Raw genomic sequence first — 144,179 nt, forward strand, 5'->3', positions numbered from 1 at the left:
GCTAGTACAATGGGGAGAAAAAATTGTCTATCTACTTTCTCTGCACCATGCATAGTTATTCCTCTGTCACGACCATCATTAAACCTGAGGACATGACCTCACCAACTTACTTATATATTTTTTAATATTTTTAGATATCATGACATTGGAACTTACCAACGCAACAATAATACATCTTTGTTTTAATTTTCTAGAAAACAGAACACAATATAGTTATATCATTTCATATTAATCCATATTCTTATATTTTGGTTCCCCTAATGTACAATGTCATTCTAGATATTCATGTCTGGTTTTGGACGTGAAATAAAGTCTGCTGTACTACTGATAAATTCAATAAAAATGAAGCATACTGGGTAAAATTTTGCTTCTGGGTCTTCATTATTCATATCCCCTGTTATAATGTTCCATAAGGAAAATGTTCCAAACTCCTTTCGTTCAAGCTTCCATAGTAATTTTAGGTGGTTCACAGATGTGTTTTCATTTGATGTCTGCAGCATCAAGTGTTGACTTGTTTGAGGGGAGAAACTCACCTCAGATTAAAAACCTAAGACTGAAAACCTAGACTTAACCTCTGTGTCAGTTCAACAGGGAAAGTGACAAACAAATATGATTCTTCAATGGGATCAGCAAACAAAGTGTCAATCAGGAGATAAGAAATTATGCAATGTACTTCATATGCAAGCTACCCTAAGGTGACATTGAATTTTACCAAAGCCTATGACTCAAAGATGTCTTTACATTTTGTCTTCATGTTGTTCTGATGTTACTTTTTTGGACATGCATACCCTTATATATCTTAAGGCAGTTTTCATAAAACCTTGACAAAGTCACTTTAGATCATCCAGCCACATGTCATCTCTATATGAACATCACTTTTGAGACATGGGGAAATTCATGTGAGGAGACTACAAAATGTAAAACTGACACATGTCTAATAGCTCTGAAGTGACATTGTAAAACAATCAAGTTAAACCAAGTGGTCCTCTTAAAGAAGAAACAGATCATATAGGCATGTGCAAGACCATCAGGTAAATTTAAGAGATAAACTGTAGAGTTGAATGGAAACCATCTGGCTTGTAGGAAGATGTTTTGAGCAGTGTCAAAAGGCAACCTATGTCGCTCCCCCTGTAGACCGTATGAAAATGTTATTTGTTCGTTCACATCATCCTCACCTGCCATCACTGTCAATTGCCTTCACTGTTATCATTTTGATAGTTTCTACTATGACTGAAGGCTTGACACTTTTGTTATGTCATCTGTTCACTAAACCTGATTGAATGGAATCATCCATGTGCAGAAGCAGCAAATAAGAAGAAAGAATTGTGACAAACAATAGCATCACATAGAATCTGAAAAGTGTCACATAATTCCAAGGTCAGACTATTTGGTAGGAGGAATTTGTCTTACCACAATTACAAATTTTTAGTTCTCTTCAAAAATTGAGCCTGAAGTATATTTATCAGAATGTTCACATGTTTTCAGCTATTTCAGCAGAGAAAGTTAAGCCTCTTTTTCTTTTTCCCCCCTGGAATCAGAGTAACCCTGCATATGACAGTCATCTTAGAACAGATCCCTCTGCAAATCTGGATCATGTAGACCAGGAGCATTTTCACACTACACAGTTATAGCACTATGGTTCCACTTTATCTACCATGGCTTCATTGGTGTGGAATTCTGGGCTTGTAGTTTGAAGTAGATGTATTTCAAATTCTCAGCAAGAGGGCTCTAGTGCCTTGTTGTTAACAACCTTCAGGCTGACCTCGACTCATGAAGACCCTGTGAATGAGACTCCTCTGAGATACCCTATCCTCAACAGCTCTGCTTAGGGCTGTGTCCTCCTTGATTAAATCTATCCAATTGGTTTGTTGGAGGTCTTCCTCTCTCCTTACTCCCTTGTACCTTTCCAAGTACAGTATTATCATAATTTCTAGTGAGTCATGCCTTCTCATGATATGTTCGAAGTATGACAGCCTCAAATTAGTCATTTTGGCGGGTTACACACCGCCATTAAAGTACGGAGTCAGTCCGTACTAGGGTTAGGAAGGTGCGGTGCTTCCGCACCCCCCTAACCCTAGTACGGACTGAGTCCATACAAAATGGCGGCTCCCCTTCCACATGGGGACCGCCATGACGATGTCACAACTGCACCGCCTCTATATGGTGCGGCGCGGACGTGACGTCGTCGGTCCGCGCCAGGGCGCTTAGTGCGCCCTTTCCGCGGACCAGGAAGGAGCTCCGTTTCGGAGCTCCTTCCTGGTTTGCGGCGCCGCTTTGCGTCGCTGGGTGCAGCCTTCAGACGGCTGCGCCCAGCGAAGCAAGGGAGAAAGGGGCCAAGCGGCCCCTTTCTCCTTCTCCCCGCCGCCGCGGGGTGTCCTTGGGGCTTGAAGCCCCAAGGACACCCCTTTCCAGGCTGCGGGGAAGGGGCCTTTTGCCGCTTCCCCGCAGCCTGAAAAGCAGCAGATCAGGGCCTCAGCGGCTGCCGTTCTGGCCACTGAGGCCCCGATACACCGGAGAAAGGGGCGGGTGCAGCCCGCCCCAAATGGGTGGTCTGTAACCCACCCTTGGCTTCTGCAAATCCCAAGATTCTGCAGACTGCATTTAAAGGAGAATGATAGTGTTATAATTCTGTATTGTGAAGGGGCCCCAGGACAGGCTATTTCCCAGTATGGGAGAGAACACACATTTAATGTAGGGACATTATCACACAGTCCCTTGCTGCAATCACAGTAGTAAAAGTAAATGGATACATATTGGTTTGGGAGCTTTCCTTAATGCATGTCCCACCAAAAGCATGACTGAGGCTGTTTCTGGCATAAATGGTCCTTTCCATTTTCTACTGCACTCTTGCTTAACCCTATCCCCTGCCCTATGCCCTATGGCCTACCCAGCAAGCCTTTCATTTTTATTTTTGTTTTTTTTTGTAACACAATTTACCAGTTATGACAATGTGATTTAATAAAACAAATATATAAGAAAAAAAAGTAAAAAAACCAAGGCTGTTTGGGAATAACGAGGGGGAGGGGGACTGGGGGAGAGAAGGAGATTGACACCATGAGACTAACCAATGCCAGAACTGGCACAGGAGGACCTTATCACTCTAGAGGACTAATGCCACAGCAGTGGATTTGGGAGCTTATTGATGGATTTCTCTCATCGATGAAAAAGAATGCCCTAACTATGCTTCAGAGACGCAGCAGCTATGGGTCGGAAGTGACATTGTGCACTAAGGATTACCAAAGGTGCTTTTTTCTGATAATAATTGCAGTTTAAAAGATGCATGCAATAATGTCCACATACACTGGAGCTATACCTTTGTCACTGAGATTTCCACAAGCTGCAGGTGCTGCATCAGGGCAGAACCAGAACCTTTCCTCCATGGTTAATAGTTTCTAAGAAGAAGGGGGGGAGGGGGGGAAGAGGAAGGAATGGATAAGAAAAGTGCCCAGACATTTCCAGACTTTGTGGGGTGGGAAAGACAGCAGGAAAAAGCATCTGGAATGTACATTTCCCAGAAGTGGGGTGAAACTCTGTGGTCTGTACCAACTGCTCCCAAGGCAATCCAGATTCACATTGTCTGACTGCACCGTGTGGCATCAAGTCACACCACGGGGCTTTTTCCCCCACCTCTCCACCATGTATGCACACCATCGCATAAACACACTGTCAGCTACTGCCTGCTGCCTAGATGTCATCCCATTGTATGGCCACACCTTTGATCAGGCACACAGTCACACCTGTGTTCCTCCGCCAGTACAGGGCATCAGAACATTAGTGTGCCCAGTAAAACACATTCCCTTTCTATATGCCCCCTTCATCCCCCTTCACCTCATGCCCCCTCTTGGACTGTCTGGTTTAAGTATGTTGTATTTATATCCATTGGTGGTGTCACACTTTCACTTTTTTGCATTGCTGCTCTGCCTGTTTGGATACAGTGGCTCCATTCTTTTTAATTGCACACCTTCACCGGTGCATTTACAGTGCGCCAGCATCATACGCGGGCATATTGTACGCTGCTTTCAGTGCTGCTTCTTCCAGCTCAAGCATATGCACTTTTTGTTTTACGGGGGAGGAGTTCGGAACAGATCCCCCGCATAAAACAAGGGCACACTGTATATACAGTTTTAGGGTTAGGATGAATTGCTCCTTCAGAACAGCTCTCACTTTGAGGCATTTATACGCAGGGTCGAAGATGCACATTTTCCAGGCTAAATCAGAATATACTTGTTTCTTTTTGCTCTGTTTTTTAGTCCTGGAGCATAGTTTCAAACTTTCAATCTGGTTTCTGCATGCCTTGGAGGTGTGTGTCATCTAAACAGCCCATCTTCAAAGTGGGTGTAAACTACTTTATTTGGCCAATCTGTTTCACCTCTTTCTCTCCCATTCATACACAAAGACAATTCCCAAGCCAGCAAGACATATCTTTGATTACATGGATCTCTGTTAAAAGCATTATTGCTTTGAAAATTTAAACTATATTGCTAGACCATGAAGATTCAAGTTTCTTGAAAAAAAATTAAATGAATGAAGATTTAAGTAAGACCTCTCCTGTTTTACTCAAAGCTCAGAAATTTACTTTTTTTAAAAAAATTATCCATTCTCATTACTCGCGGCAGTGTTTGAGAAATGACCCATTGCTGTCACTCACTAGTGTTGGAAAAGCGACTTGTTGCGTGGCATGTTGGATTTCTATTACTTTCCATTCATATTTTGGAAGAAAGAAACCCTTAAAACTGACAAGAGAATTGCATGAAATAAGAAAAATTCCTGTCAGCATGCCCATAAAAATGCCCTTTTAAAGTAATACTGGAAGGTAGCTAGAACAAAACATATACTTTCCAATGAAGCTGATGAGGTGAAAGGAAACTGACATTAAAGGTTAAAGGAGAAAGAGAAAGAGAGAGCAAGAGAGACCAGGAACAACCAGTCCTGGCCATTCTGCTATCCCCGTTAAAGCTGACACCAGGGCTGATAGCTGCTGAGACATAGATGAATTGGTTCATTAATTCTTACACTGCCCTCAGTAACTGGTAGAAAAGATAGGAGGTCCACTCCTCAGCTAATATAAACTGGCTGAGCTCTGTTGGACTTGGCAGAGCAATACAAATTAATAACTGCTGGGAATCAGGTGACAAAGGGAGAGCTTCTTATTTTCCACAATTTCCTTTTCATCTCTTTGATACTGTACCCTCCAATGTCTTCAGTGAAAAATGGAGTGAGTTGTGAGATCCTGATTCACTGTTTGAGTGTCTCCAAACCCCCATGGACACCCTGTTAGATATAGATAGATAGATAGATATAGCTACAGTTTCTTTTCCATCTGACTTCTGAAACAGCTGTTAGGAAATGAGTGGTCATAATGGTTACCTTCTGTTTCACTAAAAGAAGTTTAGACTTTGAATAATTTAATCTTGCAGCTGTTTTCTTTGTAAGGGTGAACTCATGACGCCTTCCGTGTCTTAAAAGCATAGAGGAATCCATAGGGGTGGATGGGCTAGACCTGCAGTGTTCAGAAATGTACAATATAGTAGAAGATCTCACTTGTAGCATAATCAATTAGCAAGGCAGAAGCTGACCAACAACCAGCTCCATGCCTGGTCTAGCAGAAAAAATGAATAAGCTTAGGGCTGAAACAGATAGCCTTAAAGGGACAGCTTGAGACCACCTCTTTTATCTCTAGATCGGGGTCATGGCAACCACACACCGCAGCCCCAATCCAGCTTTCTTCTAGTGCAAAAAGAAGTTGTAAAATGCCACTCCTTTTTGTGCCAGAAAAACGCCGCCACAGCTTTTAAGGGCGCCTGTGCTGGAGCACCGAAAACATGCCCCCGTGTGGGCAGCAGAGTGGTGTATCGCTGGCTTCAGAGCAGCATTGGGGCATGCGTCATGCATATGCTACACCACCAGGAAGCCAGCATATTGTGCTGGTCTGCATCCCCGTGAATGATTTGTTGCTGGAGCATTCCTATTTATTTCTGGGATAAGTCCTCTCTAACCGCAACATTGTGGGAAAATCTTTGCTGCGATTGCGCATCTGTCCTGTGAAAATCCCTTTTTAAATTTCCAATTTCCCCCATATGATAAAGACCTTAGAATCATAGAATCATAGAGTTGGAAAAAACCACAAGAGCTATCCTGTTCATCCTTGAAGCTGGCTGAAAAGGGAGCGACAAAGATCCTCTCCCTTTTCGGCCAGGAAAAAGCTGGCTTTTCCTGCCCTGCCATGGCCCCATAGTGGCTTCATGATGCTCTGGCAGTGTGCGGCATGTAAACGCTGTGCTGCCAGTGTCATGAAGCTGCCCATGTGTGGGCAGACGGCTGGCTTCCTGGAGCCATCAGGATGTGCAGCGTCTAAACGCCATCCACCAGTGTTGCCTGGAAGCGAACTTTTTTGACCTGTTTGTTCCGGCCCATAATAAAAATGAAAACTATAAAATAAATAAATAAATAAATAAATAAAGGAAGCAAAATTGAATTATACAAAAATAAATATAAACATAAAATATAATTAATAAAATAAAATAAAATTATAATAAAAGGATGCAAATAAAATAAAATAATAAATAAATAGAATATTAAATGAAATATAAAAATGAATGAAATTAAATAAATAATGAATCATATAAAATTAAGTTATATAAAAATTAAAATAAAAGGACTGTAAAAGCAAAGAGCTAAAATAAAAACGAAACAAAATATAAAATTAAATAATATGAAAATAGAATAAATAAAAAATAAAAATAGAATAAATAGAATAAAATACAAAATATAAGGTACAAATAAAATAAGATAAATAATAAAAATAATGAAATAAAATAAATATAAAATAGAAAGTAAATAAAAGAAAAAGAAAAAATAATAATATGAAATAAAAGAAAAAATATACCTTCTTTTTCTCTGGTTTTAATTCTGGAGCGTAGCTTCATTTCTGCTGCCCACTGCTCTGCTGCCCAGTTTCACCTTATGCTTCATCTAAACATCATATCTTCAAAACAGTTAGAAGTTGCTTTTTTTGGTGAGTGTGGACTCCCCCATGGCATTGGTGTTGAACTTTTCCTCTGGAAGATACGGTGCAGCTGCCACAGAGTTGAGAACAGCTCTAATGAATGTTATCTTCTGGGAATGGACAAGATAGGACTTTTCCACATTGACAATCAGGACTAGAGAGTAAAGCAGATGCAAAGTATATGTCACATCAGTTGAACCTCTGAATAACTGCATATACAAACAAAAACCACCTCATTTATATACCACTTCATACTGAACTAACAGTGTCTAAGTGGTTTACAACTGTAAGCTAATTGCCCCCAACAATCTGGGTACTTATTTTAGTAACCTCCTCAGAAGGATGCAAGCCTGAGTCAAGCTTGATCCCTTTCACTGGTATTGATACAGTGGGACCTTGTTATACTCTGGGATTTGGTTCCATGGGTAAGAAAATCCATGGATGCTTAAGTCCCATTAAATATAATGGCAGAGCAAAATGGTGTCAGTTATATAAAATGGAAAATCAAGGTTTGCTTTTTGGAATTTATACTTTTTAAAAATATTTTCAAGCTGTGGATGCTTGAATCCGTGGATAAAAAATCTGTGGATAAGAAGGGCCGACTGTAATTACAAAAATGCAAACTTATAAAATAGTACAAACCTACATATGCTTTCTTTGAAATATGGGCCACAAAGTTCATTCCAGGAGACTGTGGATGCATCTAAACTGTAAAAATAAGGCAGTTTAACTGTCACAGTTTCTATAGAATACTGGGATTTGTAGTTTTGTGAAACACCAGCATTCTTTGGCAAAGAAAGCCAAAAACCTGGTAAAATTACAAATCCCAGGAAGGAGCTACAGCACTTAAAATGATGTCAAACTGTACACTGTAGATGCACCCTTCATTCCAAAAAACTGTGCAGAGAACATGTGTGTATTATGAAGTGTTCCACTAAAGTCAATGGGTCTTATCCTGTGTCAGTCACAACTTCATTAGTGGAGGCATTAAAAAACCCTGTGGAGTATTTGTGATGGGCAAGGAGAAAACAAGCATGAATACAAACTGTAAGATTGCCCTAAATACTTATTTCCACTCAGTGAGTCTCGGCTCATATTTGCTTACTTCCTAATGCTCCACTAGGGCTGTCTGCTTGTTTTGCAAAATCTTTCACTCTGACATCTCATGGAGCATCACGCATCACTGCAAATTACTGTTTGTAAATGCAAATGGGAGTAATGTATAGAGAAAGATTACACTATATCTTAAGGTATCATCAGGAGTCATATCTGCTTAGATTAGTGACAACGAATGAGAGATTCTCACTGCTACTGATGCATCCCCATCTTCTGCAGGAAAAATTAAGCTGTGCATCATCTGTGCTGAAAATCATTGCCAACAACAATGAGCCAAGAATGAGAATGGATTAGTTTATCGACAATTTAAGAAGCACAATAACTCTACCTTTCCATTAAATTGCGATCCTTTTTTAAAAAAGTTAATTGTACGTTTTGTTGCTTAACTAGTTTTATCAGTGGATACAACATCCAAAGTGTTTACATTTTTAAATAATTCTGCAAGGGACAGAAGGAACCATTTTCTGCATCATAAATAATCTGACCCTACCAGGCTGTTTTTCTGGTTAGATTGTGGGGTGGAACAGATGGGCAAAATAATATAAATAAAAAATAAGATAAAAATAAAAGAATGAATGAATGAATGAACGAACAAACGAACGAACGAACGAACAAATAAATAAATAAATGTGGCAACATTATTCTCAGTCTGGTTCCCCATCCCTTTAATAATGGAAAATATATCATCTGTCCTATCAGTTCATGGCTTGAATTAAGGAAAATTTTTAATTTATCCATTTTAATAGGCTTCTTGTCCCAATGTACAAATAAAGTGGTTTATGTCTGATGTGGGGCAGTGGCGTTCAAACAATCCATGCCCCCAAAGCAGGCAAAATCCTCTCAGAGGTTCCCTGGGGCAGCCTGAAGGCATTGCAAAAAGGAGCTGGAGTAATCAAGCTCCTGGTGGTGGCCGGTTTGGAACGGTGGTGGAGACCTGCTTTGCGTCTCCACAGTCCCGACCCTTACGACCTGTCTGCTTCGCCCTACAGTCAATGAAAAAATGCTAGTGCAATTGTTGTTAGCTTTCTAGATTAACCCAATTATTTAAGGTATCTTATTATCTGAATAAACTGGTTTATTTGGAAGGTTGCAAAGTAAAAATCAATATCTGGAATAGGTAGCCCACCATTTTGCAAACTAATATATCTGACAGTTTTAGAGAAGCTGGGTCTCTTGTTAATTACTGTTTGCCGAGATCTAAAATATGAAACATGAGGAACAGAGTGGAATAAGAATAGCAATCTTGGAAGTAAGAACATCTTAAGTAAGGCAATCAAGGACCAAGGAGGGATACGTTAAAGATTTTCTATTTCTCATTTTTATTTTCATCCATTTGATTTATAGTTAGGAGGAAATAACTGGAGTAGGTGTTTTGTTATAAGAATTCCAAGGCAATTAAAACCACAGGGTTTCAACTGTAATTTAAACAACATTGTGGAGCAGGCAGAGATTCCAGGTTTGCAGAGTATTACTAATCATGGCAATATTGCAGAACAATGTCTGGCTGGGCACCAAATACTCGTTCCTCTGATTGTCAAAAAGGATACGTCCATACTTACATTTTTGTACTGAGGAAATCTGAATCTCTGTGGCGATGCAGTACCAAATCCAAGTTCCCATTACATTTACCATGATCTCTCCATGGTATTTTAATACTATTGCCATTCACACTGCTGTCATATCGATTTAAAATGGAGCCTCCATTTCGAAAGTGCTTGATCATTCTCAGGTGTATTTTTTTAAATATCAGTCAAGTGATGCAGATCTTCGTCATTCCACTTCCGCTTCCACTGTTGGTGACGCGACTCTGCTACTGTTGTCGCAGGCAGTTCAAATTCAAACACAAAAAGTGTGTAAATAAGCCTTTCAATGCTAAGGGAAATGGAGGCAGTGATGGAAATACTGGCCAGATTTAAGACCAGGTGGGATTGGTTTGTTCCACCCCTGTGCACATAACCCTTCCCTTCCTGTTTTGGAAGAATCGGTTCAGAGTGCCCTGAATTGAATCAACAGAGTATTCTCATTTGAGGCGATCAGCATATTTTCCAAAATTGTGGGGAAAAACCTGGCATCGAATATACTGGGATATGTTTTGAGGCAGCCCATCCCGCAAACTTCACTCGATGCAAGTATGAACACCTTGGAAATAACCTGGTTTCCACACTGGGTTTTTTTGTGATTGAGCCCCAAAAGGAGGAATTATATGTCTTTATCAATGACTAGAAAGTGGTGGAACAGTTTGTCTTTTGCTTTGGTGGGAAATAGAGATTTCTGAATGGCTTCTTGTCTATGAGCTGCCAGGCTTGTCAAACTGCAGACCCTCATAATGTAGGAATTCAGCAAGGAAGTATTAGCATTATTGTCATCTAGAAGATGTTTTGTTGTGTTTCTTATCTTTATTCTTATTGACAACTTTCCAGTCTGATACTTGAAGACTTGCTGCACTGTGAAGTGGGGAAGAGGGGTCTCCACTGTGAATTTCTTCCTCCAGATCTTTTGGGACAAATAGGTCAAGTGCCACCAAGATGTCGAGGAGCTGTTTTCTTGTGGTTGCAATCACTGTGTTTGTGATGATCAGCTTGAAGGGAAAACACCAACAATATCACATTTGCACTTTGTAATAAAACAGGGAGGGATTTAAAGAAGCGTCTCTTCCTGAGTGTCTCAGCTGAGAGATCTTGATAGACTGACACAATATTGAGCCAGAACAGACCGACATGAAATGCCAGCTTCCAGCTGGCTTGGGGACATGGTGTACATATGACACATGCCCCCAAGATGCCTGAAAATCAGCTTCATATCATCTAGAATCTAGATAAAGTTATAACAAATCTAAACAACTGTATTATATTACAAGGAATTATTTGTAAAATTTGTGGAAACGGAATGAGAGAAGAGAAATGTATATTGAAAATAATACTTTATTTGGTTTTTTTTTTTTGTGTGTGTGTGTGTGTGTGCTGGATAAAAAGATACAATTAAAAAAAAGAGAATGAGACAAGATAAAGGAATGGTCTACATGTTCCCTCCTCCTTTCATGCCCTTTCACTGTTAAAGCACTTTAACTAGGTTAGAGCTGGCTTCATACTGCCTGGCTGCCCACACGCTGCTGAAGTATGATAAAGCCACGGCGGGGCTTTTTGCCGGCACAAAAAAGAGCAGCATTTTGGGCTGGCAAAAAGGCGGATTGGGGCTGCTGCGTGTGGTTGCCACAGCTCTAATCCAGCTTTCTCAGGGTTGGCTTCAAGCAGCCCCTTTGCAGCAGTCTGTTCCGCCCCTTAGTTTCCTTTCCCCCTATTCTTTTTATTAGCTGCTAGAGCTCTTTCATCCTTTCCTATAAACTTGCATTTCTCTTGATCTTGTAGTCAGCCTTGGCTGTATTCAGTGTAACAAGAGTTCCATCTATGGACCAAAGTGGAGATTGCACTTTGGTTTCTTTCAATAATGAAGTGCTCTTTTAATTTTTGCCGGCCATTTTTGAGCGGGTTTTTTGACAAGGTTTTGTTTTGCATAATTAAGCAAGTCAACTGTGCAGCAAAGGTGTTTCATTGGATGCCTATGGGAGCCAGCAGAAGAGCTGCCATCCTCTGCATGAGAATAATCCTCCTGCCACTCATTCACATGTTTCTGTAATGAAATGGTGTTTAAACATTTTACATAGCCTGACTTTAACCCTTTCTTAAAAATAAGTGGGAACATGTGGAAAAAAATGGAAATCAAACTTCTCCAATGATTCAAAATGAGGCAGCCACCATTACTGCATTAACTGTGGCACAGGTTAGCTGTTCCAAATTGCTGCCACACTGCAGAATTAATGCAGCCTGATACCTCTTTAACTGTCATGGCTACATCCTATGTAATCTTAGAATATAGCCACAGTTTTTATTGAGTTAAAATTTGAATACATAACAGTCCACAGGTAAGGCACTTTCCCCATTCAGGTTATGAGATGTGGAAGTGTGTGTGGAAGGACTGGCATGTTGTGTGATAAATGGCAAGGCCAGTAGGGTTTTCTCCACTTAAATAGCTTGATAAAACCAATTTAAAGGTAAAATTTTCAGACACGGGTCCATCCTTGCTAGAGAATTCTAGGAAATGAAGTCCAAAAGGGCATTTTTCCAAGCTCTGGCTCAGTTATTCTGAATGTGTGATGTAGATAAGTGGCATATACCTAAATATGAACATGTAGCAAAGGGTTCATTAAGACCAGTGTTCCTGCCTGATGGAAGTCTAGTTTGAATTAATGGAAACTTATGACAACTGAGGGCTACAGAGACCCACTCTATTGCCCACTTCAGCCGACCAGAGCTTTAGGATTTTCCTCATCCCCCAGTCTGCTGTGTCTCCTCTGTAATTCCCACTGCACCACACATGCAACTACTTTTTTTGTTTGTTTCATTCCAGGTGTCTGCTTGCTACCATATTCAACCAGTGAGCAGAGACAGAAACAGAGACTTCTGTATTTCTTTGGGGAGTGTGTATTTTGTTGTTGTTTTGCTATGTTGTGACATTTCCTTCGTAGACTTAATGGCCTTTCATAGAATCATAGAATCATAGAGTTGGAAGAGACCCCAAGGGCCATCCAGTTTAACCCCCTGCATGCAGGAACTTTTGTCCGTAATGAGAAGCAACAAAAACTAAGGACCACCTAATAGAATCCACAGGCAAAAAGAGATATACCTCCAAGTGCTCAAGGGATGGCTTCTTTATTTTGGAAAAAGCCCAATGCATTTTGATGAGTACAAATATTTAAATGGCCTTCTTCAAGGACATTACAGAATCTAACTGCAGAAATTTCTGAAGCCGAAAATCTCCTTCCATTTGTTGGATAAAATCTCTGAAGTGAAGAATTTTCTGGACAGAAATTCTGAGGCTGAGAATCTCACTGCATATGTTCAGCAAATTGTATTAGATTCTTGATTTCAGAAACTTCTGCAATTAGATATCATTTATCATCCCCTGAAGAAGGCCATTGAACTATATATAGTCTGAAATATGTTGTGTCCCCCCCCCCCCCCGGCAAAAAAAAATAAAAACAGCCATCCATTGAGAGTTTGGAGTCTCTTTTTTTCCCGTTAATGACCAAAAACATAGTATACCCTTAATAATAATACAAGCTAAAGCAGGTAATAATAATAATAATAATAATAATGGCAACAGCAATAATACCACCACCACCACAAGCTAAAGCAGTTAACAAAATGCATGTAAGTATGCAACAATGGAGATTATCACACATGCCTCATCCCATCTTTTTACCAACGGATCCCATCTTTTTCCCATGCATGTGTAACTGTCAAAGACATGTCTCACCGCATACTCTAGTGACTGGCTGTATGCTGCCCATATGCAGCCTGTATGCAACCTGGGCTTATCCCACAGCTTTTCAAGGATTGGAGTGCTGTAGAAGCGCGTTCATATGGTTGTCTACTCTCCTTGGCTTTAGATAACAGCCTTCCTCCTGTCTTTGTCCACCAACAACCATGGTAAAAACTGAACTTGCCACCTTGTTTCCACACCCACAAGGTTTTGAATTTCAGTTGACATTCTTACACAAAACCGGGTCATATAGATCTGTCTTTGGACTCACCACTCCATCTCATGCATCTGAGGAAGTAGGCACAAGTCTATGAAAGCTTAGGCTACCAGTTTCAGTTAGTCTCAAAGGTACTACAAGATCCATTGTGCATACTAATTAAGGGGCCAGAGCAGACTGGAAGCTTCAGCTGGCTTCAGCCAGGCTTGGGGGGCATGGCAGTTACAAGCACTATGCCCCCAAGTCACCTGGAAGTCACACTGGCGATTACATGCCAGGTGGCTTTGGGGCGACTTGGGGGCATGATGTTTAGACACCACATGCGCACAAGCCAGCTAGAAGCTGGCTGAAACTGCAATGGAGTGGTTTCAATCCACTCCAAATAGGAGCAGCTCTTTGCTGTTTCTATTTGGGCCAGATTCTGGCCAGATTTTGGCCATGGCATGCATGCCATGGCCCCAATCCAGCCAGACTTCAGCCCAAATAGACCAGCAAAGAGCTGCTCCTATTTTGGGGTGGATTGAAGTGCTAATCACATGGGGGCAGCTTCAGGATGCTCCAGGGGCATGGAGTTTACATGCCACATGCTGCCAGAGCGCCCAGAAGCCGCCCTGGGGTTGTGGCCAAGCCACTTAAGGCAGCTTTTTACCAGCCCAAATGGGGGGTGGGATCTTTTCTGCTCCTATTTGGGCCAGCTCCAGGGCAGATTGGGGCCAAGGCATGTGGATGCCAAGGCTCTGGAGTAACCGGCTCGGGAGTGGCCCCAATCCACCTTTTTTGGGCAGTGTGATCCACACCTATCTTACACAGACAGACAGATTAAAATGTCCATCAGCCTGATTACCTTGAGTGCTATGTATTTTGCTAGGGGCGCTTCTTGTGCAACCAGGTTTCAATACCTTTCAAACTCCCTTTGGGTGTGGAAGTAGGGCAAGATGCAAGCAAAGATGTGTGCTGGAACAAGCTGGAAGCAAAGCCATGAACATGTCTCTCCCAACCTACTTTTATAGGCAGATTGGAGTTCTCTTTCTGTATTTAGGGAAGACTAACAGCTATGGATGGTGAGGGAGCTGCTGTTGTTATTACCTGTGCTTAGGCTTGCCATATCCCGCCTGTGGGTGGGACTTTCCTGGTTTTGGGCGGGTCCGCATGGTCCCGCCCCGGGTTGGCCCCGCCCCCGGGCTTTGTTGCAAAGTGTGCAACAGCGGTAGCGGGGGAAAGAGAGAGGCCTCTGTAGGCCTCTCTCCTTTGGCAGAGGGGGCTTTCCCTCCTCTCTTTGGCTCCGCTGGAGCCAAGGGAAGGAAAGAAGCCTCGCCTGCTGAGGCCAAACTTCTTTCCCCGCCTGAGCTCCGCAGGCAAAAACGGAGCCCAGGCGGGGAAAAGAAAGCCTCCCTGGGGGCAGATTCCTTCTCCGCCTGGGCTCCGTCCTTACTGAGAACGGAGCCCAGGCGGAGAAGGAATCCTCCCCTCAGCGAGGCTCTTTTTCAAAAGGACCCCAAAAAAGGGGGAAAGTCCTACATTTGAAAATTTTGTCCTACATTTGTCCCGGTTTGGAGGTCCTGACTAATGGCAACCCTACCTGTGCTGCATTTGTGTTCTTGCTGGAAGATGTGGGTAGCTACAACACCTCAAAGTGCAAGCTGGTTGCCCTCTTGCCATAGAAGGTTTCACAACTTGAGACTCATTTAGGGAGAGGATTTTTGAGACAGAGCAGACTATCCTGGAAGAAGAACACACAGGAGATTTCTCCGAGAAAGTCAATTCCCAAACATAGGAGGCTTTGATTTGGCAGCTCTGTGTTTTACTCCTTGATAGAGTCATTTATCTAGATTACTGATTTGCTGTAATGACTTTTGGATGATTTCCCTCTTGCTTCTCCTCCTTCCATCTTGATGAATAACCTCTGACTGACTTGGACTGGGTTAAGTTAAGTATTCAGTAGCTCTTGCCTTACAGCCATCTGAATCCTGGGTCACTTGCTGACTGGGGTATAGGACAAGTATCTTGTTTAACTTATGCCAAACCAGGGAAGGTTTTTGTTTTTGTTGCTACATCAACCAGAAAATCCTACAAGGACTTCTTCTCATCCCTACCCTTTGCTGTTTGACATGGCTTCCTTCACTCTGTTGAACAGGGAGGCCCTGATCTTTAAGATCTCTTATAACAGAGCCTTTTATGCCGGTAGTGATATACAGCATCATAACTAGTAATCTTATATTGAGGTCTCTTATGGTAGAGGTAAACTACACCCATCATAAGTCAAAAACGACTTAAAAGCACACACCAACAGTAGCAACAACTCCTGGGAACTCTTTGACTGTTTCAATCATCTTGTCATCTAAGGTGAATTCTTGTAGATCTTCCGTGGTTCTTGTTTTTGTTTTTATATTCAGCATGAATCCAACCTTGGCAAGAATAGAATCCTGTCCCTATTCTTTCTACCAAAGTTTCCATCAAAGAAGTAGTGTCAGGGAATGCATTTACAATACAGTCATCCCTCCATATCCATGGATTGTTTATCTATGGATTCAACCATCCACTGCTTGAAAATATTATATATATATATATATATATATATATATATCCCCCAAAGCAAATTTGGATCTTGCCATTTTATATAAGAGAACCCATTTTACTACGCCATTGTATTAAATGGGACATGAGCATCCATGGATCCGTGCAACCAACCCCTAGTGGATATTGAAGGCCCAGTGTACTGTACTTTTTAAACAGAGGTTGTATATACCTGTATAACTCACTGGAAGCCTGGCCCTCTTTCTGTCCACATTGCAGAAATAATCCGGTTTGACATCACTTTAACTGCCATGGTCCAAAGTTATGGAATTCTGGGAAGTGTACTTTGTTGTTGCACCTGATTTTGCTTTGCTCTGAATATATATTTGACATAAATAAATATCGAAGTTAAGCCCTTTGAGTGTTGTGTTCGGAGGAGATTCTCACTGAAGTTTTGTGAAGGTGAAAGTTATGTTGTTATTTTTGTATAGTAAATTTTTATTACGCTTTGTCTAGTATCAAAGAGGTTAATAAGCCCCTTCCTAGCAATTTTGTAATGGAAAAGTAGGCACTGCAGAAATAATCTGGTTTGACACCATTTTTTAACTGCCACGGCTCAGTGGATATGGATTTCTGGAAACTGTAGAGTTCTGGTGCCTCAACAAATGATCATTCCCAGAATTCCATAGTACTGAGCCATGGCAGTTAAAAAGTGGTGTCCAACTGGATTATTTGTGCAGCCTATGCTCCAAAACACACTGCAGAAATCATCCAGTTTGAGACCGCTTTAACAGCCCTGGCTCAGTGCTAGGAATTTGGGGAACTGTATTTGTGAGACATTGACCTGTTACAGACAGCCAAAATAAAGCTGCTTCGAGTCACAGTGGAGGTATGGTGTTTCAATGATGCATGCGTCCTAAGAGTCCAGAAGCCGCACCAAAGCCACGCTCCAGGCTGGAGCGTGGCTTCAGTGCGACTTCTGGACTCTTAGGATGCATGCATCATTGAAACACCATACCTCCACTGTGACTCGAAGCAGCTTTATTTTGGCTGTCTGTAACAGGCCATTGATCCTTTTCTGTCAGAGAGAGAGAGTGCTCTAGAGCCACAATAAAACTACAGTCCCCAGGATTCCCTAGCAGTGACCCAGGGTAGTCAAAGAGGTCTCAACATGGGTTATTTCTGCAGTGTGTTGTTGCTGTTATTGTTGTTGTTATATTTATTCCTCCCTCCCAGTACAGGGACTCTATCATCATCATCATCATCATCATCATCATCTATTTAACAATCAGGCTACATCCTGATTATGATTGTATAACTATCTGATGATTGGATATTGTAAGGAACTAATAGGAATGCGCAATTCAGTATTAGTATTTTATAGATTGTGTTTTGGATTGGATTGTTTTATTTTAATGATATAATCCTTCTTCTATCCTTCGGAGAGATGGGAAATATAAAAATTATTATTATTATCATTATTATTATTATATCCCACATTCCTTCCAGTAGAGGGATTATTATTATTGTGTTTATTTATATCCTGCCTTCCTCCCAGTACAGGGACTACATCATCATCATCATCATCTATTATTATTATTATTATTATTATTATGTTTATTTACATCCCAGGGACTCTTGGTGTTGTTGTCATGTTTATTTATATCCTGTTTTCCTCCCAGTAAAATGACTTTATTATTATCATCATTATTATTATGAATATCCTTCATTCCTCCCAGTATAGGGACTCTATTATTATTATTATTATGTTTATTTATAGCCTGTTTTCTTCCCAGTAAAAGGACTCATTATTATTATTATTATGTTTATTTATAGCCTGTTTTCTTCCCAGTAAAAGGACTTCTTCTTCTTCTTCTTCTTCTTCTTCTTATTATTATTATTATTATTATTATGTTTTGCTGAAGAGGCCGGGGAGGATGGCGCCTCCTTCTCCTTCTCCTTCTCCGTAGGGAGGCCAAGGGAGGGCGCTGGAGGCCTGGCTGACTGTGGGAGGCCTTCCCTGAGGCAGCCAAGGAAAAAGGGAAGGGAGCTGGGGCCTCCTTCCTTCCTTCTCCTCGTGACCCAAAGGCGGGTGGAGCCTAAGAGAGGCGGACGGCTGTAGGGCCAGAGGCCGAGGAAGGCTCTCCTGGAGGCGGCTGCTTCTTCCCCTTCTCTCCCTTCTCCCAGAGGCAGGTAAGTGTCTGCAGAGGGGAGCCCTCCTCCTCCTCCTCCTCCTCCTCCCTCCAAATTCTAGTTCTTTATATAGTCTGACAGGGAAGGCTCAATGCTCCACAGAACTAGACTTCCCAGGATCCCCTAGCATTCAGCCACTGCAGTTGGAGCAGTCTCTAACTGGGTTGTTTCTGCAGTGCGTTTGGCTCCTTTGGAGCCACTGCGGATGTAAGCCCTTGAAATGGCGCCCTTAAAGTACTGTATGAGGCACTTTGGGGCAGGGCAGCTTAGCCTGGGATCCAGGGAGTCCACAGCAGGCCTCCACAAAGGATTTTGGGAATGAGTTGTCTATAGCTATAGCTGTAACTGTGTGTGTGTTTGTGTGTTGCATAGCTGCAACTCGTTTCAGGTGACCCTAAGGCCAAGCTGTCATGGGGTTTCCTTGGCAGGGTTTGTTCAGAGGAGGTTTGCCATTGCCTTCCCCCTAAGATTTTAGCTACTGAAATATACATAGATACACACACACACACACACACACATATATATATATATATATATATATATATATATACACTCTGTGTGTGTGTGTAATATATAGTATAATATAATTGTACATATCTCTGTGTCTGTAGAGTGTGTGTCTGTATATATATATATATATATATATATATTGTGTATACATATATATGTATATGCATACATATATGTGTATACATAACACATATATATATATATATATATATATAGAGAGAGAGAGAGAGAGAGAGAGAGAGAGAAAGATTATATATCCATAATGTGTGTTTGTGTATCCATAATGCACACACACACACACAGGTATATATTTGTATACATACATAGATATAATATTGTATTTCCTTCTTGTTCAATTTTAGTAGGTAATATATATGTTTACACACACACACACTAAATATATGTGTCTATGTATGCATTATATATACACACATTATAAATATATATGCATATATTTATAATGCATATATAGATATATTTAGTCTGTGTATAAACATACATATTACATACTAAAATTGAACAAGAAGGAAATAAAATATTATATCTGCCTATGCATGCACATATGCGTATGTGTAAATTGCGTGTGTATTTATATACATATATAATATATAATACGCATTTGTGTGTGTCTATATATAAACATATATAATATAGTATATGTATTTACTGTTGTTGTGTGCGTCCAAGTCATTTCTGACTTACGGCATTCCTAAGGCGAAGCTGTCGCAGGGTTTTCTTCTCAGTTTTCTTCTGAGGGGGTTAGCCATGGCCATCCTCTGAGGCTGAGAGAGTGTGACTTGTCCAAGGCCAGCCAGTGGGTTTTTCATCCTCGAGCAGGGAATCGAACCCTGATTGTACAACACACACAACACACACAATAATCTTATTTCCTTCCTGTTAAATGTCAGTAGGTAAAAAGTTAAATTATTCAAGCTCTCATTGCATTTCCCCTCCCTTTACCCAGGCAGCACTATGAAGCCAGTCTGTATGAAGGACATCCATTTGATAAAATAAATTGTAGGCAACATTTTGTGGCTCATGTTTTTCTAGGAAAGGAAGTCAGTTGCTTTCCTCAGGTTTTTAAAGGGATCCATGGCCCAGGAATGGTTAAGACCCATTGGGATGATTAAATTGTTGAACTTTAAATGTTTTGTCTCTTTCTTACCCCACTTCTCAGAAAATAATTATTTCTTTTGCCAACTTCAGAATTTGTTGTATCAAATACTGAACAAATGCCACATTTATTGATTTACTTATTTAGAGTATTTGTACCTTGCCCTTTAACCAAAAAGGCTCCAGGGCAGCTTACAAATCATTGATTTGACAATATATTTGACATAAACAAACAAATAAATCTCAAAGTTAAATCTTTTTAATCTAGTATTCAGAAGAGATGTTCTGAATAGTTTTGTTCTAAAATTTTGTGAGGGTGGTGGAGATGTAGTTTTTAGTACCATAAGTTTTACTATGCTCCTAGTATCAGAAACATTAATAAGCCCATTCCTTGCTATTTATAATGGAAAGTATGTTTCATTTTTAAGTCATGTTTTATTTTTAAACCAGGTTTTCTTCTGAGTTTGGTATGCTTCAGATTGCAAGCTTAATTACCCATAAAGATCCACAGAGTTCAATCTCTAGTTTAGGGTGGTTAGTTTCCCCCAAATTCCCTGCTCCCTTTTTGTTTTATTGACTTCTGAGAAACCACATCAAGATAACTTGATTCATCTTGAAATAACGTTTTCAGATTTCTCAAGCTGCCTTTTTCTGACTAGCATTGCCTCGTGCTGAATCTTTTTTCGTTTTTTAAAAATCCATTTCCTCCTTTTCATCCTTCTCCTTTCCCCTCCTTTCTCCTATTTGTCAGCAGAAGCAAAGTACATTGTCCTTCTCTGAAGGCTCAGATATTGTTTTCACTCATCCCTTGAAAGCTGCCAGTTTGAGCTTGGAGGTCCTCCTAGGTGGGCCTCTCGTCTGGTTATAGCAAAGCAAACTAAGCACCATGCAAGTTTAATCATGCTGAGCTTTGAATTGAGGATTAGGATTTTAGGATCTTTAGGATTTTCTCCTTACTGATGAGAGAGTGTTAACAGGTCTGTGTGTTGTGAATGGCAGGGAGGAACCTAAGGGAGACAGAGTCTGGAAGAGTTACATTTTTGGTATTCCAACTGGGGCTGCATCCGCACTCCAGAAATAATCCAGTTTGGCACCACTTTAGCTGCCATGGCTCAATTGCAGGAATTGTAGGATTGTGGCACCAAACTGAAGTTCCTACAATTTTATAGCACTGAGCAATGGCAGTTAAAGTGGATTATTTCTGCAGTGGGGACGCAACATAGCAGGATCGCTTGGGGCTGTAGCATTCCCAAAATAGTAACTATGGCCTTCTCCAGACGGGCTGTTTAGCATGTAAGGAATACGTGCTAGGGTTGCCTCGGGGTGTCGCTTACAGACGCCCGGCCACCCTAGCACATATCCCGTATGTCAAAATGAAAGCACCCTGTCCAGATAGGCACCGCCATTTTAACGTGATGGCCGCGCTGTGTCCAAACGGCGTGGCACGGATGTGATGTGCTCACGCCACGTCAGTCCGCTTATGGGCGCCTAACAGCAGCACCAGGAGGAGCTCCAAAATGGAGCTCCTGCTTGAGGAGTGCCTCATTCCTACAGCCACCAAACAACCCTGTGGAGTAGGGCAGGCTGTGACTAGCCTGATGACACTTTGGTGATTTTAACAACTGGGTAGGGATTAGAACCAGCCTCTCCAAGCTCCCAGTCCTGGTCTGACTACTATGCCATCTTGGCACCCTCCCTGGCCAATTCCTGTTAGTGCACATCAGGTGTGAATGGAGGGCAAATTCCATTCCTCTCCTGGTGGCATTTCAGAGAGTAGTGCTTTCAAGTTTCTGAGGCATTTGTGAAATCTGAGTTAGGATTTTGACATATACTTTTTGGATGTAAAGAGGTGGTACTTAATGTTGCAATGATCTCTTGATCTGCTCTGCTGATATATATGTGTGTATGTGTCATTTTCTTAAGCATCAAATACTGAGATGTGGTTTTCCAGTTCTATCCTCTGAAATACAGCCTACAGCACCTGGTATTTTTTGGTAGTCTCCCCTCCAAATACTAAACAGGGCTGACGCAGCTTAACTTCCAAAATCATATGGGATCTAATGTCTTTAGCTTATTTAAGGTTATATAATGGTGGTAGAAGTATTACGGGCAATGAGATCATCCAGTGGGATGTTGTGATTGAAGTGCTGGACTGAGACTAGGGAAATCCAGGTTCAAGTCCTCATTGAAGCATGAAACTGACTAGTGAACCATGGGCCAATCACTCGCCCTCAGCCCAGTCTACCTCACAGGGTTGTTTTGAGGGTAAAGTAGAGAAAAGGAGAACCAAGTATGCTGTCCTGAACTCAACCAAACAATAATGCAGTATAAATCATGGGTAAATATGCCCCATCCCACTGCTAGACATGTACTCTCAAGCCATGTGTAAATGTATATATAAAACAAATAGTTTCAGGGAGCACTTGATGTCTCTGGCCAAGGGAATTTGGTCTGTGCACATCAGTTGTGAATGGAGAGCAAATTCCATTCCTCTCATGGTGCCATTCCAGAGAGTAGTGCTTTCAAATTTCTGCAGCCTTTGTGAAATCTGAGTTAGGATTTTGACATATACTTTTTGGAAATAAAGAGGTGATACTTAATGTTGCAATGATCTCTTGATCTGCTCTGCTGATATATATGTGTGCATGTGCTATTTTCTTAGGCAACAAATACTGAGATGTGGTTTTCCAGTTCCATCCTCTGAAATACAGCCTACAGCACCTGGTATTTGTTGGTCGTCTCCTATCCAAATACTAAACAGGGCTGACGTAGCTTAACTTCCAAAATCACATGGGATCTGGTGTCTTTAGCTTACTTAGGTGTATATACTGAAGGTAGAAGAATTACAAGCAATGAGATCATCCAGTGGGATGTTGCGATTCAAGTGCTGGACTAGGGAAATCCAGGTTCAAGTCCTCATTGAATCATGAAACTGACTATCGAACCATGGGCCAGTCACTCTCCCTCAGCCCAGCCTACCTCACAGGGTTGTTTTGAGGATAAAGTACTCAACCAAACAATAATGCAGTATAAATCATGGGTAAATATGCCCCATCCCACTGCTAGACATGTTCTCTCAAGCCATGTGTAAATGTATATATAAAACAAATAGTTTCAGGGAGCACTTGATGTCTCTGGCCAAGGGAATTTGGTCTGTTTCCAGAGTGCCATTCAACACATTCCTGTTGAAGCCAGAGATACCTGTCTGTTTGTGGGTGCAGGTTATGCCAGACTTTGACTGACTGTATAGGACAGATGTATGCTTCCAAATGATGTTCCCTTCTCTTAGCAAATTAATGTATTTACTCATGAATAAGTCTAGAAATGTTAGTAAAAAAACAATTGACCCAAAAAACCTGGCTTGACTTATCCATGGGTAAGTCCTGTACCTTAACTCTTGTCCAAAAAGAAACCATTCCTTTCTCTCAAAAGAGAGCCAAAAAGTGAGAGCTTAGTCCATCCCAGGAGAATCTGAAAGAAACACTGACCCCTTCTGCTCTCTCAAAAAGGCAGTGCTTCTGGTATTTTGGATATGAAAATAGTGGTAGTGGCGGCAGATCATTGGCAGGTCCCCTTAAAGAAATGTTGAGAGAGTAGATGTTTTTATTAACTGCCCCTGAGTAATATCCAAATGGTTTTCTGGGTCTTGCTGGTATGCCCTGATAAATAAATGAATGACTCCCAGAGGTCAGGAATCTCATCTAGAGAGGAGGCTGTCTGTTGTTTGTCTCTGATTCACTGCTCTGGCCATGCCCCCTTCTAAAAACTTTTCAGTTTGACTTTGACTTTGGACTACGTTTAGTACGTTCGTCCAGTTGTTCATGTTGCAGTAGAATTAACCAAGTTAAACTAATTGTCTTGTGTGTTCCTGTGTGACTCGCTGGTTGTAGGATTTCACCTTTCCAAGTTGGTGACTTGTCCAGGCTAAATTAGCAGCGGGTAGGTAATGCTCTTCCTTTAAGGCTCCCTAATAGAGCAGAGGAATCTGTGGCCTTTCAGATGTTATTGGAAGCCTCTGCCATCATGTCCAGTGGTCAGGGATTATGGGAACAGAATTCTAACAACATCTGGAAGGCTGTACCCACCTGTCCCTTTTCAGGTGTAAGAATTAAATATATCTGCTATTTTACTTCTGAACGAGAATGCATCTCACCTCTCAGGAGTTAAGTTGAAGTTAATCTTGCCAAATAAAGCTAATCTGTGTTTCAATTAAATCTGTGTTTCAATTAAAGTTGTTTTCATGCAGTCAAGTCCAGCTTTTCAACAACCTGTTGGCTTGTTTTCAAAAACTGTCCCTCTTCTCCATGAACTAGCTCTGTATGTGGTTATCTCTAGGCAAATGATCCCTTACCCCATTAAGTAAGTGTGTGTGTGTGTGTGTGCGCGCGCGCCATTGCCCTCCTCTGAAATATAGCCTGCAGCACCTGGTATTCATTGGTGGTCCCCCATCCAGTTATTATCCAGACCTCACCCTGCTTTGCTTCCAGGATCAGACAGGATCTGATGCCCTCAAGGTAGTCAGGCACTGAACCGCAATCTGTAAAAAGTCTGCTCCTTGAGAATGTAGAAGTGGTAGACACCTCTTTATGGACAAGAGAACTAAACCTGGGACAATGTGACTTTTAACTCTTTGTAAATATTAACTCCCTATCCTTTGCAATTCTTGCTTGATAATCTTCAGATGCTATCACTAAAGAGAAAGGTCAGTGCAAAATGTGGATCATCCCATTGGTTTACAAATGCTGTGCTTTAAATGCACCTCCTCTGTTTCAGTTGGCAAGACGAAAGTCCTGTGCTTTGCTGTGCAAGATGTTGCTTCTGTTTAAGCTTAATATAAAGTGAAGGTGTGTGGGAGTGACTTCTTGATACTTAGTTCCTATTTCTGTATGGCATATTTTGAGCAATCCATGAGAAAGCCACTTCTCTTCTGAAAAAGAGATGGTGTGTGTGATCTTTCAGCATTCATCCTTTCTAGATGTTCTCTTGATTAAACTCTGATTACAAAAGAGGATTCTACTTGCAGTACAGTAGATCTGGTTCATGTGCTTCTGTCCAGGGTTTGTTGGGAAATGACGGTTGTTAATTTGTAGACAATAGGCATTCTAAGACATTCCCCAATTCATCTGCTTGTCTGTGAGCATACCCAAGTGGGGTGTGTGTGTGTGTGTGTGTGTGTGTGTGTGTTGTGTGGTGGTAATTCTGTGTCTCACTTTTAAAAGCTGCATTTTAGGACAGTGACATGGGATACTGTATGAAAAGGAGTGATCCAAATTGGGAGCACAGCAAGCAGCCAAAAGGTTAAAGCCTCATTGCTCGCCTGTTCTGTATATACTTCCCATAATCGTTTATTATATGAAGGGTATTATGAGCCCCTTCACAGAAGAAAGGTGGGGTATAAATGGTATGAATGAATGCATAGTTGTCATCAGGATGTTAAAGAGTTTTTGAAAATTAAGTCCCTTTTGTCTTTTTAATCTCTGCATCTGACTCACTAAACGCAGTTTATCAATATGTTTGTTGAAATATTTGTATTTGTGGAGGTAGGCATCTCAGCTTACTTTACCTGCACGCATGCAGCTCTGTGCAGTCGTGAAGAGTCTTATAAATGTTTGCAGAGATCCAGCACCCAGGATCCCTCAGAGGAATAGAATCATAGAATTGGAAGAGACCTCACAGGCCAACCCATCCAACCCTCTGCCATGGAGGAATACACAACCAAAGCACCCCTGACAGATGGCCATCCAGACTGTGTTTAAAGACCTCGAAAGAAGGAGACTCTAAGAGCATGGTAGAGGCAGTGTTTGTATCCCAAAGCATCCTGATCTACAGTCAGAGAAAGCGCACAATCCTCAGTGCTACTAACAGCAACACTGCCTGGGAAATTTGCAGCACTTGCTACCAGGTGCAGAGATTTAGGTGTCGCAATGTGTCTAAAAAGTGTTCAAATCTGCTATCCTATTTGCCAGGTATGAAGAAACAGTGGCCCTCTCAAGACATATATTGAAGTCACTAAAGACGCCTCAGCTCCCCCTCCAAAACCGGCACCAGTTAGCAGGACTTTTTGCCACAAAAAGGCCCAGTGTGCACCATCTTAAGTATAGGGGGGATTTTTCTATGTCTCCCAGCTATCCTAGGCATAGGAGAGACCTTTTTTCAAGCAGGAATTAAAAGGGAAGATGGCCTTCAGTTTACATCCTGTTTGAAAAATCACAATTCCTGAGCTCTCTTTGGATAAGGGGGGTCCAAAATCAGGGCACAGTTATTTCCCATGACCCTTAGGGTCTTGGGGGGGGGGACTCTTGGGTAAACAAATAAGTGATCCCCCTCCCCCCCAGTCCCTATAGTTGCCTATTTCATTATACATGCATTATACATAGGTGCCATTGAACTCAGTTGCACTCAATTCTGAGTAGGCATGCATAGCATTGCAAAGTAAACAGAGGCTGGATGGCCATCTGTCGGGGATGCTTTGATTGAGATTTCCTGCATGGCAGGGGGTTGGACTGGATGACCCTTGCAGTGTCTTCCAACTCTTCCAAGGGCATAGTCGTTACAGTGACTTTGAACTCTTTGTAAATATTAACTCCTAATCATTTGCAATTCTTGCTTGATAATCTTCAGATGCTATCACTAAAGAGAAAGGTCAGTGCAAAATGTGGATCATCCCATGAGTTTACACATGCTGTGCTTTAAATGCACCACCTCTGTTTCAGTTGGCAGGACCAAAGTCCTGTGCTTTGCTGTTCATGATTTTGCTTCTGTTTAAGCTTAGCATAAAGTGAAGGTGTGTGAGAGTGACCTCTTGTTTCTTAGTTCATATTTGTGCATGGCATATTTTGAGCAATCCATGAGAAAGCCACTTCTCTTCTGAAAAAGAGATGGTATGTGTGATCTTTCAACAGTCGTCCTTTCTAGATGCTCTCTTGATTAAACTCTGATTACAAAAGTGTATTCTCCTTGCAGTACAGTAGATCTGGTTCATGTGCTTCTGTCCAGGGAATGTTGGGAAATGACGGTTGTTAATTTGTAGACAATAGGCATTCTAAGACATTCCCCAATTCATCTGCTTGTCTGTGAGGATGCTCAAGTGGTGTGTGTGTGTGGGTAATTATGTGTCTCACTTTTAAAAGCTGCATTTTAGGACAGTGACATGGGATCCAAATTGGGAGCACAGCAAGGAGCCAAAAGGTTAAAGCCTCATTGCTCACCTGTTCTGTACACACTCCACATAATCGTTTATTATATGAAGGGTATTATGAGCCCCTTTACAGAAGAAAGGTGGGGTATAAATGGTATGAATGAATGCATAGTTGTCATCAGGATGTTAAAGAGTTTTTGAAAATGAAGCCCCTTTTGTCTTTTTAATCTCTGCATCTGACTCACTAAGTGCAGTTTATCAATATGTTTGTTGAAATATTTGTACTCGTGGAGGTAGGCATCTCAACTTCCTTTACCTGCACGCATGCAACTCTGGGCACAGTCATGAACAGTCTTATAAATGTTTGCAGAGATCCAGCACCCAGGATCCCTCAGAGGAATAGAATCATAGAATAGGAAGAGACCTCACAGGCCAATGCATCCAACCGTCTGCCATGCAGGAATACGCAACCAAGGCACCCCTGACAGATGGCCATCCAGACTGTGTTTAAAGACCTCGAAAGAAGGAGACTCTACCTTCCCTGTTTCTGCCTTGATTTTGAACCTTTGGACTGGGGTGGGCATCATGCAGTTGTTTTCCGCTGCCATCAAGTGAACTTTGACTTATGGTGACCCCATGAATGAGGTCAGCCAGCAGCAACATTTTCCAGGGTACTCCAAACAGTAATCCCTTTCATCTGGTTTTATGTTTCCCCTTAGTCTTTCTCAGGTTGGTTCCCCACAGTTTGGTCCCTATTCCCTTTGCAATCTTTGTACTTTTGAAGACAAGGATTCCCCTGAATTTTTGGATTGGTGTTCTGCAATCTTAGTGATTACTCTTCAATAAATTCCTACATCTCCAGAATCTGAAACTTCATTGCCCTTCTGCAAACCATTACCTTTCTGCAAACTGCCGGATTCCCCTGTGTGTTGATATCTCTTTGTGTGCAGGTGGTACTGTTTTTTTTATTTTATTTATTATGGTATTTATATCCCGCCCTTCAGCCCTAATGGCTCTCAGAGCGGCTTACAATTATTATTTTTAATTAGATGGTCCCCTGCCCTCAGGCTTACAATCTAAAAGACACAACACAAAAGGAGAAGGGAAATGGTGTAGGGAAAGGGGATGAGGTCCAGTAGTTCTTCTCTCCCTCTGATGCCTGGACCAAGGCAGGTGGACTGGAGGGAGGGCGCTTATTCAGGCTAGCCCTGGTGGAGCTGGGCCTGGCTGGTCAACTCCCTCGCAGGCCGGAGTATGGCAGTTATGGAGGGAGGAGTCTATTCCTTCAGGCTAGCCCCGATGGAGCTGGGCCTGCCTGGTCAACTTCCTTGCAGGCCGGAGGATGGCAGTTATGGAGGGAGGAGTCTCTTCCTTTAGGCTAGCCCTGATGGAGCTGGGCCTGGCTGGTCAACTCCCTCGCAGGCCGGAGGATGGCAGTTATGGAGGGAGGAGTCTCTTCCTTCAGGCTAGCCCTGATGGAGCTGGGCCTGCCTGGTCAACTCCCTTGCAGACCGGAAGATGACAGTTATGGAGGGAGGAGTCTCTTCCTTCAGGCTAGCCCCGATGGAGCTGGGCCTGGCTGGTCAACTTCCTCGCAGGCTGGAGGATGGCAGTTATGGAGGGAGGAGTTTCTTCCTTCCTTTAGGCTAGCCCTGATGGAGCTGGGCCTGGCTGGTCAACTCCTTCGCAGGCCAGAGGATGGCAGTCATGGGGTGATGAGTCTCTTCCTTTAGGCTAGCCCTGATGGAGCTGGGCCTGCCTGGTCAACTCCCTTGCAGGCCTGAGGATGGCAGTTATGGAGGGAGGGTTCTCTTACTTTAGGCTAGCCCTGATGGAGCTGGGCCTGCCTGGTCAACTCCCTTGCAGGCCTGAGGATGGCAGTTATGGAGGGAGGAGTCTCTTCCTTCAGTCTAGCACTGATGGAACTGGTCCTGCCTGGTCAACTCCCTCTCAGGCCGGAAGATGACAGTTATGGAGGGAGGAGTCTCTTCCTTCAGGCTAGCCCTGATGGAGCTGCATAAGCACAGAAAACAGAGAAAACAATTACTCTATTTATTCAACTATAAGTCGACCTCATGTATAAGTCAAAGGCAAGTTTTGGAGCCAAAATTATGGATTTTGCTATGACACGTGGATAGGTCGAGGGTAAAATTTAGGGGCATATAACAAAGGATCTAAAGGAGGAAGCAAAGCAAAATAATGTCAAAGAACTTATAAAATTCCAGCAGACATAACTCTATGTGCTTGTTCTTAAGACTGGATTGATGAGGGAGCAGAGGAGAGTCAGTGCTTCACATATTATAATTTTGCTTTTCATCAGCAGATGGTTCCTTCTTTTAAATAAGAGTTAAAGTACAATACTTACATTGATCCCTGGATACGTCGACTCAGGTTTGTTTGTTTTTTTGCGTCAGTTTTTTGACTAAAATTTCTAGACTTATACATGAGTATGTACAGTAAATAGCAGTTCTTTAGTGTTGTAGGGTGTTAGAGTTTGTTTCTTCCATATCTGAAGTTTCCATAGATGGAAATTAACAACTACACTGGGGACATCTGGCTTTCCAGAAGTTTAAAAGTTCTAGGTCAGAAAGGGCTTCTTCTTTTCTTTAGGATCCCAGCTCCCAGAATCCACCATCCAGCATGACTGAGTGACTGTGGGCATTGCACTCTGAAAAGTAACTTTTCTGAGCTGTGATTCTGTTGTTTAGTTGTACGGTACTCATAGGTGGGGAAGGAAGCAAAACTGTTCTCATTGTGCTGCAAAGAGAAGCTGGGATGTGGGGAGTAAGAAGAAAATAGACACGCAGTAGTAGAGATTATTGAATGAATTTTGTTTCCTGAAGATCCTTTTTCAAAATGCTGGTTTCTATCAACATTAAGCAAACCCAGGTTACAAAAAAACAAAACCCCAAAACAAAACTTGCAATTATGCCAGTAAGGGTTAATGTCTCTAAATGTGACATGAGCCCATGAATCACTTCAGCTATTGTGGCTAATGAAATTTCTTGAATTGTGGTCTTGCAAAACCTCATGCAAGCTAACCAACACCAGATATTCTCATTATCAAGGAATAATCAGAGCAAAGGATGCAGTCTCTGGGAAGTTCTGGGAAGTGTGCCATTGACAGAAAGCAAACAGGTCTAGCATTCAGTGACATCGGAGGGATGCCGCAATCCTGGCAAGGACAGGGAGTAAAATTGTACATTTGGCTGGTGCATGTCATGTGTGTTGTGCTGTAACAGCAGATAATAATAGAAGGAGTGAAATGAGACAGTGGAGTCGCTAGTGTGTGTGTGTGTGTGTGTGTGTGTGGACTGCACCAGGTGACACTCCAAGGTGACACCATTGCTCCTTGGGCGTCTGCATTGTGGCAAAAAGGGGCTGTGGCATTTACCCGTATATCTTTAAAGTGCTGAAGAAGTGGCAAGAGTGGGGGGAGGCTCAGTGGGAAGAGAAAGGAGAGGCACCAGGGTTTTGGGTTTTTTAAAATTAAAATGTCAAATTTTAGTTTAAAACAAATTTTAAATTTTAAAAAAATCTTTAAAAGCATCACATTGTACCAAATTTTCACATGAAAGCATGCATATGTAAGCACATTTACATATGTATATGCGAACACAAATCTGTGTGCATGATATTGTAATTTACAGGTATACATTTAATTTTGTTAGTTGTTTATGTCACAACTGTTACCATTACATTCAGTGATATATGGGATTTATAAGTACTGTAAATTACTGTAGTACAAACAACAATACGAGGGATCCCATGTGGTATGGTATGTGCCAGACTGAGTTGGGAGATCTGAGCCACGATACCCATGCGGTGATTTGTGCCATTCCTTTCTCTTGGCCTTGCCTATCTCATGGGTTGTTGTGAGAGGAAGGAGCGCAGGGTAGAGAGTCTTACAAACCACCTTGAGCTTACTGGACAAAAGTGAGGCTATAAATGTAACAAATGATTGAATACAATTTGAGAGTTTCACAAAAATGGCATGGATAAGATGAGCGCAAAGTCGCCACGCCTCCCCATTGTTATTTATTTATATACCCAGTAGAAATGTCCAATAATTTCCCCAGATAGTCCCAGATGCTTCCTTTTCTTTCCTCATTAGACCAAAGACATGCTCTCATTTCTTTCCCTGTTGATTTGGCTTTATAAGAAACCTCTAATGGCATGCATTTCCTGCAGGGTGACAGTTTATGGATCAGGGTGTCTCTGCATATGAATGGCCATTTTGTTTAGTACAGGGTCTGTAGGACTGGAAGAATGAATGATCAAAGACACCCTTCTGTTCAGGCTGTAATGGGACTGTCACTCATCAATACAGTACATGAAAATTGGGAAACTTACAGAATTAGTTTCCATACACTGTGCTTAAGAACAGTCAATAATACTAAGTTGAATTGCCAGTCCTTTGGATGCTGATAGCCAGATTCCAGTTAATTTTTGTAGAGCTGGTTTGCAGTCCTTGTAAAATACAAGGCAGTGTATTGTGAGATAGTATTGCAGGCAGTGCCCTTTACTCCAGATAGCCTTATCTTTGGTGCCTTGCTGTTTACCTGTTGTGGGATATAACTCTTTCTCTTTGTGCAAACAGCCTGAGGCAAAGACATAATTAAGTTGTTTTTATGCCTATTGCTTCAGATTAGGTTATTTCAGAAAATTGCTTTTAAATTATCAATGCAATTTTTAAAGTAACTATTTTGGGGTTGGTTTTAGCAGTGAATTGCATAAACAGTTATAAATATCTTTTAAGACTTCGCCAGGATAAATAGAAAATATATGAAAATTGCAGCCACAACCAACTTTTTTTATATATTATACGTTTAAGTAAACGGTTCCTTTTGAGAGAAAACAGAAAGATATTGAAGTCTGTTTCTAGCACAGGCAGCTCTCAGTTTTCTTTCAGCCTTTAAATTTTGGAGTTGGTGGATGTGTCCTTGGGCAACTTTCATGGAGCTTAAAATTGGTTAATGGCGAACCTATGGCACGTGTGCCAGAGGTGGCACTCAGAGCCCTCTCTGTGGGCACATGTGCTGTTGCCCCAGCACATAATTTGCCAGAGTTTGTTACTAGAAAGCCAGAGGGACATGGCACTTTGCAATAAATAAGTGGGTTTTGGGTTTCAGTTTGGGCACTTGGCCATCACTGGGTTAAGCAATCTCAGTGACTCTTAAAATTTTGTGAAATGTTGTATTCAGTACACAAATTTGAAGACATAAAGAAATAAACACACACAATAACACAACCCCCAACATATAATACAGATATACACACAAAATAATGCCCACATAAATGACTGAAAGCCTACAACTCAAACTATATAAAACTCGTAAATGGCTCCTAATGCCAATAGCCTAAATCCAGTTGCTAGTTGCAACAAGAGCAGATGCACTGAAACTTGGTAAGTCACCTGTTATAAGTTCCATTGATTCTGAGGCTGTTCTCCTTATAATTAAAGTCTTCAAGTGAGAGTACAGCTTTAGGGATGTAATTCTTTGCTAATTTTATTCTTGAAGGAAACAATGAATAATTTGAGCCATTTTCTTCCTGTTCCATGAAATTCTTCAAAAACTGTCATTAAAAAAAAAAGATCTACTTCAAGTCCCTGTCTCCTTACCTCCTCCTTTCGCCCCCATCAGGCCTAGCGTGGCCTCGGAGGCTGGGAGGGGACCTTCCCTCCTTCCAGGGGAAGTGAGCCTGGGTGCGGGGGCCACCAGGGCCTGTAATCTGCACCCCACCGGCTGGCCACCATGCCGATTTCCTTCCTGCCGTGTGCACACCCCGTCCCCTCCTACACAGCTAATGGCTCCCAGCTTCCTTCCCCGCACATCCCATCGCCCGGGCAATGGGGCAGAGATGGGAAGCAGGTGGGGAAGCTACCATCTCCCTCCCCCCCCCCCCCAATCCTTCTACCTCGCCAGCCTAGCCATGCTCTAGGCCAGGGGTGCACAACTTGCGGCCCGGAGGCCGCATGCAGCCCGCCAAAGGATTTCTGGAGGCCTGGGGCCAAATAATCAGGAGGAGGAGGATGTCCCGGCTCCCAGAGTCCTCCCTGATTGCACAGGGCTTTGGAGGATGGGAGCAACGGACTCTTCCTCCAGACGTCCCAGGTGAGCTTTTGCTGGGAGCAGGCTTACAACTCCTCTGACCCCAGAGGGAATGAGGCCCTGAGGGAGGATCTTTTTGTAGGGCAAGTGGCAGAGTAGAGCTGGGGGGGCAGAGAGAGAGCAGGGAGGGAGAGGGGAAAAGAGCGAGAGAGGGCAGGGGTTTGGCTCATTAAGATAAGGGGGCCCAGGGTCTTCACTGGGGTGTGGATGGGAGTGGAGAAGGAAGAGGAGGCCACCGTGCTTTTGGTGAGCAGCCTGGGATTCGGGATCGTCATCCTTGCAAGGCTGCCCACCTGGCAAAGCTCCCAGGCTGCTCAAAGGTGAGCGACTTGACAGAGGAGGAGGGGGAGGGGAAAGAGACAAGGTAGCCCACCCACCGGGTTGTCCTCTGCCGTGTCATTCAAGTGGCCTGGGTTTTTTACTGGGCAGGCAGCCTTGCCGCTCAGAGATGAATGGCTTGGCAGAAGAGGACAATGCGGTGGGCGGGTTGTCTTGTCTCTTACCCCCATCCTCTCCCCCTCTTCCTCACAAGGCTGCCCACCCAGCAATGGGGGAAAGAGACAAGGATCCCTGCCCAGCGAGTTGTCCTCCTTCTCTTCAGCCGAGTCAGCAAGGCTGCCCACCTGGCAAAACCTCCAGGGTGCTCAAAGGCGAATGACTTGGCAGAGGAGGAGGAGGACAATGTGGTTGGTGGGTGTCCTTATCTCTTTCCCCCTCCTCCTCCTCCTCCTCTAGAAAGAAGGGAGGGAGGGAGGGAAGAATCAAGGAAGTGAAGAAGGAAAGAAAGATGGGGGAGGGTAAGAGGAGGGAGGGAGGGAGGGAGGGAAAGGAAGAAAAGAGGAAAAGGAGGAAAGAGAAGCAAGGAAATAAAGGAGGGAGGGAGGGAAAGGAAGAAGGGAGGAAAGAAAGAAGAAAAAAATAAAGGAGGAAAGAAAGAAGGGAGGGAGGGAGGGAAGAAGGAAAGAAAGGAGGGAGGGAGGGAGGGAGGGAGGGAGCAGGGAAAGGAAGGAAGGAGGGAAGGGATGACCAGACTTTCCCTCCTTATCTTGGACATGTCTCCCATCTCATCCTTCCTGTCCAAGAGGAGGGATTCCAAAATGTCCTCGATTTTGAACATAGCTAAGAAGTATGGATTTACATTTATATGCTTCCAGCTTTTATTTGGCCATGTCCTCCATTTTTCTTGAATATCCTACATGTCACCTAAATGTCCTACATTTCCCTGTCCTAAACCTATTGGCGGCCCGAACAACCTAGCAGACCTTAATTTCTGCCCCTACATCCTTCTAAGGGGGGTGTTCCCATTAGGTGAAACCCCGCGTTCTGAATCGAATCCAAGGAGTGGCGTTCCTATTAGGATCCGATTTAAACCTAGAACGGTTCTAGAGCAACCCGCAATCGTCTCCACTACAAATCGAATTGTAGAGCGGAATAAAATTTTGATTCGAGTTTTCCTCATTTAACGCGTGTTAAAAAAACACTAGGGTCCAACCTACAGTTTTCCATTGATTCGAGTTAGGAACCGGAGTATTTAAATAGGAACGACAGCCGTGGATTCGTGTTAGATGGATGGGAGGAGCGGACTGCGATGGGGCTGGCCTTGGGGGAGTTGCCCTTTCTGTCCCCATCCGTCTGGCTGTCGCCATTTTTGCTTCCCTCACCCCTTTGTCCGCTGTGGTCTTTCAATAAGAGATAAGGATTATTTTTATTTTTTATTTTAATGGTTTACAGGCGCTTAATCTTTTCAGCGCTTTAAGTGCCTGAAGTCCCGGCTGCTCAAGGCTTCCCCCGGTGGATTGCAACCTCCCCTCTGTGTGGGGAGAGCCCATTTCTAACGGAGGAGAGGCAGGAAGGGAAGGCTCCTCTCAAAGAGGCATTCCCTGCCCGCTTGGACACTGATCTCACACAGGCAGGGAAAGGAAGGCTCCTTGCGAGGAGGCATCTGGTCTCACACAGGCAGGGAAGGGAAGGCTCCTCGCGAGGAGGCATCTGGTCTCACACAGGCAGGGAAGGGAAGGCTCCTCGCGAGGAGGCATCTGGTCTCACACAGGCAGGGAAGGGAAGGCTCCTCGCGAGGAGGCATCTGGTCTCACACAGGCAGGGAAGGGAAGGCTCCTCGCGAGGAGGCATCTGGTCTCACACAGGCAGGGAAGGGAAGGCTCCTCGCGAGGAGGCATCTGGTCTCACACAGGCAGGGAAGGGAAGGCTCCTCACGAGGAGGCATCTGGTCTCACAGGAAGGGCTCTGATGAATGGGGGGGGGGGGGATAGAGCCTTTCTCCCTCCATTTCTCAAATGGAATCTGCCTTCTCCTCCAACCCTGGAAAGAGAATCTTTGGGAAGAGTGCTCCCTCCCTGCTTTTCCAGCAGCCTCCTTCATTATCTCTGTGCTCTCTGAAGGGATTTTCCCTGGCTGTCTTGGGAGAAAGGATGCTGCCCTCCAAAAGCTATCCCATAGTTCCTCTGGAAAGAGCTTCGCTTTTTGCCAGAAGCCTTCTTCATTATCTCTGTGCTCTCTGAAGGGATTTTCCCTGGCTGTCTTGGGAGAAAGGATGCTGCCCTCCAAAAGCTATCCCATAGTTCCTCTGGAAAGAGCTTCGCTTTTTGCCAGCAGCCTCCTTCATTATCTCTGTGCTCTCTGAAGGGATTTTCCCTGGCTGTCTTGGGAGAAAGGATGCTGCCCTCCAAAAGCTATCCCATAGTTCCTCTGGAAAGAGCTTCGCTTTTTGCCAGCAGCCTCCTTCATTATCTCTGTGCTCTCTGAAGGGATTTTCCCTGGCTGTCTTGGGAGAAAGGATGCTGCCCTCCAAAAGCTATCCCATAGTTCCTCTGGAAAGAGCTTCGCTTTTTGCCAGCAGCCTCCTTCATTATCTCTGTGCTCTCTGAAGGGATTTTCCCTGGCTGTCTTGGGAGAAAGGATGCTGCCCTCCAAAAGCTATCCCATAGTTCCTCTGGAAAGAGCTTCGCTTTTTGCCAGCAGCCTCTCCCATTGATCTCTGTGCTCTCTGAAGGGATTTTCCCTGGCTGTCTTGGGAGAAAGGATGCTGCCCTCCAAAAGCTATCCCATAGTTCCTCTGGAAAGAGCTTCGCTTTTTGCCAGAAGCCTCTCCCATTGATCTCTGTGCTCTCTGAAGGGATTCTCCCTGGCTGTCAATGAAATGGAAACGATGCCAAAAGATAAATCACTTCCAAATATTCCGGATTAACGTTACGTCATTCTGACGTACTATTGATTGACAGCTCCAAATAAGGTATGGAGGAGAAGAATCGCTTTATTTAAACACCGATTTCATGCCAAGTAGGAACGCTTGCAGGTAAATACATCGATTTAAATTGCCAGATGGGCACGATAAAAAAAGCGGTTCTGAAAGCGGGATAAGAACAGTGTTATTTTGAATCGATTTTATTAAAAACGTTGTATTTTAAATCGTTTCAAATCTTAAGTGGGAACACCCCGAAAGTTGGGCACCCCTGCTCTAGGCCAATGGGGCAGAGAGAGGGAGGACAGGGTCCTTTCACTTGCTCCCTCTCTTTGTCCTATTGCCCTGGAGCATAGCTAGGGTGGAGATGGGATGAGAGGGGAAGCAAGCTGGGAGTCATGGAGGGGGCAGGTGTGTGCCCAGCGGGAAGAAAATCGGCATGGCGGCCGGCCATTGGGGCACAGCCCCTGCACCCTGGCTCAGTGCCCCTGGACTGAGGGAACTCTCCCGCAGCCAAGGAGGCAAGGAGGGAGGGTAGGAAGGGGATGGAAAGCTGTGAAGGGAAGAGGGGACCTGAATATCTGTGAAATTTTGAATTGGGGGTGTGTGTGGGTGGAACGGATTTCCTGCGAATTCGAAGGGATGACTGTAGCTAAATGTGACAGACTTTTCTCTCGGGTTCTAGACGTCTTTTTGGCCCTTTTGTGTTCATGTCTGCTGGTCTCTCTCTCCTTTTTTCATTTTTTGGACATGGTTTGGTGTGCAAGATTAAGGTTTTCTTTTTTTTATTAGTTGTACTTATCATCAACGTCATCATGGCCATCTCTCCCTGAGTTTTTTAAACAACCATTCTCACTTGTTTTGTCATTCCCCCTCTTTTGAATTTCCATTTTTTCCCAATTGGGACACATTCGCTTCATTATTTGCACTTCTTTCCCTGGACGATTGTGTAGAATCCAAACCAGTGGACTGGGTTGCCCCCGTGTGATCTGGTCTGGAGTATGATGGGCCAGGGGTTTCATCGTCCCGAGGTGGCTGGTCAGTACCAGCTGTACAAGTATTAGGTTCTGCATGGGTTGCCCCCATCTGGTCTGAGGTGGAGTATGATGGGCCAGGGGTTTCATCATCCTGTGGTGTCTGGTCAGTAACAGCTGTAGAGGTATTAGGTTCTGCGTGGGTGGCCCCCTTCTGGTCTGAGGTGAAGTATGATAGGCCGGGGGTTTCATCGTCCTGAGGTGGCTGGTCAGTAACAGCTGTAGAGGTATTAGGTTCTGCATAGGTTGCCCCCATCTGGTCTGGGGTGAAGTATGATAGGCCAGGGGTTTCATTGTCCCGTGGTCTCTGGTCAGTACCAGCTGTAGAGGTATTATGTTCTGCATGGGCTGCCCCCTTCTGGTTTCACCTTGATTATGATGGGCCGGGGCTTTCATCGTCCCATGGTGGCTGGTCAGTACCAGCTGTAGAGTTATTCTGTTCTGCATGGGTTGCCCCCATCTGGTCTGACCTGGAGTATGAGAGGCCGGGGGTTTCATCGTTTCGAGGTGGCTGGTCAGTACCAGCTGTAGAGCTATTAGGTTCTGCATGGGCTGCCCCCATCTGGTCTCACCTTGAGTATGATGGGCTGGGGGTTGCATCATCCCAAGGTGGCTGTTCAGTACCCGCTGTAGACGTATTAGGTTCTGCCTTGGTGGCCCCCATCTGGTCTGACCTGGAGTATGATGGGCCGGGGGTTTCATTGTCCCATGATGGCTGGTCATTGCCAGCTGTATTTGTGTTACGTTCTGCATGGGTTGCCCCCATCTGGTCTGACGTGGAGTATGATGAGCCGGGGGTTTCCTCCTCCCGAGGTGGCTGGTCAGTACCAGCTGTGGAAGTACTGTGGAGGTTACGTAAGACATTACGATCCAGAGGAGATGCTGTCCTCCTAGCGGTGGGATCTCTTTGCGAAGGGCGACGTTCCACTGTTACTCTCCTTTGGTTACGGAATCTCCTTACATTAGTATTGTCAAAGGAGTCTGCTCCTGGAGGCCTCACCGTATACACCTTCCAGTGAAAGTCAGACCTCAAGGCTTTTTGCAACATAGTGGAAAGGCCGTTTGCCCAGAGGGCATTCTGCTTTAATTTCTGACCACCGTTGCACACAGTGGTAGCAGAATTTGTGCCCACAACGGTCCAAGAAGGCCACATTCTCAAATTTGTCCTGGCAGATTGGACATCTGGAGTCTGGCAATGCATCCGATGATGTCATTGATGCAGTTTATTTGTGCAAACCTTTGTGGAAAGCTATCACTTGCCAAAGGGTTGGTCAGTGATGCTAAGTTCTGAAAATGAAACAATGGAAAGAAAAATTATCAATATGTGCTTGGCTTCATTTGTGCTGATCAAAAGCAGTACTCCATTTGTTTTCACCTAAACATATACATGAGATTATACAACTATTGGCCAATGTACAATGTCCCTAACTGTCATCTTTCGGCCTCTGAGGGAGAGAGAAGGCTGGCCCAGTACCATCGGGCTAGCCTGAAGAAAGAGGCTCCTCCCTCCCTAACTGTCATCTTTCGGCCTCTGAGGGGGAGAGAAGGCTGGCCCAGTACCATCGGGCTAGCCTGAAGAAAGAGGCTCCTCCCTCCCTAACTGTCACCTTTCGGCCTCTGAGGGGGAGAGAAGGCTGGCCCAGTACCATCGGGCTAGCCTGAAGAAAGAGGCTCCTCCCTCCCTAACTGTCACCTTTCGGCCTCTGAGGGGGAGAGAAGGCTGGCCCAGTACCATCGGGCTAGCCTGAAGAAAGAGGCTCCTCCCTCCCTAACTGTCACCTTTCGGCCTCTGAGGGGGAGAGAAGGCTGGCCCAGTACCATCGGGCTAGCCTGAAGAAAGAGGCTCCTCCCTCCCTAACTGTCACCTTTCGGCCTCTGAGGGGGAGAGAAGGCTGGCCCAGTACCATCGGGCTAGCCTGAAGAAAGAGGCTCCTCCCTCATTAACTGTCACCTTTCGGCCTCTGAGGGGGAGAGAAGGCTGGCCCAGTACCATCGGGCTAGCCTGAAGAAAGAGGCTCCTCCCTCCCTAACTGTCACCTTTCGGCCTCTGAGGGGGAGAGAAGGCTGGCCCAGTACCATCGGGCTAGCCTGAAGAAAGAGGCTCCTCCCTCCCTAACTGTCACCTTTCGGCCTCTGAGGGGGAGAGAAGGCTGGCCCAGTACCATCGGGCTAGCCTGAAGAAAGAGGCTCCTCCCTCCCTAACTGTCACCTTTCGGCCTCTGAGGGGGAGAGAAGGCTGGCCCAGTACCATCGGGCTAGCCTGAAGAAAGAGGCTCCTCCCTCCCTAACTGTCACCTTTCGGCCTCTGAGGGGGAGAGAAGGCTGGCCCAGTACCATCGGGCTAGCCTGAAGAAAGAGGCTCCTCCCTCCCTAACTGTCACCTTTCGGCCTCTGAGGGGGAGAGAAGGCTGGCCCAGTACCATCGGGCTAGCCTGAAGAAAGAGGCTCCTCCCTCCCTAACTGTCACCTTTCGGCCTCTGAGGGGGAGAGAAGGCTGGCCCAGTACCATCGGGCTAGCCTGAAGAAAGAGGCTCCTCCCTCCCTAACTGTCACCTTTCGGCCTCTGAGGGGGAGAGAAGGCTGGCCCAGTACCATCGGGCTAGCCTGAAGAAAGAGGCTCCTCCCTCCCTAACTGTCACCTTTCGGCCTCTGAGGGGGAGAGAAGGCTGGCCCAGTACCATCGGGCTAGCCTGAAGAAAGAGGCTCCTCCCTCCCTAACTGTCACCTTTCGGCCTCTGAGGGGGAGAGAAGGCTGGCCCAGTACCATCGGGCTAGCCTGAAGAAAGAGGCTCCTCCCTCCCTAACTGTCACCTTTCGGCCTCTGAGGGGGAGAGAAGGCTGGCCCAGTACCATCGGGCTAGCCTGAAGAAAGAGGCTCCTCCCTCCCTAACTGTCACCTTTCGGCCTCTGAGGGGGAGAGAAGGCTGGCCCAGTACCATCGGGCTAGCCTGAAGAAAGAGGCTCCTCCCTCCCTAACTGTCACCTTTCGGCCTCTGAGGGGGAGAGAAGGCTGGCCCAGTACCATCGGGCTAGCCTGAAGAAAGAGGCTCCTCCCTCCCTAACTGTCACCTTTCGGCCTCTGAGGGGGAGAGAAGGCTGGCCCAGTACCATCGGGCTAGCCTGAAGAAAGAGGCTCCTCCCTCCCTAACTGTCACCTTTCGGCCTCTGAGGGGGAGAGAAGGCTGGCCCAGTACCATCGGGCTAGCCTGAAGAAAGAGGCTCCTCCCTCCCTAACTGTCACCTTTCGGCCTCTGAGGGGGAGAGAAGGCTGGCCCAGTACCATCGGGCTAGCCTGAAGAAAGAGGCTCCTCCCTCCCTAACTGTCACCTTTCGGCCTCTGAGGGGGAGAGAAGGCTGGCCCAGTACCATCGGGCTAGCCTGAAGAAAGAGGCTCCTCCCTCCCTAACTGTCACCTTTCGGCCTCTGAGGGGGAGAGAAGGCTGGCCCAGTACCATTGGGCTAGCCTGAAGAAAGAGGCTCCTCCCTCCCTAACTGTCACCTTTCGGCCTCTGAGGGGGAGAGAAGGCTGGCCCAGTACCATCGGGCTAGCCTGAAGAAAGAGGCTCCTCCCTCCCTAACTGTCACCTTTCGGCCTCTGAGGGGGAGAGAAGGCTGGCCCAGTACCATCGGGCTAGCCTGAAGAAAGAGGCTCCTCCCTCCCTAACTGTCACCTTTCGGCCTCTGAGGGGGAGAGAAGGCTGGCCCAGTACCATCGGGCTAGCCTGAAGAAAGAGGCTCCCTCTCCCTAACTGTCATCTTTCGGCCTCTGAGGGAGAGAGAAGGCTGGCCCAGTACCATCGGGCTAGCCTGAAGAAAGAGGCTCCTCCCTCCCTAACTGTCATCTTTCGGCCTCTGAGGGAGAGAGAAGGCTGGCCCAGTACCATCGGGCTAGCCTGAAGAAAGAGGCTCCTCCCTCCCTAACTGTCATCTTTCGGCCTCTGAGGGAGAGAGAAGGCTGGCCTAGTACCATCGGGCTAGCCTGAAGAAAGAGGCTCCTCCCTCCCTCCCTAACTGTCATCTTTCGGCCTCTGAGGGAGAGAGAAGGCTGGCCCAGTTCCATCAGGGGCTAGCCTGAAGAAGAAGAGCCCTCCCTCCGGTCCATCTGCCTTGGTCCAGGCCTCAGAGGGAGAGAAGAATGCTGGACCTGATTCCCTCCCCCCTCACCATTCCCTTCTCCTTTTGTGTAGTGTCTTTTAGATTGTAAGCCTGTGGGCAGGGAACTGTCTGTTATCCCCTCTATTGTAAACCGCTCGGATTCCCAGTGATTGGGCGGTATATAAATAAAACATATTATTATTATTATTATTATTATTATTATTATTATTGAGGTAGACAACTGTAGCCCTCCAGGTATCGGTGGACTGTAAATCCCATAAATCATATCTGAAGTTAATGGAAATGACAGTCCAGATGGAAGATGACAGGTGAAATGGAGGCAAAGAACCTATACACTTTTACCACAGTGTGCACATATGCCAGCACAGCCATGCTACAACTCACAGTTATGCAAACTGACTGCACAATGGGTCCCACAAGCTTGTTCCACTAAAAACCAGCACTCTCACTTCCAAGATAACAGAAAGAGGCTATGTGTGAGTACTTGTAAAATGACTGGCTTTCCCAGAATCCATATCGTGAGAAACCATAACTGTTTTAAACAGCTACATTTACACTACCATGGATCCTGCTGCAACATGACTCAGGTCTCAGTTGTTAATGCTGCAGTCCTAAACATAGTCTCATGGTAGTTGGTCCCATTAAAACCCATGAAAATCCTGAATCAGTACATTTAGGACAAAAAAATGCATATGATCTAACAGAGGACTCTAATCCTATGCTCATTTGAGGGTGTATATGTGTGTGTGCACAAACACACAAACGTTCAAGTAACCTGTCAACTTATGGCCACCCCACAAATTTTACACTTGGGCACCTTTTTTTTCTTCAGGTCAGTGAGATTTATTTCTGAGGGAACCCATACAGCCAAGAACTGAAAGCAGAATTTTAGAAGAGCAAACAAAAGGTACAGTGGGCCCTTGGTATCTCCTGGGGTTTTGTTCCAGGACTCTCTGTGGATACCAAAATCTGTGGATGCTCAAGTTCCACCATATACAGCAGGGTAACAAAATGGTGTTTCTCATATAAGATGGCCAAATCAAGGTTTGCTTTTGGGAATTGATATATTTTTTGAATATCTTCAAGCTGTGGATGCTTGAATCCATGGATATGAAAGGCTGACTGTATGCTTTTGTTGCATCACAGATATGGGGGGGGGGGGCTTCTTAGATAATGCTGTGGCAGATTGAGATTTATATCACAAACAAATGCACACACATTACACATTTGTAATGTGTTTTCCTTCTGAAGGTCAGTGCTGTCATTTTTTGGGAATTTGGGCTCTTTCCTAATCTAGCGTATCCAACAGGACCTCAATGCTGTGTGGAACACTGTTGTGCAAATTGTGCATTGTGGACCATGCAAGAATACAAAATCAAGGTATTCTCAACAGATGGACATCCAGTCTTTGTTTAAAAACCTCCAAAAAGGGAGGCTCCACCACTCTCTGAGGGAGCGTGTTTCACAGTTGAACAGCCCTTATTGTCAGAAAGTTTTTCATAATGTTTAGGTAGACTTTCTTTTCCTGTAGCTTGAATACATTGCTTCCTGTCCTAGTCTCTGGAGCAGCAAAAAACGACCTTGCTCCATCTTCAGTATGACATCCTTCAAATAAACATGACTCGAAGCTAAACATACCCAGCTCCCTAAGCCACTCCCCATATGGCATAATTTTGAGATCTTTCGCCATTTTGGTCACCCTCCTCTGGACATGCTCCAGTTTGTCCACATCCTTCTTGAATTCCATCTTTCTTCCCCAAATTAGGTCAGCTTGCTGACAACCAGAATATACTACTACTGCTCTCAAGATCATGACTCACCACAAAACTATTTTTGTCCCAATACATTGCACTGATTAGGACAAAAAAGCACCACAGTGGTCAAAAGCAATAGATTTGTTGGGACAGGTTTTGTCACAGTTGTCTTATTTCTGTTAAAAAATAACACAATACATGGGTAAACTTGGAAAAAAATTGTTGCAGTTCTTCAGGTGACATGTTGTATAATGCCTACTTTGTGAGTGTGAGTTTTGCAACAAAACATGGTTCTAGGAGACTGAAATATCCCATTTGATAGGATGAGGATCAATGGCATTACAGTTGGCCTTCTGTGGCTACAGATTTTGCAGCCATGGATTTGACCATTTATGACTTAAAACTTGTTAAAAACAAAAACAAAACCAAGAAGCAAACCTTAATTTGGCTATTTTAAATGAAGAACACCATTTTAGTACACCACTGTATATAACAGAACTTGAACATCAACAGATTTTGGTATCCATGGGGAGTGGGGCCCTGGAATCACATTCCAATGGATACCAAAGGCCTCTCTGTTCCTTAATTTTAAAAGAAACAAATTTTTATAGTTTTCTTTTATGACATTAATACATTATATCCAAATGATTGTTTTGGTGGAACCATTTGTTCCAGCAGACAAGAAATGTGTTCCAATTTATATTTTAAAAAAGCAACTGTGAATCATAGATTCACACATGCATTCCCACCTATGCATCATTATGATACTTTTAAACATTGTCTGAAAACTTAGAACTTTATCCCATGAATGAGTAACCCTTTTTTGGATTTGCAGTCAGACAAAGACTTCTCAGCCATGAGCAACCCATTTTCACATCTTGAGGAGCCACTGGACCCTGGCCAATCAACAAAGAAGTTCTTCAGTTTGAAACATTTGAGAGACCCAAGATATGGTAAGTTAGCTACATTCACAAGGAATTGTTCCCCATAGAGAGTGACCATAACACTTGGTAACTGTGGCTTTAGAGCTTGATTTTCATGTGTTTGTGCACTGCTCCATTACAGAGAATTTCATGAGTCTCAGAGTGCTTTCATACTCTGGAGAAGCCACTGATTATAGGTCCCAGTAATGAAGTGCACAGTTTATTGCCATCAATAAACCAGAAGAGAATTTGCAGAAGTAAAGGTCAAATAGTGTTTTCTTACAGCCAAACCACTCAATAAGGGGACTAACTGAAAATGAATTCTACCAGAGATTCCTAAGTAAAATCATTATCACCATCAACAACATTGCAAGACCTGTGCTCAGTCAATTTAGTATAACACATTGCTGGAATCACATAACTCCATTGAAGAACCAGGGTATCATGAACAGAAGTTTCTTGTAATAACATAGCATCAAAGGCAGACATATATTGCATAAAAGATTGGCCCCTCCTTTAGCCGTGCCAACCCAAGATATTCCAGGACATTATGATATCTCCAAGGGTTTCCTCAGGCTGAAACTCTCAGTCTGTGCACTTAAAGCTAGAGAGGCCCCTTCTTTAGAATGTATTCCCCTTAGCAGTAGTCATGCTTCTTGACTAATCATGCTTCTGTGGCAAGCCTGAGGGATGGGCTCTGTAAAATTGCTGTCAGTCCCAGTTTGAGCCCTGGCGGCGCAGTGGTTAAATGCCTATACTGCAGCCACTCACTCACAAACCATAAGGTTGTGAGTTCAATACCAGCTAAACGGCTCAAGGTTGACTCAGGCTTGCATCCTCCCAAGGCCACTAAAATAAATACCCAGATTGATAGGACAATTACCTTACACTTTGTAAACCACTTAGGGAGTGCTTAAGTGCACTGATAAGCTGTATAGAAATGTACTTGCTATTGCTATAGTTTAGTGAACTGAAGAATCTTTACCTGTTTGTAGCAGCAGGTAATAAGTCTAAGTTATTGGGATAACAAAGCAACCCCCCCATTTCATTACATTATTGGAACCATACAATACCTTTGCATGTTGAAAAGAGACATCTTGATGGAGTAATTTGAGAGTTGGCTTCGGACTCCAAGAGACCAGGGTTCAAATCCCTGTTCAGCTATGGAAACCCTGTGATTGTGGGAAAGTGACACTCTCTCAGCCTAAAAGGAAGGTAATGTCAGATTTCCACTGAATAAATCTTGGCAAGGAAACTCTAAAACAGGGTCTCTGAAAGTGAGAGTCAACTTGAAAGGCACTTAGCAACAACAAGCATTAAAAGACTTGCCTTGAATCCCATTGTGGAGAAAGGTGGAATATAAATCCTGGAAATAAAATAAAATAAAGGGGTTGGCCTCTGTGTGTTACTGACAGAGATGCTCCCCATTTGAAGCAACTTAAATGTCTGATAGCCTTGTCTTTTCTTTGGTGACATGGGGGATGGACTTCTGTGGCCTGTTCTGTTATCTTTTGCCTCCTCTTCCTTCCAGAACATTTACCGTTTTCTATCAGAGTCCTGCTGGAGGCTGCAGTTCGCAACTGTGATGAGTTTCTGGTGAAGAAGCATGATGTTGAAAATATCCTTAACTGGAAGGAGATGCAGCACAAGAACATTGAAGTGCCCTTTAAGCCTGCCCGGGTTATTCTGCAAGATTTTACGTAAGTTATATGATTTTATTTAAATTCATGAAGTTGGGTGCTTCTCTACTAGAGTGGGCACAAACACCCAAACAGAACTGGGAGGCTTTTGCACCCTCATGTCCTCCTAAAAAATATATTTGGAAACATTTGCCACTAGATGCTGTGGAGAGGGAAGTAAGTAAATTTGCCACATGTTGAGGGCCTGGTTTATGTCCAAGAGAGTCCTTTTTCTGAGCCAGGAAAGATCAAAAGACCAATTTGGCTTGCAGAAGAAGGCACAACCCCCCTCCCCCATGGCTCTAGAGTACATGGGAGGATTTTCAGCTCATATATATATATATATATATATATATATATATATATATATATATTTAAAATTGGGAGGTGGGCTAGTTAGTGGCCACATGCAATCTTCAGGCCAAACTTTGCCAGCCCCATTTTTCATGGTGGAAAGCTCCTAGCAGTGCAAATCAAAGAGCATTTGGTCTTTCCTTCTTTTACAGATTTTGTGTAGTTAGAAAAGGGATAAAAGGCAGAGTGGTGAGGGGAGCAAAAATGGAGGGTTAAAAGTGGTAAATGGCATCATATAAATCTCCTGAAAAATGCTGTGAAGCACCCAAAGCCACAGCAATTTTCTGGGGGGGACAAGGTTCCTTGGTATATTAACTGTATATATTATTTTCATTATTAATTGTTACTATATTCTGTAGATGTTATATTTATATATTTGTGTATTTATGATGGTCTTTTTTTGGTTTGATAACTTAACAGAGGGCTAGTCCACATTATACAGTGTGCTGTGGATTTTTGAACATTGGCATTGATGCTTAATTGTCTTTCCTTTCCTGTGCAGATTTGGGCATCTTTTTGCCCGTTTTTTGTCAAAAATGTCTGTCCATGCAAAGCAGCTGGATGGCCACATATTCAGTAACGTGAAACTTTGCAGATACTCAGATAAAACCCCTGATTCCTTTTTCTGCACAGTTTATGGTGTTCCTCCCTCCACCTGCATAAAGCCAAGATTGCTCTCAATTGTTTGTGGCTGGATCATAGACTATTCAAATAGAATTCAGATCTCCTAGTAGCAGTGGTAGAGAGAGAATATGTTTTGTTTTTTGCTGTAGAAAACTATTTGAAGATTAGCTGTATTCTGCCTTTTTCCCCCTTAGAGAGAGGATCTCATTCTTGATCCAACTTTTAGTTGTACTTAGCTTTGTACTTGCATCAAAGTGTTTCCTTTGGAGAGTTCCAGTTTTTATCCCCTAAGGGAAAAACAACAACAATAAAAGTCATTTTTAAATTTGCTCATTCCAGTGTGTTGAAGCAACTGGGCAAGTTAGCAATAACTGACGGCGGGATTGCAGTAAAAAGTAATGTTGATTTATTAAGACAGAGATCTGAAGTTAACAAATCTTTTCCTCTTCATTGCCCCTCTGGCCTTGAACAGAGGCTTGCAACAGCCTGAGCTGGTTAAACAGGCCTTCAGGTGAAAAAGTAACTAGTCCCACTTCATTGTATGTCATTGGAATCAGAGGTTTGCTGTTGTTTGAACTTCTGTCCTATAGGTTCGCAGGAAATGTTCCCAGTGCCAGGATATTTGTATTGTGCATCTCAGTTTTAATCCATATTTCTCAAGTGGCACATAAATCAGGCTCAAGGTCTCACTGGCTGGTTTTTCTTTTCATTTTTTGTATTTGTAATCCACATATTAACCCCACAGTGGTTATATTGTGTATTTTGAAGTGCATTACAGGAAAAATATTTTTGTTCTTCATATCTTTATTACTAGTGATGTTGGCTGAAGCATCTCTGAGTTCTTGTATTTATTCATAATGAATGAGTGTATCCAATCCCTGGAGAAGTCTTGTATGAACATACTTCAATAAAACTATTGCCTATTCTGCTTGTATATTCTTTTCATTCTAACACAAAAGTTGAAGTGATCTTAATAACAGTACTGTATGTTTTATTGTGGGCGAATGTTGAAGTGTCCTAGCTGAGTCCACGTATAACCTGAGCAGAGCAATCTGAGCTTTTTCGCTTAGACTTGATGCTTATCTTGTGGATTGTGCAGTGGGGCTATTGGTGTCCATGTCACTGAGGCAGTGAATTCACAATGGTTTTAGTCCGAACTTTAAAAGAGCTGTTCATCGTGCTGAACACTGCCCCCAAAACACATTCAGCACCTTCAGTAACTCCTAGTTCAATGGCAGCTGGTGGTTTCTGTGTCAGCAGAGCAATGAATCCACGATGGGTTTTAGTCTGAATTTTAGAGTGGGTTCAATGCCCCGCTGAGATGGGAGCCACCAGCTGCCACTAGATTGGGCCACTGTCTGCATTTGGAGGTGCACTGTTTGAAACAGAATCAATTGTTTTGCAGCTTTCAAAGAAGTAGCTATGTTAGTCTTTTACAGCATAAAAAAGGGAAAGGAGAAAAAATGTGGCAGCACCATTAAGACAAACTGTTTCTTATTTTAGCATGGAATTTCTGGAAATCTGAAATTCAAAATATTCCACAATCCAAAATTGCCCACATGAGTGGCTGAGGTAGTGACACTTTTGCTTTTTAATGGTTCAATGTACATAAGCTTTTCTTTCATGCACAAACATATTAAAAATATAGTGCATAAAATTACCTTCAGACTATGTGTATAAGGTATACATGAAACATAGATGAATGAATTTCATGTTTAGAATTGGGTCCCATCTTCAATATATCTCATTATGTATATGTAAATATTAACCCAGCAATCCAAAATCCAAAACACTTCTAGTCCCAAGCATTTCAGGAAAGAGGTACTCAAGCTATATAGGACAGGATTGAAATAGAGCTCACACACTTATCCCACCCACCCTTGCACAATTCTTAATTTTTCCTTATTTTTAATTTTATGAGGAAAATTAGTGGCTGAATGGAGTGTCTGTTCTACAAGGTACAACCAGATCTGTTTCACACTATACACTTATAGCACTTTGATTTCACTTTAACTGCCATTGGATCTTGGGGTTTGATGAGGCACTAGAGTTCTGTGGCTGACAACTCTAAATGCTCATGAGACTACAAATCCAAGGATTTCATAGGATGGAACCGAGACAGTTAAATGAAATCAAGGCACCTTGGCTGTCTAGGATGAAAGGCCCACCAAGTTCTATTTCATCTCATAAGGCTTCCTGTCCACTGAGGTGAAATATTTTTGCCGTTCTGCACTGTGATGATTGGCTGTGCTGTTTGGGCATCCTAGTACCAGTCCAACACGTCTGGTTATATATTAGAAGAAAGATCTGGCTGTTTCATGGTGCCAGTCTTGCTCCAACTGCAAGCAGATGGAAGGTGATCATTCAGCCCATTCCCCTCCCTATGTGGTATTTTCACAGAAAGCTCTAAAATATTGTGTGTTGCTATTTTCCCCTGCCTTTTTGAAATCCACGATCCACAACTAGTTCCTTCAACTAGGGTTGTTTTGGATCATTCAGAACAAGTTTAAAAGAAAGGAAAATCAGCTTCAGGAAGTACCTAAATCAGTCTGAAGGAACCAAATTTGGATGGACTTCTTGATTTCATCCAGATCCGATGCATAACCCTAGTACTGTATCTGTCTTGGCTAAAAAGTAAAAAATGAGATCCTGCCATATATTTAGAGTACAGGATGATGAGAGTGCAAGTATTACTAGCAGGTGATCTACTCTAATCCTGGCTTACCTTGATGTGTGGTCTTATGGAAACTGGTAATAAACTTTCTGAAATTATTCCCAAAAAGTATGAGCTTCTTTACCCTACCTGAAGACAGATGGCTGGCAACATGTACAAACTTGCTTGCAAAAATTGTGTTCAGTTGTTGCTGCATTGCCCCAGTAGCAATACATATAACAAGAGTAATTCATGGTGTGATAAAATTGTTAACAGTTTTTAAAGAATCTGAAGTAACAGCCTGCTGATAATGTACAGTTCTCATATTTTCTCTTAAAGTAGATATGGATAAATAACATCAAGTCAGAGGTCAGATTGGCTGCCCTGTGAGATGCATACTCCACATATTCCTCCCCCATGCTCTGTATTTTTTCACAAAAGAAGTCTGCAACAACAAAAATAATGTTGCCCCTTCCCCCAATGCTGCCCCTTTTCTGCTTCTCGTGAACTGTGCACACCCTCAGCATAGCCAAACCCTCTATTCTCTATTGTCTCTTTGACTTCAGGAGTTTTAAAAGTCTTATTTATTTATTTTGCAGATCAACATGGCACCTGGCTTGTTGACTATTTATTTATTTATTTGCTTTTTAATTAGATTTATAAGCTGCCTTACTCCCCATTTTGAGACTGAAAACAGCTTATAGTAGCATTGATGTTTTGAAAAATACAATTAAAAGGCAAATCTAGTTCATATATCAAAACACTGTTTATTGTATAAACTTGAACTTGCTTTCTTCAACAATTCCATTGCAGTGGCGTCCCTGCTGTGGTTGATTTTGCTGCTATGCGTGATGCTGTGAAGATGCTGGACGGAAACCCAGAAAAAATCAACCCCATCTGTCCTGCTGATTTAGTGATTGACCATTCCATCCAAGTAGACTTTAATAAAAGGTAAGGCGTAACACTCTAGATAATGATCAAACAGAAGTACAGTAGTCAAAGAATTCCCATACCTTGGATCAAACATTGATGAGAGTGGAGACTGCAGTCAAGAAATCAGAAGAAGACTAGGACTGGGAAGGGCAGCTATGAAATAACTAGACAAGATCCTAAGGTACAACGATATAACACTAAACCTAGGGTGGTCCAAGCGATTGTATTCGCCATCACCATTATGGATGTTAGAGCTGGACAGTAAAGAAAGCAGATAGAAAGAAAATCAAGTTATTTGAAATGTGGTGCTGGAGAAGAGTGCTGAGGATACTATGGATTGCCAAAAAGACAAACAAATAGGTCCTAGAACAAATAAATCTTGAATGCTTCCTGGAAACCAGGATGACCAAATTGATGTGGTTTTACTTTGGACACACCATGAGAAGCAAAGACTCATTAGAAAATACAATGATGCTAGGAAAAATGGAAGGCAGCAGGTAGAGAGGAAGACCTCTAGATTCAATTGGAGAATCCACAGGCCTGAGCCTGTAGGATCTGAGTAGAGACATAGAGGATAGGGAGTTTTGGAAATGTCTCATCAACATGGTCACCATGAGTTAACTTGAGGGCAGCAAACAACAACAACAAAGCATGGTAATGGATTTTTCCTCCAGAGTAATTGTAAAACAAATCCACATTGAATACACTCAAGTTTTATTAAAGAGATTGGTACGCTGTGTTGTGAGAGCCGGCATGGTATATTGGTTTGAGTGTTGGACTACCACTCTGGAGATCAGGGTTCAGTTCCCTGCTCAACTATGGAAACTCACAGGATGACCTTGGGCGAGTCACACACTCTCAGTCCCTGTGATAGATTTGCCTTAGGGTTGCATAAGCTGGCAGTGATTTGAAGGCACACAACAACAATGCTGTGCTGTAAACCAGCCCAATATAATAATAATATTATATTATTTATATTCCGCCTTTTCCCGAAGGAATCAAGGCGGATTACAAAACAGAAAATGACAATAAAATGTAAATTACAATATAATCACATTTTGAAATAATCCCTTACCCCTACCTCCTCCCAATCATAATCCTCATCATTACAGAATAATGAAACACAATAACAGTTCGAATAATCCTACAAAAAAATATTACAAACATATAATGTAGCATGATAGTCAAAGCATATAATAATAATAATAATATCACAACAATCAATAAAAACAATCCCCAGCTCTCCAACAGCAGCAAAAATAACAATCAATTACAAATAGCATACTAGGACTAGAACAGGCCACTCTCCTTCTGAGTGTCCCTCTCACAGCTGGCGCTCACTGGCTCGGTGTTCCCAATATTCATGAAGGAGTGGGCAAGGAGGTGGTCTCTGTATCTTCCACATTGCCATCAGATACATTGCTACTCAGGTCAGAATAGCAAATGTCACCTCTTCACACACAATCAAGATACATAGTGCCCAAATTCAGCCAGGTCATTTTGGTCCCTATGATGGAAAATTCCACTAGCATCTTCCCTATTTATACAAATGCAATAATAGATTAAATAACAATTTGCTGTCCTTTCTTGATACTCAGGATCTGCTAACCGAGGCATCTGCCTCACTCTGTTAAATGACGGGGCTGGCTCTACTGTAAAGCATGAGTTGGTGGGAAACTTCATTTCTCTTTCAGCTCAGCTCTGGAAATTTTTTATTCAGATTTATTTAATTTTAACACACTGAGACAAAAGGGGTACAAATTCTGCACACGTGAATGTTGGAAATGCTGCATTGAGGAGTTACCTTCTGAGTAGTTTTTTCAGATGCATTTTCTAATATAAGAATATATTAGGAGTTCTACTGGATCATCTTCACCTAACATTTTCTTGATCAGTCAGATTCCTCTGCTAGTCTTACCATCCTCTCCTTAATACCCTTTCAGTATCTGGTACTCATTAATTTGATACCTCTCAGCACTCAAGTGCCATCTGCCTAGAGCTGGGAAAAGATACAATTAAAATGATCAGGAGATTGAAGCCACTTCCCTATTAGTAGTGTGAATAATATCAGGGGATGCTTAGCTAAGGAGAGAAGGGAGAGCAGGAAAGGTTGGAATATATAGCATAAGTGTGTGGGCTCCAGATATTGCTCAACTGCAACTCCCATCATTCCTAGTCAGTATGGGCAGGGAGCAGGGGTGATAGAAGTTGTTTCCTGTGCCTGCTATAGGCTAATAAATGTAGGCATAATGTGGAGAAAACATACCATATAAGCAGATGCTCTTCTCCCACTTACACAATAATCTACTAGAACCTGGAATCCACTGAAAGTGAATAGTAAATGATTCAGGACAGACAAACAAAAGTATTTTTTTACATGACACATGAATAAACTATGGAATCTGTTGCCACACAATGTTCTGGTGGACACCAACTTAACTTCAAAGGACAAATAGCTGAATTCTTGGAAAAATAGGCTGACAGTGGATGCTAGATAATGATATAGAGGCAGGCAGCATGGCCCCTGGGAAACAACTGTGGATGAATATTGTTGCCCTCATATCCTGCTTGTAGGGATTTGATTGGCCACTGTGGAAAGTAGGATGCTGGGCTAGGTAGGTCTGAGCCAGCAGTTCCCATCTTATATTCTTATCTTGGCTCACATACCATGCACAGCCTCTGAAGTACATTTACAAAGCATTGTACAGATTTGGTGAGCTCAACAGTGTAATATTTTACCCCCTAGTGTAATGTTTACTGCTTATCTAATTAATGTTTTAGCAAAATTTCCATTGCTTTTACTCTGCCACCAAGGCTCTGCCAACATGCCTACATTCACTTTGGAATTAGCACTTGAGCCAGACAGTAAGAATTACTGCAAAAGCTACTTAAGCTTTCTTCACTGCTTCTCTCTAGCTCCCTGGTGCAACGTAATTAAAGTGCATAAAACAGCTGAGCTAAATAAATACAAAAATTGCTTTGTTTCTTTTCTTTTCTTTTTTTGGCCCACACACATCGGACCACACTCTGCATGTTGCTAAAGGTCTGCCGCACTTATAATCCATATTTTTTCTTTGCAGGCCAGACAGTTTAGAAAAGAATCAAGATCTGGAGTTTGAAAGGAACAAAGAACGATTTGAGTTCTTAAAGGTATGGTAAGAATTCTTTCAGAGGGAGTGACAGAGGAAATGGCCCTCTTTTGACCCCAGAAAGTACAGGAACCTAAGTTTATAGGACAGGAGAGGGCAACATGCAGGCTACTTCCACCCTACTCTTTGCATCTTCAACAAAAAAAATGTCATAATTTGGCTTAAAGCAAGGCTCTTGGGGGCCCATGCACCTTGTTTTCAAGTAGATTAGCACTTTTAGAAGCCTTCCACAATCTACTTGAAAACAAGGTGCTTAGAGCCCCACGTGCCTTATTTAAATGCTTGTTGTGTTTTTTTTTCTGTTGAAGGAAAGGCAAACATTGAGCTACCCATTATAACTTGACTGTCATATAACTCAGCCAGACAATAGATGGAAGAACAGAAGAAAGAAGTAATTTTCTAGACAAGACTGTAGGATTTTGTTTTTTGTCTTGTTGTGCAGTTTTATTTTTCATAAACATGGGTTTTTGTCTTTACTATTTACACCCAATTTTTTGATTCTGTATAACTACAGACCATAATGTGGTGTGACTATACCATTTTGATAACACATTTTTCATATTTTATTTCAAAAATAATGGACCTGTTGTGGATCTCTAAAGGTTGGATGATGAAGCTTTGAAAGAATCTGAGAGGCTGAAGGTTGGAGACAGGTTCTGTATCCCATCCTTACTAGCTCTTCAGGTCCTGTTTATAATGGCCTATGGCTAATAAGTATTTCAGATGTGGATTCTTCAGATCCTGGTACCCACTGGCAGGAATGTCTTCTGCTAGGACAAAGTAACATGCTGGCTAGACCTTAGCTTTTCTTGTACCTAAGTGTGTTTTATCTTTTGTGTTTTAGTGGGGCTCCCAAGCATTCCAGAACATGAGGATTATTCCACCAGGTTCAGGGATTATCCATCAAGTGAATTTGGAATACTTAGCAAGAGTTGTCTTTGATCAAAATGGATACTATTATCCAGACAGTGTGGTAGGCACTGATTCACATACCACAATGATTAATGGCTTAGGAGTTCTTGGCTGGGGTAAGTGATCCCTTAGTACTTAAAATGTGTTTTGCAAATTTTAATTATGTGGATTAATGTGTGGATTTTAATTATATGACTTGGCTGGCAAAAATATATATAAATATAACTGCTCTGTGTGGTCTTCCTCACTTAGTTACTTTGGTGGTTAATGGTGCTGGTTTATTACATACCCATGGTTAAGACAGCAGGAGTAGAACCAAGAGAGTGCTAGGATCACATCTACACTGGTTTAGAGTGGATAAGTAAGAAAATGAATGTAAGATCCCCTGAGGATGTTGTGCTGGGGACTTCATCATCTGTACTGAGGCTACAGTATCAAGAGTGGCTCAGGACTTCATGATCAGTATAACAAACATGGGTCTATCCCAATGGTATCTGGTGGTCTTGGAGCAGAGGAACTTTCTGCAGTTCCATTGTCACAGAGATATCAGTGTCTGATGGGTTTTACACTTATTAGGACTCAGAATCTCTGTGGGAGTTGATTAAGATGGTCCACCACACAATGTGCATAAGTTGACAGACAGCTTGAAGGCACATACACACTGTCACTCCATTTAAAGAACATCTTTGTCTTTTCCAAATTTCTGGGGAATGATTGACCCCATATCCACCAGCAAACCAGAAGGACTTGCTTCTTTGGATTCCCTCATTCCCCCAAAGTTTCTGAAGGATATCCCCAATAACCAGTTAGTCAAGCCTAATATACCAGTACATACAATGTATTGAATAAACTCTTTGAGGTTTTCTTGTGTTATCTTAGATCAATCATTCTCAACCTTGGGTCCTCCAGGCATTTTAGACTTCAGCTCCCAGAATCCCTGATCATTTGGTCAAGCAGGCTGGGACTTATTGGAGTTGAAGTCCAAAACATTAGGAGAGCCATAGTTTGAGAACCACTGTGACTTAGATGGTACATAGTTAGGTAAATTCAGCCATTTCTTTCAACCAGATGCAAAAAGAGGCATGGGCAAACTACAGTCTGTACAGTCTCAAGGCTGTTTTTTGAAAGCCCCCAGACCTTCAAACATACAGGTAGTTCAAAGTAAATTTGAAATGACCAAATCGAAGGGAAAGAGTGCAATAATTATAGAGTCCACAAATGCAATGTAATTTCTGAAAACCAATCAATAACCATGCAGCCCAGAAATAAAGAGGTAGCTGGCATCAGTTATCAACAGATATTTGTGATGCAGCTGCTTGGCAGCATGTAACTCTTCTTCCTCCTCCTCCTCACCTTCCCAGTCTTTTCTCAGCCTCTTCAGGACTTCTCATTATCTATGTTTCTATCTTGTCTCAGAGCCTGAACACAGTGGCACAATACGCCGGCTTGGGGGTGGCGTAGGGGCATGGCATTTAGAAGACACATGCCCCAACACTCTCCCAAGCTGATATCATGCCGCCCACCTGCCCAGACGGCAAGCAGCATTGCAGCACTCCAGTGATACAGCGTTCATACACCACACGCCACAGTAGTGCCAAAAAGCAACATTCTGCTGCTTCTTTTTGGGCCTGAAAAATGTCGGATCAGGGTCACGGCATGTGGTTGCCGTGGCCCCAATCTGGCACTCAAAGGGATGGCGTCAAGCTGCCCTGTCAGGGCCATCTGTACCAGTCTTCAGTTACATTAGAACTTTTTTTTTAATTTAAACATGTAATATTCATATATACATACAACAAAACATTTGCGTAACATTGTTTATCAACAGAATTATCGCACGGTTATCCAATACTGTACACGGTAAGATAACATTGTCTCTTCTGTTATCTTCCTTGATTGGGCCTTGATCAGTTACATTAGAACAAATTGACATGTCCTCTTCCTTCATATTCTCCTCAAAACCTTTCCTCCTGCTATCTCTATCCTGGCTCCACAGGGGCTGCATTGCACAGAGGTTACCCAATGTTTGGTGATCTCCCCACCAAATCTGGTTTACAGGTTCAAATGAAAATCTTCAGACCATTTTCAGCTATGTAACCACTTTGGCCCTGCTTCTGCCTGTCCAGGCCTGCTGCCAAATATATGCATGCCTTTTATGAGTGGAAGGTCAAAGGTATGGCCACATTGTTGTATTTTCCTGGGAAATGTTAGGCAGGACTGGATTTAGAACAGAACTGAATCTGAAGGATAGCATGACTCACTTTCTTTCTTTCACCATGTATGATTTGATGTTGTTTTGTTCAGAGTTCCCTGTGTCATCTTTGATGGGTGCTTACAGAGCTTTATGGAAGTAAGATAATACACCAGAGAGAGGAAAAGACAACTCAGGAATGTTGTGTTTTGGTGATAACAATTTGTGATCAATTCTTGTTCTTCATTGCTTCTTTCAGCACCAGGAAAATACTTTTTTTTTATTTCCCTAGGCCTTTTAAGATCTCACAGACCTTTTAAATATTATTTAAACCTTTTGTTTTAAACTCACAATTACATTTTAAGCATTTATTGATTCTGTGATTCACTTGTCAAATCAGCTGAGTATCATATCAGTGTGCTTAAGTAAATATATAGGTATACATCCACCTTTAAAGAGTACAAGGAGACAAATCCCTGCCCCAAAGAAGTTAGCTAGTACTATCCTTAACTTAAAGCTATTAGGACAAAGTTACGCTGCATGTTTAGCATTGAACAGGTCGTTGAAAACAAGGACAGTAATGCATAGAGTAACTTAGTTGGAGATGGGTTAAATGTATTTTGAAATCTGATAAGAGATTTGTGTTAGGTTTTCAAATGTTGTAACTGGTGCTGCATCATAAAAGTGTATTGTTGACCTTTGCTGGGGAACACAAGTGAGAGAGTGCTATTGCAGCCCATCTGTTTGTTGCCTTCTAGGCTTCTAGTTGGAACAGAATGTTTGACTGGATGGGCCTTTAGTCAGATTCTGTATGGCTGCTTCTAGGTTCTTATGACCTGCAAAATCTCTTACTGAAGGTGAATACGTACAACTTAAAAGTACAAGACAGCAAGAATATTTTCACTGCCCATATTTCAGACTAATGAGTTTTTATCAGCTCATTTCATGTCTTGAATATTGTCTCATACTACCTTTCTTTTCACTTCTTGTTTAACTGTCTGTGAAGAAAACAGTTTTGTTTAATGATTGCCTTCTTATTGAACAGGTGTGGGTGGCATTGAAGCAGAAGCAGTGATGCTGGGTCAGCCGATCAGCATGGTGCTCCCTGAAGTGATTGGTTACAAACTGATAGGAAGTCCTCAATCACTTGTCACATCTACAGATATTGTTCTCACAGTTACCAAGGTAATAACATGGCATCACTCCATAACTCATAGTCATTTCATTTCTGGAAGGACAGAGGTGGGGCTATAGCTCTCAGAGTCATTTATCATTAGCCATGTTGGGTGCAGTTTTGAAACAGTTAAAACAGCCGTGGATGCAGTACTGTCTCTTTGTCCTACTCTGAACCTCTTATAACAATAGCATCCAGATGTAATGTATAAATACTCTTGAAATGGCTGGTATGTTTTGCTAGCCAGTGAAGCAAAAGCTTTTCTTCTCTATGCTTCTTTAAAAGACTGGGAAGAAAACAGAGGTTTTTTCTAAGTAGTTGCATACATACATACATACATACATACTTAATTGCATGTAACTGAAGGTCAGCAGAATCTGTCAGTGAAAGAAACAGAATGTCCAAAATAAAAATGAACAGGTATATTAAAATGGCAAAATGTCCTTTACAGATTATAGTCAAATAAAATAGACCTTCTCAAGTCTTAGAAACAAGTTACAGCAAAATGTTTTTAAAATACAAAATTACTATTGTAAATATGCTACATACATGTTGTTAAATATAACTCTGGAGGAACAATAAATTTACTGTTCTTGCAAGAAAAGCTGTAAAGGCCAAGACAGTTCTTAATACCTGGACCTTTGTGACTTTGATTTTGAATCATTCTGTAGTTTGACACACTACAGAGTGACACACAAAAGGCAAACTAATGATTTATCATTATTGGGTAGAATTGCAACTATTAAAATGAGTATATTGCCAAGATTTATGTTTTTATTTACTAATCTGCCAATAATTATCAATGATAAAGTGTTTAAGGAATGGGAGAACATAATAGCTAAATTTGTCTGGAGAGGAAAAAAAGCAAGAATACAGAGGAATATACTAAAGAAGGACAAAGCCTTAGGTGGTTGTGCCCTACCAGATTTGAAAATCTATTACAGAGCGTGCAGCATTGTATGGATTCAAGACTGGGTAACGCTATCAAATAAACACCTACTAAATTTAGAGGCTATCAATACAAGATACGGCTGGCATGCGTACCTTTGGTATAGCAAAGAGAAAGCAGATAAAACTTTTTATAAACATACACTTAGAAAAGCGTTGCTTAGAACATGGAAGACAGTAAAGGAGATATTTTATTTTGGTTTGCCTCAATGGGTATCTGTGCAGGAAGCATTTTTTGGGCGGGGGGAAATAGTAAAAGATTGGCTTAGATATAAAGATTTGATTAAGTTCAATTCAGCTGGGAAACCAGAAATGATGTCGGAAAAGGAATTAGCAGAAAAAGGGATAAAAATAAATTGGCTCGGATATATGCAATTAGAACAGAAAATTAAAGAGGATATAAAGACTATAGAATTTGAAAAGGATACGAACGAATTGGACAAACTGTTATGGGAAAAAGACAAAGGCAAAATATCAAAACTATATAAATTATTGTTAGGCAGAAATACGGAACAGGAAACAATCACAACAAATATGATTAAATGGTCCCAAGAGATAGGTCACCCTATAGCTTTAGAGGATTGGGAAAACGCTTGGAGAAAAACGAATAAGTTTACTCTTGCACAAAATCTAAAAGAGAATTATTTAAAGGTTTCCAACAGGTGGTATTATACACCATATAGACTTGCAAAAATTTATAGGTTAAGTAATAACACGTGTTGGAAATGCCAAAGAAACACTGGACAGTATTTGCATATGTGGTGGTCCTGTTCTAAAATTAAAAGATTCTGGTACAAGATACACTATAAAATAGAAGAAATATTTAAAATAACATATCCGTGTGTACCAGAAATATATATTTTGAATATGACATCATTTCTAGGAGTAACAAATGAACAAAAACTTTGGAGAATTATCTTATACTTAATCACGGCAGCCAGGTTACTCCTGGCAAGCAAATGGAAGAAAAAAATAGTTCCCACTATTGATGAATGGCTGCAGAAAGTGATGGAGTTAAAAGAATTAGATATGCTAACAACATTGATTAAGAATGAACAAAAAGAGAAGCTACTAAGAGGTTGGGAGCCGATAGAGAAATATTGGTTCAAGAGATGTAAGATAAAAGAAGATATAATTTAAATGGCTTACTTATTGTAATGTTAGCTGTTTTGAAGTAAAAATAATTCAATGTATCATATAGATGCTATGTAAGCCCTAGTAAGTTATCCTATATGGATTAAGAAACAGAAATGAAATATGTATATGTTCTAAAGCTGTAAATGAATTTCAATAAAGATAATATGAAAAAAAAGGCAAACTAAGGCTAGAATCTTAAACACGTTTTCCTGGAAGTGTAATTGAAATCTATGGGACTTGCTTCCAGATAATAGTTTTCAAATCAGACTGTGGCTTTGTTGAGAAATTGAGATTCCAGTTTGGAATTGGAGATTTCAACTTAAGTACGTTTGACTATGGTCTTTCTTTCTAAAACATCACATAGAATTAAGACAGTGTCCAATAGGACTGAATGCAGTTCTTAATCTGTTTCAGCATCTACGCCAGGTTGGAGTTGTGGGTAAATTTGTAGAGTTCTTTGGGCCTGGTGTTGCTCAGCTATCCATTGCGGATCGAGCCACTATAGCCAACATGTGCCCAGAATATGGAGCCACTGCAGCATTCTTCCCAGTTGATGAAGTCAGCATCAAATACCTCATCCAAACAGGTGAGTGGCAGCAACACGCCTCAGCTGTTGAAATTGTTGGATTTTTTGTAAAGCTAGGTTGACTGCCATAATTCCAGTACAGATGAAGTAACATCTGGAACCATATAGCCCACTTATATTCAATAATTAACTCTGGTTTGCCATTGTAAGACCTAATATATGCTCATAGACCTCCCTCACAACCCTAATTGTGTACGAGCAGAGAGTTTATTTAAGGTTTGCAACAAATGTTTCTCATTTGTTTCTCAGTATTCCGAAATACTGAAAACTGCCATGTAAAAGCCAGTTTGTTTGTTATTCTGGTTTGTAAACAAACAGTGGTTTTTAAAGACCATAGTTCATCATATTTATCAAATAAATGTTCACATTCATTTGAAAACTGGCTTGTTACAAACAATAGTAGGAAGCTTATCTTCCCTCTTGAAGGAATTGGGAGTGAACATGGTATCACATGATCCTTTGGCTCTCACCTGCTTGTTTTTATAACCAGTACCAATGCCTTGGCATTATATCTGAATTGGGGCTGTATTCCCTGATTTATGTGCTTTAGGAGAAATTGGAATATTGCATTTGTGTTCTTCTCAATGTGCTTTAGTCTGGAGTCAGATAATATGGTGTTAGAATTACTTAATTGCATTGATTATAGCAACTAAAAGTTAATCATTTATGTTTCATGTAATTATGGATATGGCTCAGTTGTTTGGTCTTCTTTTAAAATAATACATCTTGGATATTGCAACTTGATTGTTATTCTGGCTGTTTTAGGCCGTGATCAAGAAAAGATTCAGCATATAAGAAAGTACCTTGAGGCTGCAGGAATGTTCAGAGATTTCAATAACTCATCTCAGGATCCGGAATTTACTCAGGTAGGTTTCCTTAATTTATATATTTCTCAAATAAACAGTCATATCTCTCAGAATCCTTTCTGCCACTTTTGATAACCTGGGAAAGTATGGCTTCTAAAATGGTGGAAACTTAGTGAGCTAGTCATAACATTTCTATAGTGAGAAAAACCAAATAGCAAGCAATGTTCCCAACACCTGCCAGTAGTGTGGCACTTCCTGTAGTCATTGTTCAGGTGCCATAGTGCTAAAGTAGGCTTAATGTTCAACATTAACAAAATGAAAATAATGAGCATAGAAAATCTACATGCATTCAGCCCAGATCATTGGTTCTCAAACCTTTTACTCTTACCAGAAGCCGCTCCCAGCCTGATCACCCCAGAGCCATGGTGAACACATGCCACGACTCCTGACGCAGTCTCAAATAGGAGTGGAAAAGATCATCTCCTTTTGGGACTGGTTTTGGGCTACCTTAAGTAGCCCCAGGGTGGCTTCTGGGCACTCCGGGGGCATGCATTATGTAAATGCCACACCCCAGGAGTGGCAGGAAGCCACCCTGGTCTGCTCATCTGTTTCAGGCCCATGCTTCTTCAAATTTATCCTTTTTGGTTTCTCCTCTTGCTAATCTAATTTTATATATTAGCTTTTTGGATAGTGTTGTAGACCACACTCTATTTATCCACTTTTATATTGAAAGAACTTCTAACGTTGTTAGTGAATTCACTGTTTCTAGTCTTGCAGCACTTAACAAGAATGCTTTGAGATCATTATTTGGCAACAACCTTTCATTCTTATTTTCACATAAGGAAATTAACAGTAATACTCCTCTATAATGTACTCTTTGGCCTAACATTTTATTTATTCAATAATATACTATATTTCCTCTAGAAATTAACTATTCTGCGACAAGATGTCCCCTGAGGAATATTTATAATGGGAAAATGTAAAGGAAAAAAACTCATTTGGGTGGGAGTAAAGCACCATATGTTGGACTGAAGCATTGCATCTTGCTTATTTTTACACATACCCAAGAAAAAGCTGGTATCTCTTTTACATAGATTATAGAGTTGAATCTCCAGACTGTAGTACCATGCTGCAGCGGACCTAAAAGACCACAGGACAAGGTTATGGTCTCTGACATGAAGAAGGATTTTGAGACATGCTTGGGAGCAAAGGTAATGCCTCTTCTTTTGGCAGTGAAGATGATTTCTTTTTTCTTAACTACAGAAGTCAATACTGCTTCATACTTGCTGTCTAGAGTACAGTCCTTCTATATTTTTACATGATTAATTCAAGGTATTTCTCTGAGCCAATGTCTGGCTAAAACAGAATTATTCTGAAATCACTTAACCATTCTCAAATCAGAGTGCAGCATTATAGTAGAGTGTAAAGAAAGTACTTCAGAATTTTAGGCACTACCATCCAGTAGGAGTGAGGAGAAACCGTGATCCTCCAGATGATGTTGAACTATCAGTTAGGGCTGATAGGAGACAGAGTCAACTACAGCCGAAGGCCTAAAGTTTCTCCACCCCGACTCTTCATTCAGCACTGTGTTGCAGATCCAAATTGTTCTCATTCTGTTTTTTGATCAAATTAGTACCTTTGACCAGAATGACTGACAGAACTACATGCTCTGTTCTCTCTTTTTTTCCCTCTTGGTGCATTTCTTCCCATAATTTAAAATACTTCTGTTTCCTCGTTTGCTTTTTCATTTAGCAAGGGTTTAAAGGTTTCCAGATTGCCTCTGAACATCATGACAAGAAAGTGAAATTTGTTTACAGTGACATGGAATTTGAACTTACACATGGGTCAGTCGTGATTGCTGCCATCACTAGCTGTACCAACACAAGTAATCCATCTGTTATGCTAGGAGCAGGTAAGTGTATGGTGTCAGCATGCACAATCTTTCACTTTATTTGCTGTGAATCACTTCACTGAGTCCCCTCATGGCACAACAGATCACTAGATGGGATAGAATTAATCAGTTGTTCATTTTGGTGAACACAATTGCTTCCAAGTGGATGAGCACAGATCCATTTCTACTAGTTATAAGTTTTGTCTTTTTGTACATGCCTTTCATACTTAGTATAATAAAATACATTTTGGTAAAAAAAAACAGTAATTCTGTATTATGATAAAATTCCAAGTTGATAACTTTATAGGAATTTGGTCCAAAAACAGTAGTTGCTTCAAGTTATATACTTTGTGTTCATTCTGCAAATCTGGTATTCTGTTTACTCAAGACACTAATGCCTCCTTAGAGAGGAGATGTAGACATCCTCACAGATTCTCACCCCACCCCCCACCAAGGACTACAAGTTTCCAGAGTTCTCTTAGTAGAGGAGCTTATTACAATCCTTGGAAACCTGTGGCATAGATACACAGTTGGCCTTCAATATCCACAGATTTTGCATCCATGGATTCAACCATCCATGGCTAGAAAATATCTTTAAGAATCTCAAAAGCAGATCTTGATTTTGCCACTTTATATAAGGGACACCATTTTACTATCCATATAATGGGTCTTGAGCATTCATGGCTTTTGATATCCATGGGTTTTTCTTCAACCGAACCCCAGTGGATACCAAGGGCCCAATGTATCTTCATGTTTTGTTTCCAGCTGAGGTCATCACAAACTGTTAAATCTGACTGTAGATGAAGAGTGTAGTCCTGTTGCATCTAGATTCCTGCTGAGCACAGTAAAGCTACTTGTTTCTCCTTACCTTCCACAAATTCCTAAGAATAGTCAGGGCCAGTACTGTCATTAGACAGAGTGTAGTCCCTGTCTTGGGGTATTCTAAAAGAGCAACAGATTTACTGTCATGACTGGAAAGAGGTGCCTATGGGATGTTGGGATCCTAGGTACCAAAATAACAGGAATGGCTTTGAGTACTATGTAAGTGACTTGTGGGACAGGGGTGGGTGCGTGCTAGTCACTGCTTTGCCTTAGCAAAATGTCTCCAGCCAGTCCTGCTACACCTCAGAGAACAGACCACTGACAAAAGATTTGCTTTTCATTATAAAAGGAGTCCCATTATTCCAACATAGGTTATCCATCCTTGGTTGGTCAGAGGTGTTGCTTGCACATCAGATTAATCACTGGTTTCTCCTTCTGTTGCAGGAGAAAAGCAAATGACATTACACTTTTGTCAGGAAAGGGTATAATAGTAGGAAGTGGATGCTTGGCAGTAAGAAAGTTTCACATTAAAACCTTGATTTCTCCTATGGAAGTAGAGAAGAATTTCTGTCTGGGTCTTTGGAGGGCCATTGCCTAAAAGACAGTACAAACTAGATGTAAGGAGTATCTGTTTTAGAAGAAAGTGTTTCATATGATCATTGATGTAGATGGCTGTGGCATGTTTTGACAGGATTGCTTGCGAAGAAAGCTGTGGAAGCTGGTTTAGCGGTGAAACCATATATCAAAACTAGCCTGTCCCCTGGAAGTGGAGTAGTCACTTACTATCTGAGGGAGAGTGGTGTTATGCCTTACCTTGCCCAGCTGGGGTAAGATACTATTTTTATTGTATTTATTTATTCATTTTGGTTTAAGATCTGAGTTGACAGTTTTCCAATTGTATTTCAGTACCAAATTGTTCCCCAGTTAAGAAAGCAAATGCTTACTTCAAGGGTGAGGAAAGGGGACTCCCTGGCCCCAACTTTTGCAGCCCTTGAAGCCTCCGCAGTCCCATTTTAAAAAAAGTATAAAAATCTCGTCCAGTGCATACAAACAATCCAAAAGCCATGACAAATCCTCTCATATCCCCACCCCCAAATACCTGGTATTTCTCACAAGCTATGATAATGCTATATGTTCCCCACTCCTGTTCTATGCAGATCTTATTCAGGTTTCCAGCTGAATACCATGAAGACAAATGGTGTAGAAGCTGCAGGGGTGCATTTGCTGATATCACCCTGACCCCAGACACACACACACACCTTTCCCATCTTTAGCATAAAGATTCAGATTGGAGGAGATGGGGCTAAGGGAGTTCTGCCACTCCTAACCTTTATTCGCTGCAAAAGTTGGTGCCAATGTGCATTCATTTGAATCCCTAAGTAGGACTATAGATAGTAGGTGTTTGGGGTGTCATTTGACCAATTGCCATGTATATGTAAGTTAAAACAAATTTTCCATTTGTTTCAATTCCTTAATGATATAAAAGTGGAAAGAAATGTGAGATTTACATGTGTGGATTCAATCTGTGGATTTGGCTTTGTCCACATATATCTTGTCTCATATATTTTTGATGTATACATGACCAGACTTTGTTATACAAAAATGTCATATACATTATTTTAAAACTGTTTCTTTGCTGTTTCATTCCAGACTGGAGATAGAAGATTGTATGATTCAATATTCATGTGCATGAAAAGAATAAAGCAAAAATAAAACCCAAAAGCCACCCTTCCTTGAATTTACAAAACTGGTCAATCACAGAGAAGAAGGCTAGACTAGAAAACTTTTTGCTCATTTAATTAAGCTTGTTTCCTGCCTGCAGCCTCAAATGGTCCTAAAGCAGTTTTGCAAATTCCTTTTATAAAAATTGGGCTTGAGATGAGCATATCTGATGGTTACGATGTTGCCAAGAGAGAAATTCAGATCTTAATTCAGTTGCTTTCTTCTTTTCCAGGCTCTCATGGCAACTAGTTAAGTGCAAATGTATCTCAGCCAAGATCCTTTTGGATGCTGGCAGAGCATAAAGTTTGGCCACTGTAGTTACATGGGTGGTCTAGAGACCTAGGGGTGCTCTTCTCCTGGCTATATGACAGCAACTAGACAGCAGCAGGGTGCACCCGAGGGCCTGTCTGTAGCAGCTTGGGTTGGGGGGAAAACTGTGCCTGAGCACCATCTGTCTGCCATTTTGTAACAGAGGGCAAAGGTACTCGGTACTTCCTGTGCAATGCTCAAGAAAATGTTTACATTGGTGTAACCATAAATTATGATTTTGTAAGTCTCCAGGATGATTCCAGCCCCCATCTCTACAGTGATATTTTGGAGCATGAGTAATGATGCTTTACATATTAGTATGACTAACCTTTTGACAAACAGTATACTTTGTGAGGATTTCATCTCTCCACACATAATCTATTTAATATTTTCTGTAGGTTTGATGTGGTTGGCTATGGATGTATGACATGTATTGGTAACAGTGGACCTCTACCCGAGCCGGTTGTTGAAGCCATTACTCAGGTACAAAGAACTACAACTTTCCCTGCCTTGGTTTACAAAGAAGTAAAGAGGCAATTTAACTTAGATAAATGTTATCAGATGTGACTGATAACCCAAAGCTGAAGTTTTTAGCAAATACAGCAATAGAGCAGTAAATAATCCCTAGTCCTTAGGAACAATAATATTGTGCTTCATTGGGAAATCTGTGTCTCCATCCCAACCCCATCTAGTTTTCATGGGATATTATTAAGTGAATTAATCAGTCCCAGTGGTTTAGAGTTTTTATTTCACACTCATGGAGAGTGAGTATTTGGTGAGGATACGGAACCTTGCTTGTTAAGTTTTACATCCAAACCTCATGAATGTCATCACTAGAGGCCTTTTGGAACATTTCAAGGTATAATACCACGGTTTCATTGGCAGCACATATATACATTGTTCTTTCTCCACTTATAAATAAATTTGCCTGTTTGAACCTTTAATGAGACTTTAATGGACCCTGATGAGATAAATGAACAAGTATTATAGTAGTAATGATAATAAAGTTTGCAGCAAGTGTACACCACTCCTAATATGAAGTTTCAAATCTAAAGAATGGCTTACAATCTGAATTGAAAAACTATCTGGTGCCATATAAAGTACCATAAAAAGCCTTTTTGAGATATTCAATTAATGACAACAAAGTCCTGATTAATATATTGACATATAAATTAGATTTGTGGAACTTGAGGACTAACCTCAACTCGACTGTTCAGATTAATTAATTCATAGTGTGTGTGTGTGTGTGTGTGTGTGTGTGTGTGTGATGGGTATGTATATGTATATATGTAAACCTATGATAGGTTTCCCTTAGGGTCACTATGAGTCAGAAATGACTTTTGACTTTAGAAACAAGACACTGTGAAATCAGATCAGAAATCAGTTTTAGAAGGGTCTGCGTATCAGAGCTTGAAAAGATTATGGACTTCAAGTCCCAGAATCAACCAGACTGGACTCTTGGTACTGTATTCCCTCCCCCCCCCCCCCCAAAAAAAAAAAAGGAACCTATTCAAGCTCTGATATTGCCAGCAATCCTTATTTCAACACTTGGAAATTGGTTTATGTGCAGTTGGGACATATATACACTGTTGGTGGAATTGTAAATATGCCAAGAAATACTGGAAATTAATACAACTAACAATTTGTAAAATATTAGGTATAGAATTACAAGTCAGACCTGAAAGCTTTCTTCTAGGAATGTTCGAAAATGAACTAGAAAGGAAACATGGAAAGATATTATTTTATATGACAGCTACGGCAAGAGTATTATTTGCACAGGAATGGAAACTGAAGGACATTCCAAGATTAGAAGAATGTCAATGAAACTATTGGAGATAATAGAAATGGACAGATTGACACATATTTTAAAGGATAAACTAACAGATAAATGTTTAGCGACTGGTTTTTGAATATTTGAAGGAGCAGTGGGGGAATGTAATTGTAATTGTAATAGATCAAAAATATGATTAAGATTTAGGAATATTTGGCAATAAATGGACAAAGTAAGGTATATATTCATATTCATAATGTTAAAGGTATAAATGATAGATGATAGATTAACATGGTTTAGAAGGCGAAGCTAGTAGGTGTATTGAAAAGGTTCAAATTTGCTTTCAAAAGGGATACATTGAAAATGGAAAGACATCAGAGAGGAAGGAAGTTATGATAGTATGAAAGAAAACTGAAGTTTGAATATTGTTAGTGACAGGTAAATGAAGGTAGGTAGAAGGAATGTAGATATGTGATAGAAGGTAGGAGTAAGTGTAGAAGGTAGGAGTAAGGTTTAAGAATGTACAAGGTGGGGAGAATAGAGAGAGAATGCAGGGAGGAACAAGTGAGTATAGACGTAAGAAGGTTAAAGAATGGGGTGAAGGAAGGGCTGAACATGGCAATATGTATGTGTTACGGATAGATTCAAATATTTGAAAATGATGGATTTTTAAAAATCCATCAAAAAATTTTAAAATTAAAAAAGGAAATTGGTTTATGCAAAGGCATACAACCTTGGTTTCAAGTGACATTGTTCTGGTGTGTGTGTGTGTGTTTGCACCTTGAAAACAGTCCTTCCCAACTTGTATAGCAGCTTGTTGGGACCTTGATAAATAGCTCATTTCTGATGCCTGTCTGGATTTGCCAAGGCAGGAAGATTGCCAAGCACCTGAGAGACTACAGTACACAATTGAGTGGAATTCATTCACCTTTCTGGTTCAGAGACAATGTAGGCTTGCATTGAACAGAGTCTTCTTTCAGTGCAGTCTACTGTTCTGATGCACTAGTGAATTAATCCTTAAACCTTTCCTCCTTTAGCTATTTCTTGTATTTCAAGGAGAGAGAGAGAAAAAAGCATGAATATGTATATTGATTTAAAGTGAGTTTAGTTGTTTTTCCACAGAATGCTCTTTTTCTTATTGGCCACGTCAGAAAGTATTGGGCTTTTCAATGTGTGTACCCCCTTCCCCTTGCACAGGGAGACCTCGTTGCAGTGGGTGTGCTCTCTGGAAACAGGAACTTTGAGGGCCGTGTTCATCCAAACACTCGTGCCAATTATTTAGCCTCCCCGCCGTTGGTCATTGCCTATGCTATTGCTGGGACTGTAAGAATTGACTTTGAAAAGGAGCCTCTGGGTAAGGCATTGCTTCAAAATAAACATTACCCTTTTGAAATGGTTGGTTTGCATAAGTCAGAATCCAAAAAGATTGTACCAAATTAGAAATAATTGGGGGGGGGGGTTTCCCCTGTAGTTCTGTGGGTCTTCCTCCATGCCAAATAAACCTCAAATTTAAGAAAAATAGCTACTGTGTCCTGGCTCTGGATGTGTGCATGTAAACTCCCCCTCTCCCAAATACTTTCACAGTTTAAGGCCTGTCTGCTCAAATCATTACAGGTGTAAATGCGCAAGGAAAGAAGATCTTTTTGAAAGATATTTGGCCCTTGAGAGAAGAAATCCAGGCGGTCGAGCGCCAGTATGTCATTCCAGGGATGTTTAAAGAGGTCTACCAGAAAATAGAGGTATTGCTGTGTGTTGAAATACAGAGGGATTATGTTATTGACTGCTTTCATTCCAAATGCCCTAAGTAGACATAAAAATGTATTTGTGAGTGACTCCACATTCTGCTGTTTAATATAATTCTGATTTTAATAATCAGGACACACAGGTTATGGAATCTTGGCATCTTAGAGTTGGGAGAGGTGTGAAAGTTCATCTTGTCTAATTTTTCAAGTGCATTGCTCAAGAAAAAAGAATTTGAAGTTCCTCAGTTCACAAGATGGAGTTTAAAGCATGAATGCTATCTGAGTTCCTCACTTAATGAACAGAAGTTTTTTCTCTTACAGAAAAGCAGCTCAAACCTTTCCCAGAAGCACACTGAAATTGTGAATAGCTAGTATTATTCACAATCCACTTGCATTGTACTTCTGCCAAGCAGTGAATGGGCAAAAGATAGCATAGTCATAAGACATGATTAGTAGGCAAGAGAGCATCTGACTAATTTTGTGATACATTTTGTTGTTGTTACAGCATAACAAGGGAAAAGGTAGGAGCGAGGTATGAGAGAATCCAGCCACTCCTTTGAAATTAATTGGTTTATTTTAGCATGTTTATGTATTTCAAGGCAATCTACTTCTCTGATATGTACAGGCCACAGACCTCTGTGACCTCTAGATATCAGTTTTGCACACTCTTAATTTCCACAATTCTACACTTGCCATTATTCTGGATTATTTATTCTTATGCTGCTAAAGACGGGATGGCATGGAAGCCTCACACATGGCTATCAGACTTCTTAAACAGCCCCGATTCTGTCTTCACAGATCTCAACAAACATCAATCGTACACTTCCAAGTAAATCTCCATAACCATAAAGGTTAGGAACCTTTAAAATGACAGCAGACCACAATAGAAGTTGAAAGGAAACTAAAGTGTGAACTCAGTAGCTGAGCACATTCTGTGCTTTTTCTACTCTCTGTCTGTCCGCACAAGAAGTACCCACAGAGCCCTGGACAAACCCTTCTGAACAAGATATTTTACTAATGCAAGAACACTCAGCATCACCCACATATTATTTGTTAATAATATGTAACATGTATCATTAATATTATTTATTAATATTATGTATTACATATGTAATATTAACAAATAATATTAATGATACATGTTATATAACATGTATATAATACATGTAATATATATGTAATAGTATAAAACAACATACAATATATAACACTCGTATAATCTTGCCCAGGCTAGCCCAAAGATATCAGATCAGTTGAATTTGGCAATACAACATGACTAAGTAGGCTTATTGGAAAGTAATTTCCTTTGTTTATGGTTCTGAAGCTGAAATGAAATGGTCTCCTACCATAGATGCTTTGGTAGTAGATTTCTTTCAAGGCCACAGAGATGGGCTAGTTTAATTTTTTATCCCTTCCAGCTTTCAGATTCTCAGGGATTTTTAGATATGTGAAGTGTGGAATCAGTGGTGAACCTTGCTCACTGCTTTCTGCTGAAAAGTGGAGGGCAAAAGGCACACCATCCCTCTGCTTCAAGTTTCCTAGTCTATAAAACAGGACCATTTTTTAGTATCTGTGAGAAGGATTTATTTCAAAATGTTATATTTGCATATAATATATAACACGTGTATTCTATTTCTCTCTGCTTCTGTTCCCCCCTCTACAGACAGTAAATAAAGCTTGGAATAATTTAGATGTTCCATCAGACAAGTTATATGCTTGGAATCCAAAATCCACATATATTAAATCTCCCCCATTTTTTGAGAATCTGGTAAGTGTTGCTCTCCCCTTGCCCATTCTGAGAATACCTTTCTGGTTGCTCCCTACCCTACATTGACCACTTGTGTGTGTTTTGGTTTGTTTTAATTATTGTATAAGCCTTAAGCAGAGGTTGGTCATGTGTGTGTGTGTGAGAGAGAGAGAGAGAGAGAGATTCCTAGTTGTCCCTTCTGGACTTCCAAGCAGGACCACCTTGTCCTTCACTTCAAGTAGCAAGATCTTTGAGGTCAATCCGCAGCTCTCTTCTGGTAAGCTCTCTCATCAACTTTCTTGGGTGACTAACCCTTTCAGCCTTGTCACCCTAGAAGTGGTTATTCAAAACAAACAGAATTGGGCAGGTGTTAAGGAGCCAAAGTGTGTGTTCATGCAGGTCAGAAGAGGCTAAAATGCCATCCTTAAAACTGCATTAGCAGAAACATCACAAGTAGCATGTATGTACAGGTTGAGACCTTCTTTTCCAGAATTCCGAAATCTGCAATATTCCTGAAACTTTTTCATAGCTGGCTGAGATAGTGACACCTTTGCTTTCTGATGGTTCAGTGTACAGAAACTTTCTTTCATGCACAGAATTATTTAAAATATTGTATAATATTACCTTCTAGCTATGTGTATAAGATATATGGAGCATAAATGAATTTTGTGATTTGGCTTTGGTCCCAACTGCAAGATACCTCATTATGTATGCATATGCAAATACAGGTATTTCAAACTCCAAAAACTCTCTGGTCTTAAGCAATACAGATAAGGGAGACTCAACCTGTATACCATACCTGTTCTTCACATTGACAAATGCATGCAGTTTACAGCTTTCACACTGTAATCTTGTGTGTGTGTGTGATCATTAAAAATGGAATAGGGGAGCTAGTTGTGGTTAGCTGCACCATTGTTATTCTTTCCTTGGAAAGGAAGAGGGAAGATGCATTAACAAAGGGAGGAGATGGCCCATGAATTGATTGAATGTTCTCCCTCTCCAAATCATGATTGGGAAGACATGAGTAGCCAATACCAAGTTGCAGTACCATATTTGTGCCCATTGGCTGCAATTGTTTCTTTCTTTCCTGGAAACTTGCCAGGGTCTGGCAGCCAGTGGAGCACAACCTTGAGTAGCACCAGTGTGTAGGAGCAAAGCCTTAAAGCAGTGATCCCCAAACTTTTCTGGGCTACTTCCCCCTTTCCTATAGGGTAGCAACCCAAGAGCCTGCTTCTCAGTGCATATTTCTTTTATATTAGGTCTACTGTTCTCAATATTGTCATGGTGGCCACAAAACTATCAAATCTTCTCTAACAGTACTTGCTTCCTCGGCTTAGTAACAGAGATGAACACCGCTCCCTACAATTGGACACAACTAAACAATTTTGTCAAGAGGAAACCTTTACTTTTACCTTTTCTACTACAAATTCAAAACAACCAGTCTTAGTTGCTGCTCCTTTTGCACCCAGTCACCTTGGGATCAGCAACCAATCAGCCTGCTGAGCAGTGACCAAGAAGCTTCTTGCTTATGTCAGTCTTACAGCTAAGATCAGCGCAGGTGAGAGACTTCTTTCTTGTTGTTTGACTGGCTGCTCAGCCACTGCTCACTTTGTGCCCTGTCATCATGGTAGCAGCAACTGAGCAGTTGGCTGACCAGGGACCAAGAAGCCACTCACTGATGTCAGCCTTGCAGCAAAGGCGAGTGTAGACAAGAGGCCTCTTTGTTGCTGCTCAGGCTGCTGCTCAGTTGCCGCTCCCAGGGTGACCAGGAGCAAGGGAGAGGCTTCTCCCTAGAGATGAGGCACTTTCAATCCTTCATCAGGGCAGAGAAAGGTTCAGCTGGTGTATATGTAGGGGGTTTATAAAGGCCACATGCTCTGGACTGGAGACTGATGTGGGCTGGAAAGGGAGAGATTTTAACTACAGGAGCTGTTCCAAGACAAAGGACTCTTTCCAAGAGTTGAAATTTGCTTCTTCTGCTACCTCTTCTGTATGATGAAAGAAAGCAGGTGCAGCACTGCAACTCCAGCCTGCCAGCCAAGTCCCAGCAAAGCTCACAAAGCTTGAGCAGGGTCCCAAATTTGAAAGCTGCTTTTTGCCACTACTTCTCCGCTGCCACTATATACTCTAACTCTTTGCTCCAGTCTGTCCCAAAATGGTGCTGCTTTAAGCCACAAAAGTGATGTCCTGTGCCCAAGCCTCACACAATTTTCCCAGTTGCCACTATAGTGTGTCCTTCCCTTATGCGGGACATCTGTTCCAGACCTCCCGTGTAAGGTGAAGCCTCATTGAAAACAGTGGGGCTCGTGCTTGCAGCACAGCATGCGCACCACAGGCACACACACCATTGCCTCTTCCAGCACACAGCTTTCAATGTAAGCTGAAAGCCACTTACGTCACACCCATGTATGACACAGGCACACTGTATAAGTGAAAGGCGCTGGTAAGGTAGTGAACTCACATAAGCAAGAAAAGAGTGGGAGACACCACCACACAAAATGATCAGTGAGGCTGTGTGGTGATTTTCTGGGAATCCTGAAAAGAAGTTTATTGTAATCCTCATCTCCACCATAATCCTAAAGACTTCTGGTTCCCCTTGTCTTATCTGCACACCAATGCTTTTACTGAAGGGACCCCCTCCCAGCCCCTCCTTTTCCCCTCACTTTCCCCCTACTGCCCCCTTTCCCCCCTCCACCCATCTGGATCTTTCCACCAGCCCCTGGGGGGCATACCACCCACTTTGGGAATCACTGCCTTAAAGGCTCAGAAGTTAAAACCAGAATTCCCCCCCCCCCCACACACACACACACATACAGGTGGGGTAAGAATCTGTTTGGTGGAGTAGGAATTATGACAAGCAAGGAAATTGAGAAGCACAAGCAGTTGGATTTTCCTGATTTCCTCAAAACTGCTTAATTTTATTGCCATTTGGATGAAGGCAGTATTTGCATGTTTGCCTCTCTGTACCTTGCTTCCATGTGCTGGTGTTTAAAAATAATTCTTTCTTTTTTTAATGCTTTCAGACTTTGGAACTTCCACCTCCAAAATCCATAGTTGATGCCTATGTCCTGCTCAATCTTGGTGATTCTGTTACCACTGATCATATATCTCCTGCTGGGAATATAGCAAGGAACAGCCCAGCTGCCCGATACTTAACTAGCAGAGGGTGAGTCAAGTGAAACTTTGAAGGCTTAAGACAGTGGGGATCCTTTTCGGTGACTTGCTTCTATTCGCGTGTCTTCCAATCAGTTTATTGTTTATTCTGTCTGATAGGAATACTTAATTCTCATGTACAATATCAGAGCCATATTACCATAATATGAGCTTTATGCCATCTGTAAAATGTCCTTCCAACATATATACTAAGTCACAGGGTGATTTTTCACTTCATCAGAAACCAAATGAAGAGTGTAATTCACAAAAGGTACTCAACAGCCTCACCCAAGATACTCTGTAGTACTTCCCTTGCCGTATTTCATCCCCACTGACCTTGGAAGCAGAGGGCCAGGCTAGATGGTATGGAGTTCCATGTCACTTCCTCCATTATATTTTAACCAAAAAAGAAATTACAGAAGGCTGTAGTTCAGAAAAAGGGTATTGTACATATATACTTTATCTAGTCTTTCTCATCCAATGAGCTCCATATGTCGGGGATTTCACTTCCCATAAGCCCTCCCCAGCCTGGCCAATGATCAGGAATGTGGGGAGGTCTTGTAGTCCAATGCATTTGAAAGGCACCAGGGCAGAGGAAGCTGGTTGAGTGGTCCTTATCGGCCGTTATTTCTCTCATAATCACTTACTTACAGTGCAGTAAAAGCTATTCAGAAGTCAGTTCCAGCAAGAATTACTCTCAGGTATGCAAATAAGTAGGATTGCAACCTTCAAGATGCTTTTCTCCCCAAAGAGGAGGAAAAGGCATTGTCCTATATTGTGTGGTTATTGAGGACTGGGGAGGCAGGAATAAAAATAGTAGGAAAATAGTATGGTGCAGCCCTTAGTGGAGATGGAAATTGGGCCCTACACCTTCCAAGGCTACCCACCAGGGATTAACAAATATTGTTGGCTATCTATCTAGGCAGTTGGCTGTCTATCTGGTTGCTGGTTTCTGGTTTAAAGCCAGAAATAAGCTCTGGAGCACGTTTTGTCTCTGCTGAACCATGTTCCATATGTGAAAGTTTCTTTTCTCTTTAATTAAATTAAAAGTAATTTAAAATAAACATTAAAGTCGCCTACTTTTCATCTTGGTAGCCTAACTCCTCGAGATTTCAACTCCTATGGTTCACGCCGAGGGAATGATGCTGTCATGGCAAGAGGAACATTTGCAAACATACGCTTACTGAACAAATTTCTTAACAAGCAGGCCCCTCAAACCATCCACTTCCCATCTGATGAAACTGTGAGTGTTCTTCCCTCTTGTTTTAGGTTTAGCCTTGTGTAAGATAGACTTTTGCTTGTACCCTGCAGTGTACACTTCTGCTGGACTAAAGAGAAAGTTTGATCCAGTAACTTTGTAATGAAAGGTTTTAATTGTTTTTGTAAGTTTAAACTTTATTTAGAAAAAATATTTGTCTACTGTATTGATATAGCTCTCCTGTAAAAAAATACTCTGGCCCATTCACTGAACTTAGACATCAGTAAAATTTATATTAAGCAATACAAATTAATAAAGACTAAAGCACAATTAAAACATATTTTATACAACTGAAAAGCCCCAATTATGAGACACAAGTATTTAAAAGGCTTGTAAAAAATGAAAACGTCTTCACCTTGTTCCAAAAAGGAATATAAATGTGGCACTCAGCAAGGCTTTCTGGGAGGGCTGTTTTCTAGACAGTGTCTCCTCCAAAAGGCCTTCTCTCATGGTTACTCGTCACACATCATTGGACAGAAGCAGATAAGTACATATAGTAGAGGGCAAGGAGAGCCAATGTGGCATAGTGGCCTGAGTGTTGGACTATGGAGACCAGGGTTCGAATCCCAAGTTAGCCATGGACCACCCACGGGGTGACCATGCACAAGTAATACTCTCTCAGACTCAAAGGATGCAATGGCAACCCCCCTCTGAAGAAATGTGCTAAGAAAACCCAGTGATAGAGTTGCCTTAGGGTTGCCATAAGTCAGAAATGACACACAACAATAACAAAAATCTCCCACGCAAGCTGAGATCTTTTTTCTCAAATCCCAATAGTAATCAGAATGGAAAGAAGTGGGAACAAGGCAGCCTTTTACTACCTGTGCCATGCACACTACCTTCTAAGGAACAGGGATGCCTCGCTGTCTTTAAAAGCTTAGTAAAGTCTTTTTCTCAGTAAAGTTCTGTGCCTTGGCCTGCACTGCTGCAATGCCTGTTATGAATGCATGGAAAATGAGAGTGGAGCCTGCAAAGAGTCCCCATCCCCAGCAAGAGCCAACAACTATAGAGGGCTTCTGTGTCTTTGCCTTTTATGAAGTTCCTTAATTGTATTAATCAGTTGTTTTAATTTGACAAAGCAATTGATGTATTTTAGTAAGTTCATATTTATATTTCTTTGGATTTGGGCTTTTTATTTTGAATCCTTGCATGAAAAAAATGGGGATGATTTACAGAAGGCCCAGAAGTAGCATAGTTTATCTATTGAAGATATTGTTTCTTTACTCCTTCTAACTGACATCACTTGCATTGTGTGTGTTTGTAGCTTGACGTGTTTGATGCTTCTGAGAGGTACCAGCAAGCAGGTCACCCACTTATTGTCCTGGCTGGTAAGGAGTATGGCTCTGGAAGCTCACGGGACTGGGCTGCAAAAGGACCTTTTTTGCTGGTGAGTGAGCTGTTTTTCTGTCAGTGGTTTTTAGGTGTGCTAATAAGTCATTTGACTCTGCAAATTCAAGTTCAGCTTTCAATTCAGATGTCTCCAGTTTTTAATCCAATGAAGATTTCTTTTACAGTATTAGGATCAGTTCTTGGCTATTAGAAAATAAGTGAAGGCTTATGCAAAGATTTTTTTCTACCCGATTACCAACACTTTTGTCAGACAAAAATGATATTTTGATATTGGTTTTCAGGAGCTTGAGCTAGTTTTTAAGTACTAGCTATTCTTCTACATGGTTGTTTTTGGGAGGTTTCCAACCATATGAAGCATAACATTGGTGTGAGACGGGCATGAGCCTGTGCATCAGTACAGTTGGCTCCCACAAAAATATCACCTTAGTGAAGGAAGCAAAGCTGTAGTATGCCCTTTCCAATAGCTTTCATGCTTGTCACCAAAAAGGCTGTTTAACTATACTGGTGTATATTTACAGTACACAAAATGTGTAGAGAATCTTGTCCAGAATTGCTCTCATCAGCATGCTCAGGAAGATAGCTGGGAAACCTTCTGGAGCCAGTTTTTAGATAGTGCAAAAGGCTGCAGAAGTTCTGTTGTGCTGCCAGTAGGTCTGTATTCACAAAGCCTTAACACAAATTACTGGTTTCTAGAAAGCTGTGTGTAGTTTTTATGGATAAGCATGAGAACAGTGCTGAACTGGCAACTCTGTTGAAAAGTGGAAAACTCCCTCCTTTCAAATCTTTGTCCTGCCTTCTACAGTTTATATCCTTCAGGTATCCCTCCCAACAAATCATGTCATTGCCAGTTTTCTAAATGGGGGGAGGAGGGCCTACAGTTTATTACATAATGTTTTTTATGACAAATGGAGTGCTGAGAAAAAATAAGGGAGACGTTTTGCCAAAGAGTGAGCCTGAAGAGAGATCATCTGACTTGGTCAGACATGTTAATTGGTTTTGTTTGACATATCAGTTATTACTTTCTGATAAGCTGTATCTGGCGTGTTTGAAAGATTGTAAAATGAATTTTGAAACACTAAGATAGCTTACATACTAAACTCTCCATCTTGTTTCTCCATCTAACTATAAGACTGGATTTTACAGTGTCTGTATTCTTATCTTACACCTCCATGCCTTCTTTTTTACTTCACTTTTTATGAAATTATATGAAAAATATCTCCCTGTGAGTTATATTTTGTGTGTGATTGGGAACTGGTGTTTTAGATTTAGAGTTAAGTGATTTGTTATTTTGCAAATTTTACAAGTGCTTTTAAATGTTTGTGATGTGGTTTATATTCTTTTTCTGAAGAGATAGGGTTTTGGTCTAATGCTTGAACAGTTTTTAATAAAGTGCTTTCTCAGGGCATCAAAGCAGTTCTTGCTGAAAGCTATGAGCGGATTCACCGCAGCAATCTAGTGGGAATGGGAGTGATTCCCCTGCAGTACTTGCCTGGTGAAGATGCTGAGAGTCTTGGGCTGACTGGCCAGGAACGTTACACAATCATCATTCCTCAGGAGCTAGTGCCCAGAATGAATGTCCAGATCAAGGTAAGGTTCCAGCAACTGAAGTGATCTAGCATGGAGGTCTAAGGCAAATGTAGGGATTTTTTTTTATATGGGGAGCTGCAATTTTTAGGTGCCATATGTCAGAAGGTGATTGAAGCCAGAGTCAGTGGTAGGCAGGGTTGAAGCCAAAAGTGGGCCATGCTGAGTTGATTTGCGCCCACCAATCTCCAGTCTGCTGCAGCTGTTTGGCAAGAACAAAGGTCCCAGGCTTGGGCAGGAGCAACTTTAAGCTGCCTCTTCGTGCTGGTCTATTTCCCTTCCCTTATTTCAGTATAAACGTGATTTAGATCCAGAACACAGTGCAGAAATAATATAGTTTGAGACCACTTTAACTGCACTGGTTCAGTTCTAGGGAATCCTGGGAATTGTAGTTTATTGGGTCACCAGAGCCTCCTGACAGAGAAGGCTAAATGTCTCACAAAATTACACTATAAGTTGTAAAATGGAATGCATATTTTTGTAAACTGTGTTGAACAAGACGCCTGTTATGTCTCTTGAGTGGTATGGTGCTTGAAATACCTACTGAAACTGTTTTAGCATGTATTGAAGTGTTTGGGACACACAGGAAGGCTTGCTGCCTTCTTTTTGGAGAGAACAAGCTTGTTTTTCTAATGGTGCAATCTTTTTATATCTTCTCAACAGCTGGATACTGGGAAGACCTTCCAGGCCATCATGAGGTTTGATACAGATGTGGAGCTCACTTATTTCCGGAATGGCGGCATCTTGAACTATATGATTCGCAAAATGGCATCCTAGTCCCAAAAATGTGACTGTGTCCATTTTATCATGAAACCTGCCTTATTCTGATGTGAATGCACAGTAAATATGAAAAACTGTATACTCCTGAACTCTAAAGTGAATTAAGTGTGTACGGGTGGTATTACTCAAAACATAAGTTTATGCTGTTAGAATGTATGGCTAAGGGCCCTAACGCACCAAACAACCTGGTTTTGTGTGTGTGTTTATGTGAACTCACCCTGCCCACAGTACCTTTGATCTGTTATGTATGGGTCGGTGCAATGTGAAATTGATTAACACAGTGCTACATTAAGTGAAGTCCACTTGATCCTTTTCAGTGTTTCATACAACAACTGACAATACAGGGTTTTTTCTACCTGCCTTGAGAGATTAAAAACTGTAGTCTCCTTTCTATTAAAACAGTTAATCAGAATTTTCCCTTGAAAATCTAATACTGCTAAAATGATTAACTGGCTTAGCACTTCTGTCTTAAAGGGCGAATATTCTCTGTTATGCTTCCTCCTGGTTCTTCATGGCAGGAAGGCCAAAGTAGATATATTAAAGACATAGCTAGCAGCTGTATCTTTTTAAATCTAGGGATAACTCTGGGGGCTAATGCAGTTGAGGGTGTTATGACTGCACCATATACTGTACTACAAAGTAGTGATTTATTAAGCAAGTGGATCTTCAGTATAAATTGTGACTGTTCCCAGAGGTAGGGAGAGTCAGAGAGGGACTACAGCAGAGAGAAGGGCTTAAAGACACCCCCAGTCCCAATCTGTATCGGGGCCTCTGTGCTTCCTTTAGAATTAAAAAAAATGAAAAAGGACATGGCTACTTAACTCCTTTAATCATTGTGTCTTTGATTTATAGTCTTTGGGGTAGGGAGGCTTTAAAATCATTTATAATAAAAATTTCAATCTATTTTCCAAAAACATGTTTAGCCTCTTTTTTAAGATTGTATGGTGGAGTGTAATATTCTTGGGAAGCACTCTACAGGTGACAGACCACAGTATCCTATAGGCCAAGGTAGTGGTTGTATGGCCTACAAGCTCCATTTTTGCTGCTACCACAGGCCAACAAAATGCAGAACTTTTCCTTGTTTACATGCTCCTTATTCTCCTCTACCCCCCCCCCCCCCCGGGCTGAAAATTGATGTTACAACCCACCAGGTGCTATAGATTTCTACATTTCCTCAAGGAATCACACTAGCAAATACCTTCTGCATTGCCAGCTCTGGGTTCTGTCGCATGGAGTAGTTTACCCTCTGCATTCCTCTGTTACCCTCCCATATGGATCCAAAGATGAATGCTTCCCATTTGTAGGTGGGACATTAAAAAGAAACTCTCAAAGATTAATAAATATTAAATAATCCAAAAAATGAAGAATTCCATCATAAACTACAGCAGTTTCTATTAATATCTGTTATCCTTTCTGCTCGTCTCAGTACATATTTACATTTTTAAATTCAGTTGATCTACATGCAAAGAGAGAAGAGTGAGATGCAATGAATTCTACAGACTGTTACACTGCAATATTTTATATGATACCACACTTGATCTGAGCCAAAAGACTGAGAAGGTATATTTTAATTAAAACTACCACAAGTACTAAAAGTGACACTGGTCTGACAGAAAGGGAAAATGCTTACAGGGAACCACATCATTCCTTGAACAACACAAAAATGCTTTATTTTTGGCCATGTGCCTTTTAACAAGGCAATTTGAATACTGAATGTGAACCAGGGACACTTGGAGACACTTACTTATTCAGCTAAAATCATTAGTGGGTAGGCATAGTTTACAAAACATCTCCTACAGGTTTATTACAAAAAATACTTCTATTTGTTGCACCCAGAGTTTCTTGGAAGAAGAAAACACAGGTATAATAATAATACTTTTATTTCCAGTCTCCCACAAACAGAGTTTCATGTTTAAAGTAATTATGTAATGTTGCTGAATCATACAGCAGAAAGATTCCACCCAAAACATATCTCAGATATTTATACAAGCGAAAGCTATGGACAATTTAATAAGTAAACATGAATTTAATAAGTAAACATGAATGAAACAAGTACTATATGATTCATTCAAGCTGTCATGATCTTAATGGCTTTGCTGAAGGAAATTTGATTAAGCAAGTCTAATGGACATAAATTAAAAGTTAAAATACTATGAAAACTATGAAACCTAATGCCATTTCTATTAAAACATGCTTTACCCCAAATGTCACCAGTTACATCTTAAAACAAGAGGTCTTTATTTACTGAAAACTAGGCTAAATAGAAAGTGGACTACTCCATGCTTGAATTGTACATTTCTTTAATATCAAATTCTTTCATTGCAAAATTAACATCTCTCCATTTCCGGAAATGAGTCTGTTTCCCCGTGGCAACATCTTCCACTGAAAAGCTTTCGATTTTTATGATGGGCAGATCATCAAATGCCTTGTACTTAACTGTGATTCCCCAGTCATTATGACATTTGTCAGCATTACAATACAGCTTGCATTTTTTCTCAAAACTGCCATAGCAGGTTTGTTTGCTGTGAGGTACTGTATTATAGCGTTCTGTAAATGTTTCATCTAAGACTGTATGGTGGGATCCCTGCAACAAACACAGGAATTACATGAGTTTACTCTTTCAGTTTAGGCTTGGCTCAAACATCACAGTTTTAATTCTGACTTCAGCATCAAGTAATGGCTTGTATGTGCAAACAAGTTGAAGCTGTAAAGCCACCCAGAACGTTCAGGTCAGACAGTCATTTAACACATACTAAATTGTAGTAATCCAAGACATATCGATACATTGCCTTTCAACCAAGCCTTATTCAGGCATTCTCTACTTAAGCGTGTGAACATTGGGATGGGGGTGCACTTGTCTTCCTTTCCTCCAGCACCATTTTCTTCGCATCAAAAGCAATGATTTGCAAAGGAGAGCTTCATCCATCTAATGGAGGTTTTCCATGTGAGTTGAAACCCTGATTTTCCAGGGTTCCAAATCTCATGGAGAGGCCCCATGAACAGAGAAACACATAGGTGTAAAAGTGTGCTTTGGCATAACAGTGGATGTCGCACAGATATGGGCTACATCATTTCTTCAGAACAGAGATTGGGAGGAATTTCACCAATATTTAGATTTGGATCCAAAACTATGTTCACGCTACTGATCCCACCACCACTTCTCCTCAAAGTGCAACAAAACTGGTCAAGGACAGGCATGCCCCACACTAAAACATAATCATCAGAATATTCCACTGTGGGATTACCTCAATCACTCTGATGTGGTCTGTGTCACAGGCAACTCTTTTGCATTTCCCACACAACAACCTTCGATTGCCTGACAGCAGCTGTCGCTGGGGTTCTTTCTTCTTGGAATCTTGCAGCTGCTTTTGCTTCTTTTGCAGATCGCTTATCTAAAACCGGGGGGGGGGGGGGGGGGGGGGAGAGAAAGATACAGAAAAACAAAAGACGTCAAAATGGATATCTAAGCAAGAGCCTGCCTCTATATGAATCTGCTTGTGGAGTTAGAATATGTTTGCTACAAAATTCACTCCTTTGATCAAATGAAGAATAACAAAGCAGAAAAGAAATGAAAGTCACCTTCTGCGCAAACCTTTCCTCCTTCCAATCTTGCACATTCTCAATGGCTTTGTTCATCATCTTCTCTTTCAACATGTTCCATCTCTCATTCTCCTCCTGCTCTTTCTTGCTAGTCACAAGGATACACTTGCTATCTTTTGCTCTTCCACGACCTGAAGTGGCAGGTGCAAACAGATTTAAGACACAGTTTTAGGGAATATAACCTTCAGCCTCCCTGGCTCTCATTTGAATGAGTGGGAAGCCCCACACTACAGGAGGAAATAATGCAGAACAGGACTGGGGAAGTTCTCTAGATGTTTACCTCCAACCATCCCCATCCAGGATATCTGTTGGTCAGGAATGAAGGCAGCTGTTGAATTTGAAGATCATGAGGGCCCCATCCCTGATATGGAAGCAACCTTTGGACAAGTCAATTAAATCATTTCTGTTCCTACTCTATGTTTCTAATCTCTTTTCCTACTGAAACAGGCACAGTTCCCCACCCCTATCTCTTTAGACTCAGGGACTAAGGGTTCTTTGCCAATTGTCAGGTAATCTGAATTGTCTGGAATCCTATTATCACCTGGCCATCCAAGCTGAGATGGTGGTGATATCCAGACAGGCAGAGTTAACATCAGCACTACACTTACATTTTCTTAACTATTGGAATTGTGGGATATAGGAGAATTATCAGGCTCCCTTTTAGGCTGTTTATTACAGGGACCCACAGGTTAGTGACCAGAGGACTGTCAAAAAGTGCAATCAGTTGAAAAGTGGAACCCATATTTTTTTTTTAGCTTGCAAACACAACACTAAACAAGTAGATGGTGTCAAATAGACACAGAAAAAAATCCAGCTCGCCAAGTGAACTGAGAAAGAAACCCAACATGTTGAGTTGGGCAAGAGACAAAAAAGCAGCAGCAGTAGTTGAAAGAGCAGAGCAGGGGTTGAGACTACAGTATATACCTGCAATTTAGATCTATTAAAACAGCAGAAAACAAGCTATTAATAAAGAGGGGATGCCTGTACAGTGGACCCTTGTTATACGCTGGGGTTTGGTTCCAATTTCCCCCGTGTATAACAAAATCGGTGTATGCTCAAGTCCCATTAAATATAATGGCATAGCAAAATGGTGTCCCTTATAAAAAATGGAAAATCAAAGTTTGATATTTGAAATTTATACTTTTTTGAACATTTTCAAACTGTGGATGCTTGAATCCATGTATAAAAAAGTTTGTGTATAAGAAGGGCCAACTGTATATGCAATCACAGATATTCACATGTAATCCCACTAGGGAAATATGGAGATATGTCAATATCTGGGCACTTTTGCTTTCCTTACATTAACATGACATGTAGGGCATCATACATTCATTACATTGCAGTATGTGGGGAGTAAGGTGTTACACCTATGTAAGGACAGAACCTTTATCTCTCCAACTCTTTAGCAGGCTCTTCTATAGTTAACACATATGGAACATTATCATCTTAAACAACATAACTCAGCCATCTATTTGTTTATATCATCTCTTCTATTGAGGAACCATGTATCTCGTAATAGGCATCTGTGAACACACAAGCTTTGAACAGTTAATGTTCTTGAGCACTGCTATATCTTATTATCTTTAGCAACATCTGTTGCATAGCTATCAGCATCTATAATGGTCATCTACAATCATAATGGGAAATATATCTATTTAGCACAGCCCAGTTGCTTCTCTTACCACTAGTATTAACATATCTGGGCAGTTTAACAGCATGTTTTGGGGGCTACGTTACAGCTACTTCATAGGGTTGGCATGCAGGATAAAACCCATACATGTGGATTGCTCTGCCTGCCACCTGAAATTGGCAAAGCAGTCTGATTTCTCCTTGGATTCTTTTATTCTCTCTCTAGCTTCTGCCCTGCCTATCAGCTGTCCTATCTGAACCAATCAAAACAAAAACACTGATTGGCTCAATTCATGTCAACAATCCTCTTCTCCAACTATTGGAAATAATATAAACAAATCAGGTATATCTTGGCTTCTTCTGACTCTCTTCCATCAGTTTGATGTGAGGTTATTATTGGTCAAGTCAGCTCATATGTTATTAGTTATGCTGGTATTCTCATCTCTTCATTTAGTAGAAATTCTTGGAATTAAGCTGTTGCTGGCTAACAGTCACATTCTCTAATACACATGGCTTTCTGTTTTCTATTTTAAACCTTATACAGTCAACCTTCTACTTTCGCAGAGATTAGAAGCATAGGAATCCTGTGAAAGTGGAGGGAAATGCAAATACCTTAACACAATAAAAGGACCAGTACTGGAGGGATGGCCAGGCCTAGCCGTGCATGCATTCCCTCATGCACTCACTCATTTCGAAGGGCTAGGGAAGCGGATGCTGTGAGGGGATGAGAGGAGGGAAGGCAGGAGGTGGGTGGGGATTTCAGGGACAGACAGGAGGAGTGCCACCACCATAAGAAGAGCTGTTTCACCTCCTTCCCACTGCCCTTGTCCTTCTGACATCGCCATCACCATCCTGCCTGCCCCTGCTCTCTCCTACCCTCCTCATCCCACTCCCTCCATCTGCCCTGAAGACCCACACACCACCTTCCCTCCTACCTTTTCCTCCCTTGTCCCATCCCCTTTCCCCATGCAAGTGAACGAGCAAGGAAATATATATGCCCACCCTCCCTCTTGGCAATATCCTCATCCCATCCCATTCTCCCCCATCCACCTGCCCGAGTAGGAATTCTGCTCTAACAAGTAAATGAATGAACACAATAGCAGAAGTGGCAGTAAATAATCCATGAATAATCCAATTAACCCTGCAAATGTGGATGGATGACGGTAATTTATGTATCTCACAAACCCATTTGTTTTCGAGGCTTACATTTGGCCAATTTTAAACTGTAAAATTATTAACCTGTAAAACTATTTCTGAATACATAATGCTTTCTCTGTGTACACTTTAATAATTACTGTATTAGAAAAGATCAGGTAAGTCAAAAGGCATTGGAGAAATAGCAAATATATTAGCACATTTGCACATACATTGCTAAATCATGTAAGTTTAGTAAATACAGTCTGAATATCTCTTATCTGAAAATGTGAAATATTCTAAAATCTAAAAAATAAAATAAAAAAAATTCATGGGTAGCTGAAATAGTGACCTCTTTGCTTTCTAATGGTTCAGTGTACACAAACTTTTTCATGCAAAAAATTATTTAAAATATTATATAAAATTACCTTCAGGCTATGTGTATAAGGTGTGTATGAAATAAGTGTATTTCATGTTTAGGCTTGGGTCCCATCTCCAAGACACCTCATTATATACATGCAAATATTCCAAAATCTGGGGGAAAACCCCCTCTGAAATACAAAATGCTTCTCATCCCAAACATTTCAGATAAAGGATATTCAACATGTACATGAAACCTAACTTCACCTGAATATTCTGTGATTGTTGTGTGCCTTCAAGAAGTTTCTTACAAGACGTTTCTTACAGAACATGTTTACAAACCTACCTCTGACTTGTATCATTTTGATTACATTGCCTGTATATTCATAGAGCAGGACAAGGTTGCACTGAGCAATATCAATCCCTTCATCAGCAACAGAGGTAGCTATGAGAATCTTGCTGTCCCCATCCGTTTTGAAGGAGTCCAAGACACCTTTCTGATTGGGAAGGGTCATACCTAACACAAGAATGACAAGAATATCTAGATCATCAACAGAATCATAATAATAATCAGCAAATTTAATGAAAGCCTTAGTCACAGATCTAAGTATGCTGCAAAAGCATAGAAAAAGTAGCCTCATAGTGGAAAAATCCAGCTTCCTGAGAAGCTCGTGCAGATCTCAGCTCCACTTTTTTTAAAAAAAGAAAACTGCAATCCAGAATGCCAGCCATTATTTAGTTCCAGTAAACTATCTAGAACTACCTGAAGCGTCAACTGTACTTTAAATATTAGATTTGAAACATTTAGGTCAGTGGTGGGAATTCTGCAACCTGTGGGCCACATGTTGACCCCCAATCTCTTTCAATCAACTTTTTTTTTGTTACTTTCATCACAGTTTACTGACAAAGTGCAGCAACAAACTGCTTTTTCTCATCTTTGCTTCCCTCTCATGTCTTTTTTCAGGGGTCCTGGCAGTGAAGGCCCTTGGGAGGAATGACAGGCAACCTGTCCAGTCAGCCCTCCCAAGCTCCTTTTCTTCCAGGACCCCCAGAAGCAAGTGAGGCATTTTAGAAAGCTGTCAGCCTTATGTCTCCTCCTCTTATTACCCCTCCCTACTGTGAGGGAGGCCTGGAAATGGGTGGCAAAATTGGCCCTCTGTCCATCTGCCTGTGCCTGTCTTAGGGCCCTTACATACTACAGTACACGATTAATTTTGACTCCCATGGCTGCCTCCTATGGAATCCTGAAGTTTATACTTTGGTGAGACATTAGAGTTCTCTGGCTGAGAAATCTAAATTCTTCCTCAACTCTAAACCCTAGGATTCCATACGATAGAGCCATGACAGTAGAATCATAGTGCTACAACTGTGTAGTGAGAAAAGTGTCCCAGGTCCAGGATTGCATTATGCCACTAGAATCTTTCCTTAACATAAATTATGTAAACTGGAATTCAGGTACAGTGCGCCCTTCTTTTATGCGGAGGATCCGTTCCACCACCACCACCCCCGCCCGCCCCGCCCCCCGCATAAAAGAAACTGTGCATGTGCTTGAGCCCCATTACAAGTAATGGGGCTCGTGCTCGTGGCAACGCAGTGGTGCGGCGTATGACGCGGGCGCACTGTAGTACAAAAAGTTGTAGAAAATTAGCTTCCTAGCAACCTTTTAGGCACTGCAATGTTCATGATTAACATCCTCTACAGTATGATACACAGTTCATTTACCAGTTTTCTGATTTCTTTTCCCACGGCCCATCAATACATCTGGCTTTAAGTGTTGAAGCTGGGGGCTTTCTTCTATCCAGTTCTTCAATGCCTGCAAGATTCATTTGGTGTCAGACTTTTGTGGTAATAAACATTCTAAGCTTCAACCCTTTTTTTCCCACCACATACCCAGTCCTTTGGGATCTAGGACAGTTTGCCTACTTAGCTACAGATTGGGCTTGACAGGACTATTCACCCAAACATTGCCCCAGACTGATAAAATGAGTTAATAAATAAAATAAATTATTTTTACCCCGCCTCTCTGTCAAAAAGACAATCAAGGCGGCTTACAATTAAAAGAATCTATACAAAAACCAAATATCCCAGTTTTTCTCTCCCTCCCCTAAAACATCAATTAAACAGTTTAAGCATTAAGTTCCCCTCCCCAATGCAAGATTATATGTATGTAGAATGGCTCCCGCCCCACAGACGTCCGCTCAAAAAGATATATAATGTATTGGGGCAAATTGTATGCAAAAATCAACAGCAACTTTAACCACTCATGAGCCAGTAGTATCTTATCAGGAAGAGCACTGAACACACACAGCACCCAGCCTCTTTGTTTGAAGCAAATAACTTCTGGATGAATTGAGAAATGCCTCTCTCTGAGACAACACATTGATAGTGAGGGATGGCATACAGCAGAATACAGAACTATTTCTGTTTCCACAATTGGGGTGGGATTCTTACTCCCTCCAGCAATACCTCTCTCCCCATGATTCCATAAAACCTGTTCCAGATAAATTGGAAACCCTCCAAAAGAGGTTTTCAGGAAACATGGGAGGTGGCTAGCAGGCAAGAGGAGAAATAATCCACATTATTAGACACAGAGGCACAATGTCCACCATGGTCATCCCTTTCAACAAAGGGATGCAGGTTTTAAACTCTAATTTAAAGTTAAAACTAAGGAGCAAAAGAATCTTGCTTTAGAACTGTTGGTTTTATCATGCATTTTAAAAAAAATTGTACTTCACAGGTGTTCCAACTTACTTTTTATAAGCTGATTAAACATGTTTTTTTTAAGAAACTGGTATTGTGGATGTCATATTTTAATGAAACAGAAGGCATAGAGAAGAGTATTGAAAAATGAAAATAAACAAATAGTCCCAGTCTGGACCATTGGAAGTATTTCTCTTACAGCCACTAGTGCTCTTGTCTTAACAAACAGAATCGTGCGAGTCTGGGGGTTGAGATGGTATATTTCCTCCAGGATAAAAGTAATGTCTTCCAATTTGGGATTTTCACTGGATTTATCTTGTGAAGCTGCATACAGCTCGGGGTATTTGGCTAGAAGGGGAAAAATGTGTTAAGTATACAAATGAAAGAGAGATGTTTTTACATCATGTATGCTATTACATTTTATTTTACTTGTTTACAATGCTTAATAGCAATTGCTTGTCTATGAAAACAACAACAATCTAAAGTGATTTCCAATCAAATATTTATATTTTCATTTATTTTAATCTCACTGCAATTTTGTGAGAGAATTTCACCAGCAAAGAGCAATCCCAGTTTTGCATCTCTCTAGTTGTCCTGATGTTCCTTTTCTTCTTTGCATACTCCAAAACAGTTACAAAGCTGCAAAGCCACTACATGCTGCAGTCCCAATGGCAGCCCCCTCCATGGTCCCAAATGGACCACGACAAGCAGTGGAAAATATCTGCTTCTTCTGGGGCCAAGTTTGGGCCACCTTAGGCAGTCCAGGAGCAACCTCAAGCACAGCTTCCACACAGGTTGGAGGCTGTTGTGTCATCTAAATGCCATGCCACCAAGCTGTGTGGAAGCCAGCTTTTTATGCCTGTCTGTTTTGGGCCCAAATCTCCAAGATCCTTTTAAAGGAATATTACAATTTTCTCTGGCAGACAAACTTTGCTCTGTATAGGCATCTGATGAGTACCTTTAATCTATCACATCCAAGAAGTTAAGCTATTCTTAATTTCTTTTTGCCATACATTTGTTGAAGGCAAAGCAGCCTCTCTCTTTTGATGTAACATAAGGATATATTTCCATGAAGTACCTTCAAACTTAGATGCCAACTGTTGTTCAATTTCATCAAAACCTCCACTTGCCATACAATCAAAGAATTCCTTCAGATAATCCAGAGCATCACAGGTACGTGCATCTTCATTGATAATGAGAGCATCATTATATTTCTGGATAGAAAGAAAAGTTGAAAAACTTTTTACAGCCACCATACATATCATTCTGAAAGTAACAGGTGCAATGTGCACATGAGGAAAAACAAAAGGCACTCTCAAATTTATAACTGTGTTCAGATGGAAATATTTTAGTGGTACCCAGAAAGCACTGGATCAAACTGCCTACAGAGATTTCCTAGGAGTGAAAATGGCAAGACCTACAAGCAAGGCCTACTTTATATCAGTCTCAGAGAATGCAGTTTGTATGTACAGTATATCTCAGTTAATGACATAGGTGCATTCCTGAGCATTATTTCTTTAACAGAAAATTTGATACCTGGGTGGAAATAATGGAAATAATTGAGTGGAGTTCCTATACCACAGAAAGGAGAAGAGGGGATGAGATGTTTTTGTTGTTCAACATGTTCAAGCAAAGTTTTTATTCAAAACTAGTACATGTGAACCAGAACAGCATTTTGAACTAGAACAAACATTTTGAATCTTCAAGGGACCACCAGAATGCTTCCTCCAAAATACATCCAGGGTGACTGTTTCTCCTTTCAGACTTCACTTTTCTTATAATTTCCATTTCAGTGACCAAACTTACATTTCTCTTAGGTTTTTAAACATCCTAGGGCTAGCTGGTCTCTGCTCTCTACTTTGATGTTCACACATACTTAGTAAAGAATTCTGCAGGCAGCTGCTGTTTACCTTGATTGGTACCTAGTCATGTACACATGGCTACAGAAGGATGAGTTGGCACAATCCTGCTCATTCCCAGCTTAAGCTTTGTTTATTGGATTATTTACTGGATGGGAAATGGCTGTTTTATAATGCCATTAAAAAAAAACTCACCCGAAGATGCTCTGTGTAACTAAAAAGACCTCTGCAAATCCTACTTTCTTCCTCCTTATCTTGCAGTTTTAACACTATGCATTTCTTCTGCACATCAGCTGTCCACTGTTCATATTTCTGGGTTCCAAAATTCCTATTCTGGATATGGGACAAAGTATCTAATGGGGAAGAAAAAAAACAGCATATTCTGTCAACCAATGGTAGAAATGAGCTAAAGAGCAATGCTACCTATGTACAAAATTCATTTGTCAAATAGAAATTAAATATACAGCTAGGATTTCATGCTATTTCATATCACTTTCTCAATGTGGAAGGACATATGTGCATGTAGATGCATTTAACTGTAGCACAGTGTAGAAACAAGAAGAATGAAGACTGCCTGACTTCTTGTAGTGAGGTTAACTGTCACCCAGGAATCTCATGCACACACAGACACAGCTCGTGCCTTTCTGAGTCAGCCATCCACAAACTAGATCTAATACTGATATGTAAGTTTAGCCAGGTATATTAGATAAATTATTATCAAGCAAATTTCACATGATTCTCATCTCTAAACTTGGCTAATATCCTGATTTCTAGTGCACAGCTCATACAGTATGGCTGGGAACATTTTAATCAAAGTGCTCCATTTAATCCAACACTGGCTGGCATGTATGTCAAGACCAAATACATGTTAAAACCACAGAATCAGCAGAAGAAAAGGAAAGGAAGGGGATTTATTTATTGTTGTTCAGTCTGAGCACTGAAAAAAGTAACTTATTTGACAAAACCATAATATAGATGTATGACAAAAAGAAGAATGAGTATGCTCCATATTCTTACCTATAGGATAAAGTTTTCTTGCCAAGTCTTCTGTTTCAGCCATCATTTGCACTATAATGTCCACAAAGCGGTTCTGGGGCCGTTTCTGAACAAGCCTAATTGCTGCAGTAAGAAATAAGAAGAGGGGTAGTGATGGAGCCATCTTTAGCAACATGGTATCAACCAGAGCTGGGCAGTAGAGAACTAACTGGTCCTCAGCCCCCACAAATGAGACAGTGGTGGGTTAAAAACCGCTGCTTTGTGGCGGTCTCCCGGCACTGCTGTTTGCTCCACGAGGGAGCCGCAGCAGCCAAACCGCGCGGCTCCCTCGCGGAGCAAAAAAGCTCCAAAATGGAGCTTCTTCCTGTGGCGCACTTATGATGCCGTGAAGCGCCAATGGCGCACTTGCGACGTCGTAAGCGTTGCACGATGTGCGGATGCACAGCGTCCGCTACGTCAATATGGCAGCGGCCGTGTGGAACAGCCGCCGCCATATTATACGTATTGACTATGTATTAGGGTTAGGGGGTTGCGGAAGCACCGCCCCTTCCTAACCCTAATACGTAGTCAATACGTATTTTATGGCAGTTTGTAACCCGCCATGATTTTAAAAAGTGATAGGAGCGTCTTTTGTTGACATGTAATCCCAATAGGTTTTGGGGAGACAAAGGTTCCCTATCCGTAAGACAACTTGGCAGCTGACACTGTTCCATGTTCAGTAAATAGTCTACTGAAATTATAGCACACTTACAGAGCTTAGAAAAGGAGACATCTTTGGGCACCCTCCAAAAAGGACAGGAAAGGCCTGAGGAGGAAACAGAGGCCACCACTGCCATTTGATACAGGCCCAGGTGCTAAACTATGCCCCTAGAGCAAACAGTGTGGAGGAGAAATGGATTCCCCCCATTCCCATTTGTGGAATTCTTGGAAGCTTGCAGCTACAAATGGGATGCTCAGCTTTTGGCCTGATCATCAAGTAGTCCTATAAACATTAGGTTGTGGACCAGCCCTCCCTTCCCACACAGAACAACACAGAAGGGGTAACTGATGTTACAAAAGGAGTAGTGTCAACTACAAAAGCCACTGTATCATGATAGGCACGTTCACAAACATAAGATAGCAAGTTAGTATCAGAAAAGGCACCAGTTATGGCACCTCATAACTCCTAACACAGAAGTCCATTCCCAACAGTGCCACTGAATTTGCTCTGCTAATTGAATGGGTTGCTCATATGGTTCACTCCCTGAACCATTATATGCAGTGGACACATATGCATCAGACAATGTGTGTGAGAGAGAGAGGGGGGGGGCTGTGCAGGCTGAAAGCTTGTTCAAGTAAAGGCTAGGCCTTGGATTACTTCTGGCCATGTGCATTCTGAAAATGGTAGCCTAAAGGACTTAGTTGACCAAGCCTCAGTGTGGACTAGACCTCCTCATTCAGAAGGATAGCAAACAGAAGGCATAGTTACATTTTTGGGGTTTGTAGACAATTTCCTCCAGCTCTTGTATGTTCTCTCTGACCGTTGATATGACTTCAGCATTGAGTGAAGCACAGATCTTGCAGATATATTCTATAGTCTCATTCTGGTTCTTGGCACTGCCAACTCCAAGAGAGGCTGTCAACCCTATAATCTGAGCACACATTGAAATTAGAGATTTGTACACTTCTTGAATACAAACTAAGCACTGCACATAGAATCATAGAAGAGAAGTCCTTTCCTGAGAAGAGACAATATAAATGGTGACAAAAGCAGGAGATGCAAAGGTAAAGAGGAGGCAAAGGGGATCCCCTACAAAGGAGTTGCAACTTAATTATTTCTAGCATTCCGTAGATGAATGCTGGTAAAACCACACAAAGGAAGAGTGTGAACCTCTCCTACCAGCCTGAGAAATACCAGGTCTCCCCCACCCACACTGTGTCAGACAGGTCCACAGGTCTTGATCCCCACAAACAAACTGTCCCATGCCAAATCTGTCAAAGTTGTGCCAAATCAAAATGTGAGATGTACTTAACTACACATGCAAGAAAACTTCCATCAGCCCAAAGCCCAGGCTCAAGGGAAGGAGGGACAGAAGTTATCTGTAAGCTGACTATTTGCCAGCACAATTGGGAGCCACTTCTATGCTCCCAGGGTAGTCCAGAAGCCTAGCTTATCCTCGGATCCCATCCCCGTCAGACAAACACATCATTCCTGATTGGCTGGTTCTGTTAGAGCCTATGAATACTGCAAGAATTCCTAGGAAAGGGAAAAACAATGTACAGTACTCCCGTATATGCTACTGAGGCTTGCTTTCGCCTTGGGCCAGTTACCTCCTTTGTTATTCAGGAGCTGTTTACTTTTTATTTTGTTTTATTATTTTTTGTTACTTTTCCCCCCCTCAAAGCCAAAAATGGGCTTCCAGTCACTTCCATTTTTGTTTTCTGGCACTTGGAGCCATCTGTATATGATCCACAAAGAATCACAAGAGCAGAAAATTGGCCCCTGGATCACAACAATAGCCCATTGTTGGCCCATCAATACCACAACTGCCCCATCAATGCCACAATTATAGTAAATGTGCTTCTATTTATTTTATAATAGCCCCTGAAGAAGGCCAATTGAAGATAAGGCTTAAACGTATTTCTTTTTAAGAAATAAATGGTTTTGGACTATCACCCGTGGTGGCAAACCAATGCCACACATGCCCTCCCTGGCATGTAAAGCCATTTCTGAGGACAAACAGACGGGAGAGCGGAGGAAGAGCAGAAACAGGTGTGTGCCTTTTCCTCCTCTTCTCCCACCCTCCCACGCTGTTAGCTGCCTCCCTAGAGATAGCTAAAGGCATGGGAGAGCAGCGGGCAGAGAGAAGAGGAACAGGCCCACACCTGTTCGTCCTCTTCCCTCTACCCTCCCAGGCCTTCAGTTGTCTCTAGGGAAGTCCTGTCTCCAGAAGGTGGAAGTCCCACCCCCAGAAATCCCATCCCCCCCCCCCGAAGTCCTGTTTCTCCCCCTGGAAATCCCACCCACCCCAAGTACCCGGTAACACCCGGTGTGGGAATGCCTTTGAGTTTGGGCACTTGGTCTGTAAAAGGTTTGCCATCACTAGACTATCATATAGCACATGGGACTCTGGGCCAAAACAGACCAGCAAAAAATGCCAGCTTCGGTGTGGCATGGGGGCTTGGCATCCACACGATGGACACCCCGGCCTGCAGTAAACATAAGCCAGAATACAAAACATAAACCTAATGTCTAACGCAATGGGAAATACACACACACACACACACACACACACACAAATACAAAAAACAAAATCCACAGTATCATCATAATAAATTAAAATATACCCCCTAACATAGTTAATCTAACTAACAAATATCAATGTTTTTATATCATCAAATGTTTTTATACCATCAAAAGTTGTGTTTTAATAAGTAACCCTTTTTAAACATTGCATGAGCTCAAAGCATCTTTTAAAAAATGTAAAATGTTTTTAGGATGAGAAGATTGGGAAACCTGTCCACCACACAATGAGTGCCCTACACAATGCTGTCAAAATTACCACTTCCAACATCTCTGGTCATGCTGGCTGAGATTACTGGAGAATCACAACATCTGAAACCACATCACCAATTTAGGGCCTCTTTTTCCAGACTTCTGGGTGCAATGTTTGCTACAATGCAAATGGATGCTAGCACTTCAAACTCACAAGCATGCACACACCCACAATTTGCAAGTGAGAAGTGTTTACTCCCAACATTTCTTTGACAAGAGTTTGGTCTTACCTGAGGTAATGGCGTCTCAGGTTGTTCAAACTTAAGATCCAAGTATTTGGACATTAATACACTGTAAGGGTGATTTCCAGTCGTGTTGTGGCACTCATCAAAAATCATCAGTGTAAACAATGAAAGGGAAGGTAGCGTTCCATCGTTGAGACAATTCAAAAGAATCTGGGGTGTCATGACAGTGATATCATTCCCCTCAATGAGCATATCTACAGGGCAAACAGATGCTATTTCCCCACATATCCCTGAAACTGTGAAGCTGGAAAGGAAAAGATGCACACTGTTTATTACTTTAACAACTAGGTAAAATGGGGTATGAAGAAGTTAATAATATAATCAATGATATTTTCCATATCACCAAAAACGACTGTTAATTTGATTGGATTGTAAATTTCTCTACGCTGGTTTCTTATTTGGGAGGGAGGTGAGGGGAGAAAATTATAATATGAAATATGATTGTACAATTTGTATTATGCACGGTGTAATAAAAAATTTTGAAAATTAAAAAAAACAACTCATGTTGGGCACCGAAGGGGTTTAAAACTGTGAAAGAAGAAATCTGACATTTGGCAAAGCTAGCAAAGAGCAATCTGAAGATGGGCCATACTTCTTTAATCCAGGAAATGCTAACACTGCAGAGGCAATTTAGGCACTGGATATTAACTGCTCTAACTGATTTTCATCAGTTTCAACAGTCAAATACTGTCCAATACTGATCAAGTATTTCCTTTTTTTAAAAAAAACTTCACTATATGTTGACAATAAAAATGTTGCAGTTGGCCCTTACTCTTATCTCATGTGTTTTGATTTAAACAGAATTTATACTTTTCTTGTGAGCAGATTTGGGAGAAGGGCTAGAAGAATAATGCATGTCAAGGGAAACCTTGAGTGGAACACACAAAAATAACAGCTCCTGGAACAGTAGGCCATCCCCAGAACTATGGAGGGAGGAAGATGGAGCTTTTTATGGCTCCTATAGCTGTGCAATGTCCTTAGAACCATTATAGGAGGAACACTTGCTTTACTCCTTATAAGGGAAGGCCTATTTTTGACCCTCAAAGGGGGAAAAATCAGCAAGATTTAAGCAGTTGAATTTTAAAAACAGCATAAAACAGTTCAGCAAAATCTGAGAGACAAGGGAGAATCTAGAATTGTCATGCCATCTGACATCCCTAGAGAGGTAACACAGACAGACTGCAGGTTCTCCCTCCTCTATTCTCATTTATTGCATTATGTTTCTGAAATGGCTAAGGAGACACGCTCTAGGCAACCCACCATAGCGGAAGGCTACTGAGGAAAGCTACTGGATTATAGCCATTCTGTCAGCTTGGAGTGGCATCAATGCAGTGGTGGCCCAGGGTGTGCTTGCAAATAACATCAAATAAAATAAGTGTGCTTGCAAATATACAGCAGGGGGAAATGGTGTGGGGGGGAAGCATTCATTCCCTTTCCAATCCAAGAGGGACTGAAGGAGGAATCTCACTCCACCTCAACCTCAGGTTGTTTGCTTTGTTCCACTAAACCATTTTCTAATTTTAAATACTAAAGTTTTCCAAATAGGAGTTCTGCAAGAGTCTGCTTGCAACAAAGGCAGAAAACATTGGTGTAGCTATAGGTCAGGGGAGGCAAAATGAGGGTACTGATCTGCAAAGTAAGAATTCTGCCTTCCCCATGAAATTTTCTCTCAGTACCCAAATTCAGGCATTGCAGAAATATGAAATTTCAGCTGAATATTTAAGTAAGCCATCCAAAGAAAAGGGGCAGCCAAACTTCTCTTCATTCTGTATAGAAAGAGTGTGCAAGTGGGTCTACTGCAACTCCCATCACCCTTCATAGTTGGCTAATTAAGGCAGATTGGAGTTGCTGTCTAACACTGGGACTGGGTCACACCCACTCCTGCTATGCTGAATCTGTCTACAGAAATTACTAATAAGAACTCTTGCTTTTATACAGGGTTAAGGAACAATCTTGTCAATTAGATGGGAAGATTTAGAACTTACTCGCTTCTTTTGAAATACTCTTGGAAAACTTTCTTCTGTTGTTCATACACTGGGACCTTAGTAGCAAGAAAGACTACTTTCCCTTTCTTTCCAGGAGGCATGTTCCGGAGGTGATGATCGCATATCATTACCGACACAAAGGTTTTTCCAGATCCTGTGAAGATAAATACAAAAAAAAAAAGAAAGAAAGAAAGTTGCTTGGATATATTTTTAAAGCACTCTTTTCTAGATATATTTTCCAAGCTACTACCTATGAGATGATATTTTTCATGTCCACTAAGGACCAGATTGTGTAGTAAGATCATGACTGTGTGCATGAATTATGTTCCAAAAAGCACCTCACTTCAGGTCAGGAACTTAAAACTTGTCCTTCCTTTACAATTATCTCAACTGTTGGTATGAGGTTAATACCATGCTTTCAAGGCTGTCTGAAGGATTATTGATTATTGACTATGAAGCATTTGGAATATTTTATGTTAACACCAATAATTATTACTTGAATTAATTATGACTTTCAAAGCCAGAGATAGGAAATTCATTTGCAGCATTGTGCTGGCCAAATGGCCATAATAAAGTTATTATTATTATTATTTGCAGCATTGTTCTTTCCTCTTTAAGTTTCCTTACCAGGACCTTCAGGTGCTCTGCCAGAAAGCATTACATTGCTGGGTATTTACACCACGTTTAGTAGCATGATCAGTATTCCTGTAATATATCATTATGGTTCATTGTATAAAAGGGGTGGCTCAGATCCATTGTTTCATACACACACACACACACACACACACTCACCAGAATGCATATCCCTATTAGCTTAAGTATCAAATAATTCAGACTATTATCAAACAAGTTTTCAAAGAAAGGTGTGCTGTCTGCAGTCTACATGACACAGGTATAGCTACAGAGTAGGGCATTTCTCCATAGAAGCACAAGATAGGCATGATTATGAGATAAACTACTCAGACCTCAAATCTGAAAAAAGTAAGTGCTTTAGGCTTTCCCCACAAATCTTCTTTATACACCTTTGGAGCCAAGTATTTAAAAAAATTATGTCACACATCTAATTTTTAAAACTGTCCCTCTAATTATAATTGCAATTAAAAAGCAATTTGAACTTACCAGTTGGGGCACAAATTATGGTATGTTTACCACTGAGAGCAGGCAAGGCAAGTTCCTTCTGATAGTTTCTAGCCTCCTTTGGAACATAAATGGGTTCCTGAGAAGTTTCTGGAAATATGCACAAATAAATTGCATTTTGAGGATCTTATTGCCTAAATGTTGTATTGTAAACAGATAGCCAACTACGTGTTTTATACCAAGTCAGACCCATCATGGCACTACCCTTTCCTGGTGGAGGGGCTGCATGCTCCTGCAAGGTAAGAAGCTAGGCTGACAGTAGCAGTGTTACTGATAGGGTCTCCCATGTCAAACAGGCTTTTGCTGAGGAGTCAGACTAAATGTGTCAACAGCTACTGGCCAGCAGCAGTAATGGAAGATGAGACTGGCAGAAGACCTCTCAAAGACAACAGCAATGGAACAGCAGTTAACCCTTAGTAATGTGCTAAAGAAGACACTCCTGAAACCTCTGACCTATGATGAGACGGTCCAAAATGAAACAAAAGAATATGAGGCTCCCAGGTTGGAAGGCACTCAACAAGCTATTGGGGTACAGCAGAGGAAAATTACAGTTAGCTGTGGCTAGCTACAACTGGACTCAGACAGAAGGGACATTCAGCTGTTGATGTGCTCAGTGGTGAAAGAAGTCTGAAGCTGCACAACACATAGGAACATGGAATGTGACAAGTACGAATCAGGGGAAACCAGACATTGTAAAACAAGAAATGGAACATGTAAGCATTGCGATGTTCAATCGGAATGAGCTAAAGTAGACAGGAATGGGACACTGAATCAGATTATTACACAGTGTTTTACTCAGAAAATGAAAATCTAAGACAATGGGATGGCATTAATAGTGAAGAGAGAGGTAGCAAAAGCAATCAAAGTGTGAGCAAATAACATGAAAAGGACTTCAGGGAAAATCCATGAATATAACTATAATCCATGTTTATGCTCCAGCTACAAAGGCAGAAGAAGAAGAAATTGAAAGTTTCTATCTTGGAGTCCAGGAGTAAATTGATCACACACAAAAAAACAGGACCTGTTAGTAATCACAAGAGATTGGAATGCAAAGGTAGGAAACAGAGCAGAACTGAAATTACAGGGGAATTGCTAAAATTACTAACTGCTTTCTTCAAGAAGAAAATTGATTAAGAATTACAACCTTAGATTCATCCCGTCTATCTAGCATTTAGCCTCTAATTCTAAGAAAGGCTACATAAATGCATCATCATGTAAGGATGTGAGAGCTGGACCATAAAGAAAGTGGATAGAAAGAAGATCAACTCATTTGAGATGTGGTGCTGGACAGCCAAGAAGACAAACAAATGGGTCCTAAAACAGATCAAGATTAAACTTTCCCTAGAAGCCAAGATGATGAAACTGAGGCTGTCATACTTTGGCCAGATTACGAGAAGGCAGACAAGACAAATACAGTGATCCCATCAATCCATCCCTAGGTTACTAAAACATCTCTGTGGCTCTAGAAATAAAATTCTCAAATCATAACTTGTGCACACTCTTTGTATATACTTCTACATAAAGTGTAACAAAAATAAAGAATGCTAAAGCCAATACAGTTTTCACATAGTCTTACTTGAAGGTGAAGAAGGGCTTGCGCTAAGATTGTCAGATTCTGCTTCTTCAGAATACTGTACATTTATATCAACAATGATGTTATCCTCATCTGCATCCATCATTTCAGCATCTGTGGTATTATCATTAGCTGCATATAAAAGAAGATATTTCACATTTGTGTTATTTCATTATTGTTGGCATTAGCTTAGTAAATCTATTTAACTGACCCTCAAATATAATTCTGTCATTCTACCATCAATGAAGGATAAATCTGAGGAGAAGAAAAAGTACAAAACGAGTAATCTAGTGCAAAATTTGCCAACCCACTTTCATCATGACGTTTCTAATGCCCATAATTACGATGGAACAGTACTGCATCTCCTGATGATTTAGGGTGATTTCATATTGGAGCTTTGCTATGTATTATGCATCTTTAATTCAAACAAGCGTAATAATGCAAGTATGCCTGGATACTGAATATGCTTTAAAGAACAAAACATTTGTCAACGTGACTTATAAAACTAAACGACTGTTAATATTAATTCGTAAACTACACGAGAATTCTCGAGTAGTTATACGTTGTAATAGCCAGGGCAATGCAACAAGGCCTATTCCCACATTTAATGGAGTAAGACAGGGTTGCATTCTAGCACCTACTCTTTTCAACTTTTATATTAATTCCATGATTTCGACGCTGTCAGAAATATCAGCACATGCCCCGACTCTCTCAAATAAGCCTTTATCGATTCTTGTTTACGCAGACGATGTTGTTCTAATGTCCATCACAAAAGTAGGATTGAATAGACTTCTGAGAGCTTTAGCAACTTACTGCACAAATGATGCTCTAAAAATTAATTATAATAAGACCAAAATAATGGTCTTCTCGAGGAGCCGCCTCCGATATAAGTGGACCCTAGATGATCATCTCATAGAACAGGTGTCCACTTATAAATATCTGGGAATCACATTTCATGACAAGGGATCTACCAAATTACATCAGAAAAATGCTGTAATGAATACACAAAGAAGTATTAAAGCTTTATGTTCTTTCTATTATAATAAGGAAGGCCAATATATTCCAGCAGCTCTCCAAGTCTTTGTTATTAAGATATTAGCACAACTATTATACGGTTCTGAGATTTGTACTTTCAGTAGCTTTACAACCTTTGAGGTAGTTCAAACCAAATTTTTAAGGACAATTTTAGGTGTCCCAAATTGTGTTTCGAATTCTATTCTCCGTCTAGAAACAGGGATGCTATCTATTGAGGCGCGTGTATGGATACGCAAATTAAATTTATGGCTCAAAATGTTTTTTGTTCCAATCGGTTTAGTGCCATTAATTCTAACAGACTCCTTTCTGTCTCCCTGGAAGGAGACACTGACCTTGAAACTCTCATCTCTTGGACTCTCACTATCTGAAATAACTGTACTAGGTTATGATAAAGCAAAATCTGTGATTTCTCAACGCATCAAGGATATTGATTTCCAGACTCATATAAGCCAACTAACTTTACATCCTGTTAGGGAATCCAGTAGACCTGGCAAATGTGCGAAATATTTTGAGAATTTGAATGTCCCGAAATTTAGAAGAGCTTTCATGTCAGCAAGGTTTAACATCTTACCCTCAGCAGTCCTGGAGGGCAGATTTAAAAAGATCCCTTACGAACACAGATACTGTCCTTGTGGCTCAGAGGAAATCGAAAATATTAATCATGTACTCTTTGGCTGTTCTTTGTATACAGAAATACGTGCTTTATATATAACACCAATTGTGCTGCAGTTTCCAGGCAGACAAGAGAAATTTTATACAAATTTTCTACTTGCAGATCAGAAGGAAGATATAACGCAAGCAGTTGCACAATTCTTTGCAGCTGCCATTGCAAATCGTAAACAGTTTGTTAAACAGATGTAATATGTTATAATATAATCTCAAAATCTGTACAGAGGGCTTGATTTAACGGTAAAATTTGTAAATTAGTAATCAATTGCATCTGATTAATGGCACTTTGTAGTTTAACTCTTGCTTGGATAGGGGATATGTTTGTGAATTTTGAACCAATATGTCATGAATGTGGTCCTCTTTTACATAATATGATAGAGTTGTTTGCGAGGTGATGGCAGCCTACTCATTGTTGTGTGTTTGCCTGATCATGCTGTCCTATCATTGCTTTTTATCCTTACTTTTTATAGACTGTAATTTGTTTATATTCTCTAATCTGTTGTGTTTTAAACTGGAATTTTGTAATTGTGCTGGCCAAATGGCCGTAATAAAGTTATTATTATTATTATTACTTATAAAACAGCACTATAACAGTACCAATCAAAGGCATATATTGTGTATATTCTAGGAAACACGGGGCAAATATTTTAAAGGTACATTATGGAATCAATGTGAAGTTCTCCTTATGCCTCTGCTGTCTTCTGCTTATTGACCCCACTCTGGGCACCAAATACCCACTTCTCCCATCCATGTGTGGACTTTCTACTGTCCCACAGCTCTGGACACAAACTGGGGAGCATCTCCTAAGGAGATTATTGCACTACATTCTTATAGTGCTGCTATTCCACTTTAACTGCTCTGGCTGCCTCCTGTTGCATTTTGGGGTTTGTCGTTTAAGGAGGGGCATTTAGAATTCCCAGCCAGAGAGCTCTTAGGCCTCACTGAACTACAAACACCAGAATGGAACAGGAGGCAGCCAGAGCAGTTAAAGTGGAATAGCAGCACTTTAAGAGTGTAGTGCAGTAATCTACTTTAACCTCAGAGGGTGGCAAGGGCAAACCTTCTCTGAAGAAACATGAAGAGATTCCACCTAAACATTAGGAGGAACTTCCTGACAGTAACAGCTGTTTGATAGTGGACTAGCTGCCTCAGAGTGTGGTGAAGTCTCCTTATTTGGAGGTCTTTAAACAGAGGCTGGATGGCCGTCTCTTGGGAGTGCTTTGATGGAGAATTCCTGCATAGCAGAATGGGGTTGGACTGGATGGCCCTTGAGGTATCGAGGTCTCTTATGGTTCTATGTTTTATTAAAGAGCAATGGAACATAACATTTAGGTAGTCTAATGAAATAAATGTAATAAATAGTATGTAATAAGTAAATGTAATAAATGATAAATAGATGTAATAAATAGATGTAACAAATACATCCAAATTGCACCTCACTCTTTCATATCCTAACCAAAACTCTAACTAATCTTTATCGGTGACCCTAATCTTTTAAAGCACTCCAAGTTGGTAGTTGGCTAACTACCAACTTGGCTAACCCACCTCCTAACCACTCCTAACCCAAACTAATTCTTAATTTTGGCAGATCAACTGACCAACTGCTTTTTCAAAATACAAAAGAAGAAGAAGAAATCCCCTCAGACAGTCCAACAGTCACCTCTCACTCCCAACATTCCATTCTCTCAACCTCTCCTGGCAGATCCTTGCCTTAACTGCCATGGCTCTGTGCTATGGAATTCTGGGGTTTGTAGTTTTATGAGATATCTAGCCTTCTCTGTCAGAGAGCTCTGGTGCCACAACAAACCACAGCTTCCAGAATCCGATAGCACCGATTACATCTATTACAACTATTATACATTACATAAATTAACATACTTCATCTAATAAATGAAACTGCAGTGAGTGCTCCCAGCACCAACTACCAACTTGGAGGGCTTTAAAAGATTAAACAGGGGGGGAAATACACAAAGCCACTAAAAATGCCCACAAAAAAAATAACTTTAGAATAGGGACATGAAGAAAGTTCATTAACGTTCACATCCTTGATGAAATAAGACGTATTCCAAGACCTGATACATGATGTGAATGAAAAGAAGAACAGCTACATGATTCTTTGTATTTCAGGGATTTGGTTGGCAAAATTTATTCACAGTAAAAATGCAAAAAACAAAAAGCAATATTTGAGGCATGAGAAATCAGTGTATTTGTGTACATTTTGTGTTGGAATGTGTGCATTTCCTGCAAACGAGTCTTCTATACAAAAGATAGTGGCATCCCACATTACACTTTGCTGGAGGGAGGACTGGATGCATAATGGTTTTACAACCTGTTATCCTCCGCTTCAGAATTCCTTTGGTTGGTGCAGCTGTCTAGTTTCTAAAGTAGGTTTGAGGAGCATTTGCTATTGTTGCAGTGATATCACAGCTGTAAATGTTGCAATAATTACAGTGCAGTATTTGCAACGTAAACTGCAATGTTTACAATGTCCTAAGTCTGGCTTACAACACTCTAAATACCTGAACAGTGTGCCAGCTATTGCTTTTTGGTGCAGATAAAAACATTTGCCCTGCCTGTCCGAAAATACTTTTTTTGTGCAGAAAAACCACACATATTTTGTATAAATTATTTCCCCCTAAGAATAGTGCTTGAAAACTGCAGGTTTTGTTAATACTAGCAGATAAGTTATTGAAATTATTTATTCTTGAATACTGGAAGGAAATAAGCAAAGATGCACATCTTTGTAGGCAACTGTGCTACTTGTAACTTCTTGCTTTAAAGCTCTGGCACTATGCATAACCATAATTATCCTTATCTTATCTTAATTAATTATGGATAAGATTGAAAACTAATAATATTCACATGGGGAATTATGTAACTGAGTAGATCTATAATTTAATAAAAATTAATTTAATTTCCAATCTTATCTAGGGTTGAAGACACTTAAAATTTAAGGCATTTACAGTAATGTATAGTTAACAAAAATAGTATGTAATAAATACTAAATAAAAAGGAAAATATGAGAGGATGAGATTGAAAAAAAGCCTAAAAAGAAAGAAAGAATACTGCCAATAGAATTTCCCATAGGTACCAACCCAGCCATAGGAGAAATGAAATGTTATACAGATAGGCTCCTGCTAGAATTCTGGAAGGGTTCATAAGAATAGAAAACCCTTAGAAAACTGAAGAATTAGATAGATATTTTGGTGCATGAAGTGAAAAATAATTTAATACTTTCCACAGTTATTAATTTGTAAGAATTAATAACTGTGGAAAGCATTACATTATTTTCCACTTCATGTACCAAAACATCTACCTAATTCTTCATTAGAAGTCATACTTTAGATGAAGGAAGAGATTAGGCAAAGAGATATCTATACAATGGTGGTTTTCAGGGCAACCAACACACCAAGACCCGGATGGTGTGTATACTGAGCACTGCCTAGCTCTCAGAAGAATATAGGATTCCCTGCACATACTGGTACACAAAGCTATACTGGAGGCCCTGAAAGTACCTAAGAATAATTTGGTCAAGGCTTTTCGGCGTCAACAAGTTCCATACTAGTGATGATGTCTCTTCCAGTTTCCTGAACAATCCCTAGTCTATATGCCTTCTCTAAACACCTAAGGAAATTGTGTAAACAGAGGAAAAAATATGTGACTATACCTTGTTTCGAATTAAACAATTGACTTTCCTTGACATAGTCAGCTTCATCCAATGCCAGCTGGAAGGTTTTAGGCCAATTTACTTTGTCTGACCTTCGCAGGCATTCTAGAAGTTTCATTGTACTTGCACCTTTACCAATGTTCACTTTAGTCTGCAAGTCAAACCACAAGTCAAAATTATTAATATATAAGAGGGAAGGAGGGAGGGAGGTAGAGATGATCAGGGACAGAAATATGCATTCTTCAAAAGGCAATGTTAACATTTTGTGGATATATGCAGGATATTCACAACTAAAAATAAGTCAGTGGCGGGATACATACCGCCATTTAGTACGTATAGGATACGTACTAGGGTTAGGAAGGGGCAGTGCTTCCGCACCCCCCTAACCCTAGTACGTATTCAATACGTACAAGATGGCGGCGCCCCTTCTACATGGGCGCCGCCATCTTGACGTATCGGACGCTGAGCGTCCATACGCGTTGCGGGCGTTGTGACGTAGCGAGTGCGCCCCTGGCGCCTCGCTACGTCGCAAACGCGACTCAAGAAGAAGCTCCATTTTGGAGCTTCTTTTTCAGTCTGCACGGGAGCCGCGCCGTGTGGAGGCTCCGGCTTCCCCGCAGACTAACCGGCGGCGGCGGCAGACCGCCGCAAAGCAGCGGTTTGTATCCCGCCACTGTATCCCATACATCTATTTCACAGAATGAACCCATATTTTAAATTGGTTTGACAATTTCAGAAGGTGTGGCAGCCAATTATTTTCCTTGGGGAACCACTGTGAGACAACTTCACCAAAAAATGGTATTCCGTCCCCTATATTTCTAAAAGTCCCTAAAGGCACAAGATCCTGTCTGATCTTAGGAGCTAAGCCAGGTCAGCCCTGGTTAATACTTGGATGGAAGACTGCCAATGAATACCAGCTGCTGCAGACTATGGCCCCATACAGGAAGGCCAAAATAAAGCTGCTTCGGGTCACTTTGGAGGAATGTTGCTTAAATGATGCATGCGTCCTAAGAGTCTGGAAGCCATGCCAAAGCCATGCTCCTTTCCTAAGGATTGGAGCGGGGCTTTGGCATGGCTTCTGGCCTCTTAGGACACATTCATAATTTAAACAGCATTCCTCCAAAGTGACCCGAAGCGGCTTTATTTTGGCCTGTCTGTACGGGCCCAATATTTCAGAGGAAAGAACTTACAAAACCACCTCTGCGTATCCGTTGCCTAAGAAAACCCTATGAAATTGATGGGCTTGCCTTAAGCCAACACTTGACTTGAAGGCATATACGCACACGAACACACATTTTAAAACTAGAATAAAGCTCATTTTCACTACTGCCTTTCCTTACAGGAGAATCTTTCCTTTTCCCAATGTACCTTTCCAATTATTTCTAATTTGGTTGCTGTTTCAATATGACAATTGGTATAATTATAACTTACTTGCCCTTTTAGCTGTACCTGTTTTTTAATTATGTTGTGTGCTGTGCAGGGTCCCAGTCAGTCCTGGGGAAAAGGTGAGATATAAATTAAATAAATAAATACACATAATTCTGCTTCCTGGAGGCACCCAGGAGCATGATCTTCCTTGTTTTGACTTCTCCCATTCCAAAATTTACAGTACAACTTTCTGTATTTACAGCACAGCTTTCTATATGTTTACTTATATAGTGTTCACTGTGGCTTATTCCCAAGAAAGCGCACATAGAATTGTAGTCCTGATATCTGGCCAAAAGAGGTGGTACATCTGGCCAAAAGAGGATATCTGAGCAAATCTTCTAGGGCTCAAAGCCACTCTTACTTGATGGAATTTTTGATCCGTGTGTATGTGTGTGTTTATTCCTTTCTTTAACAGACACATAATAACATCTAAAAGCATCCAACACTAAAGTAATAAGAGGTACAGTGAGGATATTCACAAATAAAACTTAATAATTCTATAGATCTAGCTGACCAAGTGGTTTGCATTCTAAAATAATAGTAGAAAGAGTATTGAAAAATGTGCATACACGAGCAGAAAATGGAAAAGTGACAAGCTCCATGTACTGCTAGATGATCAACTGTTTATTCTTTTAAAAATCCCTATGTGCTTCGGCCTATATGAAAGCAAGCCTTCTTCAGGGGCATTCAACAAATATCACTGGATTTGTCAACATTATTAGCTAATACTTTGTGGTCCAACCCTTTGGAGAGTGTTGTCTACGGACCTTATCGCACATGCAATTTTAAACGTATGGGGAACTGAAGGGGGATGCTCGTGTGCACATGCGCCCTGAAGAAAACTGAGTTTACCGCACATGAAGACGTCCACCAACAGGCCCCGTTCCGTCCCCCGGCGTGCACCTGTTCGCGTCCAGTCCTGACGGGTGCGATTTTTGCCTGACGGACTACTTTCCGTCAGCAAAAAATGGCGCCCGTCAGGACTGGACGCGAACGGGTGCGCTCCGGGGGATGGAACGGGGCCTGTTGGAGGACGTCTTCATGTGCAGTAAACTCAGTTTTCTTCAGGGCGCATGCGCATATGAGCGTCCTCCTTCAGTTCCCCATACATTTAAAATTGCGTGTGCGATAAGGTCCTACAACTCCAGTGATTTTTGTTGGATGTCCCTGAAGAAAGTTTGCTTTCATACAGGCTGAAATACATACAGCTTTTTAAAATTATAAACAGTTGACCATCTAGCAGCACATAGAGCTTATCCTCTTTCTATTTTCTCATTCAAAAATAATACCTGCCGTATTTCTTCCCACTCCTGATCGATGAGGCAGTCTACCATGTACGGTAATATGTGATCAGGATCAACAGCTCGCAAAGAGGGCTCAATGACTTTCAGCAATGATCTGTAAGGGTCCAGATTTTGAATCATTTCAAAATTCCAATTTTCAATTGCATGATGTAGGCCAGTGTAACCTTTAGAAACAAGATGGCAGAAACATATAACATCACATAAGACTTCTGTTAAAACATTTGCATTGATAAAACAAGCTAGATTTTTTCCCCAACTCAGCAACAATACAGATTAGGTGCTACAACATCCCCACAAATTCTAAAAGAGGTGGTCTGGAGAAGAAACCTCATTCTGATCTTGAAGGAGAGACGCAGAATCCATTAGGGATATACATGATATGCTCTCCTCAGAAGTATTTCACAAGCACATTTTACAATTCCTAATATCCTCCTGTTAACTCTTATAAAAAAGATTTCCTAAGGGGTAGGGCCTAAATACCCTGCAGGTACCAGATCTCATCTGATTTTGAAAGCTAATCAGGGTTAGCCCTGGTTAGCATTTGGATGGGGAAGTGCCATGGAATGCCTGATGATAATGGCTATATTCAGAAGAAGGAAATAGCAAACCATCTGTGAGTACAGGCTAGTATTTCTTGCCTCAGATAACCCTGTGAAATCAGTGGGGGTCACCATAAGTCAAGAGGTGACTTAAAGGCACATGATCACACACCCAAGGGGCACTGCCACATGTATACCCACCAAGAAACACTTTATTTTGATTTCATTAAACAAATTTATCAGTTCTTACTTTGTCTTCAGCTAAACTTACTGGATTCTAGCCTCATTCTGTCCAAACGCTGGCTTAGCAAATGGTGTCCAGTACAATTTTTAAAATCTCACATGAATAAGGTCTTCGTATATTGAAAGGTACACATGGCATGATAAGAAAATAAAACTTTGCAGCACACTCAAACCTGCCGCATTCAGCGCATCCAAAAATCCACGGAACCATCCCTCTGATGTGAGTTCCACAAGGGACTGAAGAAATAGCTCTGCAGCAGTTGTGGGTTTGTCCTTCAGCCCTTGAATTTTCTCCACTATCTCTAGAGTGAAATTAGAAGAATTATTATTACTGAAGTGCATCACTTATCCCAAAGGTAAAAACTGGATATCAGAGATCTAAATCAAATTGTTAGTCCCAACTAGAGTGAAGTCACTGAATCAATGGCACTTCAGATGCCAGCCACAGATGCAAACAAAATGTCAGAAATAAACTCTTCCAGATCATGGCCACATAGCCCAGAAAACCCACAGAAAACTATGGATGTTGGCCAGGAAAGCCTTCTACTTCACTTCCAGGAGTCTTTGACTTACCAAGGACTAATCTACACACTGACAATTATACTGGTTAAATGCGAGCAGAATGTGATCTGGCCATATGTGATTTGAACATAATTGCCCTATAGGTGTGTATGTGTGTGAAAAAGTCTTCAAACTCCGAAGAGAAAGCAAACATACTTTTTACTGTAGTATCCGAAAGGACGTACATTATCGTTGAAGCAAGATGATGCCCAAAATACTACAACAGAGATTTTTATTCTATATGGAGTAAGAAATCGCAGACGTCCCTGCTGCATTCAGGAAAGAAAGAGACACTAAGAATCATATTGTAAATATACATTGACTACTGGAGCATACCAAAGAACTTCGAAAAAAAAACAGCCTGTGATTGATAGGTTGTAGCAAAGTTTTTGATTGTGTGAAAAACGACTTGTTCTTACATTACGGAGGAGGGGTGCCTAATAACTTTGCACTGTTAATGTTAGAAAGCATTAAAACATGGTTGATCAAGCTTACTTAGGGGTTGTCCACATGGACAAAAAAGTCCGGGTCCCCTCCCCAGCCTCATATTATCCTGTTTGGATGATGCAGGCCAAAACCCTGGAGGCAGGATTGGGACCGATTGGATCCAGCCGGATTTCGGGCCAAAAGGGCCTTAGCGCAGGACAAATTGACCTACTGTTTGCCATGGAGTTGCCAAGAAAACTCCAAAGCAAACCCTGTCAGACCAGACAGTCCCATGCGCCCCTTATGTTTGTCTGTCATTGCACAGCAACAGGGCTCTACTCACATGCAGAAGTGGAAGACGGAGGTAAGGAGTGTACAATTTACCAGATCTGTGGTGTGGGGACGGGAGGGTGTGCCAACACTCACTTGTCCCCACACCACCCTGGGGACCGATCCAGGTTGAGCCCCAGGCTCAGTCCCTAATACATAAAATAATGTTTCACAGTATGAATGCAATAATGAGACCCAGCATGGTATAGTAGTTTGAGTGCTGGACAATGACTCTGGAAACAAGGATTTACTTCTCTGCTCTGCCATGAAACCCACTGGGTGACCTTGGGCAAGTCACATTCTCTCAGCTTCAGGAGAAGGCAATGTAAACCTCGTCTGAACAAATCTTGCCAAGAAAATACCCTATGGAGTTTATCACACGAAGGAGGTCGGAGGTTTATCCTGTGAATATCCCAGAAAAATCGCGTAATTACATGAAACGATTTCATGCGACATCACACAAAACCCACCATTAAAGTGGTCACAAAGAAGCATTAACGTGCATCTTTTTACTTTCGGGATTTTAGCAACAATTTCCGATATCACTTTATTTGCGCAATCGCGTGTGATAATAATTCGCACCATCACTCACCATTTTCACTTTATTTGCAGGATGCTTTAAATGCACTTTAATCTCTCTTTAATGCCAAAATTAGCCCCACTGTGATAAACTCCTATGATAGGTTTGCCTTAAGGTCTCCCCAAGTCAGAACAACTTGAAGCCACACAACGCACATGCACACACAGCTTTGGTGCCACAACAAACGACAAATCCCAGGATAAAGTGGTGTCAAACCATAAATTATTCCTGTAGCATAGATGCAGCCTACAACTCTAGAATCCAAGGTTCAGTTCCCCACACACCCACAGAAACCCAATACAAATCCAAACTACAAATCCCAGGATCCCAGAGCACTGAAGCTGAGTCCACACTACAGATATAATCCAGGCTGACACCAATTCAACTGACATGGCTCAGTGCACTGCAGTTTTCTGAGATATTTAGTTTTCCATGTCTCAGAGCTCTTGTGCCACAACAAACTACAATTCCCAGAACTGGACTATTTCTGCAGTGCAGATGAAGCCTCAGCCAGGGCACTTAAAGTGGTGTCAAACTGCACTGTTTCTGCAGTGCATAGGCAGTCACAACAAGTGACTCTAGAAGGAGAAGCTGACAGAGCAAAACTGTGCCTAGTGTTTAAGAAGGAGAAAAAGAGGCTGCATCTGCACTGCAGAAATAATCCAATTTGACACCGCTTTAACTGTCACTGATGAATGCTATGGAGTTCTGGAAACTGTAGTCTTGTGAGACATTTAGCCTTCTCTGCCTGAGAGCTCTGGTACCACAACAAACTACAGTTCCCAGAATGCCATAGCATTGAGCCAGGGCAGTCAAAGCGGTGTCAAACTGCGTTAATCCTGCAGTGTGGCTTTCTATGGCCGAGTGGGGAACTGAGCCTTTTGGACTCCAGAGAGTTGTGAGCTGCGTTTAATTTGTTGTCTGCTATATTTTATTGTTTGAATGTTAAGATGTATTAAGTTGAATTATTTTCATAGAATGTAGGTTTCTTTTAACTATTTTAATTGATCATATGTACAGTGCTGTGTAAATTTACAGCACTTTATAAATAAAGCTTAATAATAATAATAATGCATGCGTGCTACAGAAATAATTCATGCTTTGACACCACTTTGTCCTGGGATTTGTAGTTTGTGGTGCCCCACCCCTCTGACAGAGAAGGCTAAACGTTTCCCATAACTACAATTCCCATAGCATTGAGCCAGGGCCATCCTACTTTGGGATGTATAGTTTGGCGAGAGCATTCTCTGCTAGCACCTTTTGATTCCCCCTGAGCTCAGGAGCTGCCAAGCAGAGAAGGCTAAAGGTCTCCCAGAACTATAGTTCCCATAGCATCTTACTTTGGGATTTATAGTTTGGTGAGAGCATTCTCTGCTAGCACCTTTTGATTCCCCTTGAGCTCAGGAGCTGCCAAGCAGAGAATGCCATTGCCAAGTCTCCCAGAACTACAGCTCTCACAGCACTGAGCCAAGGCAGTTAAAGCGGTGTCAACCTGGATTATTTCTGCAGTGTGGACTCAGTTGGCGAACCTCCCCCCAATTTACCGTCATCGAGCCAGTTCTTCATGTAGCTGAGGATGTAGACCGGGTTGAGGGTCTTCTGGATGTGATGCCTGAAGCGGAGCAAGTTCTCCTTCTCCTGGGAGGTCATTTTGGGGGTCCCCAGGGGCTCCCCTGCCTCCTTCCAAGCCCTGGCTTCTCCTCCAGCAGCCTGCCTTTGATTCCCTAGAAATGGCTGAAAGGGGCTGGGAGGAGGAGGAGGAGGACTAGAGCCAGGAAAGGAAAGCTGGCAGGGAAACGAAACCGAGGGAAGGGAAACCGAAACGGGGCTGAGAGACTTATGATTGGCTGGGAAGAGGAGCAAGCCAGGCCTCCCGGCTGCAGAGGCCCTCCTCTAGAAGTGGTGCAGTGCTAAGCAGGGTCAGCCCTGGTTGGTATTTGGATGGGAGGCCACAACCATCACATACCAGGAGCTGTGGGCTATATTTTTTCCCCTAGACTTTGCTTAAGGTCCAAAACAACAACAACACCACACCGCAGAAATAATACAAACTATAAATCCCAAAGTAAGATGTCTTGACTCAATGCTATGGGAACTGTAGTTCTGCGAGAGACGTTTAAACTTCTCTGCTTGGCAGCTCCTGAGCTCAAGGGGATCAAAGGTTCTAGCAGACAATCCTCTCACCAAACTATAAATCCTAAGTAAGATGCCCTGGCTCAATGCTATGGGAACTGTAGTTCTGGGAGACCGCTTTAACTTTCCTAGCTCAGTGCTAAGGGGAATTCTGGGAGCTGTGAGGCACTGAGCCTTCTCTGTCATTCAGAGAGCTCTGTTGCCACAACAAACTACAACTCCCGGCATTTCCTAGCACTGAGCCAGGGCAGATAATAAAGCAGTCACAAACTGGACTATTATATCTACAGTGTGTTTGGACCTAAATCCTGTTCGACTGAGAGAGTCGTAATTCCAAGTCAGCATATATAGGACTGAGCTGCAAACCTAACATGTGAGCCTGGATTTCCAAACAGTAAATACATCATCATGAGTTTATGTACAAACCTCTAAGCACTTTGTTAATACACTTCTAGGCTGACCAAACACTCTACACACCATTTTATGTAGCTCCATCACACTGATGAATTTATGCAACATTAGTGTCATATAGTGTCAAAACATCATTGCCATCTTCAAAAATGTACTAAGCACAGGTAATGACCAATGAAACATTTTAGGATATGTTTGTTGGATCCATTTTAAAACAGCTTATCAACATAAAGAGCAGCAATGGCACCCCCAGCACTGAGGCTGAATCCACACTGCAGAAATAATCCATGTTGACCCCACTTTAATTGCCATGGCTCCATCCTATGGAATATTGGGAAGTGCAGTTTTGAGAGCTATTTACGGTGTCACAGTGGTGTGTGCCTTCAAGTCGTTTCTGACTTCTGGCAACCCTAAGGCAAAATCAATCGTGGGCTTTTCTTGGCAAGATTTGTTCAGAAGAGGTTTGCCATTGCCTTCCCCTGAGGCTGAGAGCATGTGACTTGCCCAAAGTCATCCATTAGGTTTCTGTGGCCAAACAGGGAATCGAACCCTGTTCTCCAGTTGTAGTTAAACACTAAAACCACTATGCCACATTGGCTCTTGATCTATTTGTAGGGTTGCCATATTCCAATCCCTCATATTTGGGCATCGAACTGACATATCAGGCAAATTATTATCGTTATTTGCATTTTAGGACAAACCCATCAATCTTTGCACTTTTTCTATCATTATGTTTCAACCTCAGTACCAGCACCAAGAAAAAATAAAACCAGGAAGCAATAAAAAGACGTTGGACGCAATACACTTAAGTGTTATATAAAAGAGATGACAAAATGAAGGACGCATGGGATGAAGAGCCATATGAAAATGAACCCCAAAGTCTAAAAAAAAAAAAAAAACCTAAGGTGGAAGCTGCAATAAGAGAAATATCAAAAAACAAATCACCAGGAATAGATGATATTCCAAGTGAACTGCTGCAATCCACACTGACAGAGTCAGCTCTAGTGCGAACCAACATATGTCAACAGATATGGAAAACAAAACGACATCCAACAGATTGGAAACGATCAATAAGCATCCCAATTCACAAAAAGGGAGAGACAAAAAGAGTGCAGCAATGACAGGACCATAGCACTAATTTCTCATGCAAGCAAAATCATGCTCAAAATTCTGCAACATAGACTCCAACCATACATAGAGAGAAATCCCAGAGGATCAAGTGGGGTTCAGGAAAGGAAGAGGTCCTAGTGACCATGCTTCAAACATATGAGGGCTAATGGAATTTCAAAAGCAGCATGTGCTTTAGAGACGTAACCGTGCAGGAATACAGTGCGCCCGCGCCATACGTGGGCGCGCCATACGCGGACTTGAGCGTACGCGCTCAAGCCGCGGCGCGCGCACAGGGCAGAAGGGGCGGCGCGTCCCATTCAATTGAATGGGCACGCGCGCCCATTGCGCCCCACGCGTGCCCGCGTCACCGCGCACGAGCCCCATTGTTTCCAATGGGGCTCAAGCATAGGCGGAATTCGCCTTATGCGGAGGGATCCGGAACAGATCCCCCCCGTAAGGCGAGGACGCACTGTACAGATAATTCAAGACAGTGGGAAGACTACAGGTCACTGTGGCATTTTAAAAATAGTCTGCTAGCCACAGAATTTTATTTGTTTTTCACCTTTTAATGCCATCTTTTCACCAAGGAGTTCAAAGCAGTGCTTTGCCCTCCATCTTCAACCAGCCAAGGGCTGTTAAGTTGCCAAACAGTGAAGCCCACGGCCACCTAGCTAGTTTCACAGCTGAATGGGGATCTAAACAGGGACAGAGTTTTCCATTCTCCTTTCTCTCATGCAGAGACTCCCAAAATGGCATTTTTAAAATGGTACTTAGAACTTCTGTGACTAACATTTTCATTTTATAACAATTTTTCTCCTGGATGATTTTCAACAACTTTGTCTAATGAAGAATTCAGGGGAGCTTTGAAAGCCAGCTACATGTACAATGTGCATTTGGGTTGGGCAAATGAAGTTATCATTAGCTCCATACAGACAGGCCAAAATAAAGCTGCTTCTAGTCACTTTGGAGTAAATGATGCATGCGTCCTAAGAGTCCAGAAGCTGCACCAAAGCTGCACTCCAGTCCTTAGGACTGGAGCGCGTCTTTCACACGGCTTCTGGCCTCTTAGGAAGCATGCATCTTTAAACATCATACCTCCAAAGTGACCCGAAGCAGCTTTATTTTGGCCTGTTTGCATGGGGCCATTGTTTTGAACATTATTGTATTAGAACAGAATCTTTACTATAGTCATAGTTCAGCACAGTATTTTGGTGTAGGGCCTACATGGCAACCCGGATATTTTTCATGAACCATTTGTAAGTCACCTTGGATGCCTTCACTGAATTGAGACACAGAGTTATTAAGTAAGGGTTCGTATAATAATGAAGTGCCGGTCCCTTTTAGGTTAATAAGGCCTCACCTCTGTCAGCTAATTTGGAATTGCTTTCTTTCTTTGATTTCACAGGTAATTTTGCCTTGTTTTACTTTGTTATGTTTTTTAAATGTTCAGATGTTTGTAATCGTATTGTAATCAGCTATCATATACTGGCCTATTACCACAATAAAACATTTACTTACTTACTAGGAGACACATAAATAAAATAATTATTTCAAGGTGTGGGTGGTTTCAGGGTTGGACTAGGATGCTGGTGGCCAGAATTCAAATCCAGTTTGGCCATGGAAACCCACTGGGTTCCTCTCAGCCTCAGAGGATGGCCGTGCCAAACCCAGTCTGAACAAATCTTGCAAAGAAAACCCCATGATACCTTTGCCTAGGGGTTGCCATAAGTCAGAAACACTTTGAAGGCACACAACAACCATAACAAACAAGGTGACACATAAATAAAGTAATTATTTCAGTAGGCATGTGTGTAGAAATCACTATTTCTGAACTCTGCAGGTGCCTGTTCCCAGGAGAAGTAAACCTAAGCTTGCAGCTGAGCCGCACCTTCCTAATACTTGGATGCCAGTCCCAGCCAGTTGAAGACAAGCACGCCTGCAGAGTGGAAAGTCAGCCCTGCTTTCTCTACATGCTTTTTGAGTGCCATAGTAGTTTGAGTGTTGGCCTATGACTCTGGAGACCAGGGTTCAGTTCCCCGCTTGGCCTTGGATTCAATGGGTGACCTTAGACAAGTCACACTCTCTCAGCCTCGGGGCAGGGACATGGCAAACCTATTCTGAACAAATCTCATCACACTACTGATGATGCGGATCTTTTTTAAAGAGTCGGGGGTTATTCACACTGTGAAAATAATCCAGGAGGAATCTGAGTTGAATCTCCATTGTTCACTCCCATCCTGAACACACTAGATTAAGTTGGCCTGGGGCTACCAAAACCCCCACTTTATCCAGATAATCAATATTGGCTTTCCCTCTGAGTTTTTTTCTAAAGCTCCACATCATCATTAGTGTGAATAACTGATGCAAACGGACCTGAACAGACCTGGGATGAAACTCTGCATGACTGTTTGGTGTATTTTTTGTTTGAATTTAGTACCCCTGTGAGTCATATGGATGGAGATCTTGTGGCACCGTTTGAGACTGACTGAAAGAAAGCAGTTGGCAGCATGAGCTTTCCCAGGCTTTCCTTTGGATGTATTTGGTGGAGTGGAAAACCAGAGATAGGCCTATACAGCGCCGCGTGGGGGAAAGCGATGGCGTTTGTGCTCATGGCACGTGCACCGCACCACACCGTGAGCTCACGCCCCATTATTTTCAATGGGGCTTCAGCACACACACTTTTTCTCTTACTCAGGGGTCCGGAAGAGATCCCCCACGTAGGGGAAGGACCCCTAACAACAACAACAACAACAACAACAACAACTGGAACTCCATTTTAACAGACCAGTCTGTTTCTGTAACAGAAAGGGTGGTAAACAAAGATGAAAACGAGTAAATAAACATGTCCTTTAAAAGTCTTCACTAATGTTAATATCCATCCATTTGTGTTTTTGGCGATGAATGACTGTGCTTATAAAAATTAAAAATTTAGCACATCAGCGGTAGTAGTTAATTAGACCCATCAGTGCAGTTGTGGCAAATCGGATGTCTATATCAGGCCTGCACAACATACAGCCCCTAAGGGTCCTATAGGCCGGCCCTTTTCGGCCGTGCAGGAATACATAGGATCTGAGAGCTGGAAGTTACTACTAAGGGCCATATAGGCCAACCCACTTCGGCCATGCAGGAATACATAGGATCCTAGACCTGGAAGTTACTACTAAGGGGCATATAGGCTGAACCTCTTAGGCCGTGCAGGAATACATAGGATCCTAGAGCTGAAAGTTACTACTATGGGTCATATAGGCCAACCCTCTTTGGCCGTGCAGGAATACATAGGATCCTAGAGCTGAAAGTTACTACTAAGGGTATTATAAGCCAACCCTCTTCGGCCATGCAGGAATACAGATAATTCAAGATAGTGGGAAGGGAAAGGATTAACTGGGATAATTGGAGAGTTTGCAATGGAAGGAAGCTGAGGATGAAGGGGAAAAGGGAAAGAGAAACTGGTACATTATTAAAAGCAGCTGAGAAATTGGGAGGTCAGAAGGTCTGAAGAAAAAACAAAGCAAAGTGCATGAACACACAAATTACTATTTAACATAACCATTTTTTATTATAAAATAACCATACTAGAACTGTCTTTCGCCAGCCTTTTTGGACTCTCTGCTGCTGGTTTTGCCTCTTTGGCCTGCTGCTGGGCTCATCAACAGGGAGCTGATTCATCATCATCCTCCCATTCTCTGCTGCAGATGGCAGGCAGGCAGGCGGGCGGGTGGGCGGGCGGGCGGGCGGACGGAAGGAAGGAAGGAAGGGGAAAAGGAGATTTCCCCCTGAGACTGGAGCTGCCTCCTGGATAGAGAAGAGGATGGGAGCAGCAGAAGGGCCATGCCAGTCTCATGCTCCAGCAGAGACCCATCATCATCCTCTGGCTCTGGCTCCCAGAGTCTAGTTCTGTATTATTGGGAGCCCTCCTCTTTCATGGGAAGAGAGGGAGGGAGAGGGGAAGGGGAAAGGGGGAAAAGGGGAAGAAGGGAAGGAAGGAGGGGAAAGGGAAGAAGGGAAGGAAGGAGGTATGGGGGAAGGAGTGAAGGAAGGAGGGGAAGGGGGAAGGAGGGAAGGACAGAGGGAATGAAAGAAAGACAGAAAAACGGAAGGAGGGAATGAAAAGGAAAGAAGGAAGGAAGGAAGAAGGAAATAAAGAAAGAAGGAAGGAAAGCATGGAAGGAAGAAGGAAGGAAGGAAAGAAGGAGAAAAGAAAGGAGAGAGGGAGGGAGTAAAAAAGGAGGAAACGAAGGAGGGAGGGAGGTAGGAAGGAAGGAAGGGACTAGAACTTTGTTTTGGATGGTATGGATATCTATTTTATACTAAATTAAATTCTAAGAAGGGATTAAGAGTATTGGTTGAATATTAAACCTAAATGTTGTTCAGTCCTTCCGAAATGGGCATCCATAAAGGAAGTGTTTTGTAACTGTGTCCAGCTAAGCCAAGAAAAATGGGCAAGGTATGAAGATCTGATTGATCAAAAAGGCAAAAGACATACAAATAAAGTCACAAAGCAATTGATATTATAAGGTCTTAGCTGTACCTGGTTTACTTATAGACAGATTAGGGAAAGGTTTATAATGGATGTTAAGACTTTAGCAATTGGCAAAGCGGATATGGAATAAGAAAAAAAATTGTTCATTAAGAAGATAATCATAGAATCAACATTTTTTATAAAATGTTATTAAAAATTGAATTAGAGAATGAACAAGTCAAAACCCAGATGGTGAAATGGGTGCAAAATTTGGGACAAAATATAGATTTTGATCAGTGGGAGAAAACAGGAGCGAAGAGATTAAAGTATACTTTAAGTGTTAATTACAAAAACAAATATTGTTAAGATACATTAACGTTGGTATAGCCCCTTTAAAAGGCAAAAATGTTGAAAAACACAACGAAAATTTGTTGGAAATGTGAGAAAAAAACACGGTATGTGCTGGGAATGTGTTGAAACAAAAAAAAAAAATACTGGAATGAAATACATAAGTCAATACAAATTATATTAGAAGATAGAAAAGGACCCCAAAATATATTTATTTAATATTATCTCAGATGATAAATTAGAAAAAAATATATGGGAAACTACTATTTTATATGATTTCAGCTGGCAGAATGGTTTATACTCAGAAATGGAAAATGAAGACAATACCTAATGTAAAGGACTGGTTGATAAAATTGTATGATGTTATAGAAACTGATGAATTAAGACATTTATTAAAGAAGAATTCAATGAATACGTCTGAAAAGCAATGGGAGCCTTTGATAAAAATTTTAAAAACAGAATGAGGAAAAGACTTTACTTTTGGACTGGAGTGATAAAAATATTTGTAAAATAGTTAGTATACTTTAAAGCAACCACAGATAGATGGACTTTACAATCATTTATGCGATTGTAGATACTTCTTGAAAATGGAGTATGTTTACTTTTAGATAGTAAGTAATATATTTCACCGTTAATAATGTCTGGAGACCTCATTTAATACTAGAAGGCAGGAGATCTCAAGTAAAAAGAAGGAAGAGTTGATATGGTTTAGACATATAATTAGATTTCTCTGTGGTTTGTTATGAAAGAAAATGAATTGTATGTGTGTGTTTAAATTTTATATATTATATCTATTTAAAAATTTAATAATGAATATATTTTTAAAAAAGAAAGAAAGGAAGAAGATGATGAAGGAGAAGAGGAAAGAGGAGGAAGGAATGCAAGAGGAGGAAGAAGAGGAAGGAAGAGGAAGGAGAGAAAAGAGAAGAAAGAAGAGGAAAGAGGAGGAAGGAGATGAAGGGACGGAAAGAGGGAGAGGAAAGAGGGAGAGGAAAGAGGAAAAGGAAAGAGGGAGAGGAAAGAGGGAGAGGAAAGAGGAAAAGGAAGGAGGGAGAGGAAAGAGGGAGAGGAAAGAGGAGGAAGGGGTGGAAGGAAGGAAGGAAAGAAGAGAGAACTATATCCCTCGGCAGCCCCTGCCCACCATGCCCTTCCAACCTGCCACTGCTGGTCAGTTGGCTGGGCTCCCCTAAGCGCCAGCCAACTGACCAGCAGTGGCAGGATGGAAGGGCATAGTGGGCAGGGGCTGCTGGGAGATATAGTTCTCTCTTCCTTCCTTCCTTCCACCCCTTCCTCCTCTTGGTTACTTCCTACTTTGGTTAAGCCGAGGTTTGAATCCAGCCAGAGCTCAAAGCACCTGGCTGGACTCTGAGAGTTGAAGCCCCAGAGTTCAATCCAGACCGGGGTTGGGGTGTTAGTGCTCCCCTCGTCTTCCCCATTGGTGCAGAGCTGCGTCCCGTCACTTGAGCCTGGCAAAGGCAGCTCGACCTGGATGGCACATTTTAAGCCTGGGTGGAACCGGTGGGATTGTCCTGCCCCAAATGGGGAAATGTCCACACCCAACGTCTGAGTGGCACAGCTTGGAAAGGTATGATGGCATCCTTCTCCTGCCACGCCCTCCTGCCGCTGCCTGGCCTCTGCTGCCTTCTGTGCCCCTGGTGGAGTTGGGGAAAGAGGGAAGGCTTGCTTCTGGCTTGGCTGCTGGTCTTCCTGAGGGCTGGAGGAATAGCTTTTGAAGCTTCCCACTCCTGCCATGCCCTCCTAATGCTGTCTTGCCTCTGCTGCCTTCTGTGCCCCTGGTGGAGTTGGGTGAAGAGGGAAGGCTTGCTCCTGGCTTGCCTGCTGGTCTTCCTGAGGGCTGGAGGAGTGGCTTTTGAAGCTTACCACTGCTGCCATGCCCTCCTGCTGCTGCCTGGCCTCTGCTGCCTTCTGTGCCCCTGGTGGAGTTGGGGGAAGAAGGAAGGCTTGCTACTGGCTTGTCTGCTGGTCTTCCTGGGGACTGGAGGAGTGCCTTTTGAAGCTTACCACTGCTGCCACACCCTCCTGCTGCTACCTGGCCTCTGCTCCCTTCTGTGTCCCTGGTGAAGATGGAAACCTTGTTTTTGGATTGGCTGCTGGTCATCCAGAGGGCTGCAGGAGTGGCTTTTAAAGCTTACCACTCCTGCCATGCCCTCCTGCTGCTACCTGGCCTCTGCTGCCTTCTGGATTATTGGGAGCCCTCCTCTCTCATGGGAAGGGAGGGATCGAGAGGGGAAGGGGAAGAAGGGAAGGAAGGAGGGGAAGGGGAAGAAAGGAAGGAAAGAGGGGAAGGGGGAAGGAGGGAAGGAAGGAGGGGAATTGGGAAGGAGGGAAGGAAAGGGATGTAGGAAAGGAGGGGAAAAAAAGAAGGAAGGAAGGAAGGACAGAGGGAATGAAAGAAATAAAGAAAAATGGAAGGAGGGAAAGAAAAGGAAGGAATGAAGAAGGAAATAAAGAAAGAAGGAAGGAAGGCATGAAAGAAAGAAAGGAAACGGAGAAGGGAGGGAGGAAGTGATAGAAGGAAGGAAGGGGAAAAGAAAGGAAGGAACAAAAGAAAGAAAGGAAAGAGGGAAGGGGGGAGGAATAAGGGAAAGAGGGAGTGAAGTAAGAGGAGGGAAGGTAAGGAGTGGGAGGAAGGGAGGGAGGAAGAAGAAAAGAGGTAGAAAGGAAGGAAGGAGGAAAGAAAGAAAGAAAGAAAGAAAGAAAGAGCGAGGGAGGGAGGGAGGGAAGGAAAAAGGACAAAAGGAAGGGAGGGAGGGAAAGAGAGAGGGAGCAGAAAGGGAGGAAGTAGAAAAAAGAAAAGAGGGAAGGAGGGAAGGAGGTAGAAACAGAAGGGAAAGGAGGGAAGAAAGAAGAGAGGAGGAAAGGGAGGGAGGAAGCAAAGAAAGAAAGAAGAGAGGGAGGGAAGGAAGGAAGGAAGGAAGGGAGTAAAGAAGGAGCATAGAAAGGAGAGAGGGAGGGAGTAAAAAAAGAGGAAAGAGGAGGAAGGAGATGAAGGGAAGGAAAGAGGGACAGGAAAGAGGTAGAGGAAGGAGGGAGAGGAAAGAGGTAGAGGAAGGAGGGAGAGGAAAGTGGGAGAGGAAAGAGGAGGAAGGGGTGGAAGGAAGGAAGGAAAGAAGAGAGAACTATATTTCCCAGCAGCCCCTGCCCACCATGCCCTTCAATCCTGCCACTGCTGGTCAGTTGGTTGTCGCTTAGGGGAGCCCAGCCAACAGACCAGCAGTGGCAGGATGGAAGGGCATAGTGGGCAGCGGCTGCTGGGAAATATAGTTCTCTCTTCCTTCCTTCCTTCCACCTCTTCCTCCTCTTCACTACTTCCCTCTTTGGTTAAGCCGAGGTTTGAATCCAGCCAGAGCTCAAAGCACCCGGCTGGCCTCTGAGAGTTGAAGCCCCAGAGTTCAATCCAGACCCGGTTTTGGGTGCTAGTGTTCCCCTAGTCTTCCCCATTGGTGCAGATCTGTGTCCCGTCACTTGAACCCGGCAAAGGCAGCTCAACCTGGATGGCACATTTTAAGCTTGGGTGGAACCAGTGGGGTTGTACAGCCCCAAATGGAGAAATGTCCACACCCAACGTCCGAGTGGCACAGCTTGGAAAGACATAATGGCAACCTTTTCCTGCCACACCCTCCTGCTGCTGCCTGGCCTCTGCTGCCTTCTGTGCCCCTGGTGGAGTCGGCGAAAGAAGGAAGGCTTTATTCTGGCTTGGCTGCTGGTCTTCCTAAGGGCTGGAGGAGTGGCTTTTGAAGCTTGCCACTCCTGCCTCCTGCTGCTGCCTGGCCTCTGCTGCCTTCTGTGCCCCTGGTGGAGTTGGGGGAAGAGGGAAGGCTTGCTTCTGGCTTGGCTGCTGGTCTCTCTGAGGGCTAGAGGAGTGGCTTGTAAAGCTTGCCACTCTTGCCACGCTCTCCTGCTGCTGCCTGGCCTCTGCTGCCTTCTGGAGCCCTGGTGGAGTTGGGGAAAGAGGGAAGGCTTGATTCTGGCTCGGCTGCTGGTCTTCCTGAGGGCTGAAGGAATGGCTTTTGAAGCTTACCACTGCTGCCATGCCCTCCGGCTGCTGCCTGGCCTCTGCTACCTTCTTTGCCCCTGGTGGAGGTTGGAGAAGAGGGAAGGCTTGATTCTGGCTTGGCTGCTGGTCTTCCTGAAGGCTGGAGCAGTGGCTTTTGAAGCTTACAACTCCTCCCACCCCTTCTGCTTCTGCCTGGCCTCTGTTGCCTTCTTTGTCCCTGGTGGAGTTGGTGGAAGAGGGAAGGCTTGCTTCTGGTTTGGATGCTGGTCTTCATGAGGTCTGGAGGAATGGCTTTTGAAGCTTCCCACTCCTGCCACAACCTCCTTCTTCGGCCTGGCCTCTGCTGCCTTCTGTGCCCCTGGTGGAGTTGGTCAAAGAAGGAAGGCTTGCTTCTGGCTTGGCGGCTGGTCTTCCTGAGGGCTGGAGGAGTGGCTTTTGAAGCTTACCACTCCTGCCATGCTCTCCTGCTGCTGCCTGGCCTCTGCTGCCTTCTGTGCTCCTGAAGGAATTGGGGGAAGAAGGAAGGCTTGCTTCTGGCTTGGTTGCTGGTCTCCCTGAGTGTTGGAGGAGTGGCTTTTGAAGCTTACCACTGCTGCCATGCCCTGCTGCTGCTGCCTGGCCTCTCCTGCCGTCTGTGCCCCTGGTGGAGTTGGTCAAAGAGGTAAGGCTTGCTTCTGGCTTGGCTGCTTGGCTTCCTGAGGGCTGGAGGAATGGCTTTTGAACCTTGCCACTCCTGCCATGCCCTCTTGCTGCTGCCTGGCCTCTGCTGCCTTCTGTACCCCTGGTGGAGTTGAGGGAAGAGGGAAGGCTTGCTTCTGGCTTGGCTGCTGGTCTTCCTGAGGCCTGGAGGAATGGCTTTTGAAGTTTGCCACTCCTGCCTCGCCCTCCGGCTGCTGCCTGACCTCTTCTGCCTTATGTGTCCCTGGTGGAGATGGGGGAAGACGGAAGGCTTGCTTCTGGCTTTGCTGCTTGGCTTCCTGAGGGCCGGAGGAATGGCTTTTGAAGCTTACCACTGCTGCCGTGCCCTCCTGCTTCTGCCTGGCCTCTGTTGCCTTCTTTTCCCCTGGTGGAATTGGGGGAAGAGGGAAGGCTTGCTTCTGGCTTGGCTGCTGGTCTTCTTGGGGGCCGGAGGAATGGCTTTTGAAGTTTCCCACTCCTGCCGTGCCCTCCTGCTTCTGCCTGTCCTCTGTTGCCTTCTTTGCCCCTGGTGGAGTTGGGGGAAGAGGGAAGGCTTGCTTCTGGCTTGGCTGCTCGTCTTCATGAGGTCTGGAGGAATGGCTTTTGAAGCTTCACACTCCTCCCACAACCTCCTTCTACTGCCTGGCCTCTGCTGCCTTCCGTGCCCCTGGTGGAGTTGGGGGAAGAGGGAAGGCTTGCTTCTGACTTGGCTGCTGGTCTTCCTGAGGGCTGGAGGAATGGCTTTTGAAGCTTACCACTGCTGCCGTGCCCTCCTGCTGCTGCCTGGCCTCTGCTGCCTTCTGTGCCCCTGGTGGAGTTGGGCAAAGAGGGAAGGCTTGCTTCTGGTTTGGCTGCTTGGCTTCCAGAGGACTGGAGGAATGACTTTTGAAGCTTACCACTACTGCCGTGCCCTCCTGCTGCTGCCTGGCCTCTGCTGCCTTCTGTGCCCCTGGTGGAGTTGGGCAAAGAGGGAAGGCTTGCTTCTGGCTTGGCTGCTTGGCTTCCTGAGGGCTGGAGGAATGGCATTTGAAGCTTACCACTGCTGCCATGCCCTCCTGCTCCTGCCTGGCCTCTGCTGCCTTCTTTGTCCCTTGTGGAGTTGGTGGAAGACGGAAGGCTTGCTTCTGGCTTGGCTGCTGGTCTTTCTTAGTGCTGGAGGACTGGACTTTGATGCTTACAACTCCTCCCACCCCCTCCTGCTTCTGCCTGGCTTCTGCTGCCTTCTTTGTCCCTTGTGGAGTTGGTGGAAGAGGGAAGGCTTGCTTCTGGCTTGGCTGCTGGTCTTCCTGAGGTCTGGAGGAATGGCTTTTGAAGCTTCCAACTCCTGCCACAACCTCCTGCTGCTGCCTGGCCTCTGCTGCCTTCTGTGCTCCTGGTGGAGTTGTGGGAAGACGGAAGGCTAGCTTCTTCCTTGGCTGCTGGTCTTTTTGAGGGCTGGAGGAGTGGCTTTTAAAGCTTGCCACTTTTGCCACGCTCTGCTGCTGCTGCCTGGCCTCTGCTGCCTTCTGTGTCCCTGGTGGAGTTCGGGGAAGAGGGAAGGCTTGCTTCTGGCTTGGCTGCTTGGCTTCCTAAGGGCTGGAGGAGTGGCTTTTAAAGCTTACCACTCCTGCCATGCCCTCCTGCTTCTGCCTGGCCTCTGCTGCCTTCTGTGCCCCTGGTGGAGTTGGGGGAAGACGGAAGGCTTGCTTCTGGCTTGGCTGCTTGTCTTCCTGAGGACTGGAGGAGTGGCTTTTGAAGCTTACCACTGCTGCCATGCCCTCCATCTGCTGCCTGGCCAATGCTGCCTTTTGTGCCCCTGGTGGAGTTTGGAGAAGAGGGAAGGCTTGCTTCTGGCTTGGCTGCTTGGCTTCCTAAGGGCTGGAGGAGTGGCTTTTAAAGCTTACCACTCCTGCCATGCCCTCCTGCTGTTGCCTGGCCTCTGCTGCCTTCTGTGCCCCTGGTGGAGTTGGGGGAAGACGGAAGGCTTGCTTCTGGCTTGGCTGCTGGTCTTCCTGAGGACTGGAGGAGTGGCTTTTGAAGCTTACCACTGCTGCCATGCCCTCCTTCTGCTGCCTGGCCAATGCTGCCTTTTGTGCCCCTGGTGGAGTTTGGAGAAGAGGGAAGGCTTGCTTCTCGCTTGGCTGCTTGTGTTATTGAGGGCTGGAGGAGTGGCTTTTAAAGCTTACCACTCTTGCCATGCCCTCCTGTTTCTGCCTGGCCTCTGCTGCCTTCTGTGCCCCTGGTGGAGTTGGAGGAAGACGGAAGGCTTGCTTCTGGCTTGGCTGCTGGTCTTCCTGAGGACTGGAGGAGTCGCTTTTGAAGCTTACCACTGCTGCCACAACCTCCTGCTGCTGCCTGCCCTTTGCTGCCTTCTTTGCCCCTGGTGGTGTTGGGGGAAGAGGGAAGGCTTGCTTCTGGCTTGGATGCTTGGCTTCCTGAGGGCTGGACGAGTGGTTTTTGAAGCTTACCACTCCTGCCATGCCCTCCTGCTGTTGCCTGGCCTCTGCTGCCTTCTGTGCCCCTGGTGAAGTTGGGGGAAGAGGGAAGGCTTGCTTCTGGCTTGGCTGCTGGTCTTCCTGAGGTCTGGAGGAATGGCTTTTGAAGCTTCCCACTCCTGCCACAACCTCCTGCTGCTGGCTGGCCTCTGCTGTCTTCTGCTCCCCCATTGCTTAGCCACCCACATTCACGAACACCAAAATCCACATCCACAAAAAGACTCGAGGGCCCCATGGCAGATCTGTAGACAGAATGATTCTTCTTCTACAGTGGGGGCTTCTTGACCTCTCAGGCTGAAGACCAACAACGGCAGAAACAGCAGGAGAAGTAGACTATATCCAGCCATGTTTGGTTCTCAAAGCCCTAGTGCCCAACTGGATGCATTCTGGAACCTTTTGAGCCATGTAGCTGAACTCCCATTGTGAGTTCAAATGACATCAGGGTTCTGCTGTGCTGTCATGGTTGACTCAAAGATATATGCCCTTGTTACTCTGTAAAGTCAGTGTCTCACAGCACCTTTGAGACTGAAAGAGATAATTAGGCAGGAGGAGCTTTCCTAAAGTCTAATTTCATGAGGCCACTATGACCACGATGTGGATATCTGGTCTTATAGGATAAGACCGTAACATTTATTTTATTGTATTGATAAAATCAGTTCCCCCTCCTTCTCCATGGATTCTCCAAAACAAACCACCTGATTTTTATTTTTATGTGTTTATGTTATTTCTAGCCTGCTTTTCTCCTGGATCAGGCTATTGGCTAGGATGGGCTGATCTGAGGCAGAGAACATGGGAAACTCTCTTTCTCTGTGTCCATCAGGGGCACAAGATGCGAATCCCTTGCCATTTATCAGGATTTGCGGAATTAGCAAAACATCCTTCCTCCAGACTTTAAAGCAGAGCACTCCTTAACGCTGTGTCTACATCACACGACATCCCATTATTAGATCAGTTTCGTAGCAGCTGAGCCTCCATCCTATGGAATCCTGGGAGTTTCAGTTTTCTATGATATTTTAGCCTTCTCTCTCAGAGAGTTCTGGTGCCACAGCAAACTACTGCACATCCCAAGATTTCTATCAGATGGAGCCACGGCACTGTCAAGCTGCATTATTTCTACAGTGCAGACGCACCCAAAGTTAAACCTACACTGGAAACGTGGGCTGTAGCTACACTGTGGAAATGAATGCAGTTTGACGCTGCTTCAAGCACCGTGGCTCAGCGCTACAGAAAGCCTGAGATGTGTAGTTTTTGTGAGATGGCTTTGGTGCCACAGCAAACTGGGCATCCCAGGATTTCCATAGGATGGAGCCGTGGCAGTTAAAGCGGTGTCAGGCTACACTGATTCTGCAGTGTGGCAGCAGCGTGGGCTTGAAATGGAATTGCTGCTGTGAGGGCATTTCCCATTGTCAGCTCAGTTCCCAAAGAGGGATTCCGGCCGGCCAGAGCCGCTGGGGCTCTTAAACGGCTGGTCTGATCTGGAAGCTGAAATGGATGAAGGCACTTCAGATGTCAGGCAGAGGTTGTTCACCCCTCCCTCGGATTCAGCACATGGCCAGGGGCCTCTTTGCACCTCTATTGTGGTTCCATCCAATCTTAGACCAAGTGCTTTGAAGTCGTTTCCAACTTATCAGGGGGCTTCCTTGGCATCTTTCTTCGGGGGGCGGGGGGTCTTTGCCATGGCTATTCTCTGAGACTGAGAGAGTGTGCCTTGCCCAGGGTCACCCACTGGGTTTTCATGGCCGAGGCAAGATTTGAACCCTTGCCTCCCAACTTCCTAGTGCAACACCACATTGGCAGCCTGAATCCTCTTTCTCCTTCTGCTTTGCGCAGATATCTCCTTTATTTTGGGAGAGATTTCCCCACTTGCGACAGATGGTTTGGACTTCCAGAATTCTTGACCATTTGTCATAAACTTTGCAAAGCAGCATTGCCAAGAGGTAGTTGGCGGTCCTTCAGGTCCAATCGTGTGGTTGAGTCAAACCCTCACCCCCAAAGACTTACTGGCAGTCAAAGTTCAGAAACGTGAAAACACCTTTGATTTCAATAGTAAAATCTCAACGTTTTATTCTTGGCAGCTGACTGGTTGCTTAGGAATTTCATGTGAAAGGGATCTAGGAGTCTTAGAAGACCGTCAATGTGATGCCTCAGCTAAGAAAGCCAAAGCAATTCTTGTTTGCATCAACAGAAGTGTGGTATCTAGATTGAGGCAAATGATAGTACAGTGGGCCCTTATTATCCGCTGGGGTTTGGTTTCAGGATCCCCTGCGGATAACAAAGTCCATGGGTGCTCAAGCCCCACTGAATAAAATGGCATAGCAAAATTGTGTCTCTTATATAAAATGGAAAATCAAGGTTTGCTGTTTAAATCTGTGGATAAAAATCCATGGATAAGGAGGGCCGACAGTATTCTTCTTTCGTCAGGCTTCATCTGGAATAATCCTGTGTCCAGGTCTGGGCCCCACAATTCAAAAAGCATGTTGAGAAGCTGGAACGGTGTCCAAAGGGCAGCGACTAAAATGGTGAAGGGTCTTGAAACCATGAAGCCCTATGAGGAAAGACTTAGGGAGCTGGGGATGTTTAGCCTGGAGAAGAGACGATTAAGAGGTGATATGATAGCCCTGTTTAAATATTTGAAGGGATGTCATATTGAGGAGGGAGTAAGCTTGTTTTCTGCTGCTCCAGAGAACAGGATACAGAACAATGGATGCAAGTTACAGGAAAAGAGGTTCTAACTCAACATTAGGAGGCAGTTCCTGACAGTAAGAGCTGTTTGACAGTGGAATATGCTGCTGCCTTGGAGAGTGGTGTAGTCTCCTTCTTTGGAGGTCTTGAGACAGAGGCTGGATGGACATCTGTCTCAGGTAGGGCTTGGATAGTGGTTTCCTGCATGGCAGAATTGGGTTAGATTGGATGGTCCTTGGGGGTTTCCTCCAACTCTATGATTTTAGGATTACAAAAAGACAATAATTAAATAGCAGCAAGACTGAGAATCCACATTAGGCATTCCTTTTACATTCTGGCACCTCCTAGCCGGCGTCTGGAAGACCATCAGGATTACCTCAATGCCCATCAGTGCCTGTTGCACATTGGGTCCATGGTGCATGAGTCACTCCACCGTCAACTATTGCACAGCGGTTGTCTCGATGTTGTAATGTCACAGTAGCCCCTGAGGTGAAGACGGATATTGCAAAAGTACTTAATTATGTTCTCCACACATGTAAGTACCATTACAAAGACCCAAGTCCCATGCCAGATTGCAGCCATATTCTTAGAAACTGGGAGCAGCCATAGAGAAGGCCCTGCCCCTCATTCTGATTAAGTGTGAAGGTGGTGGGATCCAGAGTAGTTCCTCCCCTGAGGATCACAGCGGCCTTGGATGTTTTATGAGATCAAAATCCTAACATCTGATCACAAGTACTTAATACATGAGAAGAAATCTGTTAGGAAGGCCATGGTACCCAAGTGACCAGATATTCTAAACAGAAAGGAGGACAGGCACCGTGAAATGTAGGGCCTTCAAAATGCAAAATGCAAGCTAAAAACACTAATACGGTCAGCCCTCGATATCCACAGATTTTTTTAATCCACAGATTCAAGTATCCATGGACTGAAAATAGTCCAAAAAATATAAATTCCAAATAGCAAATGTCCATTTTGCCATTTTATATAAGGGACACCATTTCAGTATGCCATTGTATTTAATGGGACTTGAGGATCCACACATTTTGCTATCCATAGGGGATCCTGGAACCAAACCCCAGCAGGTAACAAGGACCCACAGTAATAATAATAATAATAATAATACATACATACATACATACACATAATGCAAGGTGACACATAAATAAAGTAATTATTTCGGTAGGCATGTGTGTAGAAACCACTATTTCTGAACTCTCCAGGTGCCTGTTCCCAGGAGAAGTAAAACAAAGCTTGCAGCTGAGCCGCACCATCCTAATACTTCGATGCCAGTCCCAGTCAGTTGAAGGCAAGCACGCCTGCAGAGTGGGAAGTCAGCCCTGCTTTCTCTACATGCTTTTTGAGTGCCATAGTGGTTTGAGTGTTGGCCTATGACTCTGGAGACCAGGGTTCAGTTCCCCGCTTGGCCTTGGATTCAATGGGTGACCTTAGACAAGTCACACTCTCTCAGCCTCGGGGCAGGGCCATGGCAAACCTATTCTGAACAAATCTCATCACACTACCGATGATGCGGATCTTTTTTAAAGAGTCGGGGGTTATTCACACTGTGAAAATAATCCAGGAGTAATCTGAGTTGAATCTCCATTGTTCACTCCCATCCTGAACACACTAGATTAAGTTGGCCTGGGGCTACCAAAACCCCCACTTTATCCAGATAATCAATATTGGCTTTCCCTCTGAGTTTTTTTCTAAAGCTCCACATCATCATTAGTGTGAATAACTGATGCAAACGGACCTGAACAGACCTGGGATGAAACTCTGCATCACTGTTTGGTGGATTTTTTGTTTGAATTCACTACCCCTGTGAGTCATATGGATGGAGATCTTGTGGCACCGTTTGAGACTGACTGAAAGAAAGCAGTTGGCAGCATGAGCTTTCCCAGGCTTTCCTTTGGATGTATTTGGTGGAGTGGAAAACCAGGGATAGGCCTATACAGCGCCGCGTGGGGGAAAGCGATGGCATGCGTGCTAATGGCACGTGCACCGCACCACACCGTGAGCTCACGCCCCATTGCTTGCAATGGGGCTTCAGCACACACACTTTTTCTCTTACTCAGGGGTCCGGAACAGATCCCCCACGTAAGAGAAGGACCCCTAATAATAATAACAACAACAACTGGAACTCCATTTTATAATAATAATAATAATAATAATAATAATAATAATAATAATTTGTATACCGCCCTATGGGAAACCAATCCGGGAGGTTGACAACAGTAAAATATAAAATATAACAATTAAAAATACTTTATGCCCCCCCCTTAAGACAGTATTAAACAGTATAACATATTAAAAACACAATATCAAAGCATAAAAACAACAATTAAAAACTAAAACCCCTGATATCCCTCTGTTGATCCTCAACCATCACTAAGATGGGGCCACGGGAGGAATGAGGGAATCAGGGAACCTGGGCCGGGATTTTAGCAGACCAGTCTGTTTCTGTAAAAGAAAGGGTGGTAAACAAAGACAAAAACTAGTAAATAAACATGTCCTTTAAAAGTCTTCACTGATGTTAATATCCATCCATTTGTGTTTTGGGCGATGAATGACTGTGCTTATAAAAATTAAAAATTTGGCACATCAGCAGTAGTAGTTAATTAGACCCATCAGTGCAGTTGTGGCAAATCAGACGTCTATATCAGGCTTGCACAACATACGGCCCCTAAGGGTCCTATAGGCCGGCCCTTTTCGGCCGTGCAGGAATACATAGGATCTGAGAGCTGGAAGTTACTACTAAGGGCCATATAATAAATAATAATAATAACAGTAATAAAATTTTATTTATATCCCGCCCCTTTGAGGTCAATCAGGGCGGCTAACTCTCAATATAGGCCAACTCTCTTTGGCTGTGCAGGAATACATAGGATCCGAGAGCTGAAAGTTACTACTAAGGGTCATATAGGCCAACCCTCTTCGGCTGTGCAGGAATACATAGGATCCGAGAGCTGGAAGTTACTACTAAGGGCCATATAGGCCTAGCCTCTTTGGCTGTGCAGGAATATCTAGGATCCGAGAGCTGGAAGTTACTACTAAGGGCCATATAGGCCTAGCCTCTTTGGCTGTGCAGGAATACCTAGGATCCGAGACCTGGACGTTACTACTAAGGGTATTATAGGCTGATCCTCTTAGGCCGTGCAGGAATACATAGGATGCTAGAGCTGAAAGTTACTACTAAGGGTCATATAGGCCAACCCGCTTTGGCCGTGCAGGAATACATAGGATCCTAGAGCTGAAAGTTACTACTAAGGGTGATATAAGCCAACCCTCTTCGGCCATGTAGGAATACAGATAATTCAAGACAGTGGGAAGAAAAAGGATTAACTGGGATAATTGGAGAGTTTGCAATGGAAGGAAGCTGAGGATGAAGGGGAAAAGGGAAAGAAAAACTGGTACATTATTAAAAGCAGCTGAGAAATTGGGAGGTCAGAAGGTCTGAAGAAAAAACAAAGCAAAGTGCATGAACACACAAATTACTATTTAACATAACCATTTTTTATTATAAAATAACCATACCAGAACTGTCTTTCGCCAGCCTTTTTGGACTCTCTGCTGCTGGTTTTGCCTCTTTGGCCTGCTGCTGGGCTCAAAGTACACTAGTTTCATTTTCCAGAGGGGAAGGCTTGAGAGAAGTGGAAAGTTTTAACCTCTTTTTGAATGTTTTTAGGGGGGTGATAGGGCGGAGTTGCTCAGGAAGATTGTTCCAGATTTGTGGGGCTGCTACTGGGAAGGCCCTCTGGGATGTAGTAGCATATTTAGATGATGGAATTTCTAGCAAATTCTTCCCAGTTGTTCTGAGTATGCGGGGCGGATTATATGGGGAGATACAGTCCCTCAATTAACTCAGGCCCAAGCCATGTAGGGCTTTATGGGTAATAACCAACACCTTGTATTGTGCTCGGAAGCAAATAGGCAGCCAGTGCAGATCTTTCGGAATAGGTGTTATATAGTCAAACCTGGAAACACCAGTGACCAATCTGGCTGCCATGTTTTGTACTAACTGAAGCTTCCACGCTTGGTACAAGGGTTGCCCCATGTAGAGCGCATTACAGAAATCTAAGCGAGAGGTTACCAGAGCATGTACCACAGTTTCAAGGTCCCTTTGGCCCAGGTAGGGTCGCAGCTGGTGTATCAACCGAAGTTGATAGCAAGCACTTCTGACCGTCGCATCTACTTGAGATGTCAACTGCAGAGACGAGTCCAGAAGTACTCCTAGACTGCGAACTTCGTCCTTCAGGGGAAGTGTGACCCCATTCAGGACAGGTGGATAAACTTCCTTCCCCGGGCCTGGGGAACCTATCACTAGTACTTCCGTTTTCTCTGGATTCAAACTGAGTTTGTTTTCCCTCATCCAACCCATTACTGACTCCAGGCAGGTGCCCAGAGGAGAGACCCCATCCTTAGTCACTGAATCAGTCGGGGGCACAGAGAAGCATATTTGGGTGTCATCAGCATACTGATAACACTGCACCCCGTGTCTCTGGATTATCTCTCCCAGAGGTTTCATGTAAATGTTAAACAAAGTGGGGGACAAAATAGCTCCCTGAGGGACACCAAATGTGAGTTCCCTCTTAAAGGAGCAAGTGTCCCCGAACTGCACCATCTGGAATCTGCCCGAGAGGTAGAATCGGAAACACTGGAGCACAGTGACCTCGATGCCCAACTAACTCCCTCAAGCGTTCCAGAAGGATACCATGGTCAATTGTATCGAAAGCCGCTGAGATGTTCAAGAGCACCAACGAGGTCACACTTCCCCTGTCGATACCCAGACGGAGATCATCGACTAAAGCGACCATGGCAGTCTCAACTCCATAACCCACTCTGAAGCCAGTTTGAAATGGGTCCAGATAATTGGTTTCATCCAAGACAGCTTGGAGTTGGAAGGCAACCGCTCTCTCGATCACCTTACCTAAAAATGGCAATAGTGAAACCGGCCTATAGTTCTTTCTTATCAGGGGGTCCAGGGAGGGTTTTTTTTAGCAACTGTTGCTAAACTGTTGCTTGACTGTTGCTAATTTTAAACTAGATGGAAATTTTCCCTCCCTGAATGATGCATTAATTATGCGGCACAATAATGATGTTACTGCATCACCACCCTGGGCGGCCAGCCAAGAAGGACAGGGATTGAGAGAGCACATCATCTTCCTAACACTTCCAAGGAGCTTGTCCACTTCATCAGTATGTACAAACTCAAAATGATCCAGTTTGAGTCCACGGAAGTTCTGGACACCTCTCCTATTGTCTCTGATAAAGTGCCAGCGTCGAGATCAGCCCTTATCCGAGAGATTTTATCTGCAAAGAACTTGTTAAAGTCGTCACAGCAGGCCTTAGCTGGTTCTAAGATAGGGTTCAGGGCAGGGGTGAGCTGAGTTAGCTCCCTAACCACCCTGAACAGCTTTGCTGGATGCGACTCCGCAGACGCAATACGTGCAGCATAGAAAGAATGTTTTGCTGCACCTATTGCCACTCCATAAGACTTCAAAAGAGCCTGATGGAGTGTCTTATCGGACAAACGCTGGTGTCTCCGCCAGCTGCGCTCTAATCGTTCCGCAGCCCGCTTCATTTCCCTGAGATCTTCCGTGTACCAGGGTTTCTTATTAGAAGCAGGCTGGAAAGGACGCTTAGGAGTGATGCTGTATATAGCCCTGGAAAGGTCATTATCCCAGATGTCAGTCAGGGCATCAACAGAGTCGCCGTCAGATCCAACCATAAGCCCCTCTAAGGCTTTTTGGAACCTTTTGGGTTGCATCAGCCTTCGAGGGTGGACCATTCTAATAGGTCCTCCACCCCCGGGGGGGATTAAGGTAGATGCCTTAAGTTGAACCTCAACAGGAAATGATCCATCTATGATAGGGCAGAGGTACCACCAACCTCTGCCCACGGATTGTCCCCATCCATGCTAAAGACAACATCGAGCGTATTACCCGGCGCAATGCGTTGGACCCGAGACTAATTGGGACAGGCCCATAGCCATCATGGAAGCCATGAACTCCCGAGCTGCACCTGTCAGATCTTGAGAGCCAGCCTCGAAAGGGATGTTGAGGTCCCCCAGAACAAGAAGTCTGGGGGACTCCAACACCAGTTCGGAGACCAGCGGTGTCAGCTCGACTAGGGAGTCTGTTAGTGCACGGGGTGGACGGTAGACCAACAGAATCCCCAGACTGTCCCTAGCCTTCAGGGTCAGGTACATACACTCGATGGAGTCCATCTTCCGGACGGGGTTCCTGGTTAGGGTAAGAGTGTTTTTATGGACGAAGGCAACACCTCCCCCCCCCTCCCGCCCACATAACCTGGTGTGCTCCTTAACAACATACCCGGCTGGGAGAGCCTGTGCCAACACTGCAGTACTCTCGGCCCCCAGCCAGGTCTCAGTAATGCAAGCCAGGTCACAGTTCCTATACTCTAGAAGGTTGTGAATAATGTGGATCTTATTCTTGATTGACCTGGCATTGCACAGGAGCAGAGACAGCGTCTGTGGTATGATTGGACTGACCCTTGGTTCTATTGGGATAGCAGGGTGGATGGAGGGCAGGATAGGTATTAAGTATCGATCCTGTCTTCCCTTATATTGTGATTCCACCCTCCTACCACTATATCTCCCCTTGCCCCACACTACTTCAATTTGAGCTCCGTCAACACGATCAAAATTCACAATACACCCCACCTCCCCACCAATCCCATAACCAGTGTGTGACATAATTAATAACTGGAGGAGAACCTGTATTAAGGACATTCCTCACACTATCGCAAACTTATCCAATCACATAACCAACCCACTTATCCCCACTTCAGTGCTCCTCAGAGCCGATAACACAAACCAAGTCTTGGGGCACAAAGCAAAAACAAATGCACATACACTGAGTCCTGGGGTCAGAAACGGGGAGGGAGCCAGCGAACGCAGTTCTAGGGCAACATATGGATTATTCCATAACTGCGCACTTGCGCAGTTCTGCAGAGTCCCTTGGGTTCAGCAGGCAGAGTCCTCCAGGGGGCCTGTATTAGAGGGGAGGGGTCCGGCAAGCTGGCTTTTGAGTGTGCCGCTCTCACCAGCACACCCCTCCCTCCTCGCAGATGTTAAAGCGATCAGGCTCCACAGTTGTTCCTACACAGGAGTTGCACAGCTGAGCAGCTCCCTGCAGCGTCCCCTGGGTTCAGCAGGCAGAGTCCTCCAAGGGGCCTGTATTGGAGGGGAGGGTGTGCTACCAACCCTATTGTATTTAATTGAACTTGAGCATCCATGGATTTTGCTATCCAGGGGGGATCCTGGAACCAAACCCCAGCAGATAACAAGGACCCACAGTAACAACAGCAACAACAATAAATACCAACCCTATTGTATTTAATTGGACTTGAGCATCCATGGATTTTGCTATCCACGGGGGATCCTGGAAACAAACCCCAGCAGATAACAAGGACCCACAGTAATAATAATAATAATAAGAAGAAGAAGAATAAGAATAAGAAGAAGAAGAAGAAGAAGGACAAAGGGTGAGTAAGAGTACTTAAAGGGCAGGAGAAATAATAATATGAAGCATTTTCTGTGTAGAGCCTCTGGATCAGCAAGTTCTGCCAGAAATTGAAAGGTTGCATCCTGATGTCGCCTGCACCAGTGCTATACTCCCTTTGGGAAAAGCTGGACTTTTGGACTCCCTGGTACAGGGATATCTCTGTAGAAATTTTTTTAGCAATTTCCAAAAGTGATTTGGATATCATATAAAATAGTATCAAAAAAATTGGCCACCTGATCATGCAGTGTCAATCTCCCATCCCTACGACAAGCTCTATCTCTATATTTTGGAACTGGATTGCTTCAGTCCCTTTCAGAACTGAAAAGTAGTCTTGTTCTAGTTGTCTAGTGTAACTCAGCAATAGCTAAGCTTCCCCATACTATTTTTCTATTTCCCCACTCTAAACTCCTTATCATAATTGTTATCTCACATTAACTAAGTAGATACTACAACCCAAATCCCATCTATAGCTTTTATATGTAACAGGAAGAAATGTAGGAACACACCCTTATAATAGTTACCTGTCATTTATTTCACATGTAAAAACTGAGTGATAAGAGAACCAATTTGAAAAGCAAAATTTTAAAAAAGAATTGCTAATTTCTGAAATCATGAACAACATAAATTCATCTGGATGTCTGTGTTAAGAATGGGATAGGTGGTTTCTGTAGAGTCACACTATTACAACTTAAAAAACATACCGTATACAACAAGCATAGAGGAAACCTGAATTTGATGGCAGCCTGTGTTTAGCTAGTGTGATGTAGTGGTTTGGGTGTTGGCCTAGGATCCTGGGAGACTAGGGTCCAAATCCCCACCCAGCCATGGAAATTCAATGAGTGACCTTAGGCAAGTCACACACTCTCATCCTCAGAGGAAGGCAATGGCAAACCCCCTTTGAACAACTCTTGCCAAGAAACCCTCCTTCACATTACGGTCACCCTAAGAAATTATTTGAAGGCACATAAATGTGTTTAGTCCTTTCCTCCCAACACTCAGTCAAATGTGATATCAATCAGACCCATTTGTACACTCGTCCTCCCACATTTGTGACTTTGACTTTTGGGTATTTGATTATTCATGGATTTTATTAATATGTTCTCTCTAGGAATATCTAGGTCCTCCAATGCAACGCTGTGGCCAACATTAACCAAAAGTCGCACTGAAGGATCTAGAGATTCTTAGAGAGAACACTCCACTAGGCATTTGTAGCTCCTCCAGCTTAATTCTGTGGTAAAGGTCTAGCAGATGTTGAACCACAGAGTTGCACTGGAAGACCTAGAGATTCCTAGATAGGTGTTCTCTCAGGTAAAAACAAGTGTTTTTGTTATTTGCAGTTTTTCTGCATTCACGGGGGTCCTGTGCCTCTAACCTCAGCAAATGTGGAGTGATGAGTGTATTTACATTCCCCTCTCCCGCTACTTATAATTTTTGGGTGAGGAGATCCCTGTCATGGATCTCCATTATCATATGTAATTTAGACCTCAATGGTGAAGAAAATTATTTCTGTACAAATATTCTCTTCATTCTCTTCATTATTTGTCTGAAAATGAGTTCTGAGTTGTTCATATTCACTACTAAGACGTTGGTTTTCTTTTCGTTTATTTTTAAACCTGCATACTTTCCGAATTGTTTTATTGTTAGCAAAAGTTTTGTGACACTTTCCAGGGGGTTAGACAAAGTTATCACCATGTCATCGGCATATGATTTAAGAAGAATTTACAAGTAAATCGGGCCTAAACATCAAAAAAATTGTGAAATATCTAGGATTAAACATAACTACAAAAAACTCGGAACTTTTCAAAAACAATTATGAGAAACTCTGGCAGGAAATTAAGAAAGAGTTAAGGAAATGGTCGAAACTGCATTTATCCTGGTTGGGAAAGATCTCCACCATAAAAATGAACGTTTTACCTAAAATGATGTACTTATTCCAATCGCTACCAATAATTCAAAATGACATACCTTTTAAAACATGGGAAAAAGATTTAACAAATTTCATATGGAGCCAGAAGAAGCCCAAAGTTAAAATGAAAACAATGCAAGAATCAAGAGATAAAGGGGGACTAGATATGCCAAGTTTAAAAATTTATTATTATGCATGCTGTCTCAACTGGGTTAAACAATGGATAAGACTGGAAGAGGAAAAAAATTTGCAACTGGAAGGGTTTGATCTAGTATATGGATGGCATGCATACATGATATATTACAAAGTTAAAGTAAACAAACAGTTTAATGATCATTTTATTCGTAAAAATTTGTTAAGGATTTGGTTAAAATATAAAAACAAGCTAATTAGAGGAATCCCTAGATGGATATCAACGAATGAAGCCTTCTTTGCAAGAGAAAGACTAAAGCAAGATAAATGGCTCACATACAAAGATGTATTAAAGAAAGGAAAAGAAGAAGAGAAAATCAAATCATTGGAAGAATTGTTACAGGAAGGCTACGAAAATAATTGGTTCCTTTACAGACAAATAAATGAGAGATTTAAAACAGACCAAAAGCTATACAGAATTGAGAAAGAAGATTCAGAGTTCGAGAAGGTATTAATCTCAGAAAACCAACACACTATCTCCAAACTTTACAAAATATTGTTAAATACTGAAATGGAGTCAGAACCCATCAAATTATACATGATAAACTGGGCAAGGGATTTTGGGAATCCTATATTATTGGAAGAATGAGAAAAAAACTGGAAAAAAAGAATTAAGCATACCCTAAGTTTTGGAATAAGAGAACAGTATTATAAGATACAATTTAGATGGTACTTATCACCAGAGAAGTTATCCAAAATCTACAAAAACAGTAAAGAGATATGTTGGAACTGTAATAAAACCGTAGGTACCATGTTCCATATGTGGTGGGAATGCCATCGGGTTAAGAAATTTTGGAAAAAAATACACAAAGAGTTAGAAAGAATGCTAAATATTACACTGGAAATGGAACCAAAAATATTTCTGTTAGGTATGTTGAAAGATGACCTTGAAGCAAAATATGGAAAAATTATGTTTTACTTAATAATCGCCGCAAGATTTATAATAGCAAAGAAATGGAAAGGAAGTGAAGAATTGACAATACAAGAATGGCTTTTGAAATTGTATGAGATTATGGAACTAGATAAGTTGACATGTTTACTAAAAGATAAAGACTTGGAAAGATATAGATCAGAGTGGCAACCAGTAATCAATTATTTGAAAGTAGAGAAAGGAACTAATGGTGTAATTGCTTTTGAAAAATGAAATCTGCCCGTCAGTCAACAAATAATGATTAATAAATGAAAGATAATTAAAATAAAAGGGTAAAAGAAGATTTCAGGACTACAATCATGGTAAGAGGATGAATAAGAATGACAAAAGAAAGAAGGTGTAATTCTAATATGTAAAATATGATATGAAGTTTAATATGAGAAAAAGGGGGACTATGAAGGTCATTTAAGCCAGTTTATTGGAGTTGATTAATAATCGCTGTAAAGGAAAGGAAGTTTTTCTTTTTATGTATTTGTTTCTTTTTTTGTTGTTTTCTCTTTTTCTGTTATTATTGCAATTTGTCTATGAGGTATTTGTTATTGTTATTGTATGTGTGAAATTTTAATCTTAATAAAAAAAAAAAAAGAAAGAAAATGAGTTCTGAGTTGGCTCAAGGATGCTGCTGGGAGACACATACTGAGACTGTATCATCATGGGTTCCTGGGGAGTTTAGACCCAATCTGTGAGATCTTAGCTGCTGGCCTGCTGTGAGTTTCCATGAAAGAAGCAAAGAGTTGTAGTCAATGGGCACAAATAGGGGACTGGTCTCTGGCACACTGGGGGGAAATACCCCATCTTTCCAGTTCCCTGCATCTAGGGTTGCCATAAGTCAGGACCTCCAAACCGGGACAAATGTAGGACAACATATCAAAATGTAGGACTTTTAAAAAAAACTTTATTAATAAACAAAACATACAATCATACATTTAGTAACAACCATACATTAAAAATATAGATACATACCTTACATACATATTCTCATATTATCTACATTATCTCACTTAACCTAACCTAATCGATCCTAATCATCAATTTCTACGTTTCGTATCTTGCTTATCCCTATATTTTCTTTCTTCTATCTTCAACTTAAATTACCTTCTTTCACTTCTTCTTTACATTTTCCTTACATTCATTCCTATCGTACAGACTTCCTTCCTACCAATCTTTGCTATTAGTGGAAAATTGAACTTTCTCTTTGTAGACTATGTAACTGTAGATCCCATCCTAATTACATTATTTAAGCAAACCGGTTGCTCTATTCCTTTATTACAACAACTTCTCCCCATCTTGTCTTTAAAAATTCTAGTACTTTCCTCCATTCTTCCAATCCTTTCCCTTCTGCTTTGTTCCTTATCACTTGTGTTAGTTTGTCCATCTGCATCCCTTCATATAATTTCAATAACCACTCATCTATTGTTGGGGTGACCTCATTTTTCCAGTTTTTTGCAAAGCATATTCTAGCTAGTGTGATCATATAATAAATTATTTTCCCATGCTCTTTCTCTAATGTTTCATCCATCATTCCTAATAAAAAGAGCTCTGGTTTTTGTTGGATTTTCCCCCCTAATATTTCTCCAATTACATCATTTATTTTCCTCCAATAATTTTTAGCATGTTTACACGACCACCAACAGTGGCAAAATGAGCCAATTTCAGTCTAAATCAAACCCATATAATTTTTGATCCATTTAAAAATATTTCTGTAATTTGTCTGTGGGTGAACCAATTAATATCCCATCCTTCTTCTATTAGTTTATCTCTTGGTTTCACTTCTAAGACACTCTCATTAACATCCAGAATTTCTTTATATGTATACCAATTTGTGCTTTTGGACATTTCTTTCCTATGAAAGGCTTCATAGGGGGAAACCCATCCTCCCATTTTCGGTAAGATTCTTTTTTTTATATCAATTCCAAACTCTGATTAAGGGCTTCCTAATACAATGAATTGCAAAATTTCTATTGGATTTATCTTTTTCATAGGCCAAATATGCATGCCAACCTAGATTCGCTCCTTCGCTTTCTAATTCTAATAAATCTTCTTCACCCAATGTAACCCAATCCCTCAGCCACAGAAGACAACATGCCTCAAAATATAGTTTCATATTTGGGAGATGTAAGCCTCCTCGCTCTCTCAAGTCCTGTAAGATTTTAAGTTTAACTCTGGCTTTCTTGCCTTTCCAAATGAATTGAGATATGTCTTTATGCCATTCTTTGAATATTACATCCAATGTTATTATGGGGATCATTTGAAATAAAAAAAGTAGTCTACGTAATACGTTCATTTTTATTAAAGCTATTCTTCCCATAAGGGACAAATTGAGCTTATTCCAATTAATTAAGTCTCTCCTTACTTTACTCCATAATTTCTTATAATTGTCTTCAAACAAATCTAATAGCCTTTTTGTAATTTCTACTCCTAAATATCTGATTTTTTCTCCTATTTTTATACCCGCTCTTTCTTCTAAATTTTTTTCTTCCTCTTTCCTTATATTTTTTGTTAAAAAGATTGATTTGTCTTTGTTAATTTTACAGCCTGTTACTTCCCCAAATTTTTCTAAGTGTTTCAACACCTTTACAGTGTTTTCTGTTGGATTTTCTAATATAATAATAATAAATAATAATAAACGTTTTATTTGTATACCGCCCTTCCATAAGATCAGGGCGGTTTACAGCATTTAAAAATACACAAATTCCATTAAAAACCATATAAAAAATTACATAAATACACTACAACATAAAGCAAAAAACCAAAACAAAAACAACAACAAATGCCCCCGGGTTAGCCAAACCATTGCCTGTGTGGCCTGTGCGGCGGGGGGGCCTATAGGGACTTAATCGGGGAATGCAATTTGAAACAGGTAGGTCTTCAACTCCCGTTTGAATTGGGCCAGGGAGGTAACTGAGCGGAGCTCTATGGGCAGCGTATTCCAAAGGGCCGGGGCGGCGATGGAAAAAGACCTCCTAGAGGTGGAGGATAACCTCGCCCCGGGGACCCTAAGGAGTTGCTGCCCAGATGTTCTGAGGGTGCGAGGCGGAATGTACGGGGAATATAATAAACACATCATCGGCAAATGCTCATATTTTATAATTATATTTTTTAATTTTTGTTCCCTTTACCTCATCTGATTTTATCTCTTTTATCAATAATTCTATTATTAACAAAAACAAGAGTGGAGAAAGGGGACAACCTTGTCGTGTACCCCTCTGTATTTTGATGTAGTTAGTTTTCTCCCCATTGATTTTAATTTGAGCTTTTTGGTCAACATAGAGGTGTTACAAACGCAGCCAAATCGCACAGCTCTCTTACGGAGCAAAAAAGAAGCTCCAAAATGGAGCTTCTTCTGGAGGGGCGCTAATGACGCTGCGAGGCGCCAGTGGCGCACTCGCGACGTCATTAGCGCCGCGCGACGTGTGGGTGCACAGCGTCCGTTACGTCAAGATGGCGGCGGCCATGTGGAACGGCCACCGCCATTTGTTACGGACAGAGTCCGTAACAGGAATAGGGGCGTCTGGAAGAGACGCCCCTTTTTTAAACTGGGACGTCCTGAGGACATCCCAAGTGGCGGTTTGTAACCCGCCATAGATTCTCTCTATCCAATTAAAATAGTTCCCTTTTATTTGAATTTTCCCCAAAATTTCCAATAGTATGTCCCAATTAACTGAATCGAAAGCTTTCTCGAAATCGAAAAAAATAGTCCCAATTTCTTATCGCTATGACGTTCATAATATTCCAAGATATTGATTACTGTTCTCATATTCTCTCTCATATGTTGATTTGGTAGGAAGCCCTTTTGGTCGGGGTCTATTGTGTCTTTCAAACATTTTTTAAATCTAGTTGCTAGAATCGTTGCAAATATTTTGTAATCATTATTCAACAAGGAAATGGGTCTATAATTTGCTGGGTCTAAATTATCTTTCCCCTCTTTTGGAATTAGAATTATTTCTGCCTCTCTCCATGAATCTTTTTTTTTAAAGTCCTACATTTTGGTATGTAGGCCTCACCAAGGCCTGGGAGGGAGCCTCTCCGTGGCCGGACCTCTGATCGTGGAGAGCCCTCCCAGGCCTCGGCGAGGCCGGAGGACCTCGCAGCCGGAGCTCCGACTGCGGAGCCACCTCCAAGGCCTCGCCAAGGCCTGGGAGGGAGCCTCTCTGTGGCTGGAGCGGCCGCACGCAGGAGACGCTGGTGCCAGAGGGACCCAGCAGCCCCTGCAGAGGAGAAGGAGGAGGCGGACGTGGA

The 144,179-nt window shown here is 42.3% G+C and overlaps 2 protein-coding genes across 8 annotated transcripts; one reads left to right on the forward strand and one right to left on the reverse strand.

The window, feature by feature from the left end:
* Positions 1-18,245: 18,245 nt before the first annotated feature.
* Positions 18,246-80,343, forward strand: LOC149323176 (cytoplasmic aconitate hydratase). 2 transcript variants are annotated; one of them, XM_089488157.1, is made up of 21 exons: positions 18,250-18,365; positions 44,178-44,295; positions 45,797-45,965; positions 50,389-50,526; positions 53,589-53,658; positions 54,502-54,685; positions 57,803-57,942; positions 60,431-60,602; positions 61,368-61,468; positions 62,503-62,619; positions 63,161-63,320; positions 64,813-64,948; positions 66,551-66,635; positions 69,121-69,277; positions 69,538-69,662; positions 71,329-71,433; positions 74,436-74,578; positions 75,661-75,808; positions 77,088-77,210; positions 78,575-78,760; positions 79,421-80,343. In XM_089488157.1, the coding sequence occupies exons 2-21, from the start codon at positions 44,199-44,201 to the stop codon at positions 79,532-79,534; spliced, it is 2,670 nt and encodes an 889-aa protein (XP_089344283.1). In that variant the 5' UTR covers positions 18,250-18,365; positions 44,178-44,198; the 3' UTR covers positions 79,535-80,343. The 2 variants fall into 2 exon arrangements, with proteins under 2 accessions (XP_089344289.1, XP_089344283.1); XM_089488163.1 differs by lacking the exon at positions 79,421-80,343 and having other exon boundaries at positions 18,246-18,365; positions 78,564-78,718.
* Positions 80,344-81,399: 1,056 nt separating this feature from the next.
* Positions 81,400-112,843, reverse strand: RIGI (RNA sensor RIG-I). Of its 6 annotated transcripts, none has more exons than XM_089488173.1 (18): positions 112,617-112,829; positions 109,349-109,477; positions 108,379-108,557; positions 105,662-105,812; positions 100,294-100,422; positions 98,700-98,807; positions 97,581-97,734; positions 95,581-95,839; positions 93,284-93,446; positions 91,837-91,938; positions 91,015-91,172; positions 90,039-90,174; positions 89,160-89,308; positions 87,983-88,073; positions 86,607-86,777; positions 83,117-83,268; positions 82,783-82,929; positions 81,400-82,121 (listed from the first exon to the last, which is right to left on the reverse strand). In XM_089488173.1, the coding sequence occupies exons 1-18, from the start codon at positions 112,720-112,722 to the stop codon at positions 81,810-81,812; spliced, it is 2,796 nt and encodes a 931-aa protein (XP_089344299.1). In that variant the 5' UTR covers positions 112,723-112,829; the 3' UTR covers positions 81,400-81,809. The 6 variants fall into 6 exon arrangements, with proteins under 6 accessions (XP_089344299.1, XP_089344333.1, XP_089344304.1 ...); XM_089488207.1 differs by having other exon boundaries at positions 109,313-109,477; XM_089488178.1 differs by lacking the exons at positions 109,349-109,477; positions 112,617-112,829 and adding an exon at positions 109,204-109,222.
* Positions 112,844-144,179: the final 31,336 nt, after the last annotated feature.

Source organism: Sceloporus occidentalis, unplaced genomic scaffold (assembly GCF_023333645.1).
Source record: "Sceloporus occidentalis isolate IW3139 unplaced genomic scaffold, rSceOcc1.0.p SCAF_1, whole genome shotgun sequence".
Taxonomy (NCBI): domain Eukaryota; kingdom Metazoa; phylum Chordata; class Lepidosauria; order Squamata; family Phrynosomatidae; genus Sceloporus; species Sceloporus occidentalis.

Excerpts from the sequence above, each read along its gene's own strand:
- LOC149323176 (XM_089488157.1), top strand. The coding sequence starts at position 44,199 with ATGAGCAACCCATTTTCACATCTTGAGGAGCCACTGGACCCTGGCCAA. Across the intron at positions 53,659-54,501 it reads AACGATTTGAGTTCTTAAAG|TGGGGCTCCCAAGCATTCCA; the intron begins GTATGGTAAGAA and ends TTTGTGTTTTAG. Across the intron at positions 69,278-69,537 it reads CTTTGAAAAGGAGCCTCTGG|GTGTAAATGCGCAAGGAAAG; the intron begins GTAAGGCATTGC and ends AAATCATTACAG.
- RIGI (XM_089488207.1), bottom strand. The coding sequence starts at position 112,722 with ATGACCTCCCAGGAGAAGGAGAACTTGCTCCGCTTCAGGCATCACATC. Across the intron at positions 97,735-98,699 it reads CATAATTTGTGCCCCAACTG|GATCTGGAAAAACCTTTGTG; the intron begins GTAAGTTCAAAT and ends TTATCTTCACAG. Across the intron at positions 86,778-87,982 it reads GAAAAGAAATCAGAAAACTG|GTATGACCCTTCCCAATCAG; the intron begins GTAAATGAACTG and ends TTCTTGTGTTAG.